At 49.8% G+C, this 141,330-nt stretch overlaps 1 protein-coding gene across 1 annotated transcript; it reads left to right on the top strand.

Annotated features, from left to right (window-relative positions):
- Positions 1-55,016: 55,016 nt before the first annotated feature.
- On the top strand, positions 55,017-108,223 carry SYNDIG1 (synapse differentiation inducing 1). Its single transcript, XM_052651262.1, has 3 exons — positions 55,017-55,496; positions 75,719-75,856; positions 108,065-108,223. Exons 1-3 carry the CDS (start codon positions 55,017-55,019, stop codon positions 108,221-108,223), a joined length of 777 nt encoding a protein of 258 aa, XP_052507222.1.
- Positions 108,224-141,330: the final 33,107 nt, after the last annotated feature.

The raw sequence follows: 141,330 nt of genomic DNA on the forward strand, positions 1-141,330 counted from the left end.
GAACTCCTGTCTGCGCCTTCTCGGCCGCGTCCTGGGTTCAGGTTCGGTGCGGCAGACACTGGCCGAGGGTTTGGCCGATTTAGCGGCCGGGAGTAGGTGGCTCCGTGCTTTAGTTAGAATCAGGCTCAGACAGTGGGGTGAGCCCCCGGGTCTGTGGATCTTGTTGACCCCCCTCCTGCTGGCCAGTGTGTTTGGTCAGAGCCCAAAGGGAGCGGCTGCTGCGCTGCGCAGACCTGCAGCCCGCGGGGTGAGCCTCCGGTAAGAAAACCGGGAGCCGGCCAACTTTTCCTTGCGGAGGAGAGATCGCCGGGCAGTCAGAGTTGGTGCTGGGATGTGGTCTTTTGAGGGGCTTTGGCTCGCTAAATGCTCCGGGCAGCCAGAGTGCAAAGCCAGCCCGGCGGTGGTCTGATGTCCATTCTGGCTAGGACAGGAAGTGGCTGGAGCAGGTTTGGGATGAATTATTGCATGCTCTGTGCCTGGCGGTGGTGTGGAATGTCTTTCTGGAGATCAGACCACAGGTGCTGGCCTGTGAGGCGTTTGAGGACGAGTCCTCACCTCTCTCCCTCCCTCTATTTCTGCAACGCCCGGGAGCCCCTCTGCTCCCAGCAGAGGTTAGTTTGTCGCTCGTCTGCTGCCCTCTCCCACCCTGCCCCCACCTACTGCACGGAAATGGAATCGCGGTCATCAAGAAGGCCTTATCAAATACAGAAAAAACTGGGGAAATCTCTGTCTGAAGTTTTTTACGATGGAGGATGTCAGTGCCCCTCCTCCAACCCTGTTGCCTCCCCTCCTGTTTACCACTCTCCTTCGAGTTGGAGGCCATGTCTGAGGAAGGGTTTGGAAATCCATTCGCAGCTCCCTTCATCGCAAAACATGGCCCCATGAATCTCCAGCTGATGACGTTTCATTTCATTTTCATGTAACCAGGGACAGAAACAACTTCTTCAAATGATTCTATGAGAAATGGGTGATGTTAAAATAGAAACAAAGATGCCCCCATGTCCATTATGGGGTAGAAAAGAAACCTGCTAACCTCCTGGAGGCCCAAAGAGGGGAATTGAAGGAGGAGAGAGAAAAATTCAGATGCTGAGGAAAGAGACATGTGGAACAATTGCACTTGGCTTGTGCCAGTGGCCGTGCAAGGGGTAAACAGATCCCAATTCAACCAGGATAAGCAAAAGAATACGTTTTGGTTAAAAAAAAAAACAACAAACTTGAATCATTAAGCAATTTCTCCCACATTAAAAGTGCTGCACTGACTTGGCCTCAGCTCCTCATTAGCTCTAATGCATATTTTCTCAGGAGTTATTACTATTGTAATAGAATAAAAAGCTCTTTTCTTATGTAAGTTTTCTATGAGAGACACTAGTCGGTGCTATCCTGAGGTTCGTGAGAGTGCTGACATTTCGTATCTCAATTAGAGAGCATGTGCTGGTCACCTGGCCACGTCTGGAAACTGCTTGCTCTGATGGGCTCCGAGTGTGGGGTCTGCAGACTGGAGAGGGTCTCCTGGGGCCAGCCCCCGGACACTGTGGGAGAGAGCCCCCACACCTGCACACCCTCCCCATTCCCCATGCCTCTGCACCTGGCTTTACAGAAAAGCTGCTCCTAAAAATTGCCAACAATGCGCTTGGAGGACTGGGCGGGCTTTCGGACACCTTGATAAGGTGAGCTCTTGAACAGCTCCTCAGCCAGCCTGCTGTGATGTGAATAACCAGGCCCTAGAGCAGCACCGCCACTAGCTTTGTAGCTTTGTTCGTAGGGATGCTTTCTAAGGCCCACTTGACTTCACATTCCAGGATGTCTGGCTCTAGAGGAGTGATCACACCACTGTGATTATCTTGGTCTTGAAGATCTTTTTTGTACAGTTCTTCTGTGTATTCTTGCCACCTCTTCTTAATATCTTCTGCTTCTGTTAGGTCCATACCATTTCTGTCCTTTATCGAGCACATCTTTGCAGGAAATGTTCCCTTGGGATCTCTAATTTTCTTGAAGAGAGCTCTAGTCTTTCCCATTCTGTTGTTTTCCTCTATTTCTTTGCATTGGTCACTGAAGAAGGCTTTCTTATCTCTTCTTGCTATTCTTTGGAACTCTGCATTCAGATGCTTATATCTTTCTTTTTCTCCTTTGCTTTTCACTTCTCTTCTTTTCACAGCTATTTGTAAGGCCTCCCCAGACAGCCATTTTGCTTTTTTTGCATTTCTTTTCCTTGGGGATGGTCTTGATCCCTGTCTCCTGTACAATGTCACGAACCTCAGTCCGTAGTTCATCAGGCACTCTATCTATCAGATCTAGTCCTTTAAATCTATTTCTCACTTCCACTGTATAGTCATAAGGGATTTGATTTAGGTCATACCTGAATGGTCTAGTGGTTTTCCCTACTTTCTTCAATTTAAGTCTGAATTTGGCAATAAGGAGTTCATGATCTGAGCCACAGTCAGCTCCTGGTCTTGTTTTTGCTGACTGTATAGAGCTTCTCCATCATTGGCTGCAAAGAATATAATCAATCTGATTTCGGTGTTGACCATCTGGTGATGTCCATGTGTAGAGTCTTCTCTTGTGTTGTTGGAAAAGGGTGTTTGCTATGACCAGTGCATTTTCTTGACAAAACTCTATTAGTCTTTGCCCTGCTTCATTCCGTATTCTAAGGCCAAATTTGCCTGTTACTCCAGGTGTTTCTTGACTTCCTACTTTTGCATTTCAGTCCCCTATAATGAAAAGGACATCTTTTTTGAGTGTTAGTTCTACAAGGTCTTGTAGGTCTTCATGGAACTGTTCAAGTTCAGCTTCTTCAGCGTTACTGGTTGGGGCATAGACTTGGATTACTGAATGGTTTGCCTTGGAAATGAACAGATATCATTTTGTCGTTTTTGAGATTGCATTCAAGTACCACATTTTGGACTCTTTTGTTGACCATGATGGCTACTCCATTTCGTCTAAGGGATTCCTGCCCGCAGTAGTAGATATAATGGTCATCTGAGTTAAATTCACCCATTCAAAAAAAAAAAAATTCACCCATTCCAGTCCATTTTAGTTTGCTGATTCCTAGAATGTCGACGTTCACTCTTGCCATCTCTTGTTTGACCACTTCCAATTTGCCTTGATTCATGGACCTGACATTCCAGGTTTCTATGCAATATTGCTCTTTACAGCATCCGACCTTGTTTCTATCACCAGTCACATCCACAACTGGGTATTATTTTTGCTTTGGCTCCATCCCTTCATTCTTTCTGGAGTTATTTCTCCACTGATCTCCAGTAGCATATTGGGTACCTACTGACCTGGGGAGTTTCTTTCAGTATCCTATCATTTTGCCTTTTCATACTGTTCATGGGGTTCTCAAGGCAAGAATACTGAAGTGGTTTGCCATTCCCTTCTCCAGTGGACCACATTCTGTCAGACCTCTCCACCATGACCCGCCCGTTTTGGGTGGCCCCACAGGCATGGCTTAGTTTTATTGAGTTAGACAAGGCTGTGGTCCTAGTGTGATTAGACTGACTAGTTTTCTGTGATTCTGGTTTCAGTGTGTCTGCCCTCTGATGCCCTCTTGCAACACCTACCGTCTTACTTGGGTTTCTCTTACCTTGGGCATGGGGTATCTCTTCACAGCTGCTCCAGCAAAGCACAGCCACTGCTCCTTACCTTGGACAAGGGATATCTCCTCACCGCCGCCCCTCCTGACCTTGAACATGGCCTTAGAAAGCATCACTATGAACAAAGCTAGTGGAGGTGATGGAATTCCGGTTGAGCTATTTCAAATCCTGAAAGATGATGCTGTGAAAGTGCTGCACTCAATATGCCAGCAAATTTGGAAAACTCAGCAGTGGCCACAGGACTGGAAAAGGTCAGGTTTCATTCCAATCCCAAAGAAAGGCAATGCCAAAGAATGCTCAAACTACCGCACAATTGCACTCATCTCACACGCTAGTAAAGTAATGCTCAAAATTCTCCAAGCCAGGCTTCAGCAATATGTGAACCATGAACTTCCAGATGTTCAAGCTGGTTTTAGAAAAGGCAGAGGAACCAGAGATCAAATTGCCAACATCCACTGGATCATGGAAAAAGCAAGAGAGTTCCAGAAAAACATCTATTTCTGCTTTATTGACTATGCCAAAGCCTTTGACTATGTGGATCACAATAAATTGTGGAAAATTCTGGAAGAGATGGGAATACCAGACCACCTGACTTGCCTCTTGAGAAACCTATATGTAGGTCAAGAAGCAATAGTTAGAACTGGACATGGAACAACAGACTGGTTCCAAATAGGAAAAGGAGTACGTCAAGGCTGTATATTGTCACCCTGCTTATTTAACTTCTATGCAGAGTACATCATGAGAAATGCTGGACTGGAAGAAGCACAAGCTGGAATCAAGATTGCCGGGAGAAATATCAAACACCTCAGATATGCAGATGACACCACCCTTATGGCAGAAAGTGAAGAGGAACGGAAAAGCCTCTTGATGAAAGTGAAAGAGGAGAGTGAAAAAGTTGGCTTAAAGCTTAATATTCAGAAAATGAAGATCGTGGCATCTGGTCCCAACACTTCATGGGAAATAGATGGGGAAACAGTGGAAACAGTGTCAGACTTTATTTTTGGGGGGCTCCAAAATCACTGCAGATGGTGACTGCAGCCATGAAATTAAAAGATGCTTACTCCTTGGAAGAAAAGTTATGACCAACCTAGATAGCATATTGAAAAGCAGAGACATTACTTTGCCAACAAAGGTCCGTCTAGTCAAGGCTATTGTTTTCCCAGTGGTCTTGTATGGATGTGAGAGTTGGACTGTGAAGAAGGCTGAGTGCTGAAGAATTGATGCTTTTGAACTGTGGTGTTGGAGAAGACTCTTCAGAGTCCCTTGGACTGCAAGGTGATCTAACCAGTCCATTCTGAAGGAGATCAGCCCTGGGATTTCTTTGGAAGGAATGATGCTAAAGCTGAAACTCCAGTACTTTGGCTACCTCATGCGAAGAGTTGACTCATTGGAAAAGACTCTGATGCTGGGAGGGATTGGGGGCAGGAGGAGAAGGGGACGACAGAGGATGAGATGGCTGGATGGCATCACGGACTCAATGGATATGAGTCTGAGTGAACTCAGGGAGTTGGTGATGGACAGGGAGGCCTGGTGTGCTGCGATTCATGGGGTCGCGAAGAGTCGGACATGACTGAGTGACTGAACTGAACTGAACTGAGACCAGCACCTTCATTCCTCTGCCCCCAGCAGAAAAGTGATCCCCAGCACCTCGCATTGGCCTTTTCAGGTCCCAGGCACAATGGGGATCCTCACAGCCAAATGGGCTGGTTGAAACGCTGTGACCTGTAGTCACAGCAACATCCTGGGCTGGGCAACATCCTTGGGCTGGGCAGGCAAAGGTGAGAAGATTGAAGGATAGGGTGTTGGTTTGTCAGCATCAGCACAGCCTCAGGCTAATGAGAAGAGAAACGCCTGGTCCTTTGGTGGGAAGTCACATGAGGCTGTTTGGAGGGAAAAGACTGATCAGGAGTGACATTGGGGCCACAGCTTTGACCCAGCATCACTGAGCTGGAGGGCTTGTGCCAACACGTCATAAATAAAAATAAAACATGAAAGGTATTCAGATATTAAATATTCCGAACATTGACCCAGTTCCTGCTCATGTCACCAGAATTGGAATAATGCAGGTAGTACCCAGTGGTTTAAACAAATGTGATTTTTATACATTCTCTGTGCAAGATATTAGGGCATTTCACATTTTTTTCAGAGAGCTTATGTTTTAAACAGGAACAGCTGTAACTCTTTCAGCCTGGACTATATAGTTCAGTGCCCTCAGCCTGGCTTAGTTCAGGTCAGACAGCCTGAGGACTTGGTCTGGGAGGGAGGAGGAAGGGGGAAGTGGGAGGGGAAGAGGAAGGAGGGAGGAGGAAGAAGGGGAAGGAGGAGGGGGAGAAAGCGGTGAGGAGGTGTGGTCTGCCCCAGGACACCACCTGGAATTTCTGTGCCGAGACAGGCTCTGCTGTTTGCCCATTGAATGAGCTGAGCTCATTTAACTTTCCTGAGATTCTGTTTCTCTCCCTCCGTGTTCTTCCCAGGGTTTTGAAAACAAAATATTAAAGGCTGCTACCGTTTTTAAATGGGAACGACTCTGGTTTAGGAGCACTTTGGTTAGAGTGTTAGGGTGTCTCTCTGGGTGAAGTTCTTGTCCCTGTGGTTCTCAGGACATAGTGTGAGCCCCAGCCTGTCCTTGCTCCCGCACCCTCCAGATTCTTGTTGGCAGGAGTCAGGATAAGGTTTGGGAGGGGGCCACTGGTCCACAGGGACATGCCCTCAGTAGGAACCTCCTGAGCACTGTCAACGTTGCTGCTGTGTGGGTTCAGAGGACGCACGTGGGAAAGGCTCATGAAAGATACCTCTAACACAACTGTGTTTAGACTCACATCAACTTAGAAAAGTTACCTTAGAAAAGTGAAGCTTGTTCTCTAGGATGAAACATTTTTTTTTTTTTCAGATTTTATTTTATTTATTTATTTATTTACTTTACAATATTGTATTGATTTTGCCATACATCAACATGAATCTGCCACGGGTGTACACGTGTTCCCAATCCTGAACCTCCCCTCCCACCTCCCTCCCCATACCATCCCTCTTGGTCATCCCTGTGCACCAGCCCCAAGCATCCTGTATCCTGCATCGAACCTGGACTGGCAATTCGTTTCTTACGTGATATTATACATGTTTCAATGCCATTCTCCCAAATCATCCCACCCTCTCCCTCTCCCACAGAGTCCAAAAGACTGTTCTATACATCTGTGTCTCTTTTGCTGTCTCGCATACAGGGTTAACACCAATACAGTATGCTAACGCATATATATGGAATTTAGAAAGATGGTAACTATAACCCTGTATGCGAGACAGCAAAAGGATGAAACATTTTAAAGCAGATCATCAACCAACCACAAAGTATTGCTTATCATATGTGATGATTTAGTTACAAATGTTTCGGTCAAAAGTCCAAGTCATCTTCAACCATGTTTTGACAAATAACCTGTTAAATTGCATGAGATGAATAAAATCAAATACCAAAGGAGAACGAAAACAAATAAGCCTTGGGACCCAAGAAAACCATTAGAACTAAGACTAACACAACCAGGAAACAATATGTGTGCAGAGAAAGTAATAAACAGAAAAGCTGCTTCTGAAAGACCAGCCCAGGGGACAACTCTGCACATTGGCTTACTTAAAAAGAACATACCACTGAGTTCAATTTACATTATCCCAGAAAGGTGGGAGTTTTGCTTCTGGGGGTCAAGTCAGTGTTCAATGTAAAACATTTTGAGTTTTTAGCTCCCAACCGCATCTTGTGTTCATCACAGTCATTTTTAAACATTGGTCCTAACAATGCTACAGTGACATTTTGGGGCTGTGACTCTGAGGGAGAGAACGTGGGTGTTAACTGATTGCAATCTGAGCCTTTCATCAAGGGCCTGCTTAGCTTAAATTCACATTTTTAAAACATATTACTTCTCAAACATTTGACCTGATTGAGTAATCACTTTTCAAACCTATCTTCCATTCCTTCCTTAATTTTTTTTTGTTGGGAGACATCAGTGCCCAAAACAAAACCAAAAAGCAAACAAACATTTCAGACAATTAGAGCCACAAAGGTTTTATTCCATTGCCTCAGTTTTGAACCAAAGATACTCCTAAAAGAGAAAAATACCGTACCTCAAATATGTTGAGGCTTCAGCCCTGCTCAGGAAAGCAGAGGAACAAACATATGACATAAACTTAACCTTTCTGCCCTGGTACGACATGCGGTTTTTATGTGACCCTCATGATTCTGGCCTTCTCACCTTGGTGTCACGGCTCTCAACTCTGCAGTGTTTGAAATAAAAGGGTTTGCTTTTGAGGATTCCAGTGTGATTAAGTCCTAGGTCAGGGCTGAGAAGGGCTTCCCAGGTGACGCTAGTGTTACAGACCCCACCTACTAATGCAAAAGACGCAGGAGATACGGGTTTGATCCTGGGTTGGGAAGATCCCCTGGAAGAGGCCATGGCAGCCCACTCCAGTGTTCTTGCCTGGAGAGTCCCTTAGACAGAGGAGCCTGGAGGGCTACAGTCCAGGGTCTCAGAGGCAGACATGACTTAACATACACGCATGCAGGGCTGGAAAACCCAGCACTAAGGCCTGGGCTTAAGCTCCCTTTAGCATCAGAAGGGCCCCACGGATGTCCAGGTCATGCCACCAAAGATTGCTACCCGTTCTTCTCTTGTTGGCAATGTCTCAGGTTGCCTTTAAATAAAATATTCACAGGGACTTGCCTAGTGCTTCAGCAGTTAAGATTCTGTACTCCCAGGGCCAGGGGTACGGGTTCAGTCCCTGGTTAGGAAACTAACATCCCACATGGCAAGCGATGTGGCCATGTTCCTCAAAAAAGAGTGGGGCATAAATTTTTTAAAGATGTAATAAATAGTAAAGGTAAAGTCTTTGCATTTCTGTAGCCAATCTTAGTATCTGAAATTTCGGCCCCAGCCCTTTCCCTCGGGTTTCCTTTAGAGGGAACATTTCGGTGCCAGTTGGGGTGAAGCTGCTGTGTCTTGCAAGCCAGCAGGAAAGGTGAGCTGAGGCGGGTCAACAGTGTGCTCTGGGTCTGAGACACCATCTGAGCACAGGGGCTGGCCCATGCCCACGGCTCAGCCACTGGTAGACTCAAGAGCCAGGCGTCTGCTCCAGACTGTGCCCAGGGTGCACGTAGACAGTGGAGAGGACCCCGCATTGGGCAAGCCCACCCCTCCTAGCCCAGCCTGGAAAGGCCTTCCAAGACCCCTGGCCTGCAAACAATCCCATCCCGTCTTCTCTCTCCCACTCTCTTCCTCTCCCTTCATGTCCTCCCTGCAAGCAGCTGCAAAACACAGGCTCCAAGCGGACGAATTAGCACGCTCACTGCCCACAGCTTTTTCTTTTCTACACTGAACCCAGAGACACAGCACGCCCGGCTCAGGTCTCCATGCAGGGCCATACCCCCAATGCCATCACTAAGAGGGATTCCTGTTAAACATTTAACTAAAGGGAAGTCTTCTCTTTTGTTCTAAGTCCATTCTCTGCCTTTCACCCTTGATATTCTGTCGGCTGTGGATGGAAGGTCCCACCTGACACGTGGGCACCCTCTTCCTTGCCCCCTTTGCTCAGAATGAGATCTCAGGGCTCTTGCTGGCATCAGCCCTAACATCCCCTGCACTCAGCACAACACACCTGCCCAGCGGCTCAGAACAGGAGGACCACCAATGTGACCGTGTCCCAGACCCTGTCATCCTCCTTTGACCCCAGTGGTCTTGGCAGGATTGTTGATCTGAGTGTTCAGGGTGCAGGGTCCTTAGCTATAAACAGGGCCACTGAGTTTATTTGAGGCCATCACAGTCTGTTCTGAAGCCACGGAGGAAAATGGGCTGTGGCCGAATAATGCACTTTCCTTCTCCGTTGCTGGACTCCAGCAGTGACTTTCCAAATCCCTTTCTGGGAAGAACATGTACTTCAGGTTCTTGGGTGGTAGACATGAGTTCCTGCCTTGATTTTCATGGTCTCTGCTTGTGTGTAGGACAAACCCACCTCCCAGGGTGAGTGGCTCCAGTGCAGCTGTGACCGCTTGGCTGTGCCCACTGCCCACGGGTGTTTGATCCTGGTCCAAAGTAGAGAGGTTTTCATGTGTTCAAGTCCCCGGCCCCCACGCTCCATCCACCAGGAGAGTGGACGTTTTGGACCCACCACCGTCCCCCCTTCCTGTTCCCCTCTTTGGCCCTCGACTTAGAAGCTCCTTGGTGGGTGCAGCTCGGGGGGCTCTGAACTCATCCCTCCCGGAGCTGCTGTGCCTCTGCCAGCTGCTCTGTGGACAGACAGCAAGACAGTGGCAGCCAGCCTCCCAGATGTGTGAGCAAAGGGCTTCCCAGTGACCTTGGTGAGGGTGGACTCCGGAGCTATGGCCCGTCTAGAGCCGCCCACACAGCACTCCAGCTGCCTCAGGTTCCTGGGCTCCTGCCCAGATGTCCAGTCACTTTCAGATAGTCATCGCCTAGTCCAGTTTAGAAATGCAGCCCCATCACACTGTGGACTGGAGAAAGCTGCCCACTGGGAGTGTGCCCGCTCCGTCTGCCATCAGCTCTTTTGTTCCACTCGGGCGTTGGAACACTGTTGGTGGGGGGTGGTGGGGAAGGGGTCAAACAGCTGTCCCTTCACTGGAGCTGTGGTCATCCCCTCTCTGCTATTGGGGAGGCACCACTGATCTGTCCCCAGGACCTTCCCAGGGCACATCTCCCTCCCCCAGGCTCAAGGGTCCCTGCTCCATCTGTAGAATGGGAGCACCATCTGTAGAATGGGAGCACCATCTGTAGAATGGGAGCACCATCTATAGAATGGGAGCACCATCTGTAGAATGGGAGCACCATCTGTAGAATGGTCTCCACTCTTACAGCCACCGCAGCCTCAGAATCCGTGCTCCTGGCTTGTCCAGCTGGTCCCCGGGAGAAAGTGTGTGACCTCTAGGGAACATGAACCCAGCCAGACCTGTGGATGTCTCTCCATCTTCAGGCTGAGGGCCTGGGAGCCTGTGGACATGTGTGGGGGCTGAGGGCAGTGTGGGCCTGACATAGAGCTACTCCAGGTGGGGCTGAGCTTGAGAGGAGAGCTGTGATCAGGGTGCCTGAGGCCTTCTGGACTGTGAACCCTGATCCACCCACAGACCAGGACAGTGAGTCCCACGGCCCCGCCCTCCTGGCTGCAGTGGATCCAAGACGCAGGGGAACTGGCAGCCCTTCAGTGGAAATGAGGGCTGGGGGTGGGGGGTTGGAGGGAGGAGGGAGGCGGGGCCCAGGGAGGCCAAGAGCCACCAGAAGGGCCCCTCCTCCACTTCCCATGGGAGAGGCTCCCCCGGGGCCAGGTCTGGAACCACCACAGGGACTCAGCCGTTGGCTTCTCCTCCCCGGTGGGCAGCCCTGCTCTCTTCTCTTGGGTGGAGCTGCTGTGCCCACCTGAGCTATGGTGGACTGGTTGCACCAAGGGGGCCCCATGGCCCAGTTGCCTTGTGAAGTAAATTGAGTTCACTCACTTGGAGGAGAAGCATCAGCGCGCGTCTGAAGGGCCAGACGGAAGCTTTCACAGCACAGCAGCTTCTTCGCGGCTTCTTCAGGGAAACCCACAGAAGCTTCTCCTGTTTGCCCCGCGTTGCTTCTCCCTCCGAGGCCAGGAAGAGAGGGTGACCACGGCAAGTGTGTGTATCACGCGGTTTTATCTGGATCCCCCATCTCGCACTTGGGGGTGAACCCCAGGGGTTTCCCTGCTGGCTCTGTGGCCCTCCCGTTGCCAGAGGAAGGGCCCAGTGCACGGACCCTTCAGGGACCTGTTCCTTTGCTGTTTGTCTCAGGGTCATGTTTGCCCAACCCCACACTCAGGTTTCTTGGTGCTGTGCTTAGTGTAAAGCTCAGGACAGTAGCCTGTCCTGTGTCATCTTGGACTGACAGACACAGACAATTCCATTTTGTGATAAAAGCCAAGTGGGACAAACATCACTGGGTCGTCTGTCCCTCTGTGCTGGGTGGTGGTTTCCAGGGAGGAGAGTGTCCATGCAGGTGAGCAAACAGTGACCAGGGGTGAGGGGAATCCAGCTGTGGACCAGCCAGGGGGGGTGTGCTCACAGACGTCCAGGAGAACAGGTGTGTCCTGTACAACACGCGACAGTCGGAGGGGAAACTGCTTCCTCTATTCCTGCAGGCTCCAGATGACACAGAGAATGTCTAAAGACATAAAACAGGGCGGGAGGTCACCCGGCGAAACCTGCTTTCTGCTCTGGCACAAGGCTTTTCTCAGAAGTTAGAAATGTCCTTAGATGCTGCCCAGAAAGGCTGGTCTTCCTAAAATTTGTATTCAGAGCTTCAGATGTTTCAACAATGCATTTCAGTGAGATGGGACTCTGCTTGTTGCTTCCCTTTCTCCTTAAAACCAGTTTGGTCCCTCTCTTGGAGAATAAAACCAAGCTGAGCTCAGTTGTTTCTTGGGGGCACAGATCAGAGGGCCAACGACTCCGCTGGAGTTCAGCTCAGCCTTAGAGGACATCTTGGGAGCACAGTCCTGATCTACACCTCTCTTTCCTCTGAATCCTTCTTCCCCACCTTGACCTCCTTAGATTCCCTGACCAGGTCCTCTGGGCCAGGACAAGTGAGCCTGGAAGGAGTCCACTGTTTGTACCCTCCTCATACTAGCAGCTGAACTGTCCTGGAAACATCACACATCTTAATTTCAAACTATACTACAAAGCTATAGTAATCAAAACAGTATTTATTGACATAAAAACAGACACATAGATCGATGGGACAGAAGAGAGAGCCCAGAAATAAACACATGTGTATACGGTCAATCAGTGTATGACAGAGGAGACAAAAATGCAATGGGGAAAAGACAGTCTTTTCAATGAATGATGGTGGGAAAATTAAACAGTCACATGTGAAAAATGAAACTGGACCACTATTTTACACCACACACAGAAAGTAACTCAGGATGGGTTGAAGATTTGAATGTAAGACCTGAAACCATAAAACTCCTAGAAGAAAATGTAGGTGCTAAGCTCTATGACATCACTCTTAGTGATGGTTTTTTGGATTTGACACCAAAAGCTAAGGCAACAAAAGCAAAAATAAGCAAGTGGAACTCCACCAAAGTTAAAAACCTCCACACAGCAAAGCAAACAATTCATTGACAATGAAAAGGCAACCGACCTACTGACTGGGAAAAATATTTACAAATTATGTATTGATAATGGGTCCATATCCAAAATAGATAAATACTCTACAATTCAATAGCAAATAATACTACTAATGACCTTATTAAAAATGGGCAGAGAATCTGAGTAAAGATTTTTCCAAAGAAGACCTGCAGATGGCCAGCAAGTACCTGCAAAGGTGCTTTATTCACCAGTCATCAGAGAAATGCAAAAGCTAATGGAGTTTTACCAAGAGAATGCACTGGTCATAGCAAACACCCTCTCCCAACAACACAAGAGAAGACTCTACACATGAACATCACCAGATGGTCAATACTGAAATCAGATTGATTATATTCTTTGCAGCCAAAGATGGAGAAGCACTATACAGTCAGCAAAAACAAGACTGGGAGCTGACTGTGGCTCAGATCATGAACTCCTCATTGCCAAATTCAGACTTACATTGAAGAAAGTAGAGGAAACCACTAGACCATTCAGGTATGACCTAAATCAAATCCCTTATGATTATACAGTGGAAGTGAGAAATAGATTCAAGGGATTAGATCTGATAGAGTGCCTGAAGAACTATGGACAGAGGTTCGTGACATTGTACAGGAGGCAGGGATCAAGACCATCCCCAAGAAACAGAAATGCAAAAAAGCAACATGGCTGTCTGAGGAGGCCTTACAAATAGCTGTGAAAAGAAGAGAGTGAAAAGCAAAGGAGAAAAGGAAAGATATAAGCATCTGAATGCAGAGTTCTGAAAAATAACAAGGAGAGATAAGAAAGCCTTCCTTAGTGATCAGTGTAAAGAAATAGAGGAAAACAACAGAATGGGAAAGACTAGAGATCTCTTCAAGAAAATTAGAGATACCAAGGGAACATGTCATGCAAAAATGGGCTCAATAAAGGACAGAAATTGTATGGACCTAAAAGAAGCAGAAGATATTAAGAAGAGGTGGCAAGAATACACAGAAGAACTATACAAAGAAGATCTTCACAACCCAGATAATCACAATGGTGTGATCACTCACCATGAGCCAGAATGGAATGCGAAGTCAAGTGGGCCTTAAGAAGCATCACTACAAACAAAGCTAGTGGAGGTGCTGGAATTCCAGTTGAGCTGTTTCAAATCCTAAGAGATGATGCTGTGAAAGTGCTGCACTCAATATGCCAGCAAATTTGGAAAACTCAGCAGTGGCCACAGGACTGGAAAATGTCAGTTTTCATTCCAATCCCAAAGAACGCTCAAACTACCACACAATTGTACTCATCTCACACGCTAGTAAAGTAATGCTCAAAATTCTCCAAGCCAGGCTTCAAGAGTACGTGAACCTTTACCTTCCAGATGTTCAAGCTGGATTTAGAAAAGGCAGAGGAACCAGAGATCAAATTGCCAACATCTGTTGGATCATCGAAAAAGCAAGAGAGTTCCAGAAAAACTTCTTTGCTTTATTGACTATGCAAAAGCCTTTGACTATGTGGAATACAACAAACTGTGGAAAATTCTAAAAGAGAAGGGGAATACCAGACCACCTGACCTGGCTCTTGAGAAATCTGTATGCAGGTCTGGAAGCAACAGTTAGAACTGGACATGGAACAACAGACTGATTCCAAATAGGAAAAGGAGTACATCAAGGCTGTATATTGTCACCCTGCTTATTTGACTTGTATGCAGAGTACATCATGAGAAACGCTGGGCTGGATGAAGCACAAGCTGAAACCAAGATTGCCGGGAGAAACATCAACAACCTCCGATATGCAGATGACACCACCCTTATGGCAGAAAGTGAAGAACTAAAGAGCCTCTTGATGAAAGTGAAAGAGGAGAGTGAAAAAGTTGGCTTAAAGCTCAACATTCAGGAAACTAAGAACATGTCATCCGGTCCCATTGCTTCATGGCAAATAGATGAAGAAACAGTGGAAACAGTGGCAGAGTTTATTGGCTCCAAAATCACAGCAGGTGGTGACTGCAGCCATGAAATTAAAAGACACTTGCTCCTTGGAAGACAAGCTATGACCAACCTTGGTTCGGTTCGGTTCAGTCGCTCAGTCATGTCCAACTCTTTGCAACCCCATGAATCGCAGCACGCCAGGCCTCCCTGTCCATCACCAACTCCTGGAGTTCACTCAGACTCACGTCCATTGAGTCAGTAATGCCATCCAGCCATCTCATCCTCTGTCGTCCCCTTCTCTTCCTGCCCCCAATCCCTCCCAGCATCAGAGTCTTTTCCAATGAGTCAACTCTTCGCATGAGGTGGCAAGAGTACTGGAGTTTCAGCTTTAGCATCATTCCTTCCAAAGAAATCCCAGGGCTGATCTCCTTCAGAATGGACTGGTTGGATCTCCTTGCAGGCCAAGGGACTCTCAAGAGTCTTCTCCAACACCACAGTTCAAATGCATCAATTCTTCAGCACTCAGCCTTCTTCACAGTCCAACTCTCACATCCATACAAGACCACTGGGAAAACAATAGCCTTGACTAGATGGACCTTAGTCGGCAAAGTATTGTCTCTGCTTTTGAATATGCTATCTAGGTTGGTCATAACTTTTCTTCCAAGGAGTAAGCGTCTTTTAATTTCATGGCTGCAGTCACCATCTGCAGTGATTTTGGAGCCCCAAAAAATAAAGTCTGACACTGTTTCCACTGTTTCCCCATCTCTTTCCCATGGAGTGATGGGACCAGATGCCATGATCTTCGTTTTCTGAATGTTGAGCTTTAAGCCAACATTTTCACTCTCCTCTTTCACTTTCATCAAGAGGCTTTTTAGTTCCTCTTCACTTTCTGCCATAAGGGTGGTGTCATCTGCATATCTGAGGTTATTGATATTTCTCCCGGCAATCTTGATTCCAGCTTGTGTTTCTTCTAGTCCAGCATTTCTCATGATGTACTCTGCATATAAGGTAAATAAGTGGGGTGACAATATACAGCCTTGACATACTCTTTTTCCTATTTGGAACCAGTCTGTTGTTCCATGTCCAGTTCTAACTGTTGCTTCCTGACCTGCATACAGATTTCTCAAGAGCCAGGTTAGGTGGTCTGGTATTCCCATCTCTCTCAGAATTTTCCACAGTTTATTGTGATCCACACAGTCCAAGGCTTTGGCATAGTCAATAAAGCAGAAATAGATGTTTTTCTGGAACTCTCTTGCTTTTTCGATGATCCAGCGGATGTTGGCAATTTGATCTCTGGTTCCTCTCCCTTTTCTAAAACCAGCTTGAACATCAGGGAGTTCACAGTTCACGTATTGCTGACCAACCTAGATAGCATATTAAAAAGAAGAGACATTACTTTGCCAACAAAGGTCAATCTAGTCAAAGCTATGGTTTTTCCAGTAGTCATGTATGGATGTGAGAGTTGGGCTATAAAGAAAGCTGAGTGCCGAAGAATTGATGCTCCAACTGTGGTGTTGGAGGAGACTCTTGAGAGCCCCTTCAACTGCAAGGAGATCCAACCAGTCCATCCTAAAGGAAATCAGTCCTGAGTATTCATTGGAGGGACTGATGGTGAAGCTGCAACTCCAATACTTCGGCCACCTGATGGGAAGAACTGACCCATTTGAAAAGACCCTGATGCTGGGAAGGTTTGAAGGTGGGAGGAGGAGGGGATGACAGAGGATGAAATGGTTCGATGGCATCACTGACTCAATGGACGTGAGTTTGAGTAAGCTCTGGGAGTTGGTGATAGACAGAGAGGCCTGGCGTGCTGCAGTCCATGGGGTCACAAAGAGTCGGACACGACTGAGTACTGACTGAACTGACTGACTGATGAGGCATCACCTCACGCCTATCAGAAGGGCTTTTATCAAAAAGACAACAAATCAGTTGTTGAAGAAAAGGGAACTGGTGCACTGATGGTGGAAATGTAAATTGGTATAGTTGCTATGGAAAACAGAATGGAGATTCCTAAAAACATAAAAATAGAACTACCATACAATCCAGCAATTTCACTTCTGGGTTTATGCAAAGAAAATGAACACAGTGGCTCCAAAATATATATGCACCTCTGTATTCACTATAGCATTATCTACCATAGCCAAGATATGGAAGCAATTGATAGATGAATAAAGAAGATGTGATTATATATAGCTATAGACACATATATAGCTATAAATATATACACATATATATACAATGAAATATTATTTAGCTTTAAAAAGAAGGAAATCCTGCCACTTGCAGCAACTTGGGTGGACCTTGAGGGCACTGTACTAAGTGAAATAAGACAGAGAAAGATAAATACAATAGGATCTCACTTGTACATGGAATCTGAAAAAAAAAAAAAAAAAATGAACAAACTCCAAACTCATAGGCAGGCAGTGGTGGAGGGGTGGAGAAAAATGGGTGAAGCGGGTCAGAAGTTACAAATTCCAGTTTTAAGGTGAATGTCATGGGGTGTGCTGTGCAGCATGGTGACTGTGGTTAACAGTATTGCATTGTATATTTGAAACTTGCTGAGAGAGTAGATCTTAAAAGTTCTCATCACAAGAAAAACATTGTAAGTATGCCTGTGATGGATGTCAGTTAGACCTACTGTGATCATTTCATAATATACGCAAATGATCATACGCCACTCACTTGAAAGTGACATAATGTTATATGTCAATTAGGCTTCAGTAAAACAAAGACACAACTGCGGCAAGGGTTGCTTGACTGCTTCTTGTACTCAGGAGAACCCGTCTCTGGGCACGAGTTGGAGTGGGTACCAGATGACCCAGAAGCCCAGGGGGTGTGGGTGAGGCCACCTGACTCAACCGCTGCTCTCACAGCTGTAAAATGAAGAAGGTGCTTCCCCACTTCCTTCTTGGAATTACTGTGAAAATGGAAATAAAGGGTGAAGTGGAGAGAAAACTTAGGTCGGGAACTGGGAAGGTTGGGAACTGAGAATGTTCAATCCTAAAAAAAAAAAAAAAATTTAAGTAGTTCTAGAGGCCTGGTGGGCTGCTGTCTATGGGGTCGCACAGAGTCGGACACGACTGAAGCGACTTAGCAGCAGCAGCAGCAGCAGCAGAGATCTGTTTGACAACAATGAGAATACCCTTAGCACTACTGAACTGTACACTTGAAGATAGTCCAGATGGTAAATTTTATGTTGTGTATTTTTACCACAATAAAAAAAGACTCATATTAATTGGAGCTCAAAGGTTCTAATTACTAGCAACTAATTGATGTGGACTCTTCTGATATAGCCTCAGGAATAACTCCTGCCACATCTCATCAATTATGTGTGAGTCACAAGTCACATTGTTTCTCAAAAGAATCTTCCAGAATGTGATGCTATCTTAGGCCCATAGTCAGAAACTGGGGCAAAGATTAATAGCAGCGATTTTGCACATTTTGTGGGTGCATTCATTATTAGGTGATTGAATTCTTGGTCTTGGGAATTTTGTTCAGTTCCATCATTCTCCAGAGATAAAAGGGACAGGTGAGAAAAACAGAAGTTTCATGTCCTCACAGGTCTAACAACTTCTCCAAATTTATGCAGAAATCAGTGGCAACGCTGATTTGGATCCGACCTTTTGCCTTTACATGTCTTATTTTCTCCTTTTCCTTATTTGTGTGCAAAATAAAAAGACCTGTTTAAAGAATTGTGTAGGTTCATAGGCTAGAAATGAAGCAGCAACAATGACAGAGAACCAGGGTCATGGGAGCTGAACTATAGGGGTTATTTTTCTGATGTGATATAAGCCAAGTTGGGAGGTTGTGACTGGGCAACTCGGTGGAGTCAGGGCGAGGTCTTTCCCACTTCTTGGTTCCCAGGTGGCTGCTTCAGCTCCAGACATCACATCTGAGATCAAGGCAAGAGGTGGGAGAGGTGGACACAGCCCCTCCAGAAGGCATTTGCCCACAGCTATCTTGGGCTTGAAGCTGTGTGTGTGACCACTCTCGGTTATAAGAAAGCCTGGGGTAAGGAGGAGGATTTAACTTCTCCAGCCTCCAGGTGAAGGTGTGCAAAGGTGAGGTCCTGTGGTGGGTTCTCCATTCAGCCAGTGACTGTCATCCACCTGTCAACTAGAAGAGTGCCAAGGGGTATTTTGGGATGCAGTGGGATGGAAAGACCAGACCGTGTGTACAGTAAGTCCCCTACACGTGAACAAGCTCCATTCCAAGAGTGCGATTGTAAGTCCAGTTTCTTCATAAGTTCAACAAACATTGTTTAGGTACCCAGCTAACACAATCAGCTGTACAGTCCTGTACTGTAATAGTTTATGGTGCTTTTTACACAAATAATACATTAAAAAAAAAAATTAAACCATGTTAAATCTTATAGTACGGTACCTTGAAAAGTACAGCAGTACCAGCTACATCGTGCTTTAATGCTTGCTTTCAGACATCCTGGACTTGAAATAAAGATACCGTATTACTCTACTCTGTAACATACAGTAAAGCACACAAAAGCCCAACCACCTGTAGAGGATGCATGCAGTGACAATGTACACCAGACAACACGAAGTAGCTTATGTGATCGGACATGCGAATGCACATTTGCTCCTTTGAAAGGGAGCATTTTGAAGGTTCATGTGTAGGAGGCTTACTGTCCGTGTGAACACAAGGAACCACGGTGGTTTGCTGGTGACAATGCGTGTAGTGTGCAGGGGAGGGATGGCAGGCAGGTGGAGACAAGGGAGGTGACAAACCTTGGGCTTGAGCCCAGCAGACAGGACCAAGGCTGAGCAGAGCTGGCTCAGCCCAAGAGACCATGTGCATCTCCTGGGGGCTGGTAAATGCAGGCTCTGGGGCAGCGGGTCGGGGCAGGAGACCCTGTGTCCCCACCAGGCACCGAGCTGATGCTGTTGCCTCCCTCTGAGTGGCCTAGGTCCAAGTGGTTCGCAGATTTGGTGGCACAGTGGATTCACCAGGGGATCCTGAAAACTGGTTTATACACAGATAATGTGCAGAATACAAATTGAGTTCAATAATGTTTAAAGGAGCAGCTGAGTCGGCTCTTCTTACCGAAACACCTGTTAGAGCCACACTCGCCAAACTCTAATGCACATGAAACCCTCAGGGATTTGCAGACGGGCCAAGCCAGGCTCAGCAAGTCTGGGTCAGAGCCGGAAATCTGTGTTTCTAACAAGTGTCCTCTGATGCTGCTGCTGCTGGTCCCAGGTCACACTTTGCAGGCAGGTGATAAAGGGCTGAGGGGTTGGGAGAGGGTGGGGGCATAGAAGAGGTGGACCATAACCCTTGTGCCTGGTGTGAGCTGAGGAAGTGTCCCAGCTGCATAGTGGGAGAGGCCAGCATGCTGATGACCCTTACATGTGGGCTTAGTAACTGTATGTAAACTTACATGGGGCTTCCCTGGTGGCTCCATGGTAAAGAATCTGCCTGCCAAGGTAGGAGACATAGGTTTGATCCTTGGGTCGGAGAAGGAAATGACTCCAGGAGAAGGAAACCCACTCCAGTATTCTTGCCTGGAAAACCCCATGGACAGAGAAGCCTGGCGGGCTGCAGTCCATGGGGTTGCAAAAGAGTCAGACAAAACTGAACAACTCAACAACAGCAACAGACTTGCACAGCCTGGATTTAGGGTCAAGAAGTAATGTATATTTAAAATTTATCTTATGTAATATTTTTTAAAGAACAAATGCTAGAGTTGGCCATTGCTGTGCCTCTGGGTTGACTGGGGTGAGTGTTGCAGATCGCATGGCTATGGCCCAAGCCCAGGGGGGCTGTCCCCCCATCCTACAGTCTCTATCATCTGTGCTCTGCTCTCTCCACTTCCAAACCAGAGACCAGTGCTGTTGGTGCTAGGAACATGATAGAATATCCCACAAAGGCTCCAGAGCACTCCTTGGCTGGCAGGGGGGCTAAATGAACACAGGAATGCAAATGTGTAGACACCCACAGTGTGTATGTGTTCACGTGTGCATATGTGCACATGCGTGAATCATGCATGTCTCCTTCCTTCCATAATATCTTGACCCATGGGAGGTACAGTAGCTTGTTTGCAGACATGGGTTACAGCAGCAGTCCTCACCCCCAGTCCTCAGCCTGTTAGGAACTGGGCTGCCCAGCAGAAGGTGAGGGGCTCGCAAGCGAGCAAAGCTTCCCCTGTGCCTCCTCATCCCGCTCCCCCAACGTTGCTCCCCATTGCCTGCTTTACTGCCTGAACCATTCCCCATTCCTGGTTTATAGAAAAATTGTCGTCCATGAAACAGGTCCCTGGAGCTGAAATGTTGGCAACCACTGGGCTACCAATTCCTCTCCTCTCCCCATGCCCCTCCTTTGCATGGTGTCCCTCCCATTGAGAGGAGGAGTCTCTTTCTCCACTCTTGGGTGGGGCCTGGCCACCTGCTTGACTTTGACCCACACTGTCATGTGGGAGAATGATGTACTGGTTCTGAGAAGCCCTGGCTTCTTCTGCACTCGCCCTTCCAGACCTTGCCTGACTGGTGAAGGAGCCCTGGGCAGTGCAAGGTCCAGCCAGGAGCCACCAGTGGCACTGGTGGGGCTGACCTGAGCTTCCCGGTCCCAGTGAGCCCCAGCGATCACAGCCTCCTGAGTGATCCCAGGAGAGACCAGCCAAGAACCAAGGAGCCCGGCTCAGCCCACCTGGTCACCCAGAGGACTGTGAGCAAATAGAACAGCTGCAATTTTAACCTGCTAAATTTGGGGTGTTTGATACACAGTGAATAATGACTGATGCCCATGGCTAGAAAAACCTGGGCTGGAAATATATCTGCATAAAAATATGTGTTTGAACGGCATTCAATACTGCAGCCCTGTTTTTTGTTTTTTAAACTCTGGCCATGTTGCACAACTTGCAGGATCCTGGTTCCCCAACCAGGGATTGAACCCAGGCCATGGCAGTGAAAAGGCTGAGTCCTAACACTGGACTGCCAGGAAATTCCCAATACTGCAGCCCTTGAGTGAAAGTCAGATGGGAGTTCAGCATGCCACTCACTACCCTGCAGAGAGGAAAGGTGGGAAGTGACACGGCCGGCACCCCTGAGCCCCTGCAGAGGACCTGCCCCACGTGAGCTGCTGCCTCCTCAGGACACTGGACCTAGCATCCCAGGAAGACATCATTCCTTCTTCACCCACACAAAGTGCTCAAAACAGTGTCGTGTGGACTGACCTCCCTGTCAGTGACCTAATTGTGGCTTCACTGCCCCAGGGTGGCTTGAGAACAGGTAGACCAGATGGATGAGTACTAGAGCGAGGTGGTGATAATCATCCAGGTTCCAGACTGTCCCCTGGGCTCCAGGACCAGCTGAGGAGGGGCCAGTGTCCTCTGTGGTGTGACCTAAGGATGTGGGTGCAGGGAGCCCACCCGATGGGCACACCAGCTCTGCCTGGAGAGTGGCATCTCCCCGGGTCGGCCTTCACTGAGGACTCTTCATTCTGGGCCCACATGCCTTACCGACAAGCTGAGTGGGACCAGGTGTGGGTGTCTGCAGAACAAGAGTTGAATACGGAGACACCCTGTCTGCCAGGATGCTCAGCTAGAAGCATGGCTCTGGGTCAGCCAGGACTGAGCCCGGGCTCTGCTGACTCTGGGACAAAAGGGGGTGACATGTAAAAAGCCTCCTGGGTTGTCATCATTTCTCCGGTGGTGACTCAGCCCTGTCAATGGTCTTGGCAAGTCTGAGCTGCCTGTGGAGGCCAAGATTCCTCCCAGTGCCCTGACCTAGAACTGGACATCCAGCTCCTTGTAGAAGACAATAGGGTTGGCAGACGAAGGTCACGTTCCTTCCTTGTTCCTTTACACACACACAGACTTGCATATGCACACACTGACATATTCACACACGTGTAGACACACACATAACATACCAACATAAACATGGGTACATTCAGTTATAGAAACACACACACTCACACCCTGAGCAGTAAATTCCACCATGTGAACATCACTGCTGGACAGAGCTGTTTTGGGGGGTTGAGCCAGGGGATAGTCCTAGGGGACACAGAGACGCCTCACGGGGCTACTCGATTCCTCATCAGGCAGCCCTCTCTCCAGGGCATCAGAGCTCCTGGCTCATCCGGCTGGCAGATCTGAACGTGGCCCCCAGGAGTGGGTGCCTGCAAACAGCAGCAGAGGGGTGGTAGGAGGGGAGGGGCAGTGGGAGCCTGAGAGCACGTCAGGCAAGGATGTGGGCGGATCGGGGGCCCGGGTTTTTAGGTAAACGGATTCTCTCCGTTCTCCCCCCATGATGAGCAGCTGCAGGCAGAGTCAGCAAGGGGGTCTCTTCTGTTGTGCTTGGACCTCCTGGTGGCTGGTCTGTATCCACACAGGGTTGGGGTTGGGGTCGGGGGAAGAGTACAGTTCCCAGAGGAGTTTATGTAAGGCTTGTCTTTGCAGCTTCTTGATTTTTATAGAGAGAGTTATTGCACCCAAAATAGCAGTCATGCTTTGCCTGTGAGCTCTTGGGATGGGGCTTGCTTGGGACGCTTGGAAACTGGAGAGAGGCTGGGGCAGAGGGGCGGTGGTGGGGAGGCGGCGGTGCAGAGACTGTGCTGGGGGCTCAGCGGTCCACTTGCCCAGGGCTGCGCCCTGGCTTATCCCATGCCCTGTGCAAAGGTATTCAACCTCTCTGTACCTCGGTCTTCCTGTGAATGAAGAGGAGGCCCCAGTTGCCCTGCCTAGGGTTGTTACGTGAGCTGAGATGAGGCAGCGCTCAGTGATGTCAGCTCAAGTCAGGGCCAGCTCAAGGGGACGTGCACTCTCTCGTATGGGGCCTTGTCCAAGGGTGGGCTTTGCACGGGGGGCCAAGCCATGCTGGGAACCTGGGCAGCCAGGGCCCAGGTGGGCACAGAGGAAGGTGGGACAGATGCCTAGTCAGAAGCCACTTCAGATGCTCTGTAAACTTGAACCATCCATGTGGGGCCGAGCGAGGGAAGAGGCGAATCCCAGGGGATCCTGACCACCTCCCAGGCCTGGTAGGGGGTGGCCAGTACAGATAGCCCTGGACTTCCTCAGAGCCTGACTGCCATGCAGGCGAGGGTGGCTATTGAGAGCAAGTGCCAGGAGAGGGCTTCCCAGGTGGCACTAGTAGTAAAGAATCCGCCTGTCAATACAGGAGACAGACCTGGGTTCGATCCCTGGCTTGGGAAGATCCCCTGGAGAAGGGCACAGCAACCCATTCCAGCATTCTTGCCTGGAGAACCCCATGGACAGAGGAGCCTGGTAGGCTACAATCCATAGGGTCACAAAAAGTCAGACAGGACTGAAGCAACTTAGCACATGTGCACGCCAGGAGAGGGCAGGTGGAGTCCTGTGTAACATGAGGCTGTGGAAGCATAGTCCTCACAAAAGTTAGGGAAACCCTATTTTGTGAATACCATTCCCTTTCCAGTTGCTGTGAAATCAGTTTTGTTGGAGGAATTAATTACTCCAGAAAACCTGACCACACAATCTTCCTTGCTCAGAAAGTCTGTACATTCATAATTATCTGTAAACCTTGTTAAAGGTTAAATGAACTCACTTCCTAGGCTGAGTTCCCCTTGGGGCAGGAAGCCCACATGTGTACACACTTCTTGAAGGTTGGTTCCTGATTTTAGTGTACTTATTTTAGCTATATTTTCCTCCAAATCCAAACTATCCTTGAAGTGAAATGAAAGTCACTCAGTCGTGTCCGACTCTTCACGGCACCATGGACCGTACAGTCCATGGAATTCTCCAGGCCAGAATTCTGGAGTGGGGAGCCGTCCCTTCTCCAGGGGATCTTTCTCCAGGGGATCTTCCCACCCAGAGATGGGACCCAGGTCTCCCACATGGCAGACTGATTCTTTACCAGCCAAGCCACATCCCTGGTATTAATATAAGTTCTGGAGGTGTGCAGGTGGCCTTTCCCAGAGTCTCCATGTGGAGCTGTGGTTGGTCTGACTTCCTTGGGCCACTCTGCTGACCAGGGACCCAGAGCTGGCACCATTTCCTAGTTGCTGCTGAGTCCAAGATCGTGGACAGGGTGAAACCAGAGCCTGGCAGCAGAGGTGCGTTGCCCACTCACAGCCAGACCAGGTCAGAGCAGGCTGAGTGTGACCAGTGCCCTCTTTCAGGCCCAACAGTGGCTGGTCTGGTGGTGAATCCTGAACAAGCAGATTCAAGCAAATTCTCGGGTGTGAATGATCATGGACATGAAGCAGGCACCTGGGACAGTGTGGGCTGGAAGCTTCTAGAAAGACCACTTCTCCATCCTGTGGACCACTGAGCATTTTTATGAGCCAAGCTATGATGTGAGCGACCAGAGAGTGAGGCTGGCGTCAGCCACTGGGACATGCATTCCTGGGGGGCGTGGGGCTGGGTAGGCAGTGTAGACTGTGGAAGAAGTCTGCAGGTTCACATGACAGGTAGACAGGCCACTGTGGTTCAGTTGCAAAGTCGTGTCTGACCCTTTGTGACCCCATGGACTGCAGCACGCCAGGCTTCCCTGTCCTTCACCATCTCCCAGAGTTTGCTCAATCTCATGTCCATTGAGTCAGTGATGCCATCCAACCATCTCATCCTCTGTTGCCCCTTTCTCCTCCTGTCCTCAATCTTTGCCAGCATCAGAATCTTCTCCAGTGAGTCAGCTCTTCACATCATGTGGCCAAAGTATTGGAGCTTCAGCTTCAGGATCAGTCCTTCCAATGAGTATTCAAGGTTGATTGCCTTTAGGATAGACTGGTTTGATCACCTTGCAGTCCAAGGGACTCTCAAGAGTCTTCTCCAGCACCACAGACAGGCCATTGGAATGTTATCTATGTAGTGGCCATGGATAGTAGCTGTAAGAAAATGACTTTGGAGCTGAGACCCTGAGGATAAGAAGGATCTGGCCAAGACCAGACGTGTGTCGAGGGTATGGGCACAGCAGATGAGACCGAGCAGACCTCACAGAGTTAGCCTCACTGATGGAGAAGTGGGATCACATGGCATCTCCAGGCGGAGGGCCAGAGCCAGGCTGTGTTCTGAGTCCATCAAGACTCTCACAGGTGGTTGGAGCATGAGAGAGAGGCTCTAGTTCCTGAGTGGTCCAACTCTGACCATGAAGGGGAAGCAGGTGGGTGGGGCAGGGCCAAAGATGCCTGGTTGGGATTGGGCTGCCGGTGTCACGCAGGAAGAGGCAAGTGGAGGATAGCTCAGGTCTGGGACCACATGGCTGTGAGACTTGGATGCCCTCGAGGCTGGGCTCCTGTCCTATTTGCCCCGTGTCCAGGGCCTGAAATTCATCTGAATCCCAGAGGGCATTCTGTGCTATACAGAGGTGGGAGAGGAACACAGGGAAGGCGGGCTGATCCCCTGAAGTACCAGGGGGTACCCAGCTGGCTGCCAGCTCAGAGGGGACATGTTGCCTGCTAGTGTGGACACCACCAGCACCACCAGGCTCAGAGGAGGGTACTGAGCCCAAGGACTGGCTGAGCCTACCCGAGGGAGAGGGAAGAAAGGAAAGATAAAGGAAGGAGCTAGAGTTCTTCTGACTTGTAGAGTCTGACTCCTGGAGACCCAGGATCAGCCCAGGAAACAGAAATCAGGAGACACAGAGTCCTCAGGCTCAGCCCTTCGAGATCTCAGGCCACAGGGGCCCAGGCTGGGGGCTCAGTCACCCCCTTCATTTACCAAGTATTGGGGCCAGGGAGGCGGGAGAGGAACAGAGGCTTCTCCAAGAAGGTGAGGGAATTGTGCGTGTGAGTGTGGTTTGTGATGGTGCGTTAGAGATCACGCCGTGGGCTTGGGGTGTGAGGTGATCAGACGGTGAGAGACGTCCGGTCCCTGGGTTGGAGTTCAGCGCTGGGGGCGGTGGTGGAGGCTTGATGCTCCGGGGGGAGGATGCAGAGAGGGGAGGGAACCCCTTGAGGATCCAGGGAGCTGGGTGAACCCTGAAACCACAGAACAGTGACGTAGGGGGTGGTTGGTGGAGGGTGTGACATCTCCCCCTTGTGAGTGGTTCCCGCAGGTGGGATGAGGGAGCGGGCAGGGCAGGGCTGCCAGGACCGGCCACAGGGAGGACCCAGGGCTCCAGTGTGGTCCCTGTTCCCTCTGCTGTGCAGAAGCCCAGAGTGATTGCCCAGCAGAGCCCCTGCGTGCTGGGGAGGGGACCCTGAGGAGGCACCACATTGTTCTGGCTCTCAGGACGCCCCTAGGGTGGGAGGCACTTGACAGCCCTCCTCCCCCTCCAAGGAGGATTCCCAGATGCCCTCTATCCCCACGGGTGGGTGTGAGGTCCCTCCCAGCACTCAGAGTGTCTCTGTAGGTGCCCCTGCTAGGAACGGTTTACACTGCTCAATTCAAGGTCCCAGAAATGCCAGTTCTCATTTGTTATATAGCATCGGTCAGTTAGAAAGAATTTCTATTTATTGGAACAGTCACTCTTGTACCTACTATGATTGTGGTCATTGACACTGTACTTATTACACTTACTCTGAATAAGATAAGGCAGGAATCTAGCCTGGGAAAGAACACATGTATCCGAGTTCCACTAAGGTGGGATGTGCCAGCTGAACTCTGTGACCTGAGGCCAGGGAGAGCGGGTCTCTCTAAGCCACTTCAGGTGACAGGCCTGCCCTCCATGGGCGGGAAGCATCTTTCACACCCACCTGCCTGCTGCCCCACCTTGCTGGAGTTTGGCTACATGACCACCTTTTGGGGGATACCCTCCACCTTGCTGCCTTTGGGGGAGATACAAACACTCATCCTTTGTTGCCCTCTCCCCATTTATGTCTTGAGCTTAATCGAGTTTATAATCTGAACCCATGTCATTCCATTCCCCTGGTTACCCGGTTTACGAAGAGTGATGGCAAGGAGGCTGGGGCATCACCTGGGTTGGGATCAGAAGGCATCTTGGGTGAGACTCACTTCATTGACAATTCTAGCCTCTGACAGTGTTGGTTAGGTTGGAATAAACATGGTGAACTTTCCTTTATCACAAACCAGTGGGGTTTTACTCAGACCTAAGGTCGAATCCTAAAACTTGGCCTTCACTTTGTTCAGACTTAAAATGGCAGCGATTCTGAGTAACCCCAAACTTTTGAGGGCATTGAACAAGATCACCTGGGGGAAGTATATGGACCCCTAGCCTAACAGTAACTGTCCGACAGGTGGGATTGTTACTGTTTTGTGTTTGGTAGCCATCAGGTTGCCCTACATTGCAGCGGCAGCAGGAGAGAAACCCTATGTCTTGCATTTCTGTGTGCATTCTCAGGTACGTTTGTCACTTTCTGCCCAAACGCTGCTTCGTGCTGACAGGGTTGCCCGGAATCTGCTGGCTGACCTGCAGGCCCTTCCGACCGTGCAGTTTGCAGTCCGTGGACACGGAGCGTCTCTGTCTTTACTTAGTCCTGGAATTGCTTTAATGGTGTCTCGGTAGTTTTGGGTGTACACATTTCAGCTTCTTTTGTTAAATGTATTTTACTCTTGATTCTCAAAGCATGGTGTTGTGTGTGATGGTATGGGGGTAGGCTTCCAACAGACCTGGGCATAAGCTCTGCCTCTCTTCCTGACCAGCAGCTTGAGGCAGCTTCTCTCACGTCTGCTTCCTCCTCCATAAAGTGAGAGTCAGGTCCATTAGTAGTGGGGTCGGCAAAGTGATCACCCAGGGTAATGAACGCAAGAGTGCTCAGCACCGAGCAAGTAAATTCTAGCTCTATCTTTCCTTTACTGAGTCTGCAGTAAAAATTATTATTTTTTCCCTACATATGACATCTTGCCCCCATACACTAAATTAAAAGCCCCAGCAGAGTCGAAGAAAAAAATATCTACTTTTGTACTTTAGATATATTAAAATGGTCTTTCATTTTTTTCTTTTGAGTGATATAATTTTTATCTGTTTCTAAAATTCAGTTTCTCTTTATCTCCCACTCCTGAAAAATCCCTCTGAGTTTTTCTTTTTTTAATTTTGTTTTTGCCCTTGATCCAGCTTTTATGGGCTGATTAAAGAATCTTATCTCTTCCAAGTAGCACGAATACAACTTCCTCTGTTTACTACCTCATTGCTGGCTCATGTGTTCTCAGAAGCGTGGAATTTTTACAGGACATAAAATCCAGGGCAACATTCGCGTCCAGGCCCCGCAGGGCATTGTGTTTCCCACATGGCTTCATCCTCTGACTCTGTGAGGCGCTTGGTTAAGCATGGCTTTAAAGATGCTGACACAGATCAGCATGTCTGTCTAACATCAGCGCTGCCCTGGGAGGAACACAGGACAGTGGCTTGGAAGCCGCTGCTGGGGGAGATCCATTTCCCACAAAGTGGAATAAGCCACACCCCTGGCTCTTCCACGCACAGTGGGGACCTGTGTTCAGGACCCCAGGGAGGCCCACGGGAGCATTTTTTAATTAGTGGAGAAAATTGAAATCAAAAGCAGATGGCTTACCAACTCTACCATACAAACACTAGAAACACGGGGAAAAAATGAGATTTCCTCAAGCTAGCAAGCATCTGGAATAATTGGGAGCGGCTTTTAAGAAAAGAAATATATCTAGGTCTCCTGATCTAGGTACTGAGGGTATATGCATATTTCATATATTTAAGTATGTTATTTATTTTATACTTTAAATAGTAGTATCTATGCTTTGTTTTGGATATAGTTTTATAGGTAATATACTAAAACTCTTGAAAATTCCTACTTAATGGTGGTACAGACTGAGTGTTTGTATCCCTCCCAAAATCCATGTTTGAAACCTCAACTTCAGATGTGATAGTATTGGTGGGTGGGGCCTTGGGGAGGTAATCAGGGAGGGATGAGGTCTTCCCCAGTGGGTCAGCGGGTAAAGAATCCACCTGCAATGCAGGAGATGCAGGAGACACGGGTCTGATCCCTCACAATGGAATTGTGTGTGCTTGCCAAGTTGCTTCAGTCGTGCCTAACTCTGCAACCCCATGGACTATAGTCTGCCAGCCTCCTCTGTCCATGGGATTATCAAGGCAAGAATACTGGGGTGGCTTACCATTACCCTCCTCCAGAGAAATCTTCCAGACCCAGGGATCGAACCCAGGTCTCTTGTGTCTCCTGCGCTGACAGGCAGATTCTTTACCAGTAATGCCACCTGGGAGGCCCTCGTGATGGGATTAGTGGCCTTAAAAGAAGAGGAGGAAGCAGGTCTCACCCTCTGCAGTACAGGCACCCAGGAAAGGACAGGGAGAGAAAGAAGCCGTGGCAGACAAGGAAGAAACCCCCACTGGAAACCCACCGCACTGGCCCCTTGATCTCGGATTCCAGCCTCCAGAACTGTGAGAGGATGCATGTCAGTCAAGTAGGCCGCCCTGTCTCTGGTGCTTTGATGGCAGTTCAGCTGACTTTGTACTGCCCTTGACACCAGCCCTGGGTGACAGCTAAGATGTCATCCAGCCTTCGTATTTGTTCCAGGCCCCAAACAAGTCTGTGCACAGCCCGGCCGGGTCCATGTCTGTGTCCAGCTGCCTTCCTGACGTGGTAGCTGCATGGAGAAGAGGATGAAGACAGGCTCTGAAGCTACATAGGCCTTTTACAGGATGTCCAGGACAGATAGGCTGTCAGGAGCTTGCCCACTTCATCCCCCTGCTACCACCCACCACACTTCGGCTGTACCCATGGAGGTAAAGAAGACGGCCACTCGAAGTCTCGTCCAGGAGTCTTGTGTGCAGGGGCCTTTGAACCTTCAACTCTGGGAGTCCAGGCTCTTTAGAGCAAACACCTGCCACTTCCTAACTGTCCAGCAATAGAAGCCCTCAGCCTGCAGTCTCACAGGGCCAGGGAGCAAGGGCTGGAAGTGACCCTTGACCAGTGGTGGACCAGGGTCAGTGTGCAGAGGCCCCTCAGGTGGGATAACTCCACCTGCAGGTTTTGTACGATCCTTGGACTCCCTGGTGGGATGGGGTCCAGCCACCAGCAGCAGTAACAATTTAACAATGCACACCTTCTTGCCCTCTGCCTTGCTCCCCTCTACCTGCTCTACGTTTCTGAAACCTCCTCTCTGATAAACCCTTTACACGCCAGCCCTTGTTTCCAGCCTGCCCGGAAGACTTGGGCATCATTGTGGATGTGGATTTATAGCCCTACTAAGATGGTGGTCCTGCCAAGATTATGCTTCTCTGCTGCTCAGGAGGTGAGCTCTGTCCCAGGCCAGTGAGGGCAGGGCTGGTGTGTCACTGGAAGGCAGTGAGCCTTGGGAAGCAGCCTTGCTTGTGCACAATATTGTTGCTCTGATTCACAGAGCATCACAGCCTCTCAGGATGAATCATCTCCCGGGCACAGACGGGAGTGGATCTGGAGGAGACAGAACCTCTCCAGATCCCCACAAAGGAGCCTTCTCCTGCAGAGCCAATATGATTGTGAAACAACTATCCCCTGTCTTCTGCAAGCATTTTAGTGACTTTTAAGGGAAAGCATCAATCCATGGATGGCCCAGGCAGAATCCCTTAAGAACACATAACTTGCGTTTCCAGATCAAAACCACATCCCTACGTGCAGGACCATTTGTCCTCTGGATAGGAAAGCATGAAGGCCTGCCAGGCTGTCCTCAACCATCCAAGGTGACAAAAGCCAAAGGTCATAGAGGAAAGAAAAGAGTGCCAGCAACCATGTTACAAAGCATCAGCTTCCAGCATGTCTGGAAAGCACCTCAGAGAGTTTTATCTCTATCTGTGTTTATTCTGCTTTCAATTCTGACTAGTTAAGGTCGTCTCTGGATATTAACTCTGAAAGATCCACTCCACGCTCATTCAGAAGTCATGGCATTGAGCATGACACACTTGTGCTCCAAGTTTCGAGGTTGCCCTGGATGTGTGATCCATTCTTTGCCCCAGATTCGTAGCTGGGGTCCCAGAAGCTCTGTGGCCTGGAAGCAAAGCTGGTCGGTGAACCACCCTCGTCCCTCTCTGAGTTGCTCCTCCCTGTGGGCCATGGAGTCGGGCTGGCTTCCCTGCTGCTGATGGCCAGGAATCCACCAGATGGGTCATGCATGTTATCAATTACCTGGGCATGACAAGGATGCTTGGCAGTTAACAAGACTGGTTAACCAACCATCCAGCTAATCCATAGGTGATATTAATAGGTAAAGAGAAAAGATTAGGGGGAAAAATGAGACAGAGCCAGGAGACAGGTCAACACCCCACATCCTATCATGGTGTCCAGAGTGACCGAGAGCTCACAGCCACAGTGCAAAGGAGGGAGACACTGTGAGCAGCATGACTCACGGTGTCCAAGTGGTAAAAATAGCCTGGGCTCATGCAAGAATCGTCTATTTCTGCTCCTGAGATGAGATGCAAAGTTGTCCTGGAAGCAACATCACACTGCGATGCACAGCATCTCCCAAACACCCCCAGGTGCCTCCCCACCCTGCTCCCAGGCCCCCTGCCCTACTCCACCCTGCCCACGGCTCCCAGCCTCATCACTCAAGTCTGCCTCCCACGCTCAAGTATAGCGTGGGCTTCACAAGAATGGGGCTTCCTCACTTGGGCCCCCATCTGGCCTTCAGCACCAAGGACAGCGTCTGCCCGTGCATGGGTGCTCACCGGTGTTACTGACACTGGACTGAAGAACTCCCCTTCCATCAGGTCTGACCTTGCAGAGAAGACCCCAGGGTCTATCCAGAGCACTGTTCCCACAAACCCAGGAAGCCGTAAGCAGGATGGTCAACTGACTGTGGTCCCTCATAAGAGCCCTGGCCTGAAGGGGCCGCTTAGGCATAACTAGAGAGAAGAGTCTGGGTCTCCCAAAGACACATGTGGGCCTAAAAACAAAGGCCAGAAATGAAGGAAAGAAAACCCCCTAAGAAGAGAAAGGGATAAAACAGACTATGGGACTTCCCTGATGGTCCAGTGGCTAAGACTGCACTCCCAGTGCAGGGGGCCTGGGTTCAATCCCTGGTCAGGAAACCAGATCCCACATGCCACAACTAAAGAACTCAGGTGCCTCAACGAACATCGAAGATCCCAGATCCCGTGTACCACAGCTGAGACTCGGCACAGCCAAATAAATAAATAGTTTTAAAATAAATAAAATCTACCTTTTGGGGAAATTAAAAAACAACAACAACAGACTAAGGAAATGGGAAGGAGGTTAAGGGGTGACTCAGTATTAACAGTGGGGAAACGGAAAGTTAGAACCAGGGATGATATTTAACCATCAGGTAACTTAAAGCTCCAAGAAGAGAAAAAAAGTTGATGAGTTAAAAAAAAAAAATTGAAAATAGATGTGAAAACAAGCAAATAAAAAACATTCAGGCCACAAAACTAAGAGGAAAGCCAAAAGTTAAAGATTAAAATTGTAAATAAAAACAATAAACAAATGAGCACACAAATGCTAAAGCAAGAATAGAAATTGAAAGCTAAATAGATACAGTTCTTCAAAACAATAAAAATTTTTTAAAAAGGACATGATTTTTCCAGCTCCCAACCCCACCTCCCCGGACTCTGAAATGATTGTGAGAACTGAAGGGAAAAGAAAATAGAGGTAGAAATAAAGAACCTACAGATTAACTCAAGAGTACTGCTACCAGGCCTATAAGAAATAAAAACACAATTGCCAGGACACCAGGTCCTACAACAGAATGCATTCATTGCGATTTACAAAAGTAACACAGCATAAAAAGACCATAAATAAAATATATGAAGGACAGCACAGCCTTGAGGAGTAAATCTCTCTCTGGAGTGCATATCAGCTTACTGTAAGATGTCACTGTGTCCCTGTAATTTTTGCAGAAACCGCTGGCACAGACACCAGTCACTCAGAATTTATGACCCACTGGGCTGCAGGCATGTTGTACTCAGTCCCAGGGGGATTCAGGGATTCAGCGAGTGTATGCACATGCACACACACAGACACACGCAACTTTAACTCGTTGTCATTTTAAAGTAAATCTGAGTCTCTGGATTCTTGTGAACTGTTTATTCTTTTTTTTCCCCCCTCAACTTATTTAGAAGGTATACTTTTTATTCACATTGCTAGCTGTGATTCTTAAAATTTTATGTGTACTCCTTAATTAGTTAGTGTTGCCATTATCCTGCTCCTTAATTATGTAAGTGAAAGTGAAGTGGCTCAGTCGTGTCTGACTATTTGTGACCCCATGGACTGTAGCATGCGTCCATGGCTCCTCCGTCCATGGAATTTTCAAGGCAAGAGTACTGGAGTGTGTTGCCTTTTCCTTCTCCAGGGGATCTTCCCAACCCAGGGATCGAACCTGGATTTCCTGCATTGTAGGCAGACGCTCTTACTGTCTGAACCACCAGGGAAGTCCCTTAATGATGTAAGGATCTTAGAATTCTCCTCCCATCTTGCATGATTGTCCAGGATTTCTATTCCCTCTCACTCCTCTCAGAATTCGTCATTACTGTCGCAGGGTTGCGGTCATCTTCTGTAGTCAATGCTTATTAACAATTGACCACATTTCTCCCTTCCTTACATCTTCATTTCATTTCTTCATTCTGTGATCAGTTTTCTTTGGCTGGAGGACATGCTGCAATAGCCCTTTCAGTGAGGGTCTGCTGGTGGTTCTCAGTGTTTGGCCAAATGCAATATGTTCTTATTTGTGAAAAATAGTTTATGTATTGAATTCTAGGTCCAGTGTGTTTTCTCACTTTCTCTGACATCTTGTTGCTTTTTTTTTTGTTTTAATGATTTCTATGACTGTTGGTGAGACATCTCCTCTTGGTTTGCCTTTTTCTTGGAGACAATCTATACATTTTCCTCTGGTTAGGATCACCTTTCTGTGTGGTTTTTCTCTAAGATGTATAGGTGTGGAATCCCCTGCATTATACGCTTCTTTCACCAGTTCTGTGAAAGTGAAAGTCACTCAGTCCTGTTCGACCCTTGTGACCCCATGGACTGTACCCCGCCAGGCTCCACTTGTCCATGGGATTCTCCAGGCAAGAACACCGGAGTGGTTGCCATTTCCTTCTCCATCTCTAGTTCTGAGAACATCTCAAATCTCCTTAGACGTTGCCTCTTCCTTTCTCAGTGTTCCCTCATGCTGGAAGCCCAATCTCTCCCTGTAGCATTTCTATCAGTTGATTAAAGGACATTCTCATTTTTTCTTCCTGCCTTCTCCTCCTGCCCCCCGTTTCCCACCGTATGCTGACTGCAGGCAGTGTCAGCCCCGCCATGTTCCTGTGCTTTAATTCTCTCATCAGATACATTCAATTTGCTCATTAACTCATCTGTCCTGTTTTAAATTCAGTGCATATTTTTACTTTAGGAAATTCCAATTTGCCTCATCTCTTTTGAAAGTGTGCTTCCCCCTTCATGATTTATTAATGCTTCCTCCTTGCATGCCTTGAACATCTTGAAAGAGACTTACCAAATCACTTCTTACTGTCCCTAAGTTCTTGGGAGGCAGCTCTATCCGCTGACACAGGCACATGGTGGGTGTTTTCTTGGTAAACTGTAAATATTTACACTGTGATCCTTCTCTGTGGAACTCTGCAAATTCCAGCTGAGGATTTCCTGATGGGAAGGTGTGTCTGGTAGGTGCCCCAAGGATCCCTGACTTGAGACCATGTTGTTGTTTTTTTTAATGTGAATCTCTCGACTTGAGAGGTTTCCTGACCACATGCATATTAACATTTCAGACCTCAGTTCTACATGACATGGAATTTCCGGCAGAAAACATGCCCCAGTCTCAGGCCCAGAGGATCAGCCCCAATGTCCCCCTCTCTGTGCCAATGAACAGTGATTCTAGGCAGCACTTTCACCGGACGTGTCATCCTCTGAGAGTCCCATCTTTATGTGGGGCATCTGTTCCTACTCCTCCTGGAGGGATCACTACAACCCAAGCCTCGTTTACTGAGACTGACCTCTCCACAGGGAGGCAGTAGCCTCAGTTCAGGTGTCAGGCTCTGTATTTTGTGTCTGTCTTTAACATCTCTGCCCTGGAATGTTCCCCTTGCTCTCTCATGGGCTCAGCTCTGCCTTTGGCAGCGTCTGCTGCTACGCAACCTGGTCAGAGGCTCTATCACAAGAGGTTACACATCGCACGCACGGTCTGTCTCAAAGCAGATATCTCCCAAGAAAAACAGTGATCTGGCGACACCAGGACTGAAATAGGCAGAAACAGGCTGGGGCAAGTGCCCTGGGTTCAGCCTCTGGTTTATCACTCAGAATATACCCTGGTCTCCGTGCTGGTGTCTGTGATCCAGCCTCTTGTGGTGCCTGTTTTTCTAACTTTGAGGCTCACTGTGTCCAGGCCCGCCAGCTAAGGCCAGAAGGAGCACAGCCCGGGATCAAATGAAATTGGCCATATTCAGCCACTGCTGCAAGTGAAGGGGGCTGTATAGACTGGTGGCGGCACCCTCAGAGGAGGAGGGTCCTGAGGACTGGGGTCAGTGCTCAGTGATCCTCAGGAGCAACTGGGGAGGGGGCAGCGATGGATGTGACTTTGCAGGGAAGACTGGACTGTAATCTGTGTCCAGGCAGCCAGGCTGGGTGGTGGGAGAGGGAGTCACTCAGAAGCAAAGCTTGAGGCAGGTTTTGGGTTTTTTAGATTGCATTATTATATTTTTATTGAAGTATAATTGCTTTGCAATGGTTTGTTAGTTTCCAGTGTACAATGAAGTGAATCAGCTGTGTATATACATGTATCACCTCCATCTTGGACTTCCCCGCCAATGCCACCCTCTATCCCGCCCCTCTAGGTCATCACAGAGCAGTGAGCTGAGCTCGCTGTGCTATACAGCAGCTTCCCATGAGCTATACATCTTACACATGGTAGTGAATATACGTCGATCTTTTAAAAACTTATTTAACTGGAGGATAATTACAATATTGTGATGGTTTTTGCCATACATCAACGTGAGTCAGCCATAGGCATACCTGTGTCCCCTCCTCTCTGAACTACCCCCCACACCTCCCTCCTCACCCCACCCCTCCAGGTTGTCAGAAGAGCACCAGCTCAGGGTTCCCTGCATCATACATCAAACTCCCAAGGCTGTGTTTTACATATGATAATGTATATGTTTCAATGTTGTGTCTGCAGTGGATTTCTCATGCAGAAACAAGAATTTCTGTAGGATTTCTCTCTGTCCTGGTGGAAACATTGTTACCTCCAGCAGGGCTGGTTTTTCCTCCTGGGACTTAGCTAGCCTTTCAGGGAAATGTTTTCAACAAAGAGAAATTCCTTGTTCTGAAGGAAAGCCCGGCTCTTCTGAAGCTCCTGGCCCTGCCTGTTTCCCTGCCTGTTTCCCTGCCTCTCGATCTTGCTACGTTCTGTGTGACCCACTGGGAGCTCTGCATCTTCACTCCGTAAAGTCCCAGCCATCGAACTTTGAAGCATTCGCCTGGGAAATAGCCGGTTCTGCTCTGCTGAAAGCTAATGAGATTGACGAAGCAGCAGGTGACCTGCGATGAGGATGTCCCCACCCCAGACCAGCCCAGCGGGTTCTCTTACTCCAGTTGTGTTTGCCAGGTCTGTGAAGATGCCAGACTGGCAGAGAGGCTGAAAATACATGGCAGGGAAAAACCTGAGACGTCGCCTGGGAAGGCTGGGCTGGAAGGTGGCTCGCTATTTCTAAGGCAGACTCTGGCCGGTGCGCTTCAGCTACAGATGAGCTGGTCAGTGCTTCCCCCATGAAGGTCCGAGGCAGCGTGAAGTTTACTGTGTCCATTAATTAGAAAGTGGGCCAGGGACGCAGCGTGAGATGGTGCTTCCGTTTCTGAATCTTTGTAATGAAGGGTGTTTCTGGGTTGAAGACGCCCTTCCTTATGAGGAAAATGTGAGGGAATGTCACTTTTAGTTTTTATGCCCTTAGTGTACTTTAGCAAATCTGAGGTTTAGGGAACCTCATTGTACAGGAAAAAGCAAACCCCGTCTGTTTTCATGGGTCCCTGAGATTGCGTGCTGTCCTATAGGTGTCTTTTAGTAGCTGGTTTACAGTGTGACGGAGGAGCTGGGGCTCCTTCTGGATTTATTTCTGTGAACTTGGGAAGGTGAGAAGCATGTCATTGTTGCAGCCTTCTTTTTACCCTTTTCCATGAAATGGATCCTAGCAACAGCCAATCCTCAGCCCACTTCAGTGTGTCTTTTCTGTGGATATGGATGGGCTGCTGTGCTGCTGTGCTGCTGCTTTGATCCTTTGGTAATTTTATTCCTCGTGAAACTCTGGTCTGCTGGGTGCATGGTCGAGCTCTCTCTCCCTCTGTCTCTCTCCCCTGTGTGCACGCTCTTACACACACACACACCAACACACCCCTGCCACCCCTCAAAGCACAAGCTATAACTCCTGCAGGTGAAGCCCATTTATTAACTGGCCAGTGTGGAAGGATTTTCTGGGAAGATGTTGCAGTTTGAGATTCTCTTTAATATTTTATTTCTCCAGTTCTAGCATGCACAGTCTTCACACTTTAATGTTTTTCTGAAATTCTGAAATAGGGATGTGTTTTACAATCCATGGCTACTGAGACTTGCTGAGTTATGACAAGAATCTTCCCTGAGGATTCTTTATGTATGTGGGCAAATTTAAGTGAATATTGACCTCATGAAATAATAATAAAGTAATTCAGGGTTAAAAATATATGTAGTTCATATAATTATATATTTTTAAAATAATATTTTGTATATATTATATATACACTTTAAAATAAATGCAATAATAGTACTAAATTGGGAGGTACTAATAGTACTAAATTGGGAGTACTAATCAGAATTAACATGTTCTAGAGTCCTTGTACTTTCCAGAAAATGGTAAAAGAAATAATTTATTTTAAACTCAAATAACATTAAATATACCATATCTTATTGGTTAGGATGCCAAAGTCACTGCTTCTTGTTTTGAAGAAAGCAATTTTTTAAGGTTTTTTAAAATTTTTCATTTATTTATTTGGGTGCATGGGATCTTCGTTGTAGCACACGGACTCTCTGGTTATGGCCCGCAGGCTCGGCAGAGGGAGCCGAGCGAGACCCCGGGCTTCAGGGCTCGTGGGCTCTGCAGAGCCCAGGCTCCGTAGCTGCAGGATAGGGGCTCTCTAGTTGTGGTGCACAAGCTTAGTAGCTCCACAGCTTATGGGATCTTAGTTCCCCTACCAGAGATTGAACCCATGTGCCACAGACTGCAAGGGACATTGGATGACCTAACCACTGGATGGCCAGGGAAGTCCCAAAAGTCTTTTTTTTTTTTTTTTAAATATGGTAAAATGCACATTACTTAAGATTTACCATTTTGACCATTTTTAGATATGCAGCTTCGTAATGTGAAGTATTTTCACATTGTTGTGCAGTCATCACCTCATCCATCTCCAGAACTTTCTTATCATCCCAAATTGAACTTATATCTATTAAATAATCATTCCTCACCCTTCTCCCCTAGCCCTTGGCAACCACCATCCTACTTTCTGTCTCAATGAGTTTGACCAAAAGGTATCTCATAGAAGTGGAATCATACGGTATGTGTCCTTTGGTGCCTGGCTTATTTCACTGGGCATGATGTTCTGGGGTCTCCTCCCTGTCGTTAGAATTCCCTTCCTTTTGAAGGCTGAATAATATTCCACTGTATGAATGTAACACATCTTGCTGATCCTTCACCTGTTGATGGGCACGTGGGTTGTGAATAATGCTCTTAGGAACACAGTGTACAAATACCTCCTAGAGACCCTGCTCTCAGTTCTTTGGGGTAACTCCCACAAGAGGAACTGCTGGATCATCTGCTCGTTCTAGGGTTAATTTTTGAGAAACCACCGAACTGTTTTCCACAGTGGCCTCAGCATTGTACACTGCCAGTACCCATGTACAAGGCTTCCAATTCCTTCACAATAAGTGACTTGAAAATTATTTTTGTGGTTGTTTTGACTCAGATAACAAAGACGCAGAAAGATATTAAGTAGTAGACAAAGATAGCGGTGAAAACTTCCAGCCTCTCACCTTGAGTCCTAACATATCAGCCATATTCCCAACCTGCTCTCCAGAGGTCACCCATTCCTCTCGACAGCCAGCACACCTGGACTGCTGGGTGCATCCAGCCTTTTCTTACTCCATTGGCTTTATATTCTGTGCAGTAAACCCCTTGTTTTGAAAGGGGAGAGTTTCACTTACTTAAGGCTAGAATGTAGATCACTAACATTACTGCCCATCTCCTTCCCCCAAGCTTTCTGGTGTGTAATTTTGAGTCCTTCCATCCATCACTATTGTATCTGTAAAGGCACTTGATTAAACCCCCATCTCCCATCTTCCTGCCAGGCAAGAGGAGGCTGTGGGCAGCGTGCTTGCCCACTCTTCCTCCCTCATACCATGTGCCTTCCCATGAGCTCAGCTATGTCCTGACTTTACACCAGAATGAATGAGTCTCACTTAATGACTGTGAGTCAGACCCTGAAATCAGGCTTCCTGGATGTGATTCTGGCTCTGCTCATAGGTGATAGCATGAAGCAAGGTACTCATCCTCTTGATCCTTGTCAGTGGAATGAAGATAATGATAATACCTACCTCAAAAGGGTTATTTTGAAAATTAAACAAGATAATCCAGGGGACGTCAGAGGATGAGATGGCTGGATGGCATCACCGACTCAATGGACATGGGTTTGGGTGAACTCCGGGACTTGGTGATGGACAGAGAGGACTGGCGTGCTGCGGTCCATGGGGTCACAAAGAGTCGGACATGACTGAGCAACTGAACTGACTGATCCTTATAAATACCTTAGCACGGTGCCTGGTGTTTAGGAAATGCCCAGCAGTTCTTGGCCAAAATGATGATGGTGATAATGCTGATGACAACTTTGTCAGGACTGGTAACCTTTAAAATCTGTTTTTTAATTATGTAGATTCCAAATGTGGAATTATGAAAGTTATCATCATAATTCTTTAAGCATCGTTGACTATAAGCCCAAGTTGTAGTGATAAAATACTATTTCCTTTACGCTAGTTGCCAGTACCAGACCTCGTGTACTAGGAGTAGAAATATTCTTAGTGTCCAGGTCAAACAGGATCTGCCTTTTTATATTCCATAGCTGCCCAAAATAATGGGAAGTTTGGCGGGGGGTGGATTTCTGTATTTAGACTCAGAACTCTGGCAGTCTTTCTGGTTGTGTGTTTCTCCTGGAGTTTCTGAGTGACCTTCTTTTAACATTGAGGGAAGAAACCTGCGCCTTCTTGCAGCATCACTAATGCCTTCTGGTGCTGTGTTTGTTCTCTCTCCTGTTGTTGACGGAAACAACACAACGAACACAACTTGCCTTTGTGAAGCCCACAGATGTTCGTTATAAATTGGACAGATTGCTGCAGGACAGCTGCTAGACAGGGATTTCTTTTTATCATTTCTGGATATTCACTGTTTCCTTTATCTCTGATTACCCACTTCTTTGGTTTTCCACTGTCTTCTTCTTCTTTTTTTTTTTTTTTCTGGAGTAAATTTGTGAGCTACTTATTTAGAGCGAGTATGAGTGAAATAAATTTTCTGAGCGCTGAAAATATTTACTGTTGTTGTTTGGCTTCCTTTTTATTTTTGCTCACACTTGAGTGATCGCTTGTGAGGTGCATAACTCAAAGTTTGTCTCCCAGCTTTGAAGGCATGATCCCACTGTGCAGCGTGTGCTGTCTTAATGGAAAGTCAGATGTCAGCTTGTGTGCCTGTCTCCCTGGCCACCTCTCAGATTCCAGGCTGGGGCCACCTCATCCCTTCCAGTACTTTCCTCCTTCAGGAAAGAAAAGGGAATCTGGCTGTGGCTTTTCATCCTTTCAGTATTTGCTACGATTTTCTCTTCTAGTAAGCTTTTCTTTTTTTAAATTAAATATTTATTGGAGTGCAGTTAGTTTACAATGTTGCCTTAGTTTCTGATGCATAGCAAAGTTAGTCAGTTGTCCATACACATATACCCATTTTTAGATTCTGTTCCCACCTAGGTCATTACAGAGTGTGGACTCGAGTTCCTGGTGCCACGGCAGCAGGTCCATATTAGTTATCTAGTCTCTATATGCGTGTGCATATGTCAATCTCAATTTCCCAGTTTATCCCTGCCTAGAAGATCTTTCGCATTCCTTCAGTGGTTTTTCAAGACACAGAAGACAATCAACGTGCCAAACCCTCCTCCCGGAGTCAGGAGCCCGGCTCCAGCGTAGCCTCTCATCTGGGCCACCAGAGGCTTGTTTTCCAAAGGACAGACTGGCTTTGCTGGTTCCCAGTGTCACATCTCTGCTTTCTGTTCCACCATGTTGGCTCTTGTCTTTGTTACCACCTGTCACATGTATCTTTTCCCTTCATCATTATTATTTTGGCTGATTTATCTATTTGGATGTTGATTCATTTATGTTCTAACTTTTATTGTCCTGATATGTGCATGTAAAGCTGCTTTGTCTAAGTACCTCTTCACCTGCACCCCTAGTTTTTGGTATGTAGTTTGCTTTAATACCTAGTTTTTTCAACAGGATTCAGTTCTAAATAATTTTATTCTTTGGTCCAATGGTTATTAAGAAAGTGTTTGTTTTTTTTTCCTTCACTTCTAACTGAGAGTGGCTTTTGATAAATGTATTGATTTTTTTTTTTGGCTGCAATTTGTTCCCTGACCCAGGCCCTGAGCAGTAAAAACACAGAGTCCTAACCACTGGACCACCGTGCGTGCTTGTCCAACTCATTGCAACCCCCATGGACTGTAGCCCACCAGGCTCCTCTGTCAATGGAATTTTCCAGGCAAGAATACTGGAGTGGGTTGCCATTTCCTCCTCCAGGGGAATCTTCCCAACCCAGAGATCAAACCTGCATCTCCTGTGTCTCCTGCATTGGCAGGTGGATTCTTTACCACCAAGCCACCTGGGAAGTTTCCTAAACGTATTGACTTCTGTATCAACTGTACTGTGGTTCCAAAACACATTCTGTAAGATACAAAATGATGTGAGATGTGCTGGTGCATCATGGCTTAGTACTTGATCCACTTTTGGGAGGGAGAGAGGAAGGGAATGGAGAGAGAGAAGGAAGGGAAGATTAGGAGAAACAGAGAAAAAGACAGCATACCAGTGCCTGGAAGAATCTATTCTATAATTGCTGGATGCAGAATTTTCTATGTGCGCATTGCTTAAAATTGCTACTGTTGCTTTTTGAATATTCCACATCTTTCTTATTCTTGGTCTGTTTATTTCTTAACATGGTTTAGAGAGTGTTTTCAAGTTTCTTGTTCTGCTGGTGAAGATATTCCTTTATTCCTGTAATTCTACCGGTTTTCCTTTGAGATCGTGATATGAATTGATTGTGTGTCGGGAAGTCGAGCAATGAGCCGGGTGGATTGAACCCCTACTATGTAGCATCTATGTTCCTAGGTGGTAGCTTTTTTACTCCTTGATGTCTACTTTGTTTTGCTTATCTTTTTAAAGATTTTTTTTAGACAGTGGACTATTTTTAATGTCTTTATAGAATTTGCTACAATATTGCTTCTGATTTACATTTTGGCCTTGAGGTATGTGAGATCTTGGCTCCCTGACTGGGGATAAACCTGTATCCTCTGCATTGGAAGGCTAAATCTTAACCACTGGACCACCAGGGAAGCCCCTTCTACTTTGTTTTAGATTCATTAAGCTGTGCCAGGTTTATTTTCCACCTAGGATTTTTCTTGTATACATATTTTCCATCCTTCTGTTTTCAGCACTTCCACTTCCTTATGCTTTAGGTATGTCTCTTATAAATAACATATGTCAGGATACTGTTTTAAACCCAGAGTGAAAACTAATTTTAACTAGCAATTTCACCTAATTAATGGCTATTGTGAGTGCTGATCTATTTTCACTTGTTACCTCAATTTTTGTTTTTAGTTTTGTCCTGTTCTATTTGTTTTTTCTGTCTTACTCCCTTTTTCTCTCTCCTAATTTGAAATGTGTATAGTATTTTTATTCATTTGGTAGTTATCCTTGAAATTTACCCAGGCGTATTTAACCTAAGCCTAAAACTGAATAATTTAACACATTTCTAGAACATTGAAAAGATGTTAGTATCACCCACCTCCTGATTTACATACTATTGTTTTCCAGTGTTTAATTTTTTTAAATGAACCTCACAGTTTAGGGGCGGGGGTCATATAGCCTCGTTATTTGTTTGGATTCATGACAAGGTGTTGATTTCTCTGTTCACCAGCTCTTGCCCCCTAAGCTGCCCACCAGCCTCGTTTCTCTTCCTCCTTTAGAATTGTGTTTGGCTCAAGTCTCTTCATTTCTTAATCTATCTTATTTCACTTTGTTCTTGAAAGACAATTTTCTTGTGTTCAGAGTTGGCAACTAGAGGCATGGATGGACCTAGAGACCGTCATAGAGTGGAGTAAGTCAGAAAGAAAAGCAAAGACTGTACATTGATTCATATATGTGGAATATGAAAAAAAGAAAAGAAACTGGTGTAGACAATCTTATTTACAAAGCAGAGACACAGATGTAGAGAACAAATGTATGGACACCAAGGGGGAGAGAGAGGTGGGGTGGATTGGGAGACTGGGATTGACATGTATACACTATTGATTGATACTGTGTCTAACATAACTAGTGTTTAACATAACATAACGTAACGTAACCCACTGCACAGCACAGGGAGCTCTACTCAGTGCTCTGTGGTGATCTAAATAGGAAGAAAATCCAAAAAGGAGGGAATATGTGTCCTGCTGCCGCTGCTGCTAAGTCGCTTCAGTCGTGTCCAACTCTGTGCGACCCCAGAGACGGCAGCCCACCAGGCTCCCCCGTCCCTGGGATTCTCCAGGCAAGATACTATCATGTAAGAAACGAATCGCTAGTCTAGGTTCGATACAGGATACAGGATGCCTGGGGCTGGTGCACTGGGATGACCCAGAGAGATGATATGGGGAGGGTGGTGAGAGGGGGGTTCAGGGTTGGGAACTCATGTACACCTGTGGTGGATTCATGTCAAGTATGGCAAAACCAATACAGTATTGTAAAGTAAAAAAATAAAATTAAAAAAAAAAAAAAAGAACACTCGAGTGTGTTGCCATTTCCTTCTCCAGTGCATGAAAGTGAAAAGTGAAAGTGAAAGTGAAGTAGCTCAGTCGTGTCCGACTCTTAGCGACCCCATGGACTGCAGCCTACCAGGCTCCTCCATCCATGGGGTTTTCCAGGCAAGAGTACTGGAGTGGGGTGCCATTGCCTTCTCCAGAATATATGTACACATATAAACAATTCACTTTGCCATGCAGTAGAAACGAAGGCAACACTGTAAAGCGACCGTACTCCAATACAAATTTTTTAAAGACACACAAAAAAATTAAGTGGACAGCTACTTTCTTTTGACACATTGTCATTCTGATGTTCGTTGCTGAGTAAATTATCTGCCTTTTTCCTCTGACTGCATATAAGGTCTCCATGAAGTTTACGTTCATCAGCTCGACTACAGCATGTCCGTGAGGCATTCCTGTGTTTATCTCTCCATTCTTTCTGGAACTCTTACTAGAAATGGGTTGAACCTTCTTATTCTGTACTCCACACTCTTAACCAACCTTTTATATTTTCTGTCTCTTTTTCTTTTAATAGTGCAGCCTAGATGTTTTCCTCAAAGTTATCTTCGTTTATTTTTTTTCTTCAGCTATGTCTATTTTGCTATTTTTAATTCTGTTGAGTTTTTCTAACAACTGAAATACTTTCACTTTTTAAAATTCAAACTTTTTATTTTTTTCTGTTTATATCTGATAGTCCCTTGTTACTTGCTCATCTTTAAATATTTCTATTTCTTTCATAAATATTTCACAAATTATTTCTATCATTTAAGTCTGTATTTCTATAAATATTTCCACAAATATTTTATAAACAATTGTTCTATATTCCTACTATCTAATATCTGAAGTCCTTGATTGTCCAAAGCTATTTTTTCCTATTGATTCTCCCTCACAGGGACATGAAGTCTTTGTGTGGGAGGAACCTAAATTGTCCGCTTATTGCTCGGTCTTATTTTTTTTAATGTTTATATTTTCTGGCCGTGTCAGGTCTTAGTTGTGGCACACGGGATCTTTGTTGCATCAGGAAGGCTCTTCTGTTGCCAGGTGAGGACTTAGTTGCCCTATGAAATGTGGAATCTTAGTTCCCTGACCAGAAATCAAACCTGCATCCCCTGCACTGCAAGGCAGTTTCTTAACCACTGGACCACCAGAGAAGTCCCTGTTTGATACTTCGTTGTTGTTGTTTAGTCACTAAGTCGTGTCCGACTCTTTGCAACCCCACAGACTGCAGCTCGCCAGGCTTCCCTGTCCTTCACCATCTCCCTGAGTTTGCTCAAACTCATGTCAACTGAGTCAGTGATGCCATCCAACCATCTCATCCTCTCTTGCCCCCTTATCCTTTTGCCTTCAATCTTTCCCAGCATCAGGCCTTTTCCAAGCTGTTGGCTCTTCACATCAGGTGGTCAAAGTATTCGAGCTTCAGCATCAGTCCTTCCAATGAATATTCTGGGTTGATTTCCTTGAGAATTGCCCGGTTTAATCTTGCTGTCTAAGGGACTCTCAAGAGTCTTCTCCAGCACCACAGTTCGAAAGCATTAATTCTCTGATGCTCAACCTTCTTTATGGTCCAATTCTCTTATATGCTTAAATTAGGAGAGCTTTCCATCCCAGAGCTTTGATTCTATTTCTGCCTGGAGCCAGGGGTCATCACTTACTTGACACCATGTCAGAATCTATCGAACAGTGAGTCTCAAAGTGTGGTCCATGGATATGCATATCCACATCCCACTGGCTAAGAAACTGCTGGGGGCCTGGGAATCTGTGCTTGGTGATGCTAGTCCTTACACTGAGGCCACTTCCATCAAGTCTCAGCTGAGAATTAGGGGTCGGGTATCAACTTCACAGTCTCATGTCTCTACCAAAGCTGTGTGACTCACTGTCACTGTTATGGTTGGTATCAGTTTAACTCTGCCCCTCCCAGTAGTTCTTCATGGAAAGGCAGTGGTCTTTGGTGATTTTTCTTCACAACCAGCACATCTCCAGGTGTGTCCTAATCCTGGGTTTTATTTTGCAGTAAGAGAAACCCTTGCAGCATGTCATCAACTTTAAAGTCAGAAAGGATGGTCTATCTGCTGAGATTTTAATTTCACAAATATAGTTTTTTTACTTTTAAAGTTTTAAGTTCCTCATTTTTAAACACAGTAAGCATGTTTATCCTGTACCTGTGTCTGACATGTGTGGCCCCAGTTCTGCAGTGTTCGCTCACCTCTACTGAAAGTGAAAGTGAAAGTCACTCAGTCATGTCTGACTCTGCAACGCCATGGACTGTACCATCCATGGAATTCTCCAGGCAAGAATACTGGAGTGGGCAGCCATTCCCTTCTCCAGGGGATCTTCCCAACTCAGGAGTCAAACCCAGGTCTCCTGCATTGCAGGCTGATTCTTTACCAGCTGAGCCACCCACCCCTGATGACTAGGGCTTGTTTCCTCAAGTGCTTAATCCCAGACTCTAGGTCCACAGAATGATTGGTGGACATTTTCTGAGATCTGTCTTTAGCACATTCTTCCAGAGGGGATTTTCATTTGCTCCTGCCAAGAATCGGAGCAGAGGTGAGTGGGATTCCTCAGCCCTGGACACTCCAAACTGAGTGATCCAGACACACAAAGGGTGAGAGCTTGGGGTCCAAGTTCAGGCTTGTGGCTGCAGGTTCTCTGAGTTGAAGTCGCCCCAAGCTACAGGTCACTTGCAAGATCTAAGGGACAAGAATATTTACTTGCAAGACTGCTGTCTCTATCACTCACTGGTGAGGAGGAAGATTCTTGCTTGCGTCTGTGTCCTCACTCAGAGCCCTCTCGAGGAATTCTTTGACACACAGGTGGCCTCCATACCTCTGAACCACAGAGTTGGGTAGGGGGTGTGTCACTGCTACTGATGGTGATGACAGTGTCCACGTCACTCGTGCTGTCGGTGGTGGTGATGTTGGTGGCAGTGGTGGTGGCAGATGGGAGGGGTTATGGTCAGGAATCAGTCAGCTTTTCCTGTGCAGAGCAGATAAAAGCTATTTGAGGCTTTGCAGATCATATGGCCTCTTATTACAGGTGTTTAACTGCTCTTTTACTGCAGAACAGTTAGAGGCATATGTGAGTGAACGGATGTGGATGGGGTTCAATAGAACTGTATTTATGGATACTAACAGGCTTCCCTGATGACTCAGGTGGTAAAGAATCTGCCCTGCAGTACAGGATATCTGGGTTCAATCCCTGGGTCAGGAAGATCCCCTGGAGAAGGAAATGGCTACCCACTCTAGAATTCTTGCCTGGAGAATCTCATGGACAGAGGAGTTTTTAATTTCTCAGTTTTCATGTATCATGGAATATACTTCTTATCTTCAGTCATTTAAAGATGTATAAAATCTTTCTTGCTTGTGGGTTGAATTTGTCTGATGGGGTATAGTTTGCCAATTCCTGGTGGTGATAGTGGTGGTGGTAATGTGATGATGATGGTGAAAATGGTGATGATGTGATGGTGGTGATGGTGATGATGGTGGAGATGGTGGTGGTGGTGATGATGGTGGAGATGGTGGAGATGGTGGTGATGGTGATGGTGGTGATGATGGTGGAGATGGTGGAGATGGTGGTGATGGTGATGGTGGTGGAGATGGTGGTGGTGGTGATGATGGTAATGATGGTGGAGATGGTGGTGGTGGTGATGGTGGTGATGGTGATGATGGTGGAGATGGTGGTGGTGGTTATGGTGGTGGTGGTGATGATGGTGGAGATGGTGGTTATGGTGATGATGGCGATGATGGTGGAGATGGTGGTGGTGGTGATGATGGTGGAGATGGTGGTGATGCTGATGATGGTAATGATGGTGGAGATGGTGGTGGTGGTGATTGTGGTGATGATGATAGTGGAGATGGTGGTGATGGTGATGATGGTGGAGATGGTGGTGGTGGTGATTGTTGTGATGGTGGTAATGGTGATGATTGTGGAGAGGGTGGTGATGGTGGTTATGGTGGTGGTGGTGATGAAGGTGGAGATGGTGGTGATGGTGATGATGGCGATGATGGTGGAGATGATGGTGGTGGTGATGATGGTGGAGATGGTGATGATGGTGATGGTGGTGGAGGTGGTGGTGGTGATGGTGATGATGGTGAAGATGGTGGAGATGGTGGTGATGGTGATGGTGATGGAGATGGTGATGATGCTGATGATGGTAATGATGGTGGAGATGGTGGTGGTGGTGATTGTGGTGATGATGATGGTGGAGATGGTGGTGATGGCGATGATGGTGGAGATGGTGGTGGTGGTGATGATGGTGGAGATGGTGGAGATGGTGGTGATGGTGATGGTGGTGATGATGGTGGAGATGGTGGAGATGGTGGTGATGGTGATGGTGGTGGAGATGGTGGTGGTGGTGATGATGGTAATGATGGTGGAGATGGTGGTGGTGGTGATGGTGGAGCTGGTAATGATAGTGATGAGGGTGATGGTAATGATGGTAGTAATGGTGATGGTGGAGATGGTGGTGATTAAAAGCTAGAGGTGGTGAAGGTAGACATGGAGGTACTATTGGAAAGGAAGACTCTTCCCACAACATCTTCCTTAAGACTGAGATAGAGACCCACAGAGCTAAAGGAAGTTAGCACAACTTTCACAGACAGCAGAGTCCATGATACACAGGTTTACACACTTACGATATCACAGCATTTCCTCTCCAGAGTCACGAATCAGGCTCAGATTCCTGTGCTCTTCCCAGAGGTGCTGTGACAGAGCCTGGCTCCCCACAGGAGTCTGAATCAGCTGTGTGAGCAGGAAGTCCCCAGCCACCCGAAGTCATGAGTTGGGTGATGCAGCATTTTACAATTGTAATGTGCCATTTAAACGTTAAATAACAATAACCGATCTGGTTCTAATGCTTCATTAACTTTCTCCACTGCCAAATCACAGGCTTTTCTGTATGTTTATGCTAAAGGCAGATTTTAATTGTTTTAATGAGGATTTGCAAGCAGATCTCTTCTCTCGACACTTGGGCATTGGTGAGAATACATCTATTATTTGCTTAGCAGGAGGGAAGTATTACTGTGATGCAAGAGGCATCTGACAGTGTTGGGGTTTAGGGAAGACCCCACACCTGGTGCCCTCCTAACACTTTGCTGATTGAGCCGTGTGAGGGCAGATTGTGTGAGGAGCAATCCAGGCCTGTCACAGGGCCCAGCATCATGCTAACCGAATCTGCTAATTAGTTTTGTTTTCCCCATCGACTGCCTGGTTAGTTTGCTCTGCTCTCCTTTGATTCAAAGATGCTGCTCTAAAGGTAGTTTTACGTGTTAAATGGGACTCTTGCTGCACAAAATCTGGCACAGATAAAGGTCTTAATCAGCCACAGAGGCACAGACATCAAGTACTCCTCTACAAAATTCCTTCCTCCCCCAATAGACACACATTAGCAGTGCAGATGATGGGGGTGGGGGAGTGAGTGAGAGGAGGTGGGGAGATAGATTTTTTTTCAAGATCTAGAATTGTGTACAGGCTCAGAGAAAAAGACAACTCATAAGAAGATGGTTTAGTTCTTCACTTGCATTTACTTCATTGCTCACACCTCTGGAAATTATTACACTTAACAACTCTGGCTCCCAAAACTTTCTTTACATTTTTTTTTCTGAGTTACTTCCTCAGAGCAAAACATTTATGAAATATTGGAAACAAGATTGAGAGAAACACAACCTGGAATATGTAATCCCAGTTTCTCCACAGAGAGGTCCATGTATAATTCTGCCATATTCATAATAAAGGGTCCTGGTGGTGTGCGTGAGTGGTGGGGCCAGGCAGAGCTCAGAATCGCTCAGACCCTGTTTCTGGTGAGGGAGATGGAGGCTGGGGCTGCAGTCCAGACTGCCTTGTTCTGAGGCCCCTGCTGCATTGGGGCCGGAGCTTTCTGTCCAATGAGGAGGCAGGTGCAGCCCGCGGCGTGCCCTCCGTCAGCAGGTCACATGGCCTGTCTGCCCGCAGGCTTTCTTTGGCCCGGCTGAGATGGGGGCGACCCTAACTCTGCTCTCCACACTCCGTGAAATGCCTTTCCTGCACTCCAGAGGCACAGACTGAGAGTTCATTTTGCCTTGTTCTGTTTTGAAGACATTTCCATTCTGACTTGGTTTCCCTTGTGGTTCAAACGGTCAAGAATCTGCCTGCAGTGTATGTAACCCAGGTTTGATCCCTGGGTCGGGAAGATCCGCTGGAAGAGGAAATGGCAACCCACTCCAGTATTCCTGCCTGGAAAACCCCATGGACAGAGGAACCTGGGGGCTACAGTCCATGGGGTCCCAAAGAGTCAGACACGACTGAGCAACTAACACAGTCAACTCCATTCTGACTGTGCATTTGCCAGAAAAAGAAAGCTCTGTTGTATTAACAACTCAACAGGAGAGGTGCAGTCGTAATTACTCCAGTATTGCATAGGATCTCAAGAGAAACCCCCCCCCCCAACAAAATGCTGTGCAGCCACGCAATGGATGACCCCTCGGCCAGGAGGAACAAAACGCTGACACGGACTCACCGTGCACCCTGAACACACGACACTCAGCGAGAGAAGCCTGGCGCGGAGACCACACGCACGACTCTTTTCATGTGGAACATCCAGAGTAATCAAACGCATACACATGGCAGGCAGACTGGCAGCTGCCAGGACCCAGGTGAGAGGGCAGTGCTTGCTGTGTAACAAGTGATGGAAATATTCTGGAATTGGATGAGAGGAAGACTGCACACTGCTGTGAGTACGCTACCGCCCTAGGAACTGCACACTCTAAAAGTCAGGCGGGGCCTTCCGTGGTGGTTAGGAATCCACCTTGTGATGCAGGGGGTGTGGGCTCTATCTCTGGCCGGGGAACTGAGATTCCGCAAGCTGCGGAGCAACTAAGCCCATGTGCCGCGGCTACTGAGCCCACACTCCGGAGCCTGTGCGCCACAACTAGAGAGCCCGGGCACTGTGACGAAGAGCCCACCAGACACAGCCAAGATCCCTTGGCTGCAACTAAGACCTCGTGCAGCCGAATAAATAAATTGATATTTTAAAATTCATTTTAAAAATAAAAAAGTAAAAGTCAGGTGAGCATTATGATGTTGGTGCGTGTGCGCTGGGTCGTGTCCAACTCTCTGCAACCCCATGGTCTCCTCTGTCCATGGGATTTTCCCAGCAAGAATACTGGGGCAGGTTGCCATTTCCTTCTCCAGGGGGTTCTTGCTGACCCAGGGATCTTCCAGACCCAGGGATCGAACCTGTGTCTCTAGATTATATCCCAAAAATGTTGTTATTTTTTTAATGAATGAAGTTACTAACTGAAACGAAAGAACAACGGAACTGGGATCTTCCTGAAACAGTACACACCCCTCAGCTGTGAGGGCTGGTGGTGAGGCCCACAGTCTGGCAAGCTTCCCCAACTTTCTGGGTGACACGTGGGTGTCACTCCAGCTGAGCGAGGAGATGGTACACCTTGGAGTCAGACGTACCTGGTTCAAATCCCACCTGCTTATCTTCCTGGCTGGAGCACCTTTTTTTCTTTGCTTAACACACTGTCTGGGTTTGTCATCACTTTCCTGCCAGGAAGCAATCGTCTTCTAATTTCACGGCTGCGGTCACCATCCACAGTGATTTTAGAGCCCAAGCAGAGGAAACCTGTCACTGCTTCCACCTTTTCCCCTCCTATTTGCCACGATGTGATGGGACCAGATGCCATGACCTAAGGGGTTTTTTAATATTTAATTTTAGGTCAGTCTCTTCCTTCCCCCTCATCAAGAGGTTCTTTAGTTCTCTTTGCTTTCTGCCATTAGAGTGGTATTATGCACATATCTGAGGTTGTTGATATTCCTCCCAGCAATTCACTAGAGAGCATTCCCTAAAAAGTGCAAAATAGCCCTTGTGCTGGTGTTTGTTCGGATCTGAGTCGGTAGCTCCAGGTGGTCAAGACTCCACCTTCCTGACTGAAGCCCAGAAGGTGCTGATGCTGCAGGTTCTCAGTCGACTCTGGGTGGTGGAGATGTAAGCTGTGCCTGCCTCCAAGTGCCACGATTTCAACCGACTTCAGGATTGGTGCAAGGCAAGGAGATCCCTAAGTCGCATTAGTCCAATCCTGTAACCCTTGAGACTGTTACTTTTGACAGACATTCACTGGCTGTATACCAGGGCAAAAACAGGGAGGAAACTGTGGTCCTTTTGTCTCAGGCTCTGGGCAGGGCAGGGCTGAGGAGGCGGTGATGTTGAATAGCTGTCCCATTGGCAGAGAATGATACACCAGGAGCTATAGGAGAAACCGGAACGCACCAGAGAAGGGAGGGTCACACTGGCTATGCTGGAACAAGGGACTCCATCCAAGGAGAGGAATTTAAACAAATGCAACCACATGTCATTTGTAAGAGACTCACTGCAGATCCTGGCAGAAGGAGCTGAGTCTGAGAAGCCAATCTGAGCTTCAGGAAGGTTTTTCTGGGCTTGGTGGTACATCCAGCCCTGCACAAGTGGCCCATCAGCTTCTCTGCAGAAGGATGAAGATCAGAGAGGCTGGATGTTTGGACCAGAAACACCTGGAGGAGCTGGGAAGGTGACCAGGTGTGGAGGTGACGCTCACACGCAGAATGTGCTTCACAGGTGCTTAGAATTCCTGGTTTTAGCTCTTGGTTGTTACTGGGCCCCAGGGCTGAGGGCTTAGAGGCCCAGGAGCAGAGCTGGCACTGTGTTCTGGCCTCTCTTACGTGTGTCACGGTGTCAAGCTGGTGACACCCACACCTCGCAGTGCATACCCTGCCCTCGACCGGTCATCTGTCGACGTGATTAAACTGCTATTTTCCCTTTAATCACAAGGGTGTCTTCTTTCTCTCCTCTGCTTGGTGTGAAATTTTAGATTCCTGTGCGTGTGCATGCTCAGGCGCTTCAGTTGTATCCAACTCCTTGTGACCCTATGGACTGCAGCCCCTCAGGCTCCTCTGTCCATGGGATTCTCCGGGCAAGAATACTGGAGTGGGTTGCCATTCCCTTCTCCAGGGGATCTTCCCAACCCAGGGAATGAACCCGAGTCTGTTATGTTTCCCGCACTGGCAGGCACGTTCTTTACCACTAGTGCCACCTTAGATTCCTGAAGCTACCTCCAAACAAAGCAGTTATAATGTAAGACAATCCTTAAATCTCCTAGAAAGCCAGAACAGCAAAAGCCTCAAGATGGAATGTTGCTACATAATAGTTATTAACTTGCAAAGAGGAAAAGCTGTCTCCCAAAAATCATAAACTTTGGTGTCTTCTTCTTAACATATGAAACTCTAGAAAGGAAATAGGGGGAAATCGTTTAGAAGAATTCTTAATTGTATCCCAGATACACAGGTGTTTCTTTAAGCCAAGCACCACTGAGGCAGGGAAATTTTCAGTCCACTTCCTGGGACCCTGCTGAAGGCCAGTGTGAGTGTCAGAATAATTCTAACATGTGTGTAGAACATACTAACATGTGCGTGTAAGATTTCCTCAGCTGGGGAGCTCGGTCCATGTACAGCACTAACACATAGGTCTTCTTATCACTTACCTTCTAAATCTGTGTGGGGCATTTTTATTTTTTGTTTTTATCATAGTTAGTTAAGTTGCTCAGTCGTGTCCGACTCTTTGCAACCCCATGGGCTGTAGCCCACCAGGCTTCTCTGTCCATGGGATTCTCCAGGCAAGAATACTGGAGTGGGTTGCCATTTCCTTCTCCAGGGGATCTTCCTGACCCAGGGATCGAACCCAGGTCTCCCGTATTAGAGGCAGACGCTTTAACCTCTGAGCCACCAGGGAAGCCAAGTTATAAGCAAAAGCAACTTAGTACTTCAGAAAAAAAGAAAAGATAAAATAGATCAATATTTAAGATATACTAGACAAAACATCTGAAAATATAAAGATAAAAATACATTACTCAAAAAATTTTAATTTATTAGTATATAAAGCTTTTAAATCCCTCTAGTCAAAATTTCATTCACAAGAGGTTGTAGGTTGGTTGCTTGTTGAAAATCTATTTTAAAAGATCAAAAGCTGAAATAATTCTTTATTCCTTTTTTCCATTAGTACTAAGTCACAGGATCTTCCTTGGTGTGAGTTTTTCTGCTGGGATGAGGAGCCTGGGAGAGTTGAATGATTGTCTCCACTCACCCCGTGGTTGAAGCTGGTGTGGGTGGGCTTGCCTATGGGTTTCAGGAGTCAGCTGAAATCCTGGGGTTCTCTGGGGCAGCAGTGGTGCTAATTCCTGCACAGCCTCCTTCATTGGGAAGCAGAGTCTGTCCAAAGATGTTCAGGGTCTATCTATGCCTCCCTCTGGCCACTGCCCCCACCGAGCCTGTCTAAACCATCAGGGTAAGTGGGCTCAGATCAGTGACTGTTCACCCCAGTGACCAGGACACACTGGGACAATCAGGGTCTGACTGATGAGCTTTTCAGGTGTGGTTTCCTTGCCTCATCTCTGTTTCTTCCTCCTCCAGGAGAAATGGGCCCCGTGAGGCAAGCGTGACCCTCAAGTCCAGCCCGCCAGCCCGACGACCAGCCGGGAGGACAGCACCATGGCTGGAGTCGTGGAGCAGAAGAGCGGGCTGGTGCGCGGCAAGCTCAGCGAGGCCGGCAAGAGGAATGGCCTCATCAACACCAGAAGCCTGGTAGCCGAGAGCCGGGATGGCCTGGTATCCGTGTACCCCGCTCCCCAGTACCAGAGCTGCCGGGTGGTGGGCAGCGTGGCACCGGCTGGCCCAGACGGCGCCCGGAACGAGCCGCTCCAACAGCTGCTGGACCCCAGCACACTCCAGCAGTCAGTGGAGTCCCGCTACCGGCCCAACCTCATCCTCTACTCGGAGAGTGTGCTGCGCCCCTGGGGGGATGGTGTGGCGGCTGACTGCTGTGAGACCACCTTCATCGAGGACCGCTCGCCCACCAAGGAGAGCCTGGAGTACCCCGATGGCAAGTTCATTGACCTCTCACCTGAAGACATCAAGATCCACACGCTATCCTATGATGTGGAAGAGGAGGAGGAGTTCCAGGAGCTGGAGGTCAGAGCGTATGTTTGTCACGGGCCGTCGGGAGTGGGATGTGGGGCTCTGGGGGGACGAGAGCCAGGCAGGCACAAGTCAGGACATGAAGCCAGTGAGCAAAAGTACAAGGAAACCACAGCCTCCTGGGCGCCCTTCACTCAGAATCTGTGTGAGAGATACAGGGATGGAGAAGGAGGTGAGGTCTGGGACCTAGGGCTTCAGAGGGAATTCTGCTTAGGGGACACAAGGTCGAGGCCATCAGGATGGGACTAAGATGCGTTTAAGGGTTGACCGTGCTGGCAGCTCAGGGGGCTGGGGGTTTCTCCTGACTGCCCAGCCACAGGGGAGAGTGCTGTGCTGTGCTAAGTGGCTTAGTTGTGTACGATTCCATGGATGGTAGCCCACCAGGATCCTCTGTCCAAGGGATTCTCCGGGAAAGAATACTGGAGTGGGTTGCCATGCCCTCATCCAGGGACTCTTCTTGACCCAGGGACAGTGGCCACTGGCCAAAACCCCCAGGGGAAGGAGGTTCCTCAAAAGCCTGGAAGTGCATACTTGGGGACAATTTGGGATGTTTTGGCTGCCACATGTGGTTTCCTTAATTTGACATTCTGGAGTGTTTACTAAGGATTGTTGGAACAGCTGAAACCTAAAACCGGCTGGAAGAAATAGTTACAATTGATAGCATAAGGGGCAGACAAGCTGAATTATTGTAGAGTCCCGTCTCCTCTAGGGCGGGCACGGGCGTCAGATCACACTCTTAGGAACATGCATGTTGCCCATGGTGTGCCACACAGCTGCCCCCAAGGCGGGGTGAGAGCAACGCCACAGGGGTCTGAGCCCAGGAGACCAGCACCCAGGCTGGGGGGCAGTCATCTCATGGCTGTGGGGATGGCTGGAAGAAGGCTGCCCCACTGGGCTTGCCAGGTTCCCCTGTTGGCCTGAGCCTGAGAACGCCGGCTGGCCACTGGCCCCGGAGACAGGACCACACACCTGTCATCACATGGCGGCCACATGAGTCCAGCAAGCCAGAGCTCTTCAAGCTTGTGCATGGAGCACACGTTACATCTGACCATCCCAAGCAAGTCATGTGGCCAAGACCAAAGTTGGTGTGCAAGGGGCTGCTCAGGGTGACGGGACAGGAACATCTCAACTGGGGGCCAGGACGGCAGCAGCCCCCAGCGAGCAAGGGTGTAGACCGCTCACCATCACTCTTTAATTGTCAGACTGAATGGAATGAGAACAGCCATGCTCCTATTGTGAATGAAACAAAAAACTCAGTCCACACTGACCTGAGGCTCTTCCCAGGAAGCAGCTCTACTTCGGACAAGAGAGAAAACGTGGTTTTGCATCCTTGGGGAATGCCGTAGCATCACTGGGTCAACAGCAGAGCAATTCTGTGTCCAGGAAATTGCAGTTTGCAGAGAGCTTTGCCCAGGTAGGAGCAGGGTCTGTCGCAGGAGCATCCCCTCTGCCCTCATCTCCTGCCTGATCAGGCTCGCCCTGCACTTGCAGCAGAGCGGTCCTAGTGCAGATAGAGGTCTGCTGGCCGGGCACGCATCTGCTGAAGCTCGTGTGGCTGCGTCCTCTGGGCTCTGGGGTCGGCGGTGTTAGCAAGCAGATCTATAGCTGATTGTAAGCGTCTCGCAGAGGGGCCTCAGCCACAGCATCTGCCCTGCACTGTCTCACAAGGGAGAGTCGTCCTGGGGGGTTCTGGAGGTGCACAAGGATGGAGGGTGGCCAAGCAGGCCACCTCGGGGGTCTTGGGGATTCTCCAGGTGTGTGATCACCAGGCTGGGGCCCTGCAGCCCTGGGGCCTCCTCCTGGTTCCCGGACACAACAGCTAAACCTCATCTCTAGGACCCCAACATCTGGAAATCACATTTCCTTGTCACACAGACAAATTTAAACTGAGAGATGCAGGCATACCTAATAAAGCAGTTCTGCAAACTGTCAAATTTGGGTTTAAAGCTGAAAATGAGTGGCTGCAGGTCAGGACTGGAGGGCCTCGCCGCGTGTTGAAAGGCTGATTGCCGCCCCTTTGTGACAAAGCCAAGTCTGCGCGTCCATCAGGGAGCCCGTGGAATGTCATCACTGGGAACCAGTGACACAAGAGCAAAGGGGAAGAAGAGGCACGTTTTTGGAGCATCTTCCCTCCCTCCTCTCACCATCCCATCTGACCCCGGAGCCTGCAGGTGGCAGGCTCTGTCCCCAACACTGCATGTGGGAGGCAGAAGCTTGGAGGGCTCCCAGGTGCCTCTACTGGCTCCAAACGCCTGTGTCCTGACGGTGATGCTGTGTGGTCCCCAAACGGCTGTTTCCTATACAGCCGCCTCCTCACGTCTGAGCCCTCAGCTGGACCTCTCTCCCATGAAAAACCACAAGTCCCGGAAACCTGCCGGGAGAGATAGGATTTCACACTACAGGTAGCACCTGCAGAGGCTTCTTCACACGCAGGAGAAGAGCTGGGAGGACACGCAAACATTGGACGAGAACCCCAAAGCGAGAATGAGAAAGAGCAACGAAAATAGAAGAGGGGACCCAGAGGAAACAGAAATCACACGGGGAAAAAAGCAGTGTTTTGAACACAATCTCATGTCCCGTGAAGCTGATCTGTGGTTGGGCGAGGAAGCAGGATGCAGTTTGGTTGGTTTGCCTGGCTGCCCCTGGCTGGACCCTCACACGCAGTGATGAGAGAAGTGCTAAGTGGGGCTCCTCCCTTCACTCCTGGTTCAGGGGCAGTGCTCAGACTCTCAAATGAATGACCAAGCTCTTCAGGCTCTTCATCAGATGTAGAAAGTGGCCTTTGTCAAGATGTAGTTGAACAGGGTGTTTTAATACAAAAAACAGGTGTTTAACTTTGCCAAATGTCCATTTAGATCATCGTGTGTGTTGGGGGTTGTCTTTACCCTATTGCTATGACCTATTACATTAATTGATTTCATATACTAAGCTGTCCTTTACATTTGGGGATAAATTGGCCATGGCGTTTGCGCCTCTTTATTGCTGGATTCAATGTGCTAACAACTTGGCAAGGATTTTTATTTCTGTGTCCATGAGGACCCTTGGTCCTTGTCAACTGCAGCTTTCTTTTCTTGTGTCTCTCCCTGGTTTTGGTGTCAGGGTGACTGGCCACAAAGGATGAGCTGGGAAGTGTTCATTCTTCTTCCGTCTGAAAGATGCTGCCCTGCGCTGGGACTTTTTCTTCTCAGATAGTCATTCACAGTGAAGCCACCGGGGCCCAGGCTCTTCTTTGTGGGAAGTTTTTTTTTTTTTTTACTACTGATCAGACCTGATTTCCTTATGATTTGAAAGAAAATCTTTAGGTTTTCCTTTCATCTTGACTCAGCTTTAGTAATTTGTGCCACTCTAGGGATTTTCCCCTTTTATCTTAGTTACCTAACTTGTCAGCATAAGGTTGTCCGTAATAGTGCACTTAAATCTCCTTGCTTTCTGCACAGTTGGTGATGTTTCCTCTTTTTCCTGCCTAATTTGGTGATTTTTCCATTTTCTTCTTGCTCAGCCTAGCCAAAGGTTTATAAATTCTGATGATCTTTTCAAATATCTGTCATCTGGTTCCACTGATTTGTCCTTCATTTCAGTTTTCCATTTCAGTGATTTTCGCTTAGATATTTCTGATATTGTCCTGTTTTCTATAGCCTAAATTTGCTCTTCTTTATCTAGTTTCTTTAGGCTGGAGCTTATTTATCCCTTTGAGATTTTTCTTCCTGTATAATATATGTATTTAAAGCTGTAACTTTCAAACACTATCTCAACTGCCTCCTATAAACTGTGATATGTTGTATTTTCATTTCCTGTTTAGTTCAAACTAAGATGTGAGGAGAGCTTCCCAGGCACTGTGGTCCTCTCCCTACCAGGAGCTCCTTGTTAAATTCCTGGATCATCCAGCTCTCTGCCACTTGGCCCAAACAGATTAGAGCCATAAGTTGGGAGAACTACAAGCTTTCCTGTTTGTGGCTGAGAATGGAGCTTCCACCCTGTGCTCCCCAGTCAACTCAGCTCCATCTAGCAGCAGAGAATGTGGTCTCCAAGAGGAGCCCCTCCCTAGCAGAAATACCTCACGGCCAAGCAGGTGATGAGTCTGGATGAGCTCAGAGCAAGAACAACCAGACTCACACTATTCTTTTTTTGTGTGTACTTCATGATTTTGTTTATAATATTCTTTTTTAAATTAATTTATTTATTTTAATTGGAGGCTAATTGCAATTTACAATATTGTCGTGGTTTTTGCCATACATTGACATGAATCAGCCATGGGAGTACATGTGTCCCCCATCCCGAACCCCCCTCCCACCTCCTTCCCCATCCCATCCCTCAGGGTTGTCCCAGTGCACCGGCTTTGAGTGCCCTGTTTCGTGTATCAAACTTGGACTGGTTATCTATTTCACATATGTAATATACATGTTTCAATGCTATTCTCTCACATCACCCCACCCTCGCCTTCTCCCACAGAGTCCATGTTCTTTATATCTGTGTCTCCTTTGCCGTCTCACATACGTTTACCGACTCACACTCCTCTGACTCAGGATTCAGCAGTGGTTGTAAGCAAACACCCCTCCCTCCAGGAAGGCTGTTTTGAACATTCTCTTCAGTCATTCCTCAGGGACAGGATCTGCCTGCCTCCTGGCTCTGTCGTACCAGAAGTCTTGAAAAAGGATATTATCTGCAGTGCTACGTGTGTTTTCCAGCAGACACTAGATGTGGACAAAGAATATGTCCACAGATGGCTTGTGCTTAGATTAAGAATCTTAATCAAGTTAATTATCTTTAAATAATCTGACATATATCCACTTAAAGCACTAGGAAATTTAATTACTCATTTTCCTCCCTTGAGACAGTATGTTCAGTTCAGTTCAGTCACTCAGTTGTGTCCGACTCTTTGCGACCCCATGGACTGCAGCGCGCCAGGCCTCCCTGTCCATCACCAACTCCTAGAGTTTACCCAAACTCATGTCCATTGAGTCAGTGATGCCATCCAACCGTCTCATCCTCTGTCGTCCCCTTCTCCATCTGCCTTCAATCTTACTGTAAGTAAAAAAAATATATTTGGACATCCCAGTTTCTTATGGCTCTAAGTGTGGATCATTCACCCTTAGATGAGTGATCTGAAAATCATTCAAAATGATCAGGAGATCTGTCTTAACCCTTCTTATAGTCACATCTGATCTAGCGCTGTTCAACCTGCAGCAAACTCCTCTTTCTGTAAACAAGCCTATGTGAATAACTTCCTATCTGGAAATTAAATTTACCTTTATGGAATAAATATTTTGAGGGCATCCTACATACTGACAATTTCCAAAGACGAATTCAAAAATATCATGTGCAATGTAAGCATGATCGGAATAGTAGTGTGCCATTTACCGTTTTCATTTTCTGTGTCAAGGGAAACTCTCATTTAAATGTGGGAGTTGCAGCATGTTTCTTAAAAAGTAAAAATCAATATCTTTATATTCTCATCTTACATTTGCCAGTAAAAGGCACTGGAGTGTGTAATTATAGCCGTTTGATGAGGGGAGAATCTATGAGATAATAAATCCATCTGTCATAAGAACACAAGGGGATCGTTCATCATGTTCCTCTGAAATACTTTATGATAAGCAGAAGGATTGGGGCATCAGATTGAATTTGTATGCCAAGGAAATAAAACCTTTTTACTTTTTCAAGCTCACACTGATCAGATCCCTTATCCATGGCTCCTGAGCCACTGCTCAGAATCACAGTTGGGAGAAAACTGTTTATCTGTTTTGACAAAGGGAGAATGTTTCATCATTATAAGACTAGAGTTATTCTGGGACTTCCCTGGTGGTCCAGTAACTAAAGCTTCACACTCACAATGCAGGGGGCCTGGGTTTCATCCCTGGTCAGGGAATTAGATCCCGTATGCCGCATCGAAGTTCAAAGATCCCACATGCTGCAATTAACACCTAGATCAGCCAAATAAAATTTTTTTAAAAAGACCACAGCTATTCTAAGATTGCCAGGAGTAATATCAACAACTTCAGATATGTAGATGATACCACTCTAATGGCAGAAAGTGAAGAAGAACTAAAGATCCTCTTGATGAAGGTGAAAGAAGAGGTGAAAAACTGGCTTAAAACTCAACATTCAAAAAACTAAGATAATGGCATCCAGTCCCATCACTTCCTGGCAAATAGAAGGGGAAAAAGTAGAAGCAGAGACAGACTTTATTTTCTTGGGCTCCAAAATCACTGTGGATGGTGACTGCAGCCATGAAATTAAAAGACACTAGCTCATTGGAAGGAAAGCTGTGACAAACTCAGCATGTTAAAAAGCAAAGACATCACTTTGCTGACAAAGGTCCGTATAGACAAAGCTACAGTTTTTCCAGTAGTCACTTATGAATATGAGAGTTGGATGACAAAGACGGCTGAGCACCAAAAAAGTGATGCTTTCTAATTGTGGTGTTCGAGAAGACTCCTGAGGATCCTTTGGAAAGCAAGAAGATCAAACTAGTCAATCCTAAAGGAAATCAACCCTGAATATTCACTGGAAGGACTGATGCTGAAGGTAAAGCTCCAAAACTTTTACCTGATGCAAAGAGCCAGCTCATTGGAAAAGACTCTGATGCTGGGAAAGATCGAAGGCAGGTGGAGAAGAGGGTGACAGAGGATGAGATGGTTAGATGGCATCACCGATTCAATGGACATGCATTTGAGCAAATCCCAGGATATGGTGAAGACAGGGAAGCCTGGTGTGCTGCAGTCCATGGGGTCACAAAGAGTCAGACACGACTTAGCAACTGAACAACAATTCTAATGAAATCAGCTTTCATAAGATTACAGATAGCTGTGAGTCAAACACTAACACGATGTGATTTGAATGACAGTGAAAGGAGAGTCCGTGACTTTGGTGAATCTCTTTCATATTCAGTTTGAACAAACACCAGTAAAATTTGATTCTAAACCACATTGGAGTTTAATAAAATTTCTCCAAGCTTAACCAAAGGTCCACATATTTTAAGCAATATTCATGCAACAAAACCCAGTACCAAGAGCATCCTTTGGGGTCCCTCAGAGACAGATTTCCTCAATGCTTCATGAAACGTCCCTCCTCATTGCGTGCCCTTAATGCCCATGTTCAGTGACCACCGTGCATGCAGAAAACACTCATAGCCTGGAGCCCTGGGGAGGCCATTTAACCTTGGCCCATGTTGATAAAAACCTCATCTTCCACCTACTACAGTATAATGTTATCAGAAGAGGAAAGTGATCATAAGCATTCAAGTGTGTTAGAAGAAGTGCATCCTTTGAATTTAAAGTTTTTGGTGATGACAGCGTGCCCCACCCTTTTTTAGCTGGATTGCGAGGCATGCAGAACTTCCCAGACGAGATCAAACTCATGCCTCCTGCAGTGGAAGCTCAGAGTCTTAACCCCCGGGCCACCAGGGAAGTCTGACAATGCCCTTTTTAAGGGAATGATGTGAAGCATCATGGTCTGTTCAGCTTTTTGTCCATCGTGCTTCTGCGGAACAATGGAAGAATAACCACAGAAATCAAGCATGAGCCCAGCTTCATGATTGCCGATATTTTCTCTTTTTTTTCCCATGCAAGCCATTTCACAGCGTTTCCTAAAAAGATAAGGAAAAGCTCACAGGGCTGACATGCAGATGGTTGTTCACAGACATTCTATGAATTCTGCGGTGCAAAAAATAAAACCAACGCAGGGGAAATAGTGCAGGTGGCTGGTCCTCGTGTGCTGGAGCCATGCTAGATTTCTGTAACAAGAGGCATTTGGCCAGTGCAAGGATCATCAGATCATTCAGACTATTAGCAGGTGAGAGAGACTCCATCCTTATGGACAAAAAGCCCGCATGTTGTCCTTGTGGTCCCGGGCATTGGATCCGTGGTGCTCATACTCACCAGGAGGAAACAGACACGGAGAAGGCAAGAGAGAAGCCTCACTGTGCAAAGTGCTGAGGGTCCCTGTCTGGCTGGTCTCCAGGGAGGGTGCTGTCCCTATTTGGAATTGGGATGGTCCCACCTTGGCTGTCCTGAATGTCAGCTGAGGGTCCCAGAAGGAAGGATCTTTTCTCCTTGATAATGAAAACCACACTGCATATCACGCCCCTGTCACCAGAGAAATGTGAAACTGAGTTAGGAAAACAGCCTCTGTTCAGTTAAAAAACAAATCCACACAGCAAGAGGTGCACGCTGCTGATGGCAGTGTTCATAAGAAAACATAGGAAAATGTCCCCTTGCATGGTTCACCCGAGGTGCCCATAAATATCCACCTGATATCTGTCAGCAAAACATCCACCAGGCTGCAGTGGTGCTGAGCGGACGAGTCGTGAGAAACCTCAAGCCTGGAAAAGTGAGAACCACCAGGGGGTCTGGGGGATGGCCAGTGTCCTCCTCAAACAGGTAGAACCTGAGAAGTCGGAGGACACTCCTCAGAGTGGAAAGAAGTATATCTAGAAACAAAACATGTTGCTTGGAACCATAACCTTACATAAGATGCTGCCCACGGAGGTCTACACCGTGAACTACAGATTCAAGAAGGATTTAGCAGAGAAAGCAGTGGTGTTTTGGGGAGGCTTGGTGGAGGAGGGTCCGGGTTGTGAAGGGGGAGCAGCCATAACTTGAGGTCAGATCCCAGAGGACGGTGGTCTTTCCAGCTCACCATCCAGTGCTCTGCTGGCGCAGGCTGGGTAAAGTCTGCACACGTTTCAGCATGGCATTGGGTGGATTTTCCTCTTGTGTTTCTTCTAGGAAATAGGAGGAAGATCTAGCTTTTGATAGGTTAGCCAATTCCTGAGTCTCCTCTTCTGGTCCTTTTGCTTTTATCCCTTTTGAAATGTCAGTAAGCAGCAGATCACCCAAAGAGAGTTAGATAAAGTGCAGACACTCGAGGGTCCTGTGAGCAGTCCCCTCCCCCATCACCTCACCTCTCATTCATTCCCCGCATCCCCAGACTCCTGATCCCTCAACTTCCCAGCCCCCCACATGGCTTTGAAGCTCCTCCTGCACCCAGAATAGTCTCTCCTCCCCTTCACTGAGCTAGTTTCTCATCAGCATCCAGGTCACAGTGTTTGTGCCCCGGCTGACAAATTCTCTGTGTTTTGGCTTGTTCATTTTCTGTCACACTGGACACTGCCGAGCCACCTTAGGTTGAGTTTCCCAGAAGCGATCAGTGCTATGAGGACTGATGAGCACCTGATTTACTGGAAAATGCCCCCTGAAGACCACCCGGTCAGCACGGGGAGCAAGATGGGAGGCATCCAGGAGGGATGGGCTTCAAAGCACAGAGGCGCCCGGCCTGGCTCCAGGACCAGGGATGTGGGCAGTGTCCCCATGGACACTGTGGACGGAGCAGGCCATGGGTGAGTCAAGTGTAGCCTCCAAGGTGAGGACCAGAAGCAAAGTTCCTGGATACATCCCCAACTCAACACTGAGTGGGCGCCTGATGACCTGTTGCACTGATCGGTCTATCAATGAATAGACGACTCTGTTCGAGGGCCTCCAGGTCAGTGTCATCCTTTTTTTATAATCAAAATGCAGCCAGACTCTCCCTGTGTAAGCACCCAGGCTCCTCAAGCATTTATGCTCCTGGTGAGCATTTATGTGACCTGGACTTTGTTTAATGGGATGCTTTAAAAAGTCTCCAAAGTCAAGTCCATGGGGCAGACGTGGAAACAGCGCTCCACAGGGCCTGCAGTGGCCCCAGGGCCTCTTGGCAACGATCGGCTTGGTGCTGAGACACAAGAGCAGACAGTGTTTCCCACGAACCACAAAAACAGAGACAGGCTCCAAACCAGGAATAAGGAGAAAGCAGAACATGAAGACTGTTATTGGCATTTCATTAGAGAAGAGAGAAATCCCAAGGTCGTTCTAGCTAATAGACCTTCCCCGTGACTGCGGAGGAAAGAAGAGAGAGCAGGGGGGCCCCACCAACCCCACTCAGTCCCCTGCCCATCCTTAGAGTGTCCATGGGATTGAGAAGATCGAAGCTCCCAGGGACAGCCTTGTGGTCCCTCTGGAGAGGACGGAGTCAGAGGTGCGTGTGGACAAGCTCGGCATGGCCACTGGGCCGCTGTCCCCTGCAGAGTTTGTCCATGTTGGAACAAGATGAGGAGCCTCGTGGAGGCTGAAGAACCCAGGAGAACTGAGGACAGAGAACAGAATGATGACGGTGGGCTTGTCGTTGCTGTCGTTGCTGCGTATTTGCTGAAGTAGACGCTGGTCCAGAGGTAGGCATCAGGGCAGACAACTTGGGACCTTCTTGACATATGACAGTGGAGAGACGCCCCCAAGACAGAATCCCCATGATTCCCCATCCAAACACCTCTCTGGAGCCTAGCAGCCTCTGTGTAGGTAGGTCCCGGCTCTCTAGGGTGGGGCCTGGGCATCTGCATTTCTGACAACTTCTAGTAAGGCCGATGCTGCCGCCCCTGGACCACACTTTGAGCAGTGAGGGCAGAGAGTGTCACTGTTCAGTGGTCCAGGCAGCTTCTAAGCCACTTCATGGAGAAGCTACAAGAAGGTTTCTCTCACTAAAGAGGGGCTACCCCCAGCGCCCCCTTGGGATGCCTGAGGACCTCTCTCTCCTTCGTCTAAGGAAGGCCCTTAACCCATCGACAAGGCTCACCCCTTGAGCTCCCTGCCCCAGGACCCTCCCAGTAAGACATCACTTGACCCTCCTCATCATCCTGGTCGCTCTGGATCCTTCTTGAGATGAGGTGAGTAGATCATCCAGAGGTGATCTGCGCAGTGTGGGGCATTCTGGAGCTCCTGCCCCTCCTTCTAGAACCTCCCTCCCCAAGGCCTGCTGGTGCTGCCAGGCCTTTGGCGTCCGGGTGGCACCGGCCTCACTCGCTGCCTCTGCCCAGGCGCTTCCTCCCCAGGCTCTTTCCATGAGTCCTCCTGCCTCATGCTTAGCCTCAGGGGGCAGTGAGGATGGCTAAGAATCCTCTCCATGTGTCTTCTAGAAACGTAGCAATGAACTGGTGTGGCCTCACAGAGGAGGCAGGTGAGCTCCTTGCTGGGCGGATGCCGGCGGCTCAGGCAGGGTCCTGGCATCGGGCAGTGTCCACTGGAGGTCAGTGTGTTCCTAAGGGACTAGCAGCTCTGTCCTCTGTTCCAGCTGGAACTGCCCACCGCCCTCCCTGTAACCCCCCACCTCCCGTCTGCTGTTCTTAGCATGGGCTGGGGGTCAGGTGTGAGAATGTCAGACTGCTGGCAGACAGGAGAAAGTCAGACAGGAGGCTGACCTCTAATCCACCAGCTCTGAGTCCCTCCTCACAACACCCGGGGTCCACCTGGCGGGGAGGACATCTGCATTTGGGAGGCAAAAGCTAAGGGAAGGATGCCAGGGACTTGGAGGAGAGTGTGGAAGGAGCCAGCTGCCACATCAAAGAGAGAACAGATGCCTCCCCAAATAAGAGATTCAAATGGCAAATAAGCACGCAGAGATGTCCACATCACCACCTCGGGAGAAGTGCGAACTAGAGCCAGCACAAGTGAGCCCTGCACAGAGCGTCGGAGGGCAGGCAGCCGGGAACCGACAGCTACCGAGCGCCACGAGGATGCAGGAGCCAGTCAGCTTCCCGGGAAGACAGCTGATCGCTTTCCTGTAAAGTTAAACACCGTGTGACCCAGCAACCCCATTCCTGGTATTTAAAGACACGAATTCTATGTTCAAGCAGAAACTTGCACAAGCGCGTCACAGCCTTTATTAGTAAGAACGAGAAACTGAAAGTAAAAAGCCTTCGGTGGACGAATGGATGAACACACAGCGGCACTTCCTTACCGTGGAAAACCACTTGGGAACAAAACGGAGTGAACTGCTGACACCCCCGGCAGCCTGGGTGACCCTCGGGGCCTGGTGCTGAGGGGGCTGGTCAGGGGTCTTGCCCCAGGCAGAGGTGTATCCTAGTTTAGGCTCTGGGCCACGCTTATGTAAGAGGTGCAGTCACGGATGAGGGGATGCGTTCTATCTTTGCAGTCCCTACAGGAACTCTGTTCTAGTTTCGACACTTTTATGTGAGTCTAAAATTGTCTCAAAGGGTGTGTGTGTATGTCTGTTTGTGTGTGTATACACATATACATCTCTGTGACCTAGACTTAGTTGAAGAGTTTTTAGATATGACCACAGACATAGTGAGTGAAATAATTTATTCATGAACATACATACACATACTGTACAAGGCCATCTTTAATGAATTTTAATATTCTATAATCTTCAAACTAACTAAAATGCATTTTAAATACATGCATTCCTTTCAATAAAATGAAGTATTTTAGGACAGTAAAGAAACTTGGGAAACGAGTGATTTTTTTTTATTTTGTAATTGAAGGATAATGGCTTTACAGAATTTTGTTGGTTTCTGCAAAACATCAATGTGAATCAGCCATTGTTGTTGTTCAATCACTCAGCCATGTCCGACTCTTTGCGACCGCATGGACTGCAGCACACCAGGCTTCCCTGTCCTTCACCATCTCCCAGAGCTTACTCTAACTCATGTCCATTGAGTCGGTGATGCCATCCAGCCATCTCGTCCTGTCGTCCCCTTCTCCTCCTGCCTTCAGTCTTTCCCAGCATCACAGTCTGGGGAAGTATACATACATCCCCTCCCTCTTGAACCTCCCTCTGGTAACTGATGACTTTGAACAGCCCAGCCAGTGACTTGATATATGGCTATATGTTTACTGTGATAGGATCTTGCACAGAGGCATCGCTTGGTTTAGAAAATGCTCTTATTTTACAAACTAGGGAGCCCACCTCTGCCACAGGAGCACGCGGACGTGTGGGGCAGTGGCCACGCTCGGTGGCAAGGGGGTAAGGTACACCAGGTAGGCAGGCCCTGGGGTCCCTGATCCTAGATAGACGGCTTTCTCGTTGCTGCAGAGGTGGGGCATGGAGCTCTGAGGACCTCACCCTGCACAGGGGCTGGCATCCTTGGTCAGTCCCTGATGCTACAGAAGGATGAAGGAGGCATCAAACAGGCAGGAGGTCCACAGTCAGCCTGCTTCAGAGCACGACAGCCGTGGCCCCCACTCCAGCCAGAGAGGCTTCTGGAGCCTGGCCAGGTGGGGGGGCCCAGGAGGAAGAGTGCGGCTGGGCTCTCAGAGGAAGGCCCTGTGGTTCTCACTGGCCCCTCCTGAGGCACAAGTAGCTCCTGCACTTCCTCAGGGTGCAGATCCTCTGTGGTGGGTGGGCAGATGGGTGAGGACGACTGGAATGACACTGTGTCCCCATAGCTCATTCCCAGGAGGTGTGCGCCCCACCTCTCTGGGCAGACAGACAGGTGAGGATGGCTGGATGGATGTGTGTCCGTAGCTCGTTCCCAGGAGGTGAACGCCCTGCCAGGGCCCCCGGTCCCTGCCCACCCTCCTCGCCTCTCCACTGTGTCACCGTCACAAGCCCAGGTGAGCTGTCTGCCACCAGGATCACCTGGGAGCCCTTTGTCACTGGCCCCGGGGGTGGACGTGCAGCCACCCGTCGGCTCGGTGACCTGGCTTTGTTCCAAGAGCTGCCCTGGGCTCCACGCACCTCCGAGCTCCTGAGAGAGCAGGCGTGTGACACCGACACTACTAAGTGGCTTCTCTGCAGAAACACGAAAAGGACAAACTTGATGAAACGCCAAATCACAATGTAAAATGAATTATTCATGTGTCATAAAAAGAGTGAATTTGATATTTTTTTCATTTCTCCCCCATAACTCTCCACAGTGTTTCCATTAAAGTGTAATGAAAAAAAAGGGGGAAGTGAATGCAATGCCTAATCCCCAAAAGAAAGAATTCAATTTAAAGTATAATTTTTTCCCTCCTAAAATGGCACGTGTGAGGGATTTTTTGACTTTTTATTTCCGAAATAATTTCAGACAGAAGAATTGCAAAAATGGTATGAAGAATCCCTATATGCTTGTCACCTGGTTTCCTTTGGTCTTAACCATTTACTGTTGGGTGCGTTACCGTTCTCTCAATGTGCATATGTTTTCCTGAGCTCTTTGCAAGAAGGTATCAGACAAGATGTCCTTTTACCCCTAAATGGGTGACGTATGTTTTCTAAAAACAAGTGCAATTATAAAAGTCAGGAAATTAAAATCATTCTGGTACTGTCATCTCATCTATAGACCTTCTGTACATTTTTCCAGTTCTTTCAATATTGTCCTTATAGCAAAAGGGGAAAAAATCAGACCCAGTTCAGGACCCAACCTTGCATTTTCTTGCTCTTCTCTTGTTGTCGTTGTTTAGTTGCTAAGTCGTGTCTGACTCTGCAATGCCATGGACTGGCTCCTCTCTCCATGGGATTCTCCAGGCAAGAATACTGGAGTGGGTTGCCATTCCCTTCTCCAAGGCATCTTCCCAACCGAGGGATCCAACCCACGTCTCCTCCTTGGCAGGCGGGTTCTTCACCACTGAGCCACCAGGGAGCCCTGAGGCTGTTCTCTGATCATAGTCCTCTATAATCTGGAACCTTTCTTCCGCCATCACCTTTATGTTCTTGACGTGTTTTGAGAGTCCAGGTCGGTCGTTTCACAGGGAAGCCCTCCTTCTGGGTCATCTGGTGATTCCTGCTGGTTGGATTCAGGAGATGGAGCTGTGGGCAGGGCCCCCATGAGGAGACACCTGCCTCCACGTGTCCTGTTACCAGTGTGGCATGTCCGTGGGACACCTGACAAGCGGTGATTCCATCCCTTTTTGCAAGCAGCATCTGCCAGGTGTCTCCCAGCCAAGCAGCATTTCTCTGGAATTAATAAGCATCTTGCGAGGAGGTGCTATGTGAGGATGGACACCCCACTTAGCGCTAGTTGTTCACTTACTGGTTTTAACATTCATTACAAGCTCCTAACCTCATGGCTTCTTCTGTATTCATTAGCTGGGCATTCATCCATGGAGTAGAGTTTTCCCTTCCCCCATATTTATTTCTTTACACATTCATTGCTTCATACAGGCTGGACCATTGATTGTTACTCTATAGGTTCCTGTCCATCCTTACAGTATCCATGGGGTGTTTATTCTCTTTGTTACAGATTAGACAGCAGATGCCCCTTCTGGTTGGCTCTGTGTCCTTTTGACACAATTCATCATCTCTTACCCATTTTATCATCATTTCCTGCGCAGAGAGCTGTCCCAGGTCCGTTTTGGATTTGGCAGCCCTGACCCTGAAATCGGTCATTTCTTCAAAGTGCCGTGGTTCCATATACTGGAGAACCGTGTTTAGAAACCGACGTCTAGGCACTGGATCTGCTCATCACCTGGGAGTGGGTGTGTTGTCCCAGGCCCTCCCCACAGACTGAGCTGGAAGAAACGTGTAGCACATGCATACATAAGCACATCTGTGTGACTGTGTGTTCACAGTCCGTGCGTACACGGCATACTTATTTTTTTAATCTATTTATAGATAGATGGAAACTAACATCCTCAGTCTAATCCAGGCTTCTCACATCAGTATCACACACTCTTTTTTCAGCCACTTTTTATCCCATGGGCTGGACGCCTCACCGTTTATGTAACCACTGTCCTTCGAATGAGCGTTTAGGTCATTCCCAATATTTTGCAATTACATACAAGGCTGCAATGAATAACCTTGAGCATGTGTATTTTTCTATTATCAGAGGTGAATCTTCAGGATAAATAACCTAGAAGTGAGATTATTGGGCCAAAATTCAGCACGTATTTAATTGTGCTGCACATTAACAGATCTGCTTCCTAAGGTGGCACCGACTGCATCCATCCAGCCTGAGTCCCCACAGCCTAACAGACGGGGTGGCTGGCTTAGGTAGAACACAGTATCTTCATGCAATTTTGCTTCTCCTTTCTTAAAGCGAGGATGGACATTATTCCACTTGGATGAGACGAGACCATCAGAGCACCCAGGCCAGGAATTTCAGACACTGACCCTGCACTCATGTGACTCTGAGAGTCAAGTCCTAGTTCAAACCAATCCCAACCCGTGGTGCCAAAGCTACCGTGGACTTTCCACCTGCAAAGAGTGGGGAACCCAGTGGGTAACGTGTTATATCTCTCTGACAGGTGTGACATAAAGGGGAAGACTAAGATCTAAAGGCATGGGCATTGCTTTACGCAATTACATGAACCTCTGTGTGCAGAAAGTCAGACACGAAGAGAAGCACACTGGACGGGAAGCTACGACAAACCTGGAGAGCGTGCTGTTTTTTACTTACACAAGTTACATTTATACATCTAGTAGGTAAAGCAAATTGCACCCATTTCAAAATACACATTTAAACACACACCTGAGTACCTTTCAAAAGGCAAGAAGTTTTTAAGAGAACTTCAGTTTAACAAACCAAGCTAAATGGAGAGAATTTAAGTTTGCACTTGACATGGTATTTAAACAAAACCAAAGGGCTAACACTCAGTATTGAGACAAAGAATGCAGTTCACTAGTCACTAGGCAAAGAAAATGGCCCATAGCAGATGGCACACAGAATGTCCTCCAAAGAGATATCACTTTGCCAACAAAGGTCCGTCTAGTCAAAGCTATGGTTTCTCCAGTAGTCATGTATGGATGTGAGAGTTGGATCATAAAGAAGGCTGAACACTGAAGAATTGATGCCTTTGAACTGTGGGGCTGGAGAAGACTCTTGAGAGTCCCCTGGACTGCAAGGAGGTCAAACCGGTCAATCCTAAAGGAAATTAGTCCTGAATATTCGTTGGAAGGACTGATGCTGAAGCTGAAACTCCAATACTTTAGCCACCTGATGTGAAGAACTGACTCATTGGAAAAGACCCTGATGCTGGAAAAGATTGAAGGCAGGAAAAGGGGGACAACAGAGGATGAGATGGTTGGATGGCATCACCAACTCAATGGACATGAGCTTGAGCAAGCTCCAGGAGATGGTGAAGGACAGAGAAATCTAGCATGCTGCAGTCCATGGGGTCGCAAAGAGTCAGACACGACTGCGTGACTGAATACAATAGTGGACTCGTGGGGCAGTGGTGCCATGCTGGTCAGTGTAGACATGGGCACCGCGGCGGTCTTAAACCTCCATGGCCTGGTGGGTCGGACCTGCGTCTCAAGGAGTTCCAGTGCTGTGCTGAGTTCTGACCTGCCCCACTGGCTGCTCCTTGGGCCCCCGATGCAGCGTCTCCAGGTGGACCGTATCCCACGTACTCCATGTGAGGATGAAGGGCGGGGGGGCCCCACCTGTCAGCACGTCTGTTCCTTTGTAAGTTTCATCGCCAATGACCTTGCTTCTTGTAGGGAAAACCAGAAGTGCGGAAAGAAAGGAAAAAATCACTGATGTGCCCCCTCGTCTGGAAGCAGCTTAATTCTGACATTTTGGAGGAAATATGACTTGTTCCACGTTCTACCTCTTTCTTTCCCTCAGTTATTACAAGCATCTTTCCAGGGCAGTGAATAAGCACCCACATCACCATTTTCCATGGCTGTGTAGAAAAGTCCACATCGAGTCCTCTGTGCTTTTGCTGTTTTGAAGCAGTGCTGCCAGGAGCACCATGCAGACTTCACAGGAATTCCCGATGCCCAGTGTCTCCTGGCCTCTGCCTCCCAACCCAGGCCATGCAGACATGCTTCGCCCAGCAGAGATGCTCCCCTCAGCAGAGATGCTTCCCTCCCCTAGCAGAGAAGGCCAGGGGATGAGGGGCAGTGGGGGCCCAGGGAGCTACTGTGGGGGTGAGGCCTTGAGAGAGATGAGTGACAAGGGGTGCAGCCCCCTGCACCCTTGTACCCTCATGTCCATGCTCACAGGGCTGATACGTGTCCAGCAGGGCTCTGTGATTATCCTGTGAAATCTTCCCAAGGAAGAAACCTCAGGGGCAGAGAACCAGCTCTCTGCATGGAGGTCACGGCTGAAGGCAGACTGCCTGGCCACTGGGAGGGGGTCCAGACCTGTTCTGCTCGCTTGAAGCATCTGTTCCGCCAACCACATGGATGGTGAACACCTTTGGATGCCTGCATCCTGCCTTGCAGATATTCTCATCTAATGACCTGTGAAGAGGATTTTCAGAAACAGTTGCTGTGTATGGCTCGTGCCTTGGTGGTGGCAGTTGTGTGTTCCCTCTTCTTGGTTTGTTGGTGTCCCTGTCACCCCCCCAGGCCCCCACCCCCGCCTGATGGCACAATGCCCAGGACCAATTGTATCTACAGTACTGCTGCTGATGCGAGGGAGAATGTACAGAGAGCTGGGCTGTTTTTGTCTGCCCTGTAATTTATCTGAGTTTTTAAAAATCAATTTTAATCAAAATTGACTAGTTATTTTGATGCTATGTAGCCACAACATCGTAGTTTACAGAAGTGGCTCCCTTATACTCTAAATAAAACTCTATGAAGATTTTGAGGGGTGACCCTTTACATGGTTGTGTCATCAGAAGCTGTTTCCAGAGAGGGGAGTCGAGGCCCAGGCATCTCTGTGGGGTCTGTGGTCACAGCTCGCACTGCACTGCTCTTCGATTGGAGGACTTCCCACTGACCCCTCTGGCCACCGGCCTCCCCACTGCCACAGTGAAACTAAGCAGTCAAGAAGTGGTCATCATAATCCCAGGGCAGAAGGGTGTGGAGAAGACACCCCAGCTTCAGACAAGAAGCCACTGAGGCCAGTAGGGTTGGCAGATGACCAGACACTGCTGTTCAGACAGTGAGGAGCACAGAGGTCAAGGGTGACCTGGCCAGCTGGCCAGTTCTGTGGCTTAGGGACATTGTAACCTCCCAGAGGCCAGGGTGTCTTTTGCCAAATAGAAATAACCAGAAAAATAGCCACAGCCGCTATTTCCAGAGCTGCTGTGAGAATCCAGCCAGCCCACATATTTAAACTCATAGTAAACTAAAACAAAACCTAAAACCTCCAGGGAAGCCCAAAGCCTGAACAAGTACCCACAGTCAGAGATGTCACACAGGCACCAGGATTCCCACCTGCATAGACTGACCTGTCACGTAACATGCGTCCTCTCTGGATCTGTCCTTCGGCCCCATCCTCTGTGTCTCTCCTGGGCCCTCAGGTCCTGCCGACTCTGGGGTCCCTTCCCCAGACCCCATGCAGAGGGCCATCAAGGGCAGCGTGGCAGTTCCAGCCCAGTGCTGAGGTTCCTGGAGACCCTACCTGGCCTCCCCATCCTGGATGGAGGGTTCTGGCCTCCCTGCAGGAGGGCACATGTGCGTCTGCCCACAGCCCTCGGTCCCAGACCTCGTTATGTGCGACACCTCCCTGGGGCTGCGGGTTCCACCTCTGCAGGAGTGAGGACGGGTGTCCCCCCTTCCCTTTATTCGTTGGGAGGCGAAGCTACAGAGGAAAGACAGGAGCTCTGCAAACCTGGCCCAGCGAAGGGGAAAGGGAGGGGTGCTGGGGATCTGAGGTGTGTGTGTGTGTGCATCTGGATGTGTGTTTTGACGTGTTTGTGTATGTACGCACGCGTCTGTGTGTATCTGCATGTGTCTGCGTGTGTCTGTGTGTCTACCCGTGTGTATGTGTTCGTGTGTGTCTGTCTGTCTCTGTGTTCAGATGTGTGTTTGTGTGTGTGCACGTGTCTGTGTGTGTAACTGTGTGCATGCGTTTGTGTGTGTTTGGATGTGTGTTTGTGTGTGTGCTTGTGTCTGTGTATATCTGTGTTTGTGTCTATGTGTGTGTTTGTGTGTCTGTGTATGTGTTTCTGTGTGCACATGTGTCTGTATGGATGGAGAGCAGCTGGGTGCTGTGTGGACAGTGTATCACCTGCTCCCACCCTGGGGGCCTGGGATGTCACTCCTTGCCATCGGGGTGAGCCCCTCCCCATGTGCCTGTTTCTCCCCCAGACAAGACACAAACAGTCCAGCAGGAAGCTTCCTACGCAGGCACAGTGGACGCTCCGATTTGCAGTTTTATGTGTGTTTGATTAACCAAAACAGGAGGGACACCGGGGCTCAAGACCAGCCCATGACATCCTTATAGAGGATGTCTAAGGAAAGAAGGGATTCAAGGCAGTGTCCTGGCCCCAACACCAGTCCTGCCTCATCTTGAAACCAGGTTGACGTCCTAGAATGAGGAGTGGACTCCCCACCCCGCCTGTGTGCACCCAGCCCCATTCTCCAGTGGACACCCCCCTGTCTGCACCCCATCCCAGAGGTCCACTGGGCTGTGGGTTTAATATCCCTGGAACAGCCCAGAGCCCATCCTTGGGGTCTTTCTCTTCCTACGGGGGGCGGCACTTGCTGGGCAGGCTTGCTGGGCCTGACCCCCGCATCAGTGATGGTGGGAGACCCCTGCTGACCCTCATCCTCCCATCCGTCTCTCCCGGCAGAGTGACTACTCCAGCGACACGGAGAGCGAGGACAACTTCCTCGTGATGCCCCCGCGGGACCACCTGGGCCTCAGCGTCTTCTCCATGCTCTGCTGCTTCTGGCCACTGGGCATTGCCGCCTTCTACCTGTCCCATGAGGTAAGGCCTCCCGCTGGCCACATGTATGCGGCCGGTGCGCCCAGGCTGGTGAGGATGGGGTGGGGGTGCTGCGGGGGGAACCTGGTCTTGCGGGCTCAGCCTCACCCCAGCAGACCCGGGCGCATCCTCAGAGGGCGGCCATGGGGAAAGCGGCAGGTTGGGACCCGGGCCTCTGAGCAGACACTCGTGGGGCCCCGGCAGGACAGACTCTGTGTTGGGAGAGTCCATTGGGGGTGCTGGAACAGAGGTAACGTGGGTTCTGTTTTCTTTGTGAAAGGCTCACACATGAAATAGAGTCCCATGACATGGGCCTGTGCACGCATCCCGAACAGCCTATCTTGGCCAGTAACTGGGCCCTCTGTCCAGTGGCAAGGCTCTAAGAGTCAGTTCCTGGCCCTTTTTCATGGCCAGCCTCCTCCTTGTGCCTTCATGGAGCCCAGGTTTTAAATACTTCCTCTGTGTTCCTGTCACTCAGAAATTACCTATGTTCCCCTTATTAATCAAAGGAAGATGTGTACTTGTCAATTAAAGAGGGAGTTTCAGCCTCGCCCGTTATCCCCACCAGATGGGGAAGAAAGCAGCCCCTTCTGTTGCTCCAGAGCCCACAGCGTCCTCAGGGCACCTGGGGCTCACTCGCCAGTGTCCAGGACTCTGGGGCCGTCCAGCCAGGCCTTGGGCTGGGAACGTTCATTCCTCTTGCTTTGAGAAGGACCCTTGCCTCTCACTGCTTCTTGCTGTTGTCTGTTCTGATTCAGTGTGTTGGGTGAGAGTGCCTTTGTGTGCTCCTGTGTCCCCTGCCCCCCTTTCCTGATCCTACAAGGAGTGAGGAGGGAGAGGGGAATCCACTAGTGGGCCTCGAAGGCAGCTTCTCTTTGCAAGGAAACCAAGAGGCCCCAGAGGCCCTTCCAGGGGGCGTGGCGCGGCCGCTGCTCTGAGATCTTGGTCTCAGAGGATGTATGGGTGTGGGGAGGGGTGACGGAGCCGTCCTACTTGGCCAGAGTTGTGCCCAGTGGTTGTTCCACATCCAGCTTTTGCTTGGAGGGTCTGTCTGAACATCTCTTTGGCGAGTTGGTTCTACACATGCCAGAGGCCCCTACTCTGGGGTGCACAAACCCAGGCTGTAGAACTAGACTCCGGGCCATCAGGGGCCTGGGGGTGGTGAGTGGAGCCAGGCTGGGAGCTCCTGGACCCAAGCAGTGGCCATGCATGCTGCGTGCGCCCAGGATTGGGACGCACAGTGGGACCTGAACAAAGGCGTGTGGGCAGGTGGGGCCACCAGAAAACCTCAGGCCTGGAGCCCACTGCTCCGTGTCAGTAGCACCCTGATCCTGCAATCCTGCGATGCAAACAGGCAAGAGGGTTCCATAAGGTGAAGAAAGGTCCAGGAGGGTGGAGCCAAGGGAAGCCGGGTGTGACGTCAGCGCCCCCTGCATCCAGTCCTGACACATCCGGAGTTGAAGGTGGGTGGCCCACCCCTAGCCTCCTCTCCTGGCCTGCTGACTCACCCCATCCTCCGCAGAGGGTGCCCTCCACACTAGAGCTGTGATTTAATTGCCAAATTGTAGAACAGGACCAATATTTTTACTCTGCAAGTGGACATTGGTGTCACCTGCCAGCAGGGGCTGCGTAAGCCCTGGGTAAGCAGAGGTGGGGCCCAGGACAGGTTGCCTACAGACCAGGTCGTTCCTGATCTCGGCTTCTCCCTGATCCTGGGGGAGGCCCGTCTCTGGGGCAGGGCAAGGCAGGCATAGCATCTTTGTCTGAAAGATGGTAAATACAACAAAAATCCAGCCACAATTGCAGAGACTGGCATTAGATCCTCCTTCTCAGGTTGGGAAGATCTCCTGGAGAAGGAAATGGCAAGCCACTCTAGTACTCTTGCCTGGAGAATCACATGGACGGAGGAGCCTAGTAGGCTGCAGTCCATGGGATCGCAAAGAGTCAGACACGACTGAGCGACTTCACTTTCACTTTCTCAGAGAGTAATGTTATCCTTCACACCTTAAGAACCTCCTAGACTCGGGCCTGACCAGTCAGGATGTTTAATACTTTTGATGGAAAGGATTCTGATCATTTATTAACAGCAAATGTGAAGAGCAAGTGTTTGGAGGCCTGAGGGATTGCCTTCACTCTTGGAATAAGAGGAGGGGCTCCGAGGTCCCCCGCTCTCAGCCCCTCTTCTCTTTGTGCTGTGAGCGTCGGTTGCCCCTCGAGGAACATGGGTCCATGGGAACTTGTGGCTGAGACTCAGGCACTGCAGGCCCAGGAGGCAGGCAGCCCCAGGCACCCAGCACTCCAGCCCAGCCCTGAGGCCCCCAGGCCTTCTGTCCCTGCCTCTAAAGCCCAACTGCAGACACTGGAAATGGAAATTGTCAACACACACCTGAGTCCCCACGTGAAGGGACAGCTGGACGGAGACATGGGGTCTTCTCTCCAACAGATTTTATGGTTCGAAAAAGGCCTTAAGTAGCCGTGACAGCAGTCAAAGTATCAGTGTGGTGGGCAGCGTCTGCACCTGCCGGGTCCTGATCCAGGTTAAACACCCTACACCTGCCTTCTCGGGCAGTCCTGGCCAACAGCGTCGACAGCCTCAGCGGGGTTAGAAAGTCGTGTTGTCTGGCCCCACCGACCTGCTCCATGAGAGCCACCAGGGTGGGGCGTGGAGCCTGCAGTTGAACAAGCCTTCCCTCCCTCCTGATGCTGCTATAGTCTGAGCTGTTGCACACACGTGTTCTCTCAGGAAGTCTGTGACAGAGCACTGCCCTCACATCACTTGGTGGCTATGGGATCAGGGAGGGCGATGACATCCCAAGGCCAGACATGGTTGGCAGTGGGCCTGGCCTGGAGCCACCCCCAAAGAGGCAGTGAGTTGGAACTGACAGTGTGAGGGACTCAGCATGGAGGCCCAAGTGTAGTATCTGTCCACAACTTCATTTACTCCAATGCTAATCATTTGATCCCAGCCCCCAGTGTAGGCATGATTTATACACCAAAGAGAGAGACTGTTGTGTGTAGTTTTGGTGAGTCCACCAAGGAACCGATGCTCTGAGTGATGTTGAGAGTGGGGAGGAACCCAAATTTGCTGAGCAACGCGAGGACCTAGTTGATGTGCTCACTTTATCTTATTTAATCTTTGCAATGAGTCTGAAAGCTGGGAATTTATTATCCCCATTTTATAGATGAAAAAACTGACGTTTCAAGGGATTAAATAATTTCTTGAAATCAGAGATGTAGCAAGTATGGTACCTGATGCATATATCAATGTTTCTAACCCTCAAAATCAAATTTCCTGCAATATAACTTTTTAAGACTTTTTTTATTTTATTTTTTGGCCATGAGACATGCGGGTTACCCAGCCAGGGATGAAACCCACACCCCTGAAGTAGAAGCACAGAGTCTTAACCACTGGGCCACCAGGGAAGCCCCCTCCTTCCCCTCCTGCCATATAACTTTGACTTTTATCTGCAAACAAAAAATAGAAGCACAGTTCTCATGTCTAAATCCACTGTCCCCACTTGCTTAGAGTGTGTTACAGTGAGGAAAAGAACCCTTCTAGAAGGGACTGGGCATTTACCTAGGTGCCTTCACCTGCGTGGCAGGTTTGAGCTTGAGACTGGAGCTGGAAGACGCTTCCGTCCCCCCACCACCCCGAGGCCCTGAGTCTGGAGCCAAGGAAAGCCTGAGGGCTCCGTACGCTGTGTCTGCTTCAGGCATTGTCTACCTTTGAGCATCTATCATGTCCTGATTTCATTTCATTTCGCAAAATGTTTCTTTCCTTTATTAACTGCACTATTATAACAATAATTAAATGAGAAAAGGGAATTAAGAGCCAGATTATGAATTTTATGAATAGCATCAGTGCTTAAAAGTATTATTTAATATTTCATAAAGAATCTGTAGCTGTCTTCTGCAGAAGGCTTGTTGCGTCAGCAGAAGCAGAAATCTGTATTTCTCTCTTCCCTTAATTACTTATACAGATAATGTGTTCCTTTCACAACAGGGATATTTTTAATTAGCAAACTGAAGGCTTGATTGAGGAACTTAGATTATCTGTCACCTGAGTTCCCGTTCCTTCCGACACCAAGGCGAGTGGTCAAGTGCACTGGGACTTACAGACCAAAGCCCATCAGAGCCTCATTCAGACTCAGAGAAGTGGCACCACCGAGTGAATAGTGGGTGGAAAGCCCCAGGCCAGGCCCTTCGAGGGGCTTGCGTGTGTGTCTGATGCAAACACCTGCATACCCATTTTCTGTTTGGCCATTTCCTAAAGATGAACCACGTGGCTTACAAACGTGGTGTCTCCTGAGGGTGTCCAGACACAACCAGGAGGTGCTGCCATGACAAAGATCAAGTCGAGCCACCAAATACTCTGGGCACACACCCTGCTCAGGTCTGTGGGAGCCAACACGAGCCCCCCACCTCGGGCCCCCAGGAGGCAGTGCCATCCTCTGAGCTGCCCACCAAGGAGAGGCTTCCATCAGCCATAGACTGAGGGCTCCCCACTGGAGGAAGCCACAAAGACAGAGGTGATGTGAGGGCCCCGGGAGGGCAGATCAGGGCCCAAGAGCCCTGATCACACACTGTAGTCGGTCTGTTAACAGGGTTTTAAACCAAAGGATAAGGATGGGAAATAAAACAGGTGTCAGAGGGCACCACCCAGAAGCAAAATGCTCTGGAATAGTCAACTCAGAGCAGAAAATCCTTCCACAAGAAAGCGAGTATGTGTCAGGCACTGTGGGGCCTCCTTGGGTTTGTGCTTTGCACCCTGGGGGTTGCTGGAGACAGATGGAGGGAGACAGGCCTTTCACCTCCCTCCTCCCCCACGTCAGCTGGGAGCTTGGTTCCAGCAGAGTCTTGACTGGCAGATGCCGCGGGTGTTTTGAGGAGCCGTCACCTGTCCATCTCTAGCCATTCATCTCACCAGAGGGACCGGCATTTCCATGCTCTCCCAGCTAAAACCTGTCACAAACAGGGACAGGTTTTTGAAATGCTCTTGTTTGTTCAAAGGTGTGCTTGGAACAGGTGCATCACGTAAAACTGGACCCTTGTGTCCTGCCTGCACTGAGTGCTGTGGTTTATAATCATCCACAGGTCTGGAGGTAATGTTTTATGTATGTTACCATGTCCCTTTTTTTGTCCTCAAGTTCGTTATTCCCAAATGCCTTCTGATTTATAGGAAGTTGAGTACCGCTGGTGACTGCGTTGGCAAGTCCTAGCAGACTCAGAATTAGCACAAGACCCGATTTCATATATGAGAGTCCCAGGCCCTCTAATAGAGCTGCCATCTGGCTCAGCAAGGCAACAAAGCACTGGTAACTAAATACTAAAGCCATGACCCTCGAGAGTCACAGAGAAGGACCTGGCAAGACCCCTTTCCAGTCTCAGCTGGTGTGGAGAAGCAGGAGTGACCACACCACCTGGGAAGGAAGATGCTACCAGGGGGCAGAAGGGGTGGGAAGGATTTGGACAGACCAGCCTCTTCCCCTCAACCACCAAGGTTATGGTCAAGGAACTACTGGGGCTGCAAGAGTCCCATCAGGCCCAGGAATGGTGTTGACTTTGCAGAAGTGGAGTGAAAACATGACTAGAAAGATAACCTAATATATCAGACGGATATATTTTAACCTGTATCTCCCCCTCCAACCCCTCCACCCCTCCCTCCCTCTCCCCTTTCTCTCTCTTCCTCTCTCCCTCCCTCTCTTTCTCCCTCCTTCCCCAGCTCTCCTCCGTCGCTATCTCCATCTCTGTATGTATATTTAATATGCCGATTGTAGCTTCCGAGAGCTGTTTTGCAACTTCTGGATCTAAACAATTCTTTATAAATATTAATGATCCGGTGCAGCCAAGACAAACCAGATTTCTGATCTATTTTTCTTCCTCCGGGATGCATGCTGGAGTTGAGTCACTGATCTCAGCTTGTTTTGGTGGATAAATGAACAAACGCATCATGTCTGTTCCGTTCCCTGGAGTGGGTTAGATGATTTTTTTTTCAGTTATAGGATATGTATTGTCTCAGTAATTAGTGCCCTGATTTTGTGCTTATTTGTTCAGAGCAGAGAACCCCGTGTGTTGATTGTCCAAGGGCAGAGCGCATGCAGTGCCCGGCAACCTGGGAAATGAAATGCACAGCGGGTGTTACATTCTTCCCTCTGGCCTCGTGCTCACCTCCAATTGCATTGCCGAATGCGTGATCTTTTTGCTCTGGGACTCTGGGATGGTGTGTCGAAAGCTCTGAGGACACAGCCTCTAAAAGGGCTGGTCTTTTCTTTCACCTCTTCTGAGGTTGAGGCTCTGCATGGGTCCTGTGACAACTTGAGAAATAAACAAACCAAACAGCTGTGGTCTCAGGAGCTCTCGCCTCTGTGCAGTGGCCTGTGACCTCCGTGGCCCAGCTTGTGAAGGCTGAGTCCAGCCTGGCCACATTCAGCCAACAGGGCTCTGGTCTGTGACAGACGCCAGTCTCAGCACAGGCATCTCTGGGCCCGGCCACAGGGGCGGCTAGGCCACTCAGCCATCTCACTGTCCATAGCACGAACGGGCTGGACAGTACCTCCTGTGTCTGGACTCACAATACAGTGATGTCAGCAGGACATAGAAATCTGCGGGCCGTTGTGATGACTCACTGCTCAGTGAAGTCTGCCAAGTGGACTCTAGTGGGGATCAGGGCCATTGTTGGTACATCTCTGACACTGTGATGTTGGCATCAGTGGAATTTAGCCTTTTGCACTAAGAGACCCCTCACTGGGCTGCCTCACCCAGGAGGCCAGCTGTACGTGGACGTTAACGGTCCTGATGATGTTACATGGGTACCTTGGACATAGGAACTGGTGCAGCGAGAGGACGGGACCTCGGCCCCTGACTCAGGGTGGGGGTTGGGGGTGCTGCTCTCAGCAGGGCTCCTCTTTTCTTGCTTCCTTGATGAGCTTTGGCATTTTCTGGTGCTTGAGAGTTGCATGAATCCCAGACACAGAGCTTTAGAGGATGCTGAATTTAGAGCTGGAAAATTACCTTGAGCACAGCACGTACTGTGACCTGCAGAGCATGTATGGAGCACTCCTCGTTCTTATTTTTCCTTCTCTCCTTTTAGACGGAGGATTCTTCATCCTTAACCTTTAATTTTATTTAAATTACAAATAAATAGGAAGAGTCCTTGAAACAAAACTGCAGCCTGTGTTTACATGGGTCTAAGCTTTTTGCCTCACAGTCACGTCCATGCACATACAAGGGCAGGGTCGAAGGAGCCCTGTGTGCCCAGCCCAAGCTGGTCAGGGAGAGCCGTGGGGCCAGCTGCCTTAAAAGTGAAGAAAAGATAAAGAAGCAGTGAGTTCTTAGGTGACATGATGCAGATGGCTTAGGGGGTGCAAGATGCAGCAAGACGCATAGGTGGAGAGTGTCCTTTAGAACTGGCCCTGCACTTGGGGCAGAGAAATGCAGGTGGTGAATGTGGCCCTGGGTCCCTGCCATCCCCCCTCTGGCACGGCTGGGGTTCTCCAGGAAGCTCCATGGTCTGGGGCCACTTTGGCCCATCTCAGTCCCAGGTGGATAGTATTAAAGCCCCAGCAACTGCCCTCTCCATCCAAACTGAGTGAGGTGTTGAAAGCCAGCCTGAACCCCAAAGCTTCCCCACTGTCCACATTCTGCCCTCACCCCACCCCCTCCTGCCACTCCCTCCAAGACCTCCGCCCCATCCCAGGCCTGCACTGCCCACCACCACCAGACCGGGTCTCTGGTGGTCCCCTTTTGGTCACTAAGAGCCTCAGAAGCTTCTAGGATAGGTTTATGGGTGCACAGAGTACTGAGAACAGAGACTTCCCTGGTGGTCCAGTGGCTAAAACTCTGCACTCCCAATGCAGGGAACCCGGGTTCCATCCCTGGTTCGATCCCACACAACACAGCTAAGACCCAGTGCAGCAAAACAAATAAATATAAATAGATAAATATTTTTAAAAGGAAGAAAGTACTGAGAACAGACTGGTAGTACTTTGTGGTCATCCCAGGAATCTAAGCACAGTGAAGTCGTGTTAAGTCCATCCTGAGACCCTGCCCCTGGAGCTCAGTTCTAAAATCAGTCTCTGCCTTCCTGAGATGACTGCATCATCTTGCCTGGCCCTTAGAGGTGTATGAAGTGCCTTCCATTCCTCTGAAAATGACAGGCAGCCTTTCAGAACCACAGTGGAGCTTGTAAGTGACGACTGTTCGTCCAGCGCCCTCCATGTCCATGTAAGTCTTCCTGGGCCTCACCCGTCGGGGGCGCTGGGAGTGCATTTGTGCCCGTCACATCGCACAGGGAGGGCGTGCTGATCCAACTCAGAGAATACCCCTGATTGCTCTGGCCCCTAAGCTGGTTTTCAGATAACTGGCAGGTGTGTCACGAGACCGCTCACTGTGAAAGTCAGTTTGTTATGACTTCAGATCAGGAGGGGGGTGCCAGAATTCGGCTGACCTGCTGGAGTCTGAAGGAGGCTGGAGCCCCAAGGGCGACAGGTCCCCTCAGGGTGCGTGGCCTCTCTTCCCAAAGCTGTCCTAGGGCTTCCCCGGGGAGGCGGGTGCCCCGGGTGCAGGGAAGCGCCATCCGCAGCCTGGCCTCCTGGAGGCACGTGTGTTCGTCTGCAGTGGCAGGTGCAGAAGCTGGCAGCTTGGTTCTGTGGTCCGAGGGCTGTCTCTGCCCCGGGTTGGCTCCCGTCACCAGTCCAAGAGGAGAGTTTGGAATCTGCTCCCAGGCCCGGACCTGGAGGTGCTCAGGGCATTCTGGATGCCAGTGGAGAGTGTTTTCTTTCCTCTGTGGATGGATGCAGCACTGGCCCATACTCAAGGTTGCAAACAGCACACAGATGCCCGGGCTTCCCCGTCCATCTCCCGCCCACTGCGTTCACTGGGCTCTGACTCCTCACACCCTCCAGGTACCAGCCTCGTCCTCACCTCTCCCCTCTCAGCCCTTTCACCCAGCTCCTGATCTCATGGCCCCTTTTCTGAGGCCTTCGCTGTCCCAGCTCAGGACCCTATTTCCAGTGCCTCTCCTCCCAGTGCCCCGTGCACAGACGGGCCCAGGCTGGTCCCCAGCTCACAGGCCTCAGTGACTCCACAGCCCACAGAATAGCCAGTGCCCCCCAGCTGGAGCCCAGAGCCCCTTGGGCCCAGGCTCAGGTGTCTGACCCCAGGACCCCACAACCCACCCCCACAGCATCACCAGACCCCAGCACCTCCCAGGAGGAGGCCCCAGCACCTCCCAAGAGGCCTCTCTTGGCCCGGAGGAACCCTCAGTGTTCACAGCTCTGTGCAGGCACGCTGTGACCCCAATATGCAAGGGGGACCATCAAGGAAACGTGCTGGGCATTTCTGGCTGTTTTGCTCTGTGGCTCCCACTTCATTGGTGTGGGGACCAGCTCTGAATGCAGGATTCACAGGGAATCAGGCCAGATCTGCACTTTGTCAGCATCCAGAGAAAAACAGTTCAGGAGGAGAGGACTCAGGAGTTCTGGGCTATAACCAGATGTACCCATGGGTCCCCCTGCTTTGTCCGAGTCTGTCATATCTGTGCTGACAGCGGCAAGGCGGCTTGATTTCAGTAACAAAGAAATACTGCCCCGTGGATATTACTCCGTTTATCATCAAGCTGATAAGCACCTGATTGTTTAAATGCAGACAAATTCCACTTGCCTCCATTCTTGGCATAAGAGCCTTTCATGAGAAAGGCCAGTTCTTTCTGAAATTTCCGTGTTATATCATCACCCTGAGACCAGGGAGACCCGGAGTGACTGGGTTCATTTCCCTAGACAGCAACCCTTCCCCAGCAGACAGGAGCTGTCTGGCTCCAGCCAAGAGACTGGGGAGGGCTGCTTTTACTCAGGAGAGAGGACTTAGCTGTTTGGTGTCAGGACAGGATCGGGCATGCCCTAAACACCCCAGCCATCTAATTGGGAATACTTCGGAGCCCACCTGCTGCCCTTGTCTCCCAGCAGAGAAATGGGACATCCCAGGCACAACACGGGTGCCCAACAAACCATAAAACTGAAGAACAGCCTGGGCGGCAGGACGTAAAAGTGCTCTTGGCACAACCTTTATGAACCTGCAAGATGATTAACTTTATTTCCCAGGATCTCAACAGAATTCAAAAGCCAGGGGAAGGCTTCAAGCAGAACTGGGCTTAGCTATATTTCTAAATTTATCTAAACTCAGAGCTCTTCCCTCCTAGCTCCCAGGACAGAATTATAATGATAGTCTGCAGAAATCGTGGCGGAAGGGTTTCAGCTCACGATGGGCTGTGGATGGATGGGGGGCTGCCTCGCTGTCCAGTCGGCTGCATCTCCAGGGTGTGGTATTTGGTCTGTGGCCTAAACAGGAGTCCAGTAAACACACTCCAGGGGTCTGCCTGGTTGGTGTGAAGACAGAAACGGGAGCAGGTCCAGGAACAAGGGGCCTGAATGAGAGAGCTCGTCCCCGAGTCGCCCGCTCTCCTTAGCTGAAATGAGCTCCTGAGCTGAGTGGTTGCCCTGATGGGGACAGTGAGTCCACTGAGATCTTGGGGAACAGCTGGGAAACGGGATGAGTGGGGGCCACTGGCCTTCAGGAAACAGTCAGTCTTCCTCATTCTTTCTTGGAGGCAGCCCGTGAACAGATCAGACAGACACACAGTTAAAGTCCCCGCTGACAAGCTGTTGTCAAAGAGGAGTCCTGCTCACCCATTAAATGCTCACAATAGAGTTATTTATTACAGGCAGATGAGTGTAGCCCAACAGGCGTGTCAGGGAAAGAAATGAACAGAAGGTAATGATACCTTAGGAGAAAAGTCCTAGAAAGCATGGATGCTCAGACATTTCCACTGCAGCAGTACTGCCCCCAACGACTTCTTCTGTCCCATAGACAGAAGCTTATTTTTTGAAGGAGTTCTTTCAGTGGCCTCTTTATCGAATTCTTAATGACATTAGTGCCTTAAGTAGGTGAGGCTGCGTCCTTGTGATATTTTAACATCCGTTTAGTCAGCCCCCCTGGCTTTGTCCATCGTGCTTCCCCACAGTCACGTGACGCTCCTTTAAACACCGACACCCTAACACCGAGGGATGTAGCCGGGGGGACACTCTCATGGAGGCCGAACACCGGGAACGCCCTGAGCCTGCTTGTCCTGTTCACGGACCCGCAGATCGGGGTCCTCCACTCCAGGGCCTCCCCTCATAGGTGGCTTTGCTGGGGACACAGGATGCTGTCATCCCCACACACCATCCCTGAGGTAGCACCCACTTTCATCCCCACCACCTCCTCTCCCCGGAGTCCTGGACATCCTCTTTCAGCTCAGGAAGTGTGGACAGCCGGGTGGTCTTCCCCTCCCCACCCTCCTCCTCTAGCGGAGGGGTGCGCGTGTATGCATACACGCTATGTCACTTCAGTCGTGTCTGACTGTTTGTGACCCCATGGACTGTAGCCCTCCAGACTCCTCTGTCCATGGGATTTTTCAAGCAGGAATACTCGAGTGGGTTGCCGTGCCCTCCTCCAGGGGATCTTCCCAACCCAGGAATCGAACCCATGTCCCTGTCATCTCCTGCATTGAATGGCGAGTTCTTTACCAGGAGTGTCACCTGGTAGGGGCAGGGGTTGGGGGCTGGCGAGTCCTAGATCCCACCAGGGCAGGCAGACAGGCCAGCAGGGTCATCCATGGGCTTGTGGGAAATGAGTTCATTGTGATGTTCACCAACTTCCAACTGAAAGTTAGCATTTCTCCCCATTGTGAAAATGGCCCCTAGCCCCAGGGGAGCCAGAGGGATGGTCCTGGTGGAGCCCTGAAGGGGCTCCCAGAGGGGCCAGAAAGATGGTCCTGCAGCATGGCTGAGGGTCAGAACCAGGACGACAGTACCAAGGGCTCAGCCTCAATGTCCTTTTCTTGCCAGGGTCCCTTTTGGCCCACATAGTATGCTCCTTCCAGCCTGTTATTCTGCCAGCCCACAAAGCCCTGAGGAGAGAAAGACATCATCCCATTATCTTCATATTTCGCTCTCATCTTTGAAGCTGGCGAAAGATGCTCTGTATGAAAATGTCCCTTCCCACCGTGCGTAATGCTAATGTCTTCCACATAATAAAGCTAATGGAATATGTTACACGCTGGAAATAGCTGCAGTGACCTTTCTTCTTTGTGGAAGACGCTCTTACTTCTTTCCCTCTCGCTCCTTCCCCTCCTCGTTTGCTTCCACCCTGCACCACCCCCACCCCCACCCCCCACCCCCCCCCCCCCCCCCCCCCGCCGCCACCCTGCTTTTGCATGTCAGCTTTCAGGAGCATCTTCCAGAAACAGCAAAGAGAGTCATCAAATGGCATGAGGGAAGCACTCCTTTCCTCGAGTTACGGCCTCTGCCAAGTCCCAGATTCTTCCAGGAGGAGGAGCACACCTTGGGGGCTTAGTTGGTCACACCTGAGCCCTGGGGCCCCTGTTGGAAGCCCCTGTAACTTAGAACTGCCAGAGGGTCTAGAGGGAGGCAGTGGTCTTGTGTTTATCACTTTTCCCAGCTTTATTGAGCTATAACTGACAAATAAAAAAATTTAAGGTGCATAATATATCACTTATACTGCAAAAGTGGAAAACTGTATGTTTAGAGCAGGCATCTGAATTGGAACCTTTAGCTGAACGTGACCATTCCTGGTGGCTGGGAAGGACCTGGACTGGCCGGGCCTCTCTGAGCCAGCACCCCAGGCCCCCCAGGGTCCACGGTCCCTTGTCAGGGTTCAGGCTGTCCTCTCAGTGCAGCTGCCGTTAAGTGAACAGAAGGTGGCAGGTCCCTACATGCACGCCATTCATTGGTGTCCTTTCCTCCTCGGCTTCTAGGAGGCGCTGAGAAAAGCAAGACAGAGGTCAGCCAGTTTATACCTGACCCAAAGGTGGGACCCAGCAAAAGGAATTGTCTGGAAGGGGTGGGCAACAGGGAAGAGCGACATTCAGACTAGTCTGTTGTTTCCGATTCCCCAGCCAGAAAGGCGCTTTCCTCTGAAAGATTTTGCTTGTTTCTTACAATGGAGAGTGGAGAAGAGGGTGGCAAGACTATTGGAAAAGACTGCTTCCGAAAGGGGCAGACACACCAATGAAAGGAAAAGCAGAGGGACTTCCCCAGTCCAGTGGTCAAAACTCTGCCTTCCAATGAAGAGGGCACAGGTCTGATCCCTGGTCAGGGAGCTAAGATCCTACATGCCTCGGGGCCAAAAAACCAAAACAAAAAACAGAAGCAATATGTAACAAATTCGATAAAGACTCAAAAAGAAATAAAGTGAAAATATATTAAAAAAAAAAAAAAAAAGGAGGAACAGAGAGAAAGTCTGTGGGCCCAAGACAGCTCTCCCCTCCTCCATCTGCCCTTCCTGTGCTCGTGTCCACTGACAGTCTCACAGGAACTGGCCTTTACGTGGCAGAAATGAGGCCCTACATGTGCGCACACACACACATGCAGTTTAAGCACCTTACCCATATACTGTGCTTGCAAGGTTTGTAAAGTCAGAGAGAGATCATATTGTCACTGTGTAATAGTCTAGCCCTTGTCATCTAGCCGTGTCCGACTCTTGTGCGACACCATGGACTGTAACCCGTGTCTCCTGCGTTGGCAGGAGGATTCTTTACCACTGACCCACCAGGGAAGCCCCAGTCTAGCCCTGACTGGCTAACTTTTTTATTTTCATGAGTTTATCTGACTAAAGCGTCTGCCTGGAATGCGGGAGACCTGGGTTCGATCCCTGGGTTGGGAAGATCCCCTGGAGAAGGAAATGGCAACCCACTCCAGTACTCTTGCCTGGAGAATTCCATGGAGGGAAGAGCCTGGTAGGCTATAGTCCAAGGGGTCGCAAAGAGTCGGACACGACTGAGCAACTTAACTAACTTATCTGACTACAAAGCCCCAGAGATAAAAGGACCATATCCCGGGCAGTGACCAGAACACGCCTGATGCCAAATCCCTGCAGGGTGACCCAGCCGCACTTTCTTGTCTAAACTCACAGAGGGTGGAGTTGCCAGCGCTGGGGCAGAGGAGACGTGACCCTGAGCCTTCTGCAGGGCTTCAGACCCTGCAGGGACCACCCACAGAACGCTGGCAGGTTGAGCCCCCCATGTCTAAGAGGACTCATTAACGTGCACCAACCCCAGCCTCCCCAGAGAAATGCCCCAGGACTTCTACAGAAGGGGCAAGCCCTCTGCCTAGGGAAGCTGGTGTGGTTTCCTCAAATGCTCGCAGTCTCCATGCCTCCTGCCTGGTTCTGCAGTGAAAGTGTTTGACACACCACACCTGCCCCTGGTTTTCTGAGAAGCCTCTGCCTTTTATTTTGGGTGCCGATCCAGTCATTTCTGCAAAGCCAACCACCCTGCGCCTCATGGCATAAAACAACCTTTACACCATGCTCATGGTTGGGATCAAGGACACACTGTGGGAAGGCCTGTCTCTGCTCATCGTGTCTGGGGTCTCTCAAGGCCGGGACATCTGTGGCTTCGTCATGCCCACGTCTGGGCACTGATGCTAGCTGTTGGCTGGGACTTCACATCTGTCCGCAGGAGCACCCAGGACGTGGCCTTTCCATGTGTCCTTCCATGTGGGCTGATTTGACCTTCCTCACAGCGTGGCAGCTGGACTCCCAAAGCGAGTGTCCCACAATACCAGGACAGAGCACACCTTGGTAAGACCCAGCCTCCGAAGCCATGCCGCATCGCCGCCACCAGACGCTGCTGGCCGAGGCCTTGGTCATGGTCCACCCAGACTTGTGGGAGGGAGCGTAAGAGTCAAACTCCAGAAGACTGTGAGGAATGGAAAACATCGCAGCTACCACCCTGGGGAAAATAGTCTGTCATAGCTGCACTGACAGGGATGGAAGAAAATTAGATATATAACACTGTGATACTCTTAGGTTCATAGGAAAATGAAAAAGGACACAACAGCTTTCTTTCCTAAATACTATATTCAGAAAGAACACATGAAATTAGCAAACCCTCTGAAACCTAAAATGCCTTCTAGTTTATGAGGTCGCGGCATTATTACAGTAAAAAGTAAAGGGTATTTTTACTCCAGCACAATTATACTTATCAAATGCAAGTGGGCACGCGTGACACTGATGATAAACACACTGCCTTGTGAAGACAGAAGGGCTGAGAATCTTGTGAATTTGCAATTAGCAAACAGCACTATGGTGGTAAGGCTGAATGACAGTATTAACTATGCTAAGTGATTTCTTCTGGCTGTGCTGGGTCTTCACTGCTGCCCGCAGTGAGCAGGGGCTGCTGTCGAGTTGTGGGGCAGGGGCTTCTCGGGTTGGTGGCTTCTCTTGTGTGAAGCACGGGCTCTAGAAGGCAGGCTCAGTAGTTGTGATTCAGGGGCTTAATTGCTCCGTGGCACGTGAAATCTTCCCAGACCAGGAGTTGAACTCACATCCCCTGCATTGCCAGGTGGATTTTTAACTACTGCACCACCAGGGAAGTCCCTACATGATTTTTAAAATAAGTTAACCTATTTCTTCAGATATCTCCAGCCTTCCAGTATGTGTGTGTAGGGAAAGAAATAGAAACTGGCTTAACAAAAGACACTCATCTTAAAGCATTTATTTATCTTCAGCATGCATCTCATTTGTGATTCTAAAAGCAGAGTACTGGGAAAGCTTGTCATATTTACTTTTGCACTTAAGTAAAGAATTTATTGCATCATGAGTGCCTTCTGCTTCAAAGGTTTGAGCTTGGCTGAGCACACCAGTAACACCGAGTTGGTTCCCTTGTGCTGTTAAGTGGCCGTTTACAAGATGTATCCTCTCAGATTTACTCAAATACTGCATTTCTAAGTCAGCACCCTGCTTATTCATATTTTGAAATAACTCTTTTGTGATTTGGCTTCATTTCCCTTTGTCGGTGGGTCTGCTGGGATCTCATCACTTCCTTTGTAGTCGTAGCTGATGCTGGGTGGTCTCCGGCAGGCTTTTGATGTGGGGAGCGATCTTACTCTGGAGGAGGGACAGAAAGATCATGGAATTCATTCCTCCTTGTGGAGTACCCCCTGACCAACGGCGTGCTCCAGTTACAAGATGAGTTCATCCCTCTTTGTGGAGTACACCCCTGACCAACGGCGTGCTCCAGTTACAAGACTTAGTGGATCAGAGAGCTTTCCCTCCCCTACACCTTTCCATCTTGTGGATTTAAGCTTCCAGTATGATAACCATGGATGTGAATGGGGGACATGAGACGTGTACTCTGTTTAAGGAGCAGGACACAGGGAAGTCCCAAAGCCAAGAGGAAAGACAAAAATAAGGACATTAGGGTTTCCCTGGTTATCCAATAGCTAAGACACTGAGCTGCCAGTGCAGGGGGCCTGGGTTTCATCCCTGTTTGGGGAACTAGATCCCACATGCCACAACTGAGGCTTGATACAGTCAAACAGGTTAATCAAAAAATAAATAAAAAATTTTGATAAGGACGTTAGAAGACTGTGAAGTTTTTGGAACAATACAATGTTGAGCTATGACAAACATCAAACACGCTCCACGTCTGACCAGATTAACATGAACACTCACTCAAAAGGCCTGTTTGCTTTAATATCTACTTCCCTATAAAGATGTCTATCAACAAAATGTCACAAGGCATGCTGGGTGTCCAGATAAGTCTGAAGAGACAAAGCAATCACTAGAACCAAACTTGATTATGGCTCAGATGTTAAAATTATCAAGCAGAGGATTTGAAATAACTGTGTCCAATATGTTAAAGGGTCTAAAAGAAAAGGTAGACGGTGCATGAAGATCGGGTAATGTCAGCAGAGAGATAAAAGCTAAAAGCAATGCTAGAAGTAAATACCAGTAACAGAAAGGAAATATTTTGTTGGTAGACCTGACGCAGTTGAGAAAAGAATCAGTGAGTTTGAAGATGGGCCAAAAGAAACTACCCAAACTGAAACATATAGTGAAGAAAGAACACAGCATCCAAGAGCTGTGGGCTGTGAGACCACAGGAAATGGTGTAACATGTGTAACTGGAACACCAAAAGAAGAAGAAATAGTTGAAGAAATAATACCAAGAGTTTTCCAATGTTAGTGACAGATACCAAATCACTGTTCCAAGAGGCGGAGAGAGAACATCAAGCAGAATTAAACAAACAAGCAAAAATCAACAACAACAAAACCTACATGTATTATATTTAAAGAGCAAGAAATTGAAAACAAAGAGAAATTTTTGAAGATTCCCAAAAAGGAAAATAAAACACCTTACCTACCAAGAAACAAGGATTAAAAATTGTGGCCAAAGGACTTCCCTAGTGGTCTAGTGGTTAAGACTCTGCAGTCTCAGTACAGGGGGCCCATGTTCAATCCTTGCTCAGGGAACTAGATCTCATAGCCCTCAACTAAGAGTTCTCATACTGTAACTAAAAGTCCTACATGCTGCAATGAAAATTGAAGTTCCTGCCTACCACAACTAAGACCTGGCACAGCCATATAAATAAATAAGTATAAATTGAAAAAATAAAATCCCTCCTTTAGAAAAAAAAAAATTGTGGCTGACTTTTCTTCAGAATCCACATAACTAGGAATATGAACTCAATCTTGAAAGTGTTGAGAGAATAAAACAAATAAACACAAAGCTGCCAACCTGGACATATATCCAGGGAGAATATCCTTCAAAAGTAAAGGATAAATAGAAATGATTTCAAATAAGCAACTGGGGGAATTCACTGCCAGCAGACCTGAGGTCTAGAAAAATATTCAGGTTCTTCAGGGATCAGGAAAACAATATGGGTCGAAAACCAGATCTACATTTATTTAAGAAAGAACAGCAGAAAGTGAATAAATAAAAGTGAGATATAATTTTTATTTTTATTTTTCTTAATTTATCTAAAAGACTGCTGCCTGTTTAAAGCAAGAATAGGAAAAAACGCAGTAATAGTAACCATAATCCGACAATCAGGGAACATGTAAAAGCTGAAAAGTTCAATGGTTTTGAGAGCGTGAGAGGAATGATTTGGGGAATATTCCATCATAAGGTACCAGCACTATACTTGAGACAACATGGTGCTGTGTTTCAAATAGTAGGCTTAGCAGCTGAGATATAAACTTTAAAAGGAAGTGTAAATGATAAGGCAATAGAGGAGGTAAAATGGAATCACAAAATGCTCAATAAAACCAGACAGGACTGAAAAGAATTTAAAAAAGAAATAAAGCAAGGCAAGAATATACAAAGATGATAAATATTAATTCAATTATAGTGTGTGTGTGTGTGTGTGTGTGTGTGTGTGTGTGTGTGTATGCACTAAGTCACTTCAGTCATGTCCAGCTCTTTGCAACCCTATGGATCGTAGCCCACCAGGCTCTTCTGTCCATGGGATTCTCCAGGCAAGAATACTGGAGTGGCGGCCACGCCCTCCTCCAGGGGATCTTCCCCACCCAGGGACCGAATCCGTGTCACCTGTGGCTCTTGCACCGAGGCAGATTCTTAACCACTGAGCCACTGGGGAAGTCCTCAATTATATTAATAATCGTTTAAATGTTAAATGATTTGTCTAGTCTAAACACACCAGTTAAAACACAGAGATTATCAGACTGGTTTTTAAAAAATGAGATCCAACTATATGCTGTCTACTTGTAAACTATATGCAGTCTACATTTAAAGAAACTTGTATATAATGCCTAGACAGATTGAAACTAAATACTAAAAGCAACGATATGGGAAAAGGTATATACTATAACACAAATCAAGATAAATCTGGAGTATCTTATGTTCAGTTCAGTTCAGTTCAGTTCAGTCACTCAGTCGTGTCCGACTCTTTGTGACCCCATGAATCGCAGCACACCAGGCCTCCCTGTCCATCACCAACTCCCGGAGTTCACTCAGACTCATGTCCATCGAGTCAGTGATGCCATCCAGCCATCTCATCCTCTGTCATCCCCTTCTCCTCCTGCCTCCAATCCCTCCCAGCATCACAGTCTTTTCCAATGAGTCAACTCTTCGCATGAGGTGGCCAAAGTACTGGAGTTTCAGCTTTAGCATCATTCCTTCCAAAGAAATCCCAGGGTTGATCTCCTTCAGAATGGACTGGTTGGATCTCCTTGCAGTCCAAGGGACTCTCAAGAGTCTTCTCCAACACCACAGTTCAAAAGCATCAATTCTTTGGCACTCAGCTTTCTTCACAGTCGAACTCTCACATCCATACATGACAACTGGAAAAACCATAGCCTTGACTAGACGGACCTTTGTTGGCAAAGTAATGTCTCTACTTTTCAATATGCTATCTAGGTTTGGCCGTGGAATATGGAATGAAGCAGGGCAAAGACTAATAGAGTTTTGCCAAGAAAATGCACTGGTCATAGCAAACACCCTCTTCTAACAACACAAGAGAAGACTCTACACATGGACATCACCAGATGGTCAATACTGAAATCAGATTGATTATATTCTTTGCAGCCAAAAATGGAGAAGCTCTATACAGTCAACGAAAACAAGACTGGGAGCTGACTGTGGCTCAGATCATGAACTCCTTGTTGCCAAATTCAGACTCAAATTAAAGAAAGTAGGGAAAACCACTAGACCATTCAGGTCTGACCTAAATCAAATCCCTTATCTTATGTTAATGTCATACAAAGTTGACCTTAGAACAAGGCAGATTACTGAGATAAACAGGTTATGTTGCATAATGATGCAGGGTTGATTCTCCAAGAAATAACAATTGTAAACTAAGGTGAATGCACTAACCACAGATTTGAGATATGAGGCAAAACTACAGAACTGAGAGAAGAGGTAGATACAAGTATAGTTGGAGACTTCAGTCCCCTCTGTCAGTACTTGATAGATCAAGTAGACAGAAAATCAGCAAAGATATAGGCAACCTGACCAGTTTTGTCAGTCAGCCGACACCGCCAAACCCATATGCTTCTGAAGAGCATATGGGGCGTTCACCAGGATAAGCTGTATCCTGGACCAAAACACAATCCTTAAACATTGTTAAATGTATATTAACACATACATATGGAGTCTAGAAAAATAATATAGATGATCTTATTTGCAAAGCAGAAGTAGAGACGCAGATGTAGAGAACAAATGTATGGATTCCAAGGGGGAAAGGAGGGGAGGAGTGGGAGGAATTGGGAGACTGGAATGGACACATTCACACTGCTATGCATAAAACAGAAGACTAATGAGAACAGCACGAGGAGCTCTACTCAGTGCTGTGGTGACCTAAATGGGAAGGAAATCCAGAAAAGAGAGCTTATATGCAAACATATAGCTGATTCACTTTTCTGTACAGTAGAAACTAACATAAAATTGTAAAGCAACTATTCTCTGATTAAAATTGATTTTTTAAAAACTTTAAAGAAAAAAATATAAAGTTCATTCTAGAACACACAGGAATTAAAATAGAAGTCAATAATAGAAAGGCACCTGGGATTTCCTGAATACTTGTCAGTTTAAAACTATGCTTCTCAATAACCCGTGGGTCAAAGATATCTCATGGGAAATTTAAAGATATTCTGAACTAAATGAAAATAAAACATTAAAATTTGTGGGATGTAGTTAAAACAGTACGTAGAGGGAAATTTGTAGCATTAAATGCATATATTAGAAAAAGAGAAAGATCTAAAATCTATAACCTAAGGGGCCACCTTAAGAAGTTACAGAAACAAGAGTAAATTAAAGCAAACAGAATGAAGGAAATAGCTACAATTAGAGGAGAAATCAATTAACAGTGAAAATGGGAAAACAGAAAATCAACAAAATCAAAACCCAGCGCTTTGAAAGAAATCAAAAAGGAAAAAAATCAATGCAATTTGAAAAGGTCAATAAAATTCATAAACTGCTAGCCAGGCTAGCCAATAGAGAAAAAATGAAATTACCTGTACCAGGAAAGAAAGAGTCGTCACTACTGATGCCCTGGACTTTAAGAGAAGAATACGAGATTTCAACAGATTAAAGAGTTCTGTGCCCATAAATTCAGTAACCCAGATGAAATGGACCAGTTCCTTGAAAGCAAGGAGACTTGACTCCCCTTGAATTGCCATCTCTCTGTGCAAACAATGGTTCCCTCCTTGGCTGTGTATTGGAATCACCTGGAAACCTTGACTAGCTCTCAGCATCTGGGCCCGTCTTAGGCACTTTTATGTAATTGGGATGGGGTCTACATGCGGCCAGGACACTCAGGCATCTCCATATCCTGAAGGCCTTTGAGCAAGATGGCGTTTCCCTGCTCTTACAAAGTCTTTCTCTTCGTCAGTCTTCCAACAGCTAAAAAGTGTGACGTCTCCCTGATCCCAGTGCCTGGAGCTGACAGTGGCTTTCATCTTCATCCTTAGACATGGGAAAACTTTCAGTTCTCAACAGCAAGACACGTTACTCCCAAAGTGGAAGGGACCTTTGTGAGCTTGTGTTTGATGTCCAGGTGAAGGAATCTTAAGGAGGGAGCCTCTCAGGACTCCAGATCTTCCCCAGGAGCGGGACCCCTAGTCGATGGTGTACATGCTCACAGAGGATAAAATGCTCATATCACTGGGCACGGAGATCCTCCAGGCTCAGAGCAGAGGTGGAGAGAAAAAAATTGAAGAACAGCGCTCTCCGCTGTGGTGTATCTTTAGATCTTTTATTCATGTCCTGGGCATACAATGTGGATATTAAACCATTTTCGATCATTTGTGCTTAACGCGCTCGGGTGAGAGGGGAGAGGTCCCCACTGGGAACCAGGGAACTGAGTGAGGCGGTGGGTGTGGGTGAATCGTGGACACAGCTTCCCTGTTCCAGCTCCCGAGCCATCCTTAGCTGCTCAGCCCCCTTCCGATGGAAAAACCCCTTGTGGGGGATAAGGAGAGGAATTCGCCCCAGCCGCCAGGGCTTGTAGGAAGTTTTTGGGGGTGGCCAGGGCTCTTCTGAAGCAAACGCCAGCTGTAAACCTAGAGTCTGGGTAAACCTAGAGTCTGGGTGGGTTGGAGCATCTTTCTTGTGGAGCCGCACATGGCCCCTCTTCCCAGCCTCTGTGTTGATGGGGGCCATGAGTGGGGATCATCCCCCTTGTTCTGAGCCTTCAGGACCAGTTTTGAGTACCACCTACTCCTAGAACCACTCCTACCCCCACTTGCTTCTAGAACCCCCGAGCTGTGGAATCTCCTGACCAGGAGGTAGGTGGTTCCGAAGCAATCAGCTGCAGTGATTTCACCACTACACACACCGAATTCAAGGGAAAAGCCATAAAGAGCAACAAAGAATAAGACTCCACAGAGATGGAGGACAGCAAGATGGAGCAGTGAGCGAGATCTGGAAGGGCAATGGCTGAGGCTCCTGATGAGTGGGGAGAAGGCTTACTGGGGAATGTCACAGTCACCGCCGGGATCTTCCCAACCCAGGGATCGAACTCAAGTCTCCTGCTTTGGCAGGCAGATTCCTTACCACTAAGCCACCTGGGAAGCCCTTGAGATGTAGTGTGGGAAGCTTCAAACTGACATTTGGAGTGACCTGGGAAGAGCAGCAGAATGTTGCCCTTTCCTTCGGATAGTTTCATGAGTGTTTGGGGGAAAGAAGGCCGCAAACAGCAGTGCCTCCAGGAGGATGCAGATCTCCTGCAGCCGAGAGAGGATGAGGGTCTGGGAGAGATGACCGGGCTTCAAGAGACAGGGGCTCACGACCATCTCCCCCCTTCTGGAATGAACCCATAAGAAGCCATGGCGTGTTGGAAGGTCCTAGAGTGTACACCATGGCTCTTGTGAAGTTTCTTATTTTCTTCTTGGTCAGTGAAGTTGCCATCGGCATCCACAGCTCAGAACCATCTTTCCCATCGTTTCTGATGGTTCTTTGTATTTCTGCTCTGATCCCCCAGGAAATCAGGAGTGAGGGATGGGCCAAGGTTAATGTGAACATGGTGTGCTGGGGGCCTGCAGCAAGCTCCTTGCCATTGTAAATATTCGCCGAGGAGGTGGGCCTGGAGGTGGTGGTGAGTTCACCTCCGGACAGACCCAGCACACCTTTCCTTCGTTCTGGGCAGATGTCACAGCCCTGTATACAAACACCAGGTCTTGGCCTTCCACTCTGTGTGGATCCACCAGTGCCTGCCGACCCCAGGCTCTGCCACCCTAGTGTCCCTTTGTCTGTAACCCCAAAATACCCTGACCAGGAGTCAGGCAATTTTATTCATTATAAGGGGAAAAGTAGTATTTTTTTCTTTCTCATTGAACAGATTTCCTAAGAACCTAAAAAGAGCCAGTGGATTATGGTAAATATGGAAATCAACGTTTGGTTCATTAGTGAGAGTTTGAACAGGATGGGCTCCTCTGCTATTGAGTTTGAGGATGATGAAGCAGGACTGACCAGGGCAGGGCTGGCCCGAGCCCCTGGCACCATGCATTGGAGTGCAGTTGAGGCCAGGTTTGCCCACATGGCCAGTATCTGGCGGTGTCCAGGGCACCAGCAAGCTCAGGGCCCCTGGAAGCACAGGCATAGATGTCGGGGCTGGTCCTTACAGAGAGGGTATTTCCAGATACTTTGCTGACTCACTTCTAGTTCATCATCCTAGATGGAGCCCCAAAGCTTAGTAGGACGTGCCCACTTTACCAAGCACCATGGTGGGTCTCAAGGTGCTTTACCCTGGACCAGGGCTGAGGCCATTCCCAGTGCCACCTGAGAGATGCTGGCCATGCCTGCAGCTGAAAGGGGGCACTGGCCTGCCAAGGGGTCTGGGCCCAGCACCCACAGCACCCACTGCACACAGCATGTCTGCCACATACATAGTGAACAGACCCATGGGTACAGCGCAGCCCCGGAATACAGTGCGTATGTGTGTCTCACATGTTTGTGTTCATCTCTCAGTTGTGTCCAACTCTTTGCGACCCCATGGACGGCAGCCCCCCAGGCTCCTCTGTCCGTGGGATTCTCCAGGCAAGAATACTGGGGTAGATTGCCAATTCCTTCCCTACCCAGGGATCAAACCCAGGTTCCCTGCATTGCAGGCAGATTCTTTACCATCTGAGCCACCAGGGAAGTCCGTGATACCAGTTAAATATAAGGCAACATAAAACCCCTTCTACCCAGAGCAGGGTTTTCCTGGAGTCCCCCCAATGCTCCCTTCCTTTCACTCTAACAATCTCTCCCCTGAGACAAGCAGTAATGCTGGCGAGATGGGTAAGGTGAGCCTGCCAGTTCAGAGAGGTCTGTCCTCGGGATCCCATCTGGCCCTTGGATCCTCTTTGTGAAGCCTCTTACTGACCTAGAAAACTCCAGCATAATGTGGGCTCCGGCCACAGGGTGAGTCTTCTCCAATGCTTACCAAAGTGAAGTCGCTCAGTAGTGTCCGACTCTTTGCGACCCCATAGACTGTAGCCCACCAGGCTCCTCCGTCCGTGGGATTCTCCAGGCAAGAATACTGGAGTGGGTTGCCATTTCCTTCTCCAACCAACCAAGTCACTAAGTTTCAAATCAAGGGAACGAGAAGCAGGTGTCCCAGAAACAAAACAAACCAGCAAAAAACAGAGCACATGTCCCCCCAGCAGGCACTGTCCAGAGATCCAGCAACCAGCAGGGCAGGGCTCACCAGTTGAGCACCTCCAGGACAGGCCAAGAGGGACAGGTTGTGACAGAGAGGCCGGGATGCAGTGGGACAAGCCAGCCATCCTGTAGGAGGGGAAGGGGCTGCGAGCCCTGCTCCAGGCAGATGGGGAAGGCTGCGGACTGGGTGGAGAGGTGGACACAGCTCACAGTGAAAAGACTTGGCCAAGGAGCTGGACGTGGAACCAGACTCCCAGTGCGACCACTCACCAGGAAGAGGGGACTTCGCGGGAGTTGGCTTCCTGAGTGAGAAGACAGAACCTGCCCTCCCTTCCCCTCCTATGACCAAGAGGTGGAAGCCATTGCCAGCGTTCATCGAAGGGCTGAGAAACAGACCCTCCTGACCTGCCTTGGGAACACAGGCTCTACAAGGGAACAGCGATCCCAGTGGGACTGCAGAACTGCCCCGCCTCCCATGGCCGAGGACTTTGCCCCCAGGGCCTCAGGACCCTGCTGGTAGCCCTCACCTCCGGCCGCAGATGCAAAAGTGGATTGTTTAAAGGAAGAACAATCACTGATAAACGTGCAACTATGTTTAAAGCAGCAATATGGTGGAAGGTAAAAACAGAAGTGTATGTTTTTCTAATTCGCCACTGGATGAATATCTGCAAAAGTGATGGCTGCTGAAAACAAACCAACAGGCTAGCCAAGGGAGCTGGAGAACCAAGAGGCAGCTGTCAAGATAAATGGTGGATTAAGTGTGAATCCAGAACTCCTAGCTCTGATGCTTTTGTTCTGAAGAATTTTTCTTGTCCCCAAAGGGTATTTAAAGAGAAAGGTCTGATTTTCCCCTCTTGGGTTTTAAAGATCTTTAATCTCCTCTGACCTGCCTACTCCCGGGAGACGATGCTCCCAGGGTCTGGAACTAGACTGAATTTCCCACAGGCTTTTGCCAAAGGAGGGGCTTTCTATGGCATCTGAGGGCCCCTGTCAGGAAGGTCGTTTTGTAGGGAACACGACAAAAACATCAGCAGGAGCAATGGCCCCTGTGCTGTCTTGTGTGGACGCCTGAGTGGCCTTGTCTCCATCCTCCATCCTTCAGCTGAGCTTTTACCTTTTCTGTGTGTTTGAACATCTTCATAATTCATTGTTGTATTAAAGGTATATTCATGGAAACCAGTATTAACAACAGTTAATCTCATGGTGTCAGGAAGGAGGAAGTGAGGCCAGGCAAGTAAATGGTCTGTGTGGCTCTTACCACAGAGCAGTAGGTCAGGTTGTCCTGTGCTGACATCATCACATATCCACCAGACAGGTGCTATAACTCTGCTTTAGGGAAGAAAGCAGAACCAGATACTCAGAGAAATAGTAACTAGTTCAAGGGCTGAACAAGATCCCACCAGGGCTGGATTTGAGCAGGTGTGTTTGTCCCAAGCTCCCCCTGCCTCCCCCAGGCTCTCAGGGATGGAGCCCAGGGAACGTGCACCTGTCAGGCCTCTCACCTGCCCCATCCATACCTTGCCTTTTAAATGAACAGCTTATCTCAGGCCAGTTTAGCTCTGCAGGAAATGGATAGAGGTGGTACAGAACTGACAGCTTCCTCGTCAGCATCTCACGTGGGGCTCGTCTGTCCCAGGTGATGACCGGTGTTACCACATCATCGTACTCTAAGCACCCTGTCCAGATCACCTTAGCAGCTGCCTGGTGCTCTCTTTCTGCCACAAGGTCCCATCCCGGATCCACCCAGCACTGGGTGGTCAGATCTCCTTGGGTTCCTCTGGGCTGTGACCGTGTCTTAGGTGTCCCTTGTTCCCGATGACTGACAGTTGCAAGGAGCCCTGGTTGGGTACAGCGTGGATGCTGTTGGATGCTCTCCTCCTGCTTAGACTGGGGTTACGGGTTTGGGGAGGAGAAGCACAGAAGTGAAGGTCAAGGCTGTACCCCCATCAACATGACCTGTCGCTGAGGATGCTGAGCTTGGTCACCTGGTCGGGGTTGTGATTGTCAGGTTTCTTCATCTCGAGGTCACTCTTCCTCCCCTCTCTGTTTCATCCTCAGCCCTAGGAAGTCACTGTGCCACCCACTGTCCACGGGTGGGGTTTGTGCTTTACTTCCCTGAAGGTGGAGGAACTACCTAGACGGTTTGGAATTTGTCTGTATGGAAGATTTGTCTCTTCTCTCCAGTGGACTGATCCATCTAATCATTTATTTATCAGTATAGATGAACCATCCATACCAAATATCAATAGGGATGTTTATTTTACACTTTGACTTATAATCCAGAGAGTTGGACTGTGAAGAAGGCTGAGCACCGAAGAATTGATGGTTTTGAACTGTGGTGTTGGAGAAGACTTTTGAGAGTCCCTTGGACTGCAGGGAGATCCAACCAATCCATTCTGAAGGAGATCAGCCCTGGGATTTCTTTGGAAGGAATGATGCTGAAGCTGAAACTCCAGTACTTTGGCCACCTCATGCGAAGAGCTGACTCATTGGAAAAGATTTTGATGCTGGGAGGGATTGGGGGCAGGAGGAGAAGGGGACAACAGAGGATGAGATGGCTGGATGGCATCACTGACTCGATGGACATGAGTCTGAGTGAACTCCGGGAGTTGGTGATGGACAGGGAGGCCTGGCATGCTGCGATTCATGGAGTCACAAAGAGTTGGACACGACTGAGTGACTGAATTGAACTAAACTGAACATTATTGGGTTGGCCAAAAAGTTCGTTTGGGTTTTCCATACTACCTTATGGAAAAACCCAAGTGAACTTTTCAGCCAACCCAATGTTTTGTCCCTTGGCCATTAGGAGAATTTCCTATGTCCCCCTGACATGCCCCTCTCCTTTTGATCTTGAAGTATTTTTCCTTCTCTGTACTCTAAAATGCCGCCCAGCCTCATCTCATGTATTTCCTGCCCAAGTTGTAAAATCAGCCACTTCCCCATAGACGTCTAGTCCCTTCTCTTGGAAAGATGGTTTTAGAAACCGCAATCTAGGCACTGGGTGTGTTTGTTGCTACTGAGGTATCATTGGTTCTGGATTTTCTTGGTAACAGAGCTAGGAAATAGGAAATACACATGTGTATACTCACTCGTTATTAGTTCTATATGTAGAAATACATGTGTCTACCCCTGGAGAAGGAAATGGCAACCCACTCCATTATTCTTGCCTGGGAAATCCCATGGACAGAGGAGCCTGGCAGGCTGCAGTCTATGGGGTCACAAAAGAGTTGGACACAACTTATTGACTGAACAGCGACAGCATCTTTGTATATAGACATAGCCTATTTGTAAAATTATTTTTGTATGTATCCATCTGTGCCTATATTAAGCTAAGCACGAGTTCATAATGATTCTTCCCCAGGGAAAACCAAGGCGGGCTTCTGTCCAGCAGAGCCCGGTGATCAGCACGGGAGAGGCCTACGGGGACGAGGAGCAGCACAGGGAGGGGGGTGCCTCTCAGGAGCCATGAGGTCGGGGACTCCTCCAAGCTCAGCTGAAGGATGGAGGATGGAGACAAGGCCACTCAGGTGTCCACACAAGACGGCACAGGGGCCGTTGCTCCTGCTGATGTTTTTGTCGTGTTCCCTACAAAACGACCTTCCTGACAGGGGCCCTCAGATGCCGCCATAGGAAGCCCCTCCTTTGGCAAAAGCTTGTGGGAAATTCAGTCCAGTGCCAGACCCTGGGAGCATCGTCTCCCAGGGGTGGGGGGTCGGGGGAGGTATCCCCCCAGCAGGAATGGAGCTCTGGGCTTTGCCACGTGTCGCTGAGATGTGGAGCCCAGCGTCAGCCCCTGAGAGGTCCCATCTGTGAGCAAGGCCAGTGGGCCCCAGTCAGGATGCCCACTCCATGCCCTGGTCCTAAGGCCTGGGTTCCATCTGTGACCCAAGCCAAGGCCAGATTGGGGAGCGGCCTTGCGGTGGGGCAGGGGAGCTATGTTCCCATCAGGTTTCATTCGTTCATGGGGGATACATTTGTTTCATGGCTGATCTGTCTGCCATTCAGACCTAACTAGCAAGGTTTATTTTTCTTAATGGGTTAAAATAGAAGAGTTGCTTTATATGGATCTATGGAGAAAGTAACATGGAAACAGACATTACCCTATGTAAAACAGATAGCCCATGGGAATCTGCTGTATGACTCCAGGGAATTCAAACCCAAGCTCTGTGGCAATCTAGAGGGGTGGGATAGGGAGGGAGGTGGGAGGGAGGTTCAAGAGGGAGGGGACATATGTCTACCTATGGCTGATTCAGGTTGATGAAGGGCAGACACCAACACAATACTGTAAAGCAATTATCCTTTAATTAAAAATAAATAAAAGCAGGAGAGAGGGGTCACAGCAATGCACGTGGAACTGAACACACATAAGAAATGCGTGTGTGGGGCTGAGTGAGACGCGGCCGCAGAGGGTCTCCCTCCCCGAAGGAGCCTGTTAAACCGCCACACAATCACCTCCTCCCCCCACACAGCTCCAAGTGCCCGTTGGCGCACAGCGAGCAGGAGACAGTAATAAAGAAGGGAAATCAGCTTTGCGATAATGCAAGGAAATGTAATCCAGCCCAACAGATATGGCGCTAGAGGAATTGAGCCATAAAGTGCCCAGCGTTCTCTAAATTTCCAGAGAGGTGGTTGGGAGGCAGAGAGTGTGTCCCTCGCGCTCCTTGGAGGTGGGAGTCTGGCACCAGCCTTGTGTCCTGCCCAGTCTGCCCCAGCTGTGCCTGGACCCGGCCCCTCAACCCGAGCAGAGAGCCACGTGGATGTGGACTCATCCAACCTCAGCAGTTCTTGCCCCTAAAATAAGAGACTATAGAAATAACATTAATAATAAAAATACAAAATACCATAAGAAAAACAAAGCAATGGGAACTTCTTGGTGGTCCAACGCTTAGGACTCCATGCTTTCGTTGCCAGGGCCCAGGTTTGATCCCTGGTCATGGAGCTAAGATCCCCCAACCCATGTGATCAAAAAAAGAAAGAAAGAAAACCAAAGCAGGGATATATTGCAGAGAAAGTCATGTTTTTCCTGAACCTCAAACAACAGTAGATATTTTTTAGCCAAAGGAAATGAGGACTTTGGCAAAAGCTTGTGGGAAAATCAGTCCAGTGCCAGACCCTGGGAGCATCGTCTCCTGGGGGTAGGGGGGTCGGGGGAGGTATCCCCCAGCAGGGATGGAGCTCTGGGCTTTGCCACGTGTCACGAGACCTGGAGGCCAGCATCAGCCCCTGAGAGATTCCATCTGGGAGCAAGGCCAGTGGGCCCCGGCCAGGATGCTCACTCCATGCCCTAGTCCTAAGGCCCCCATCATCTGCAGATTTCATGGGCCTTCCCCCCTCACAGGGTCTCCCCAGCCTCCTTTATCTTGCCTCTGTTTCATTATCTCCGCCTGACACTGAGCCACCAAAACAAATTCACAGGTAAATGCAGAGGCAGGTGTGTATGTGGAACAGTTTCTGGTTGCGGGACACCCCCCACCACAGCTCCCCAGCACTGATGCCTGAACCAACCCTCCAGGGTTTCCACCTCCTTTGGGTTCACCCTGCCCCCTTCCTTTGGGCTTCCTCTCCTCCCTGCTCCCCGTGGGACCCTCTGCTCATTTCTTCTGGGTGTCTGCTACCCAACATGGTGGCCTCTAACGTTTGGCTATTTACATTTTAATTAATTTAAATCAGATGATATTAAAAACTCACAGTCACACTCACCACAACCCCACTGCTCTGAAGCTACAGGTGACTTGTGGCCACCAGGCTGGGTGGCGCAAACTTAACCACCTCCATCACTGTGGCCACCAGGCTGAGTGGCACAGACTTAAGCGCCTCCATCACAACAGAGCTCCCCTGCCTTGGCAGGCAGATTTTTTTACCACTGAGCCGCCTGGGAAGCCCACTGCATCAGGTACCATTGCTATCTATTCTTCGGCTGTGGTTGGATATTGGGATGACTTCCAGGTCAGGGCTACAACAGTCGGTATGGCTACAGACATTCTTGAAGGTGTCTTTGGTGCACAAATGCATCATTTCCCTTGAGCGCTTGCTGGGGACGGTGGAGGAGGAGGTGACACCTGTGTCGTGTGTGTGTCTATACATCCAGCTATAACAAGTGCTCCATTTCCCAAGTAGTCTAATCAGCCCACAAGCCTACTCCTCCTTAATCAATTTAATGGCGGTAGCCTCAGCTTCTCATGTTTTCTTCTCCATCTACAGGAATTCACACTTTCAACAGGACCAAATGAGAGTGTGGGTTTCCGCCGTCTCTTTCCCTTGGAGCCATTCTGGGGGTGGCGTGTATCTCTGTTCTTTTATGATGTACTCTGGGGGGCAAACCTGAGCCATTCTTGGGACAGTGGTCTGTCCCCACCGCTGCCTGCCCCCGTGGGGCCTGCGCCTTAGGGGTGAGGCATGCCAGCAGGGATGGCTCGCCACCAAGAGTCCCGAGAGGGTCGCTCTTGTCCTGGGAGCTTCCCACTGTGTTGCCTTCACTCCACGTCATCAAAGATCACCCACCGGGAGCCCCAGGCCCACTTCCAAGACCCCAGATTGAGAAAGAAGACATAAAAACTCAAGATCCAGAAGTTAGAGAAAAAAGGAGTCCCTTCTCCAGCCGACATCTCATTGAGTGGGTGCGGGAGGACCACAGAGGGCAGAAAGCCGTTTCCTAGTGACCTCTGAGTCTGCCCTCTGACCACATCTAGTTTGCTGTTTGAGTAAACAGTGTGCCACCTCCCATCCTGCCCACAAAATGTAGACGTACACGTAACACACACAGAAGTGGGATCTGGTGAGAGGCCGGTCTCTGGAGATGGGTCCTGAGGGAGTCGAGATGTCCCATCTGGGGAGCAGGCTCCACCTTTGCCTTGATGAGAACACCCCTGCCCCCTGCCTGGGGTCAGCCCTCCTGGCCATCCCCTGGGGCTCCAGGGGCACCCTCCCTGGGAGGCCTCCACCCTCACCTGCCATCACTCAGAGAGCTGGCCCTCCATGATGTCACAGTTGAATCACGTACGGTCCCCACAGCCCAGTGCCTCCCTGGTCAAAGGGACAAGGAGGACGGGGCTGGCGGTGGGGAGGTGGGCACCCCACAAAGCACCAAATCCAACACAACATCCAAAGCCTCCATGCTCCCCTCCAACTCATGACCCCACAGATTGGGAATCTAGTGAAACCAGCGTGTCGTTGTGCAACTGGGTGACCAGAAATAGAGGTGTTGGTCTCACCCAGAGTCATTTCCCCAGTAGGTGAATTTACCACCCCCTCCATGGCGGGAAGGGGACGTGGGGCACACAGATCCTCAGCCACTGGCTGAGGAATGAAGTCTCAGTGTCCTCAGTGGACTGGACAAGCTTAGATGGCAGGTTCCTCTCCAGGTATAAGAACTACAGTTTCCTTCCCTGTGGGCCCCTATGCTGTAAGGACTAGAGGAGGTGAGTGTGAACACACTGTAGAACTATCATTCGAGTGTCTACCGGGCAGAAGGAGGCACCAACTTGTAACATTCCCACCCTCCACCCTGGTGCCCGAGACCCAGGACTCCAGTGGCTGGTGCTCAGCTGACCACTGCTGGTCTGGACATCCCTGGGGCTTCGCTTTCTTTCTCTTAAGCTTTGCCTGCCTTGCAGGGCAGGGGGGAGGGGGAGGGGGGACGGTGGTGAGTGACAGCACCTCTGCCTCCCCTCCCATAGGCTGGGAGCACTCATGGCCTCCCATCAGCCAGTCCCCTCTCTGTTCCCCTCGCTCATCTTGGCTCCCTTTCTCTTCTCCCTTCTCCCTCTGCAGACGAACAAAGCTGTGGCCAAGGGGGACTTCCACCAGGCCAGCACCAGCTCCCGGCGGGCCCTCTTCCTGGCTGTGCTCTCCATCACCATAGGGACCGGCATCTACGTGGGCGTGGCCGTGGCCCTCATCGCCTACCTCTCCAAGAGCAACCACCTATGAGCTTCCCCGGGCACACGAGGAGCCTGGGCCAGTCGTGTGGGGGCACAGAGGAGCAAGGCTGGCCAGGGTGGACACACAGGTGGAGATACACCTGTGTGAGGCTGTTACAGTGTAAGTCATGGCCAATGACGCCACGAAGCCCTGGGATTTATGGATTCCCTTTGTTTTCACCCTTTCATATCGTTTTCACAGCGCTGTGTAGAGCTTGGGACAGATGGGGCACCGCTGACCCATTCCCAGTGGACGCTCCGAAGATCCTGACCCTCAAGGCTGTCTCCGCATGGATCCTGGTGGATTAATGGCCAGTGCCCAGAATGCCAGAGCATTAGCAACAGACAAACAGGAACATGTGTTCATTTATTTATTTATTTTGGAATATGGTGCAACAGGAAGAGGGCGGGGGGACGCATGCTCTTCTGCCGGTGGCCCTGCCTGACTCCACTGGCAGCACCACCCCCTCCATCCAAGCACCTTCCCTGCGGGAAGGAAATAGGCCAGGTAGGGGGAGAGACAGAGCAGCTGCTGGAAGGACCCCCAGCAGTCACGGGTCTTCAGATGAGTCCAGCCCTGAGAATGCAAAACCAGAATCGCCCCCAGGCCCAGAACATCACTCCCTCCACGCTGTCCCCGGCCGAGGAATGTCAGGCCTCCTCTGGAACACGTCCCACCTCCGCAGCCACCATGCAGCAATATGCAGTCCTGGGGTCCTCGTTGATCTGGGGCCAGGGGCAGGCCGGCCCCTCTCCAGACTTCTCCCTGGAAGACCCAGGTTTGCTCCAGGAACTCCAGGCCCAGGAGCCGCGGACACCCCGGGGTATGCTTCTCCCCACCTGCTGACACCTTGGTGACGACAGTGACACTAGTGATCTTACTGAGGACATGACTAAATGAATAGCTATTTTCTTGTCATTTTTTTAAGTGCAACTATTGCTTCCTGCTGCTTCAGTTATCGGATGAATGCTGAGAAATAAGTAATCACAGACATTTTAATACCATTTCATGGCTGTTTCACGAGTGTTCATTATTTAACAAAAATTATCTTCTAGGTTTTTGGGTTTTTTTGCTTAGACCTTTTCTTTCTGATTAATATCAATCCTTGGGTTTCACTGAAGCTTTTTCCTTGTTAAAGTGACTGCAGAGCCACCAGGAGCAGCAGCGGGGCGTCCTGGGGGTGCCGGGGGGTCACAGTGTCCCCAGGTGCTGAGGTTCCCGCATGAACATGTCCGTAAATGTTTTTATCCTGAGACCTCAACACATGCAGAGGCCATCGCTCCAGGACAGCGGTTCCACCCACGGCACTTAGGACGGCCCTGCTTCCTGGGTTCCAGCCGCAGAAATCTTCTGTGATTGATCAGGGGTGCAGCCTGGTGATTTCAGGGTGCAGTGGAAATTAAGAACCACGGTCCTAGGATAAGGGATCAGGTTTGATCCCCTCACCTGCTGCTCTTCTCTTCGACCTTAAACACTTCCTGGTGGCTTAATGGTAAAGAATCTGCCTGCAGTGCGGGAGACACAGGTTCGATCCCTGGGTCAGGAAGATCCCCTGGAGAAGGAAATGGCAACCCACTCTAGTTATTCTTTCCTGGGAAATCCCGTGGACAGCAAGCCAGGCAGGCTACAGTCCATAGCGTCTCAAAGAGTCGGACATGCCTGAAGCGGCTTAGCATGCACCCATTCTGAAAATTATTAGCTAGCACTGCCTTCCTCGGTCAAAACTGAGCTCCATCAGGCATTTGAATCTATGGATGCGCCAAACACATGCCCTAGGGAGTTCCCTGGTGGTCCACCAACCAGCGTGGACCAACGCAGGGGACACAAGTTCAATCCCTGGTCGAGGAACTAAGACCCCACATGCCACACGGCATGGCCAAAATAAATAAAAACCAACAGCAAACCAACCACACTCAAAACAGGATATATGGAAGAAGCCCAGAGATTTCTGGAAGAGTCAGAGTAGCCTGATGAGAGGCTGGATTTGGGACCGAACCAACCCAGGTTTTAGCTGTGATCCTGGGCAGGTGGGCACACTTCTTGGTCCTCATCTCTCAGGGAGGGTGATGAGAGAAGATGCTGGTGAATGCAGGCTGGAGGCCAGGTTCAGCCGCTGGGGGCAGAGATAGGTGGTCACAGGCCCCGAGGACCAGTCCCCAGGCTTGGTGCCACCCTCCCATCCTTTCAACTTAGCCTCTCCAATTCATTCATCGTGAGCCATTGTGTGAAGTGCTCTTCTTTGTATTTGTCCTAAAATGCCCGTTTTTCACTCAAGCAGTGCCCAAAGTTGCCTATCTTTGGATTTAGGTCCCTTCCACCCACCCGCCCTGCCACCTTTGGGGGCGGTATTCCCCTCAGGGCTGCTGCCGCACCTCCATCCTCTCTCCCCTCAGCCTCCGTCTGAAATGCTCAGCCCTCCCCATGCCCTCAGCTCCTCCAGGCCTTCCCAGGGCCAGCGCCATGACCACACACAGTGCCTTATAGCCTTGAGGGTGGGGGGCCAGGGCCAAACCTTCAGAGGATGACTGATGACCGGCCACGTGTGGCCTGAAGCTCACTTAAGGGCGGCCCCCATGGCCCCCCGCGGCCTTGCTGGGGAGGGGACTGTGTCAGTCGCTGCTGCCTGCACGCCATCTTCTAAAAGCGTGAGGCCGCCATGCCTCCCTAGACCCAAGCTGACCTGCAATCACGGCGGCCTCCATAGGCACCGCCCGGGCAGGCCTCGCCCCAACCCTTGGGCCCTCTCCCCATGGAGTCCTGAGAGTGCCAGAGGGTGGGAGTCAGAGCTGAGGGTCAGGGAAGGTGATGCGCCCGGCCCCACCTATGTGGCAGCTGTAGAGCGGGACAGGCCCACCCCGGCGGCCCCTGCAGGCCAGAGTGCCCGGTGGAAGCCACCTCCTCGGTCTCCCTGAGGGCACAGCCTCCCCTTGGCCAGCTCACTGCAGTCTTGTCCAAACCCTTTCTGCAATGGAGACCAGCACCTGTAATATCCCCAAAGTTACATTCCCTGGAAACAGCAAAGTCAGGCTGCCCCCGAACAGCCAGATCCTAATCCATCACCCTCTTATGGCACGTGGCCTCAGCCGTGGTTTTCAAAGAGTGAAATCACATCTGGGCCCAGATGTTAGTGGGTCAGGACTCTTAGGGATCCGAAAAGATGTTGGTTTATGTTCTCAGCATGTCTCTGGCAGGGGTGGTGGGGTGAGGGGGGCAGGGCGGGCAGGAGCCTAGGTGCTGCTGCTGCTAAGTCGCTTCAGTTGTGTCCGACTCTGACCTCCATGGACATGTTGCTTTGCATAAGTGAGGCCCTCCCATATCCTTGCAGATGCCTGTGGCCTACTGGTCTCCTGCTGCCCCAGACCCCTCTCTCCCCTGCTTCCCTGGGCATCCTGATTCACCAGGTGTCCCCCTACCAGGTGCCCCCTCCTCACAAGGCACCCCCTCCTCACCGGATGTCCCCTCCTCCCTGGGCGTCCCCTCCTCACCAGGTGGCCCCTCCTCACAAGGTGCCCCCTCCTCACTGGGTGCCCCCACCTCACCGGGCCCCCCTCCTCACAAGGCACCCCCCTCCCCACTGGGCGTCCCCACCTCACTGGGTGTCCCCACTTCACTGGGCGCCCCCACCTCATCGGGCACCCCCACCTCACTGTGCCCCCCTCCTCACAAGGCATCCCCTCCCCACCGGGCGACCCTCCTCACTGGGCGCCCCATCTTCACCAGGTGTCCCCCAACCAGGCGCCTCCTCCTCACCTGGTGTTCCCCCACCTCACCAGGTGCCCCCACCTCACCAGGCACCCCTCCTCACAAGGCACCCCCTCCTCACCAGGCGCCCCCTCCTCACTGGGTGCCCCCACCTCACCATGTGCCCCTACCTCACGAGATGTCCCCTCCTCACCAGATGTCCCCTCCTCACCAGGAGCCCTCTCCTCACAAGGCACCCCCTCCTCACCGGGCGTCCCCTCCTCACCGGGTGCCCCCTCCTCACCGGGCACCCCGTCCTCACCAGGTATTCCCCCACCAGGCGCCCCCACCTCACCAGGCACCCCCTCCTCACCAGGCACCCCCACCTCACCGGGTGCCCCATCCTCACAAGGCACCCCCTCCTTACCAGGCGCTCCTCCTCACCAGGCGCCCCCTCCTCACCAGGTGTCCCCCTACCAGGCACCCCCTCCTCACCTGGTGTTCCCCCACCTCACCAGGTGCCCCCACCTCACCAGGCGCCCCTCCTCACAAGGCACCCCCTCCTCACCAGGCGCCCCCTCCTCACTGGGTGCCCCCACCTCACCATGCGCCCCTACCTCACCAGATGTCCCCTCCTCACCAGATGTCCCCTCCTCACCAGATATCCCCTCCTCACCAGGCGCCCCCACCTCACCGGGTGCCCCCTCCTCACCAGGCGCCCTCTCCTCACAAGGCACCCCCTCCTCACAAGGCACCCTCCTCACCGGGCGCCCCCTCCTCACCAGGTGCCCCCACCTCACCAGGCGCCCTCTCCTCACAAGGCACCCCCTCCTCACAAGGCACCCTCCTCACCAGGTGCCCCCTCCTCACCGGGCGCCCCCACCTCACCAGGCACCCTGTCCTCACAAGGCACCCCCTCCTCACAAGGCACCCTCCTCACTGGGCGCCCCCACCTCACCAGGTGTTCCCCCACTAGGTGCTCCCACCTCACCAGGCTTCTCTGCTTGCCCAGTTATTCCAACTCTCTCCGGGGAAGGAGCCTGGGTCCCAAGGAGAGCCTTATGGGGGAGCCACGCCCAGTCACTGTGCAGTTAGCACTTGCCAGAGATGCCGCAGCGGGGCCACACAGCTGCCTGGGAACAGGGGCCACTGACCCCAAGAGCTGGGCAGGTCATCCCTCAGCCCTGCCAGTCATCCTGCACCTCTCCAGATGCCAGGGGCCACCTCTTTTTTGGGGATAGACTCTGGATTTAAAATCATCGCCAACATGCTGTCCCTTCCAGACACGAATGCCCAGTGGCCACTGCACTAATCTGCCTTTCCGGGGCCCCTGAGACTTAGTAGGAACCTTCAGAGGCCCTGCAGACTGGCTTCAGCACCAGCCCTGAGGACAGTTTCATTTCATCCCCTCAAAGTCCACCTGCCTTTGTTGCCATGGATATTGACATCTGTTGACCCACTTTGTCAATAAACCATTAAGTGTGGATTCAGACCCTGAGCTAAGGCTGACCTCTCCAAAAGGCAGCTGTCCCATCTCTGACCAACTAGAGACCACGCTCACGTCAGTGCTCTGCTGTCGATGACCTTGGCGCCAGAAGTGGAGTGAGGCCTGGGCTGTGCTGTCTCCCTCTGACCTCTTGACAGCCCCTCCCTGGTCTTCAGGATCAGCAGAGCTTCCCCCCAGGGGTCAGGGGTTTCACCCCCTGGGATTCTCACCCCCTGAAGATTCTGCTTCTGGTAGCAAAGCAAAGGCAGATGCCAAACCCACAGACACCTGGGCCTGCAGACAGCCCCCTCCCCACTAGACAAGGGTGCAACTCAAGTAAAGAATTTGTCATCTCACTGACCCATGGGAAGGGGCCAAAGTTCCACCTGAGTGAGGATGCAGAGGGCATTTGAGGAACGACATGTGGGGTCTGCCTGCCGCAGCCTCCCACAGGCTCCAAGGTGGATGACAAGGGCAAGTACAGACGCCCCACACAGCAGGATGTGGTGACCCCTGGGAGTGGGGCTCCCTGCTGGTGTCTTGAGTGAGTCACAGGGCAGGGAAGCCCCTCGGGCTCTAAAGATTTGACTGAATCTGCTGGATGGAGAAGATAGCTCGGGAATCAGGAAGTGTGGTTGGGATGATAGGAGCAAAATGTGGGGACCTCCAAGGAGAAGCCCCAGGTGGACACCCCCAGAGGTGAGGGTAGGGGGCGGCCCGGGCTCTCCAGGGGGCAGGTATACTGGTCTGAAATGGCTCTGGCTTCCCGCCCCCTCCCAGCCCAGCAGCAACCTCCAGATTGCTCCTGCCTTGGGCCGCGGTTCCTCTTTGCCTCTGCACCAGCCCCCGGCCACCCCACCGAGATGACTGTCCATTTAACTGAGCACAGCCCAGCATCCTTGTCACCCAGGGGTGCACTTCCTGCCAGCAGCCAGCGAGGGGGGCTGCGTGTCCCTGCCAGAGAGAGAGAGGTCCATGTGTCTGAATCCCGCCTCCGCCAGGCACTCTACTGACCAGCAGAGACTGATTAAATTCAAGGTGCTTGATGGGGGCCATGGAAACACCAGAGAGGGTATTCACTGCCGCATGGTCTCTAGGGGACCTGAGTTTTCACTGGAATCAGGTCATTTGGGGCCAGTTTAATGATAGGTAGATAGACACACGCTAGATAGACGATAGATAAAATACCTGCAAGTCTTTGGTTAGGGGGGGTCCCACAAAATCCTAGCATGACACGTGGCTCTCCATTCCCTCAGGCCTTCAGTTATGACCCCTCAGGTCACCAAAGTCCAGCTCATGACTCAGCTGAACAGCATACAGTGACTTGGGCTGCTGTCTACCACCACCAGAGAATTCGTATTTGGGCCCCAGCTCCTCGCAGGTGGGACAAGTTGGGGAAGACTGAGCACCTTCTCAGTCACCTAAGTAAGTAAGTAAGTAAGTAAGTAAAGTCACTCAGTCGTGTCCGACTGTTCGTGACCCCGTGGACTGCAGCCCACCAGGCTCCTCAGTCCATGGGATTCTCCAGGCAAGAATACTGGAGTGGGTTGCCATTTCCTTCTCCAGGGGATCTTCCCAACCCAGGAATCGAACCCGGGTCTCCCACATTGGAGGCAGACGCTTTAACCTCTGAGCCACCAGGGAAGCCCTCACCTAGTGCGACGTTTTTGTTCCCTGCATGTGGCTGCAGCACATTCTATAAGGTGTGTGTTTTCTGGCTTTGGGAGCAGAGTTTCCTAGCGGATAGAGCTCTTGCCCCAGGAACGAGGTGAGTGAAGGGCTATGAAACCTCCCAGCTCAGCCACATTTTCTCACTCAAGAGGGCCTGTGAAAGAGGAGCTGGAAATGACCAGTGTCCAACAACAGTGTCAGATTTAGAAACAGATTCAGGCCACTTCAGCCTCCCTAGCCCTCACATTGGCCCATATGGGAGAAACGTAGGACCCCACGACGGAGCTCCCCAGGCCCAAAGAGGAGCCCAGCTGGTCCCATTCCCAAAGCAGCCCTCCATCTGGCATTGTGGGGGCTCTCAGATCCCAGGTCGTTTAAAAATCAAACGAGCCTTACATTTGAAGAGGGCTTGGCAAGTAGACTCAACTTTGTACCCACAGCAGTCCTGTGCCAGGCCCGTCAGATCCACAGTTTCAGATGGAAATGGAGATCACGGAGGCTGTTGGCCTCAATGTCACCTGCGAAGAGGGGACAGACCTGGCCTTAGGCTCAGGCAGGTGGCCTGGGGCCACACGCCTCCACCCCTAGCTGGTAACTGGGATGTCAGATCCCACGACCAGAGCTGGCCCTGGTGGGGTGCCATCCCTTCCCCCTCTCCAGGAAGAGTGGGGAGGGGTTTGTAAACCAGGCTGGACGCGGATCAGCAGGTCAGCACAGAACATATCTATTCTGGATCCTTCCGCTTCGCTTTGGCACCAAACCCAAGGTGCAGCATCCCAGGGCTGCCGGACAGGAGTTTGTTGAGCGCCTACCACGTACAAGGATGGCGAGGGGCCCTCAGGGGACCAAGGCAGAAGGAGGTCTGATCTGGGGATATGCTCGGTCTAGCTTGACCAGGCCCACTGCAGTTTTTGCCCATCTGTATCTGGTGGACATGCATCCCAGAAAGTGTCTTAGACGGGAAAAGGCCGAGGACCTGGACACGACCCAGGCCAAGCAGACAGCCAGACGAGCCCCACCTAGAAATGCTGTGATCCAGTGACGTGGAGCTCACTGCGGGGAGTGGGCATGGGCAGTTCAGCCCTCACTCCAGGTGGAGGCCTCCTCTGAGGGTGAGAGGTGGGGGGCAGCCACGTGCTCAGGGACTGATTCCAGCCTCTGCCCCAGGAGGCCCATCCCTGCCCCTGCCCTTGCTGATACCCCAGCATCCCGCACCCCATCTGGGCAGGGCCCCCCTCTTCCACACCCCCCGGCCCCACCCACACAGGCACCCAGCTGAGACAGGCACGCCCTGCAGGGTCCAAGCAGTGCAGCTGTTGCCCAGCCTGGCCTTTGGGCTCCCGCAGGCTCCCAACTCTCTCCTCCTCGGCTGGGCACACGGGGTATTTGCCTTCACAGCCCCTGCCTGCATTCAGCAGCATTGACTGCACCCACCACCGTCAGTCCTGCCCTGGAGAGAACATTAACTAACTGAGTCTCAATGCGGCGGAGAACAGAAACACACGTCCCAGAAGATGCCTGTTGACGTCCATTCAGACCTGGTTCAAAGGAGCAAAAGCTGAACGGTAGTGATGCTTCCTTAGGTGATGAAGAAGATGGGAAGCAAGTTGGGGGCGGGGGTCCTGTGGTTCTCAAACTGTTATACTGGTCGCTGTGCGTCTAGTTTGTTTCATGGTTAAAAAAAAGGCTCAGAGGCTGAGCTTGTGCCAGGTACTCTGCTGGGCCTGAGGCACCAGGAGGTTCAAGAGACATGGCCCCTGTGCCCAGGGGTCACCGTCTCTACTCCCAACAGGACGGGCTGGGTTCTCCCCTTTGTGGGCGTGTGATGGACCCTCATCATTTGGGGGCAGGGTGGGCACAGGCCAGCAAGGGCACAGCCTGCTATGGGGATGGGGCTTCCGGGGCCGTGGTTGCCCCACGATCACTAATTCAGCGCTGCATCCTGCTTGCTGACACGAGTGTGCCTTCCTCTGCGTTTTCCGTTTCTTCTGGGAATGACATCTCATTTTATGCACACATGTATTCCCTCAGCACGTCATTTGGCAAGCAGTTTAAGTGTTGTATTAATACACAGCTTGTTGAACCTGATTAAATTTGATCCTCTTGAGAAAGCCCTGTGATGCAGTTGCAGGGGGGATTAGTTCTTGGTTTCACAAACAGGGAAACTGAGGCTCAGAGGCTGAATGGAGCTCCTCTCAGCAGACAAGTCACTTCCTCTTCCTACAAGGGACACAGGGCTGCCACTGTGGGTTTTCTCTGCATCTGAGAACCCACCCACCCACTTAAAAAGAAACATTGAAGGTGTTCTGTAAGGGATGCCCTAGTCATTCCCCCACCCCTTGCCCCTGTGTGCTCTGGCCTGCCAGCATCCTCTGAGAACCCAGAGCTGCAGCTTGGGGAGAAAAGTGCCCTTAAAATTAGAGAGAGAAAACTTGGTGGAGGCGTTCAGTTTGTGGCGCCGAGCTGAGAGGTTCCCCTGGAATCTTTGAGGAGAAAGAAGTATGTTCCTGATGCTGCTGCAGGAAGGAGTGGCAGTCACCACAGCGCCCGTTCTCAGGGCAGCGTGTGGGCACGACTGTCTTATCAGCAAGGACACAGGGGCAGCCAGACGGGGTGCTCAGCTGTGTGTCTGACAGGTTCTGTGCCAAGAGCCCTGACCACAGGGTGGTCACCTCCAGGGACGGCAGGCCGGGCAGTGGTGGTGTTTGCTCTCTCTTCCCGCAGATGCCGATAACGCAAAACAAAACAATTAGCAGCTTGCGCCTCCAGACGGGGACATCACGTCTCCCGGCTCCTGTCTCCCCAAGGCGGGCACGTCCTCTCCACTCTGCCCCGGGGCCCTCGTAGATCCTGTGGGAGCTGGGCGGGGAGTGAACCCACGGTGCTGTCTCCATGTGGGCAACGGATGCGTCTCCTTGGACCTGGGGCAGAACCAGGGCCAAGCGTGGGGGCTGGGACAGCTGGACCTGCAGGACTTGTTACATCTGCAGGTGCCCAAGGCCCCAGCTCGGGCCTGTGAAGCAGCACAGGGGGCCTGGGGCCAGGCGTCCGTGTCTCCAGAGAACAGTGGTGATTCTGTTGCACAACCAGCTTGGAAATGGCCGGACATCTGGGGAGATGGCCAAGTCTGGGACGAGCTCCTAGCAGGTCACAAAGAAGGAGGGCATGCAAGGAAGGTGCTGAGGACAGGCCTGTCCCAGGCCCTGGGAGCCCCCCTCTTCACTCACACCTGCTCCCGAGGCCCCTCAAAGCTGCGTCCCCTCTTCCTCCTGGCGCCCAGAGCACCACCTGCCACCTCCCTGCAGGCGGCAGTGACAACTGCGTCCTCACCCCAGGGACGTGGGCCAGCAAGGCTGGCCAGCACCTGGTCCAGGATTTGGGAAGTGGCTGTGCCTTCCCCGCGCTCCTCACCACCTGCACCTGGATGCAGGGACAGGCCATGAGGCGTGGGGCGAAGGACACAGAGAACGCACCCCCGGGAGGAGCCTCCCGATGGAGGCAGCCACCTGCCAACCTGCTCAGTGAAGGAGCACCAACGCCCGTGCTTTAGAGTCTGGGCGTTGGTCTTTCTGCTGCAGCAGCCCGCAGCCCCCCACGAAGACAGAACCTGGGTTACCTGCAGAGTGTCTCACGGAGAAGGTTGTCGCGAGACACGCCCGTGTGAACAAAGTCAGGCGTTCAAAAGAGGAGAGAGGACTGCACAGCTACGACCAGGTTGAGTTCAGGAAGGCACACGCCTGGGGTGGGAGAAGCAGCCAGCCAGGGCGCTGGGGCCTCCTTAAGTCTCGCGGGTTAGGAGCCTCCAGCACACAGACAAGGGGGAGCGGCGACAGTCTCGCGCTCTGAAGACCCAGCTTCCCAGAACAAGCATCTGACCACGCGTGGCCCGTGATCATCTACCGTGATGAGGACTAATAGCCCTGCCTCTGCTCAGCTGGGTGAAAAACAGTCCGGAAAAGCTGCAGGGGATGCAGATGACCTCGTCTCGCTCTAATTAGGAGACCGGGAACAGCAGGGCAGGCGACATTCAGGCCATTCATGAGGAGGACGGGGACCCAGCTGTCAGCACCCCTCTGAAGGGCATCTGGCACTCGCTGCCCCACCCCCCGCATGCCCTTGGCATGTCCGCAGCTGGCATGGGATGTGTCACATATCTGGCCTGGCCCCTAGACCATCGTGTGCACTGGCAGGAGCCAGGAAGACTCAGTCCCCTTTGAAGGAGACTGTGGGAGCTGCTGGGCTGAGGCTGGAGACAGTCCCCATGGGGCACTGAACTGTGAAACCCACCCTGGGTTGCAGGTGCCCATGCATGGAGCACCCCGTCACCGCCACTTTTCCTGCCTCATGCCATGGTGCCATGGCCCTCGGGGCCACTGCAGGGCCAGTGGAGGGGGTGGAAGGGGAAACATCCATGCTCCAGGAAGACCCAGGATCCGCAGCAAACCCTGGGCCCTGCCTCTGCTCCTGAGAGCAGGCACCAGCAGCCCCAGAAGCCCACCTCGCCCTCGCACTTGCTCCATGACCTGGGGCAAGTTTCTCAGCCTCCGAGCCACTCACCTCACCTACAAAGCAGGGATGGCTACCTGCACTTACTTCACAGGCTGCTGGTATTCAGGCCTCGAGCCCACATCTGGTGCCATGGCTGTTGTCGCGTCCTCACCCGCACAGGGCGCAGACAGTCATCACTGGGCTTGGCACGTCACTGGTCCTCTGTGAACCTCTGTTTCCTCTTCCACCGCCCCTGGTGGTACTCCTGGGAGGGCCTAGAGGACACACCACGTGGTGGCCTGTGGTGATGGGTTCCTGCCAGGAGCACACAGGGACCCTGCTAACTGCTAAGTCGCTTCAGTCGTGTCTGACTCTGTGCAACCCCATAGACGGCAGCCCACCAGCCTCCCCCATCCCTGGGACTCTCCAGACAAGAACACTGGAGTGGGCCATTTCCTTCTCCAATGCATGGAAGTGAAAAGTGAAAGTGAAGTCACTCAGTCCTGTCTGACTTAGCGACCCCATGGACAGCAGCCTACCAGGCTCCTCTACCCATGGGATTTTCCAGGCAAGAGCACTAGGGTGCCACAAAAGGAGGAGCTGCCAAGAGCTCCTGGAGGCGCCCAAGGCTCAGAGCAGAGCTGCCTGAGCTCCACAGGGGCGAGGTGACTGATGTGAAAGTTGGAGGGCCCTTCACTCACCAGAGCCCCGTGGCCATGGCAACCCTCATCAGGAGCTCCATCCAAGGATGATTAAGGAACATTCACACTAATTAAGAGTCCAAACATCCCCAAGCCATGTCCAGAGAGAGCTGTGGCTCACACAGGCTCCTTTCCAGCCTCTTGGGCTCAGCTCGGGGCTTGGGTGCTGGGTGGAGGCTGACCCTGGGAGTGGAGTTCTGACTCTGCTCCCAGCCTCCTGAGCGCTGGGGGCATGGGGTGCACTCAGAAGCCCTCTTGTATTAACATGCCCCCATCTTCCTCCCTCCTCCCACCAGCATCCTTGCCCCTACCTCAGCCTCAAGGTCATGCTGGTGCCCTCTTCTCTCCATCACGAACAAGAGTCACCTTCTGTTGGAACAAAAACTGCACCAAGACAGAGTCCCTTTTAGTCTCCTGAGGACGTGTGACAAGTGGAAAGAGAAGCCAAGCCCCAGAAACCCCCCTCAAACGACAGCAGTGAGCCTGGGCGTGTGGGCCCCAGGAGGAGGAGACCAGGATCACAGGGTGATGCTGAGGATGCGGGTGGGGCTTCCAGGCAGTCACCTGGGCCCCAGACTCCACCTGGGAAGCCAAAGCCACGCCCATGGTCCCAGCAGGGCAGCTCTTTGTGGGGACAGTGGGTGCGACGGCAAGAGCCAGGCAGGTTGGCACCCTTGTAAGTAGCAGCGACTGGTCCAGGAATGGGGCGCCCCCAGGAGGGAACAGCCCAGCCGTTCCTCCGAACCCAGGCTGCAGTTTCTCCCCACCAGGGTCTGCCCTGCTCAGGCTGCAAGTTATGTAAGCCTCCTTCCCACACACTGGGGTAACAGCCGCCAAGCCTGCAGCCCCGTTGTCCCAGGGTGGACACGGATGAACGCGTTCCTGCCCACAGGACCAGAGCCAGGGGCCAAGGGCTCCGACAGGCTCCCGACACGTGCCGTTACCCCTTCCCTTCCAGTGTACGGAACATAACACCCTTCACGCCGAGCACCCCGCCCGCTGTATGGTAACCACAGTCTTGCGCTCTCAGCCCAGCAAGGCCTGTGAGGGGGTCTGGGCTCCACTGTGGACCAGACAGCACTTAGTGCCTGGAGGACTCGACCACACGCTCACCTTGAAACAGTGGGCGATCAGGGCAGAGGCCGGAACCCTGTTTGCAGGAAGGCACAGAGGGCTTCCTGAAGGAAGGGGGAAATGCGGAGGGGTGGGAATCCTGGGATTTTTTTTGGCCCAGCTCAGGGCAAACCACTGAACCCTGGCTTTGGGAGCCACATCTGAGCAGGGGAGATTGTAGTCTCAGGAGCCCTCCCTCCACCCAAGTTTCATCTGAGGGATGACCATCTCCTTGGACACCAGACAAGTAGGCAAGCCTCAGCCTTCCGCACCCAACAGGGCTGCTGGAGGCCCCAGTCTGTCTTCCCAGCAGAAAGGCCTCAGGCTCACTGTTGGATGGCTCTTGGTGTGGGGAGGCTCCCTGGGCTAAGACATGGGGCTGATGGAAACCTTGCCTCTTGCCTGCGTCCAGCTACAGAGCTTGGCTGCAATCTTGGTGGCGTGGTTCCCTCCCTACCCACTCCCTTTCTGCATCCTCTGCCACTGGCTGGCCTCCTGGTCAGAAGGAACTGCTGATCCACAAGTAACAGGGGGCCCTTCATCACCAACATCCACTTCCTCCCCTGCCTGGAGCCTCCAGTCATCCCCCTCCACCTGGGGTATCGCCAGGGCCTGGGTGGGCCGAGGCCCCTCCAAGACACCCTGGGTCCTCCCAGGGACAGTCCCTGGCCCCAGCCTGTTCTGTCCCAGCCTAGCAATGTGGTCCCTGAATGTCCAGTTTGCTCAGCTGATGGGGTCACCTCTGTGAAACAGCAGCCTGGACGATGAATTTCTTAAGGCAGCTGTGAAATGTGTCCGACCTCGGTGCACCTCACAGGAGAAGATGCTGACGTCCAAGGCTAAGCCACCTCTCTCTCCTGGGGCATGGCCTCCACATGGGGGCCGGCCCCCTCCACCTCAGAGCAGGAGACCATGTGGAGAGCACTGTGTTTGTCCACATTCCTGACCCACACGCTCAAGGTCAACAAACACTGTTGTTTAAAACTGCTGAGGCCTGGGCTGGTTTGTTGTGAAGCCATAGCAACTGAAACAATGGGTGGGTCTCCAAGGATGACTTTGCTTGAGCTCAAAGCCTGTGGGGACACACTGGGTGAAGAAGGCATTACCGGCCGGGGGCAGCAGCTCATCCTTCAGTCTCTGCTGCCCCCCCTTATGTCACATCTCTTTGTCCAAATATCACGAGGCCTTTTCTCAGGTGGCTTTAGAGTCTCTGATGGCCAACAACAGCCAAACAGCCAATGTGCCAAATGGAACAAAAGGCAGGGCAGAGCGCCCCTTTCAGGGCAGGTAATAGGGTACAGAGCGTTCCTTGTGATCCTATGGACTGCAGCCTGCCAGGCTCCTCTGTCCATGGAATTTCCCAGGCAGGAATACTGCAGTGGAGTGCCATTTCCCTTCTCCAGGAGATCTTACTGACCCAGGAATTGAACCCACATCTCCCATGTGTCCTCCACTGCAGGCATATTCTTTTCCACTGAGCTGCTGGGGAACCTTATATAATATATGAATGTGTTGAATGTTAATACTATAATAAAGACATATACGGAAATTTGGGATTTGGAGAAGATATTAAAAGGCTTGTAGAAAGCAAAACTTTCCTGTTTTGGTCACTTTTCTAACCCTGGGCTCTCGGGATGATCAGGGCTGTTGCTGCCTGGCTCTTGGAGTTCATCCTGCCTGAAGCGGGTCAGGCTGCAGGACGGGGTGCTCAGGCCCAGGTGTCCGGCCAGGGCAGGGACACTGGACCCTACGCCCCCACATCACCACCGGGGAGGGGGGAGGCAGCACAGGGGCACGAGCAGGGACCAGGACCGGGTTCAATTTCTGTCCCTGTAAAGCAGAGCCTGGAGCAACAGCCTCACTCTGACACATTCCCCAGAAATACACCTGTAGGACACAGCAATGAGGCAGGGGGTGCCGAGGCTGGGCAGGGGGCACAGGCCTCCTGGGACTTCTTTGGGACCCTCTCCCTCTGATGCGAGCTCACCCAGGACACGCCCAGGTGGTACCATCTGGATCCCAGATGCACCCGGGCGTGGGGACCCCGCCACCAGGTGGCGCTGGAGCTCCGGGAAAAGATGTGCCAGGGATCTTCCCTAGGTCAGCGGTCACGGCGCCCCGGGCTCCATTCCAGACACCCATCCCGGGCCTGGGCGGGAGTTTAGCCTCGGTTGCCTTCATCCCATCTGCCCAGCAGCTGTGGTCAGGAGGGGCGGGGGATGGGCCAGCCCCCCGACACCCCTAAATCCCCACCTACCCCCACCCCTCTGTGAGCATCTGACCGGGATTCCCGGGCTCTGCCAGGCTAGGTTTAGGGAGCTGGCGGTTAAGCTGTTGGCGGCTTGGAGTCTGTGCTGGTCACAGTGTCCACACGGCAGACCTCGGGATACTGCACGGCAGCAGGGTTGTGGGTTGTTTCCATCTCGCCTTGCCGGTTCACAGCACACTCCTGCCTTACTGCTCAGGTTAAATTAGGAAGGATGGTTCCGGAACTGCCTGTCAAGACTGCAGGCCCTGTCTTGGGTCCACCCCAGTCCCTGGTGCAAAGTCTGCACCAGGGGCAGGGCCTGGCCTCTGGGTTCTGACCAGCAATGAGACTTCCAGGGGCCACTGGGCCAGCCTTTCCATTGCGTGACCAGCGGCTCAGAGATGTGGAACCCTTGCCATCGACCCCCGTCCCCAAGACCCCTTCCCAGGCCATCACCTTCCCAACCGACACACAGCCTCTGCATTAGCAGTGAACAAAGCCCCCTCTTACTGATCTTTTCTGAGGATGGCCACATGACCTAGTGTGCTCCTGGTTGGGAACGTGAAGGCTGATTATTCGGGGGGTGTGTGGGGGGTGGTGTTGTGAGACCTTCAGTGGATGAATCACTCCTTCACAAAGGTCTCCAGGGAGATGGACTCTTGAAATCCATCTTTGTACAGATGGTCATGACCTGCTCACTGCCGAGAGTGTGGCAACCCCAGGGCTCACAACCCAAAACCCAGGCCTCTGAGACCTGAACCTCCTTGTAGACATTACGTGGAGAGCTAGGTTTCTGGGGCAGGGTCCCAGGTTTGGGGTTTTCTAAGAAATGAACAAGCTCCCAGAGCACGTCAGCGCTGCAGTGTGGGGACCACACTTGAGTCACATGGATCTTGGCTATGCTGTCACCTAGAGAGTCCTTGTAAAGCAGTCGGAGTTCTGACCACTTTAAGATGACAGGATTACCACTCTTGGTGCATTTATTTCCTGCACCTGCTCCCTTTCCTCCAGGTGCATCTCACCTCAGACCGCACCCCCCCCCCCCCCCCCCGCCAGCCGTTGCCTAAGCTGCACAAGATGCTTCAAAACTTAGCAGCTTGAGCAACAGTAAAAATTTGAACCTGGGCTCAGCTGGGCAGTCCTTCCCTCCAACTAACATACACTTGGGCTGTGGGGCTTCGGCCAGACCAGCTGACCCAGCCGAGAGCTGACGGCACAGAGCTCTTTCCTTGTGACCTTCCACGGGGCAGCTTGGGCTTCCTGACAGCAGGTGGCCTCAGGCCACTGGCCTTGGTACATGGCAGCTGGCTTCCACAAAGCAGTGTCCCAGGAACACAGACCCCAACACAATGGCACTTAGCAAGCTCACAGTTGTTAATACCTCACCCTGAACAACCACATGGCCAACCTCCAGATCAACAGGGAGTAAGGTCACCATAGGGCCACAGACACAGCAGACTGCCACGGTCTCTGACTTTTTCACTTGTGTTCATTGTCTCCAGACCAATTCCCTTGGAGAGTATCTCACCAAACAGCTCCTTTAGGGGAGTCTTGCTGTTTTTCGTTATTCAGTTGCCAAGTCGTGTCCGCCTCTTTGCAACCCCGTGTCCGACTCTTTGCATTCCCATGGACTGCAGCACAATAAGCTTCCCTGTCCCTCGCCATCTCCTGGAATTTGCCCAAGTTCATGACCATTGAATTGGCAATGCCATTCAACTGGGGAGTCTTGGATCTTAGAAATTATTATCAGAGACCCAAATTCAGCTCAAACACTTTAAACAGTTCATTAGAAGTTCAGAAACCCTCATTATTATGCAAGATCTGCTTGCTTAAGTCATTACATTGAAAATGAATTAATTCTTTTTGTCATACTTTTAATGGAGGATAGATTTAATTCTGTGTATAATATGACAAATTTCTGCTAAAGACTGACAGCTGTGGGCATTCATCACCATTCTCATTTCAGAAACCATTCTGCCAACCCAGTTTTATCATTTCACCGTGAAGGGATGGGTTAGAACTGCTACTGGCCAAGAGACCTTGGCCACAGGCCCAGAGTGTTACCAATGCCAACAGAGTACTTGGCCAGTGAGACACATGGGGTCATTACAGGAGACCAACTTCCACACTCCATTCAGGACATTCTGCACCCTCAGCTGACGTCCCAAGCTCCCCTGAGCTTGTATCTGAGGGTGTTTATCAGAAAATGGTATGGAGAGACCTCTTTGGCATTTTTCCATGGAACATCCCCCCCTGCTTTTTTTTTTTTTTTTGCATTAGTAAATGATAAGAAGTGGTAAAAATCAGCCAGCTGGATCAAAAGGATGTGCAGTGGAAATCACTTTCTTCCCACCTGCACACGTGAGTGCCCCAGCTCAATATGCCAGGGTTGCTCCCTGGGTACCCAGAGAACAATGGTGCCCAGCGTGCCCGTGTACTCAGGTCACAGGCGCGGCCGCACACACCACGTGTGGGCGTTCACCAGTGCGCCGTGTTACCGCAGCTCACAGGGCACCTTGGAGATGTTTTCTGGACACGGTCACCCCTCTCACAGCCCCTCTTGAAGGTCATCTGAAGGACCGCTCAGCTTCGCACATGTCCACTGACCCTTCAGTTTCCTGGGTCTTTTGGCATCAGTCATCTAATCCACAGAGTGAAGCAAAGTATCCTTTTCCATTTGAATCTGACTGTTTTTTCTGCATCTGTGATTTCTTACACTTTCTCATCTTGAATTGTCCTGAGGCTGAGTTTACCGAGCGTCTGTAAGTGTGCATATGTGTGGGTGGGAGACTCAGAGTTTATGAGTGCCACACACATGTATCTTCAATGTAAGATTATTTTTCACTTCTCATTTTCTGTTTTCAGATTCACCAGTTCCTGCTTTTATTGTTCTTAATTTCCTGTCTTGCTTAGTGTTTTTTCCCCTCTTTGCCTAAAATGAATGCTCACTCTGTTTATTTTTCTTCAAACTTGTCAACAATTCACCAGGAAAGCCATCTGGTTCTGGGGTTTGTGTGTGTGTGAAGCATTTCTATTACCAGTCCAATCTCTAGTTATAAATTTATTGATCTTCTGTCTCTTCTTGAGTCAGCTGTGGCTGTCTGTGTCTTTCTAGCAATGTGTCCATTTCCTATAAATCACCGAATGTGTTGCCACACAGTTATTCACAGTGTCCCCTTACAATCCTTTTTACTCTCTGTGGCACGTAACAATGTCCCTCTTCATTCCTGATCTAGTATATGAATCTCTCTTCCTTTCTTGATCAGTCCAGCTACAGGGGATTGTCAATTTTGTTCTTCTTTACAAAGAACTGATTTGAGGGTTTGTGCGTCATTTTCTCTATTGTTTTCCCACCCTCTATTTCATGTGATTCCGTCTGCTTTATTTACTTCCTACTCCGGCTCTGCTTATTCTAGTTTCTTAAGATGAATGGTGAGGTTACTGACTGCAGATATTTCTTTTTTAAAGTAAGCATTTACGGGTATAATTTTCGTTCTGACACTACTTTCAGCGTATCCATAAATTCTGGTATGTTGTGTTTTCACTTCCATTCATCTCAAAATATTTGCCAGTTCCTTGTGGTTCTTTTTGAGCTATTGATTATTTAGAAGTATACTGTTTATTTTCCACATTTTTGTGAAATTCTTAACTTTCCTTCTAGTATCGATTCCTAATTTCATTCTATTGTGATCAGAGAACATACTTTGTATGATTTTACTCCTTTTAAACGCACAAAGACTTGTTTTGTGGCCTGATAAATTGTCTCTTCTGGGGAATGCGCTTGGAAAGGATGTGTCTTCTACGATTGTTGGGTAGGGTGTTGTATAGACAGTTGTGAGGATTCATTGTTTCATGATGTTGGAAGTCTATTTGCTTATGTCTGTACAGCTACTGAAGTCTCCAGCTATTATTTTGAGTTGCTTATTTCTTCTTTAAATCTGCCTGTTTGGCTTCATATATCTGGGACTCTGTTGTTATCATTGCTATGTCATTTTGATGGATTTTCTATTTCATTATAAAATTACTTAATTTTCTCTAGCAATAATTGTTGCCTTAAACTCTTTTTTTGTCTGCTCTTGGTACATTTACTCCAGCTCTCTTTGAGTGGCTGTTTCCAGGGAATCTCTTTTCTCATCCTTTCCCATTCAATCAATTTGTGTCTTAAAATCTCCAGTGTGTCTTTTCTTAGTTATCATATCACTGGATCATGGTTTTTGTCTTGTTCTTCCTATCTCAGCCTTTTAATTAGAACGTTTGGCCCATTTACAAATCTGCCTCCAACTGGAGATATGGGAAGAGGGGCCTTACTTTACCTTCTACCCATGAAGCATAAATGATTGCTTGTTCTACTCCTTTGCCAAGGCATCTTCAAGAACACTGCCACCCACCTAGTTGGTCACCTTGCCCATCACGTTACCCCTCCAGCTCAGCTCCCTCCTTTGTAAAATGAGAAGTTGGGATGGATGTTTGCTATTCTTTTGACAAGCCCACCTGCGAATGAGACCTGCCTCCCTGCCCAGCCAGGGACCTGTCCAGCCCTCTCCTCCCATTCCCATCACTGAGAGTAGAGTTCAGAGACCAAAAGGAACATTTGTATACATTCAGCAAAATGCTGGTGGCTGTGATGAGAACTCATCCTTCTTTAGGCCCAGGAGAGCTGGAGGTGTCACCTGAGGACTCCGGTTATGCTACCATCCCCCAGCACCATTTGTGCCCAGAGATGAGTCACGAGCCTGAGGCTGGACCCGCCCCACCCACACCGCTTCCTTGTGAGTCACAAGCACCTGTCAGTTCTACCTGCCAAATATGCACACTGCCACCTCCCTCCTGCTGCTGCCACCCCAGCCTGGGTCCTCCCGCCTCCCTCAGCCCCTGGGGCCTGATCCGCCGTCCTCCCCACACACGGTCGGTCACTGCCTGCCATGGCCTCCACCATCGCTAGCCTGCCACCCAGACACTCCCCCGGCTCCTCACTGAGGACTTAGAGACTCCCCCCTCCCCGCCAGGGCTCCCCATTCCCCTCCTCGCCCGGACACCCCGCTGTCTACACCCAGGCCATGCTGCAGCCTCCACGACGGTAATGCATCTGCCGCTGCATTGCCCTCAACTGTTTTAACAAAACTGTGATGCTCCCCTCATATACATTTAAGATTACATGTGCCTTTTTACCCTAGTGTATATTTATAAGTATATTTATATTTTTATATTTTATATTTGTAAATATAGAAATATTAAATATAAATAAAATTATAGTATATTATAAATTATTTTCATGTAAAACTCTCAGATCTCTTTAGAATGTACATCGTAGAAAACAAGTTTCACATCAGTGTAAGACCCACCACGATTGATAAAACATAAGTGGGGACTTCCCTGGATAAGAACCCACCTGCCAGGGCAGGGGACACGGGTTTGACCCCTGGTCTGGGAGAATTCCGCGTGCCAAGGAGCAACCAGGCCCACACACCGCAACCACTGATGCCAGCGCTCCAGAGTGCACGGGTCACGGCTCCTAAGCCCTCGAGCCTGGAGCCTGTGCTCTGCAACAAGAGAAGCAACTGCAATGAGAAGCTTCACAGCAAAAGGGTAGCCCCCACTCGCCATAACTAGAGAAAGCCCCCGCACACCAACAAAGACCCAGAAAATCAGTTCAGTGCAGGCGCTCAGTCGTGTGCGACTCTTTGTGACCCCATGGACTGCAGCACGCCAGGCCTCCCTGTCCATCACCAACTCCTGGTGATAGACTCATGTCTATCGAGTCAGTAATGCCAAAAAATAAAACAAAAGATAAAGCATACATGAGCAGGATTTCCCAGGTGGTCTGGTGGCTACGACTCTGCAGGGGGCTCCAGTTCAATCCCTGATCTGCAAACTAAGATCCCGCACGGCCAAAATATAAAAGTAAATAAAATAACAGTGAGAATAATTAAATAATTTTTTAGAAAAGATTATACTTAAGAATAAATACACTAAGTATTAAAAAACATACATGAAAAAGATACTACTACACAGGCAATTTCTACTCCAGGAGTTAAAAACGTTACCCTTTCCTCTTTTCTCCTTAAATATAATTTCATTACATTCCACTCCCAGAATTTTATCCTAATATTATAGAATTTTATGCCTGAACATGCTTTATTGTCATTCTCATAAAATCCTGCAATAGAAACACATGTATAAATGGAAATTATTTTGGTTTCTTAAGATCAAAAAGGTCTAGGTGTTTTAAATGTTTTCTTTGAGTTTTATTAAGATTATTATTGATGTTACTGAGCAAGTTAAGACAGTAGAGATTTTGATAAGTGATTACATGTAGAAAGTGAGGCTGTGCTGGGAAAACGTCTCTAAACAAGATGGTGGTTCTATAGTTGCTGCTGTTTCCTGTGGCGGTGCCCACTGTCTATCCCCTGGAATGAGGCCAGGAGAGGCGGCAGGATGGGTACAGAAGCCCCTTGAGCATCTTCTCCTGTGTCTCATGTAAATCCACTTTGCTGGGGGTCCTGTTGTTGTCTTTCCAGCTGAGGCCTCACTATAGGCGGATATTGCTTCATTCTGGAATTAGCAGGGCAGGCTTGGCATTCCATTTACCCTCACCTTTTGTTTTCAGGGTTTTATGTTACACCTGTAAGAATTGTACTCATGCCTCCTTCTGCCACCAGCATCACCCAGCTTGGAACCCCTGCTGAGTCACAGCAGTTAAATCTCCTTTTGACTTTGCTGGAAGCTGAGAATTAGGAAGCACCTGCCTTAGAGAGGTGACAGTGAAATCATTCTTACACCTTTTCTGGAAAGTCCGCCCCAAAGCCCCATTATAGTACTCCCAGGGGACCATCAGTTCTGCCCGCTTGGTCCAAGCCTCTGAGAGAGAGTTAGACTGTTTTATCATAGGCTTAAATCTCTCAGCCAGCCCAAATATGGGTATGCCACCCACAGGTGCTTGGAAAGCCAGCCGCTGTGTCTTCAAACAGCTCAAGGAACTGCCAGCAGGACTTCTCCCAGCGATGGCATAGGACATTTCTCAACTCAAACGAGCGTGTGAATGTGTGTTTCAAGAAACAGTATGAAAATCATTGAGAAATAAATTGTGAAATGTGTCTTACTAAAAAAAATAAAAAAGATTACTAACAGCCATCAAGATTAAAATGACAATATCTGATAAGGGATTAATATCTGAAATATAGAGAAAACTAGAACTCAACAACAACAACAACAACAAAACAAACAAAAAAAAAAACCCTGATTCAAAAATGGGAAAATGGGCAAAGGACTTGAATAGACATTTCTCCAAAGAAGCTATATGAATGTCCAATCAGCATGTAAAAAAATGCTCAATATCACTGATTATTAGGGAAATGCAAATCAAAACTGCGATTAGAATGGCTAGTATGGCAGGGGTGGAAACAAAAAAAAAAGCAAGTATTGACAGGAATGTGAAGAAATTGAAACCTGTGTGCACTTTGGTTGGACAGTGAAATATACAATTGTTGTGGGAAATAGTATAGAGGTTCCTCAAAAAATTAAAAACAGCACCATCATACAATTTAGCAATTCTGCTTCTGGGTCTATACCCAAAATAATTGAAATCTCTTAGAACCTCTAGAGATATTAGTACATCCAAGTTCATAACAGCATGAGTCATAACAGCAACCCATGGAAGCAACCTAAGAGTCCATCAATGGGTAAATAGAGAAGCAAAACACGGTCCGTACATATGCTGACTTATGCAGCCTTATAAAACAGGAGATTCTGCCATTTGCTCTAACGTGGGTGAATCTTGAGGACATTGCACTAAGTGAATTAAGTCAGCCACAAAGACAGGTAGTATGACTTCACTACACTAAGGGCCCATAGTCGAAATCACTTACACTTTCTATTTCTAGACTGTGAAATGCTGGTTGCCAAGGCCTGGAGATCAGGGGCTGGGGAGACAGTTCAATGGGTGCAAAGTTTTAGGTTTACAAGATGGAAAAAATTCTGGAAACAGATGCTGGTGATGGTGGCACAATGTGAGTGTTACTGTGCCCTCAACTGTGCACTGAACAAGGGTTAAGATGGCAAACTTTATGTTACATCTGTTTTACCATGATACAAAAATAATGCATATTTTATGTATGATTTATAATATTTTGAAAGTATATTTTTAAAAATGCAAAAACTAATATAATTAATTCATATTATGATAGATTGTGAAAACAAGTCTAAAGGCTATTTCTCATAACTGGACTTGTCATATGCAATGTCATAATCTCAGATGTAGGAAAAATTACTATTTATGAAATAAAATATATTATAAAATCCTTGAGAATAATTTAGCATAATCTATTAAAATCATAAATAGCCTTATCTACCTTAGATGACATAGTAACCAAAGTTTCTTTTTATATTTAAGAAAAAGAGAAGGTGACAATGCTAAAAATCTAAGGGTCTGTTGGTTGCTTACAATTTTTTTTTCAATGAAAACAGGAATTTATAAATTTAGTAAATATTTATTTTGATAAAGATGAGGACTGACTATAATTCAAATATTTCATTCTATGATTTGAAAAAATGGATTTTAGCTTCCTTTAGAATAATGCACACAAAATTTTAATCAGCAAATTTCAGCCTGTGTTTATATTGAAAACAAATTTCAGCCGTGTTTCAGCCTAAACCCAAAATACATTTAAAACCATAATCTTATTAAGCTATAAGCATCCCTGCTCCACTGCTCAAAGATACTTGTCTTTCAGCCAAATGACATATCCAGATGACAAGCACTGACAAAGTTAGGGAGAAAGCTGATATTTTTAAATTCATGAAAGAAGTTGATTTCAGTGTTTCCTACCTGTAATCTCTCTGCCTCACTCCCACGTGACTGTCCCCCGAAAGTGATGCTGATTTTGGCTATACATGCAGAGCCCCGCTGCTCCACTGCCTGCATCTCTGGGTGCAGACCCTTCCAGCACTTCTCCCAACAGAGCAACTTTCATGTGGGAAGGGTCCCCACACTCACCTGCCATCTTCCAGCAGCCTTGATTTCCAGAACAGGAGAGATGAGGTATCAGTGGGCAAAGTGAGTAGGGAACGGGACAGGGGCCCTGCGTGCCTCCCAGTCAACTTAAGAGGCCAGCATGTGGATGCTAAGGATCTGGGAGTCTCTCCTCTGTGTCTATGTGCCCCAGGGTGCAAGTGCCCAGGTGAGAATTCACATCTGCTGCTTATCCCCAAATTAACATTGAGTCCGCATTGCCCTCTGATCCATGACTTTCTCAGTATCTCATTCAAGGCCCAGCCAGCATTCAGGGACTGTGTGCAGAGTCACTGAGTATTAAAAACAAGCCCCACTTGCTCAGCGGCCAGAAAGCCCTGCCCAACCCCGGGGAGATCTGGGCCTGGGACCAGGGCACCCCAGCTCTAGCTAAGACAGAGAGAGACACACACACTCTGCCTGGCAGGGCAAGCTCTGAGCCCACAAACAGCCTGGGTCTCCAGGCCTCAAATCTCCATCTCCGGGGACGCCAGGTAAGCACCCTTCCCTCCCCTGAAGGCCACTCAGAGCCCCAGAAATCCTCTCTCTTGCCACTAAGCAGCTCATAGCCTGTCAAACTGGAGTCATCTTGTTAATCATTCACAAACTTGCATCTCCACTGGTATTTGCTATTCGTTAATTGAATAATTAGGTATAATTAATAACCTCACATATTAGCATCATCACAACATTATGGGTGTCAGGAGGATAGAAGTTAATTAGAGGTTAATGGTGTTGGCTCCAAATCAGATGCTTAAGCTGTGCATTAGGCTCCTGCCAGCTGGGGAAGCATGAACTGTGCCCCTTTAATTAGTTTTTCAGTGTTTCTAGGGCCTAGAAAAGCCAATTTTAAAAAAAATCTACTGATGTCTTTGGACTTCGTGGTTTAACAGAAGTTCCCAGAAAACAACACCAACATCGCATATCAATACTTTCACCAAAACCCTGCCTTTTAGGGGACTACAGGTAAGTCACCATGGGGGACACAAAAATCAGCCAGATGCAGACCCCAGTGAAATGCCTGAAGCCAGGAAGGTAAAATCGGCCGGCACACTGGTCCCTTCAGGGGGATGTAGAGAGAGCTGATGCCTGTGGCCAAGGGGTGCTAAGCTGCTTTGGGTTTGCAGTGTGTGCGCTCAGGGAACAGTGGTTCTTTCATAAAGGTGACTTTTTAGTAAACCACTAATTTCCTGTAATGAAACATTCAGGTCGGTGCTGGAGCTGAACTCAGGCAGGTCAGAAAAAGAAACTCTGTGTCAAAGCATTGATCATGATTTCAATTTAGAAAATCTGGCTTTTCAAGGGATATATGACAGACATAGGCTGTGGGAATTGTAGGGAAGATAAGGTTGTCTCTGCTTGAACGTGTTAGAACTCTTGGTTGTAAGTGAAGGGACCCCAATTCAAGTTGGCTATATCACCTGGGCTCCCCAGGGTGTCACTAGTGGTAAAGAACCCACCTGCCAAAGCAGGAGATGGAAGAGATGAGGGTTCCATCCCTGGGTAGGGAAGATCCCCTGGAGAAGGGAATGGCAACCCACTCCAGGATTCTTGCCTGGAGAATCCCATGGACAGAGGAGCCTGGTGGGCTACAGTCCATGGGGTCGCAAAGAGTCAGACAGGGCTGAGTGACTTAGCACACACGCAGTGGCCCACAGCACTGAAAACTCCAGGAGTGGATATCAGGTGTGGCTGCCTATAGGAACTCAGGAAGTATCATCAGTAAGCTCTTTTTGTCTTCTCAGTTTTTGGATGGGTGAGGCTTATGAGGAGGCTTCCCTGGTGGCTCAGATGGTAAAGAATCTACCTGCAATGTGGGTGACCTGGGTTCAATCCCTAGGTCAAGAAGATACCCCGGAGAAAGGAATGGCAACCCACTCTAGTATTCTTGCCTGGAGAATTCCGTGTCCATCTGTGTTGGCATTTTCTCAGCCAGGCTCTCCCCTTCTGTGGCAAAGTGCCCGGGTTTAACTCTCTGCCCCCTCAGTTACTCCAGAAACAGCAATGGTGACAGTGATATGGAAACAGCTGGCACTTATTGTCCACTGTGCTGGGAAACGCAGCACCCAGGGGGTTTACGTGGACCGATTCCTTTAATCTTCGACTCTTGGAAGGAAAGGGGTTGTGTAATGGGATGATAAAATTTGGGTTTAGAGCCAGACACTTGGGTTAAATTCCAGGTCTTCCTCTCACATCTGGTTGAACTTGAACCATGACTTCACATCCAAGCCTCAGCTTCATCACCTACACAGTAAACGCCTCATTCAGATGAGGCCACTTCAGCCAGGCCTGTGACCCAGGCTGGCTTGTGTGTACTCAACAAACATTGGCTATTTGCTTTACCAATTATTTGTGGCAATGATGACAGGGGTCATGTGTACATAGCAGCAGTCAGCTCGGACTTTTAAAAACAGGCCCCATGTCAAATCTTCCATTTTCCCAGAAATTTTAACCAATATTTTGAAGTCCGAACAGCATCCTTCGGACAGACCTTTGGACTGGGGAAACCACACAAACTCCTTTATAAGACGTGTTGCAGACCGGGGTCAGGACCCCAACAGAAGAGTCACATTCCTTGGGGCCACCGCCACTGTAGCTGACCACCTGCTGTACAGTAGGTACCAGACAAGCCACGTGACAAGGGCAGCCGCCTCTCTGAGCAGGTGAGGAAGAAGACTGGCCCGAGGTCCCTGCAGGCAAGGACGCTGAGCCACGCTGAGCCCGCATGCTGACGCTGTGGTGTCAGCCTTGGCAGCACCTCCTGAAGGCGCCAGCAACCGCGCTTGTCCCCCAGCAGCAGCCTCCCTGTGCTGCCCCAGCCTCATCTCCCGAGTGATGAGCGAGCTTGATGCCGCCTATTTTCTCTGCTGGTTTTCCTGGAAGAGTGCTTGCTTGCCACAAAATGGCCATCTAATGGCCACATCTAAAGGACAGAAGCACCATCAGAGCCAGATGCGGGCAGCGCACTGATTCCACCTGGCTTTGCGAGGTAATCACCTCGTAACGTGCAGGCTGGGATCTACAAAGACCAGAATGTTGCTGTCGCAGGAAGAGAGGTGCTGATAAAACATGTCTGGCTGCACGTGGAAGCAAGCGCCTGTGTCCACATTAGCGCCCTGAAATGAACACCTGCCAGGACAGTGAGCTGGGCTGTGTCTAGACCGCCCTCCCCAGATAGTCCCTACACGGGCCGGCAGCCGGCTGCTCCAAAAGGCTGCAAAGCCACAAGCAGACAGTCCTTAGGCCCCATCTCCAAAGATAATTGGACATTTGCTTAATGGCCTCAGTTTCTATTTCTGGCTCATGGATGCTTTTTCTGGCTTTTCCTTGGCTAAGAGACAACAAATCTCCCCTAAGAGATAGCAGCCCAGGCTCCTGACGGCCACACAGATGCCAGCCACCTGGAGCACTGCTGCAAAGGGACCCCAGGCCACCTGGGCAGCAAGAAAATAGAGTGAAAAATGGGCCTGGCAAGGTCGGGGGAGAGGCCCTCTCCGCCAGCCCGGGGCCAGAGGGTGACATTACCCAGCTCTAGCCTGGCATTGGAGGCCCTACTCAGGCCCAGATTTCTCCCAGTGCAGCCTCTGCCAATCAGTTCAGTGGTAACCCTGGACCCTCTAAGGACCACCACTCGGGAGTTCCTGCAGCCTCCCTAGGGGGCTGGTCCACAGGGAGTACCCCACCCTTTCTCCCCTCGGCCCCCGAATCCCTGGAAAAATGTTGTGCCCTTGGCTGATTAAATAAGGACCCTGAACCGAGCCTTCTATGAGCACGGGTACAGGGGTGAGCCTTCTGGGTGCAGAGGGTGCTCCCCCACTGGGACGCAGCCTCAGCCATGCTTCGCCGAGATGAAGGGAACACAGGGCTTTGCCCACCCCCGCCCCCGCCCCGTGGCTCCACGTGCAGGCTCACAGCATCCACGTCAACCCCACCTGTGGGCCACATGGGAGATGCTGATTCGCAGGAGTTCCTTCCATCCTGAGGGTTGACCATTTCTTAACGAGTCCTTCTAAGGTCACGTGTCAGCAGCCTCGCACCCTGGGACTGTGTGCTTCTGGCCAGGTGGGCCTGGACCGACCCCCTAGGCTGCCAGGACCTCTGATCCTCCTTGGCCGGAGCTCTGGGGCAGCACTGGCCCCCACACCAGCCCCCTCCCCAGCTGCCGAGCGAGGAGGCTATGGGTTGGAGATGCAGGGTGGTTAGAGTAAGGGGTATCGATTCCCAGGCTCACAAGACTCCCTGAAGACACAGAACGGTGACTGGACCTACGGGCAGTGAGAAATGGGGTACACACCCCTCCCCACAGTTTCTAAGGCCTCTCTGAAGGTGTTCACCCACCCAGTGGTCCATTTGCTTGCTCCCCACCTTCCCTCCTCACCCCCACTGCCTCACTCCCCCGGGATCACACTCCCCAGCCCCCACTCCACCCCTCCCTAATCCCCTCCCTGTAAAAGGGGAACACTGGCTCTGTGTGTCTCAGGCTCTGCTTTCTGAGGAGCCGAGGCCAGGACGGGCCCCACCGAGAAGTGACCCCGTACTGGGAGTCACTTCCTGCCAGGAGCAGGGCTATGACTGCACCCTGCCACCCTGTCCCTGCTTCCTCCTGTGTCCCCCTGCTGGACACAAAGGCCATGCCTTACAAAGGCAAATCGCTCCGGTCAGGATAACCCACAGACAGCCCCCACCCCAGTTCTCCAGAGCCTGTGGTTCCCCCCTCCCCAGAAATTCTGGCCCGTATCAATTCAGAGTCCAGCAGAGAAGCCGCCCCAAAACCCCTGGAAAGAGGGGACAGGTTTGAAAAGCAGCTGATGAAATGGAATTTAAATCATTCATTTGAATGTTAAATCATGAAATTGGTTATTTTTATCACAGACCTTGGGAGCTGAATATTTTCACATATTAATCAGTTCTCCAAAACGGCATTTACATCAAAACTCTGGTTGCTTTTGCTGAGCTTCTGTCCTGGCTGTTATAGTTTCTCTCCGCCCTGGCTGGGTGAAAGGTGGATGCCAGTGTTGACTTGAAACCCATCCCTCAGCTTCCTAGGACATCTCCACCCCACGAACGGGGGAAGTGGTCCATTCCCTGGAGTTCCTTGGAGAAGTTTCCCAAACTTCTGTTCAGAGCTGGGGGAGGGGATGGGGGCGGGGTGCGCCTGGACCGCACCCTTCACCCTTGTCCCTCCCCCATCTGCCCTCCCCCCATCATCAGGTCTCATCTCCTTCCTCATTCTCCTTCCTGGAACTCACCAGCTCCCAACAACCTGTGCCATGTTCTTATCTGTCTTGTCCACAGCCTTCCTCTTTTCTCACTGGGATGAAATTCTGAATAGACAAGGAATTGTGTCCCTTTTTCTCACCAGTTTCTCCCCAGGCACCCAGAAAATTCCCTAGCCCCTGGGAACTACCCAATATATATTCTGGTTGCTTCTGGATAAACTAGGTACCAACCAAAGAAGATAGCTGAATTTGCACATTATCAAAGGCCAACCCTTCAGCCCAGAGACTGTAAGGATGCGAGTCCACGCAGTTTCCGCCCAGTGAGGGCTTGTCATGTCCCAGCCTCCAAGCGTCTCTCTACTCACAGTTCGGGATGAACAAGCCCTTGTTCAGAAACGCCTGAACCCTCAGTCCCCAGCCCTGTGCTCTCTGTCCCCCAGCTGCTACCCTCATCTACAAGGGAGTTGGGTAGAGCCTTCTTTCCCAAACAGCTTCCAGGGCCCAGGGTCGATGACACTGCCTCTGCAGGGAGTGTCTGGAAATCACGCCCCCGTCATCACTGAAGGAGCAGAAATGGAACCACAAGTAAGGACGGCCACATCCACCACCCACACCATGCACCAGAGAACTTGTCACTCAGTGGAAGCCCCATAGCAACCCTGTGGTTTGGGGACAATTATTAACCCACTTGTTCATGAGAACCTGGGTCTAAGAGTCTTTCTCAGCAGCCTAAATGCACAGTGAGCTGGCACTGCGTTCACTCCTGTGGATGCCTTGGGATGGCTTCTGAGCCCCAGTCTAGCCTGGCCACTTCCCACCAGGGGCTTCCACTCCGTCCCATGTCCCCTTGGCCTTGGCTCATCCTGGGGTGAACCAGGGGTGCCCTCCACGCTCCCAGCTCCCATCCCTCTGCCCTCGTTCCAGTAGCCAGTGCAGCCCAGCAGTCAGCCTGAAGTTAACGGTGGGAAGCACCACTCCATCATGCTTCACTCCATTAATTTCAGGATGGCCGCTGTGGTGCCTTAGTACCCGGACTTCAGAAAGGGCACCGCAGGGCTGGCTGTCTCTGCCCTACATCATCTGGGGTGCCTGGGATCGGGGCGACTAAGAGATACAGATGCTAGCCATGGAATCTGGCTGGCATGAGCTGCAGGGGTAAGGACAGGCCCCAGGCAGCTTCTGGCACAACATGGGTCCTCAAAACCAAGTCACAGACGGTGCATACTTTGTTGATGAGATGTGAGGAGGAGGGAAGGTCCTTTAACTCACGGCATGAGTTAAAACAGCAGCTGGTGGAGGGGAAATGTATCAGCTAGAATGCTGTGCTCATAAGAACTGCTCCAACTCAGAGAATTCACGAACATATAGGAAGCCCATAGGTCCAGGGGCAAGACTGGGGACAGGTTCCCCAGAGACCAGGAGAGAAATGAAAACTCTCTGCAGTGGGCAGTCTCTCCCAGAAGCCACTGTTGACACGAGATGCAGACACCATAGTGGGAATACCTGGTGGTTTGGCCTGAATGGTCTGCTACGCCAGCCCTTTGGAGAAAACGTAGTTCCTGAAAAGGAAACCAGCCTGCAGAAAGGACGGAAAGAGGGACACGGGTGCACACAGTGATATAAGATGGAAAGAATTCTCACTGGATTCCAGCTCTGTTCTTTTCGTCCAGGCATGTGCCGGACCCAGAACTGCCTCTCAGTGGAGAGATCTCAGGTTTTTACCCCCCACAAAGCAACTAAACACTTGTGGGCAAACACCTGAATACCAAACAGTGCTGCGTGTCTCTCCTCTGAAACAAACAAGCAGTTCTTTGCAATTTTTGTTCCTACAAAGTCCTGCACAGTCTTTGTTTACCGAGGCATTTAAAGATAGCTGATTTCCTCCAAGCTCCTAATAGTGTGAATTCTTTTACCACTTTAAATAGAGTTTATAATGTATTATTTTCGATTTTCAGCAACCATATTTATTTAGCAATTAAGGGTATTAGTGCTGCTAAGTGATTTTGAAAAATGAACGTGGTGGCTGGAATAATGCAGTACGAAGGCTTATTCTGTTAAAGAGGAATCCAGATCACACAGCTTTATCCCAGTCCTCTAGTCCCTGAGTCCCCCAGTTAACTAGAAGCACAGACAATATACTTCTTCCCATCCTAAATAGATCCTCCTCTCTATTAATTCCAAGAAGTTTTACGCTGATCACCATATTCCCAAATTGTCCAATGCAAACTATGGTACCTTAGGTGCCCTGGCCACAGACCCCAGCTCTCAGGGCTCCTGGCATATCCACAGAGTCCCCTGTGTGGCCTGAAGACTCTGCCTAGGGGCTTTCCTGTCATGGGGTCCAGCAGGAAGGGACAGAGGGTGGATTCCCAGAAGCAGACCTTAGCCAACAAGAAGCGGGGGTTGAGGGAGATGGCCCGATTTCCTTGCCCCTCCGCCCCTTGGCTGGGACGGCGCTGGCAGAAGGGAAAATGTTCTGAATCAGGAAGCCAGTGACTCCCATGGGAATCCACAGATAAATCTTAGCTTGGGTCTTACGTATTTCCCAGGGAGATCTAAAGGTCAGAGGGTACAGGAAAGAGCTGCCAGTCCCATCAGACACGAGGAGTGAGTACCTGCAGGCCCCTCCCTCACTTTCCACCCCTCCACCCTCCACCCCCCTCGAGTGGTCCGGGTGGCAGGACCCACCACCCTCCCCTGGCCTTTGTTCTTGAGGCTCCGGGAAGGGAAAAAAAAAAAGCAAATTACGTTCAATCACCATAACCTGTCCTTGCAGAAGCATAAAAGTAACTGATTGCTTATTTTAAACACCTAACCTATCTATTGCAGCAGCAACTCAGAAAATCTGATAAGGTGCCAATGGAAAATGTGTCATGCATGAATATCCATTTTAAAAACACACTTATGTCACACTTCACATATAGATCAAAATTAATGTTATGTTGGAAACATTTTTCAAAGTACAATTATCTGGACTCATGAAGTGAACCAAATTCCTGTTTGGTTTACTGTCTTGGATTTCAGCCACACACATTTCACCAGAAGGGCCTCACCATCAGACTGTAGGCTGAGTTGATGTGCTATTCAGGGTCCCCCAGCCTCTGTCCAGATCCCTGCTTAGCCACCTCACCCTCCATGAGAAGCAAGCACCCTTCCTCTGCCTGGCCAGATGTATCCCCTCCCCTCTGGTGTCATCAGCTCTGAAGCCCCTGACCTGGGAGCCACTGGCCTCACAGCCTGCAGCAGCAAGGAGCCCCCGTGGCATCCCAGGCACACAGACGAGCGCTCAGCTGCTGATGGGTGTCCAGCTGGGGGACCGTCTTCCAGAGACAGATGGGACTCGCTTCCCCCCGTGTTGCCGCATTACCTGGGGTCTGCAAAGGGGGAGCTGGTGGAGAAAGCAAGAGCTGTTTTGCCCTCTCTGATTTCTAAAATTCAAATAAAAGAGACAGGCAATGAGGCCAAAAGCATAAGAAACTATAGACACCCATCTTGAGAGACG

The sequence above is a fragment of the Budorcas taxicolor genome, chromosome 13 (genome assembly GCF_023091745.1).
Source record: "Budorcas taxicolor isolate Tak-1 chromosome 13, Takin1.1, whole genome shotgun sequence".
Classification (NCBI taxonomy): Eukaryota; Metazoa; Chordata; class Mammalia; order Artiodactyla; family Bovidae; genus Budorcas; species Budorcas taxicolor.

What these genes read in the sequence shown, in the direction of transcription:
- SYNDIG1 (XM_052651262.1), top strand. Translation starts at nt 55,017, where the DNA reads ATGGCTGGAGTCGTGGAGCAGAAGAGCGGGCTGGTGCGCGGCAAGCTC. An exon ending in AGGAGTTCCAGGAGCTGGAG is followed by an intron (nt 55,497 to 75,718) that starts GTCAGAGCGTAT and finishes CTCTCCCGGCAG; the next exon opens with AGTGACTACTCCAGCGACAC. An exon ending in CCTTCTACCTGTCCCATGAG is followed by an intron (nt 75,857 to 108,064) that starts GTAAGGCCTCCC and finishes CTCCCTCTGCAG; the next exon opens with ACGAACAAAGCTGTGGCCAA.